Source organism: Lepidochelys kempii, chromosome 3 (genome assembly GCF_965140265.1).
Source record: "Lepidochelys kempii isolate rLepKem1 chromosome 3, rLepKem1.hap2, whole genome shotgun sequence".
Lineage (NCBI taxonomy): Eukaryota > Metazoa > Chordata > Testudines > Cheloniidae > Lepidochelys > Lepidochelys kempii.
In genome coordinates, this window is record NC_133258.1 from 87,235,927 (window position 1) to 87,380,105 (window position 144,179).

Below are 144,179 nucleotides of genomic sequence, written 5' to 3' on the forward strand. Positions count from 1 at the left end.
TCCTTGTCATTTGAATAATAGTTCAAAGCTGCAGGCCAAATTCTCATCACTGAGTTAGGTTTCCCTTTACTGCAAGTGTGAATCTCTGTTACATTTTCACACAAGTTCTGCACACAGGAATGCCCTTGCTGGCTAAAGCATTTCAGGCACAGAGTGAGTGCAAAATACTCACTAGAGATCCACAATGTATATCAGAAAGGGGAGAGCTGCCTTAGATATTTGTGGTACCTTCTGTAAGAATCCATTATCAGTAGAAGTCACAGAATGGAAGGGCAAAATATTTTAAACTGCTAGAAGGAAATGAGAATCTTTATTTTCTGACTTGAACTTTTTATTAGGACATTCATCTCCAGTGTGTGATGTTCAAAATAGTATTTTGTTATGTAAATAACTGTTTGAGATGCATAAGTGCCAACAGGAATGGGGGAATATGGATGTCGTATTTAGGAACCAACAACTTGAACACTGGGTTCACGCCTTATTCACTGAAAAGTTAATCAATGAGGAATTTACTGCTGTGGTAAATCATTGATGGAAATGGGGTAGGTGGATTCAATAAGGGGGCATCTTTCCAAGCTTTACAGTAAGGTGAAAGCTTCATTCAAGACATGGGCTGATTCTTCGTTCAAGAGTAAGTTCTACCTTGGTCGTAAAATTTTGGGGGTAGATGTATTATTAGTGTGTGTGAGTTGCCTAACACAATAGAGCCCTCCACCCGGAAGGGGTTTCAGATCACTACCCCAGAATAAATATTACATACTTTTTTCTGAACCAAATTTGCCCATCCTTGTTAGAAACAATTGTTAAGTGGGGAGAAAAAAAAAATCTCCTACCTCAGGCTCAAGAGCACAACCTTTTCAAAAGAGAAACTACGTTTTCAATGCATTTAGTTGGCACCTATGAATGTTTCCCCCTACCCATTTAGATTAAAAGAACCATCGTAAATCATTGAAATCTGGGGAAATCACAGTGACAGATAAAACTCAAAAAGTTGTTAAAGTTGCTCAAACTCGCTCAGCGAATGTTTTCACTGAAATTAACCTTAAACAGGTTTAAGTTTCAGATTTGTTTTGATTTCATTAGAACCAATCATCTAGCCCTAGAAATTAGTACAAATGACCTCTAGACTCTCTAACAACATGTTTGCAGAAAAGCTATTTGCTGGGTTTAGCATAAGCGACCCCAGTAATTACAGTGAAGGGAATTCATGTTTTATTTATAATACTACTGAATAGCTTTTTTGGCATCATATAAAATTTAAGTCTTTAATCACCAAAAAAACTGTTTTCAAGGGTCTACCCTAGAAAATTATGGGGTTTTAAAGTATGTGTTTTTTCATATGTTCCATAACCTTGCAATTCTAGCTCTGCATATTTTAAGTGAATAGAGTAGTTAGGAAAGGTGACAGCAGTGAAGGCTTAAGTCACGTATTTCTCCACAGAACAGGTAACCAACAGAGGTACATTTTCACCGCCTTTAGTCCCACCCTGGAGGGATCAGATCCAAGGTTGAGAGGGCAATTTAAAAACTGCCAGCAAGGCCAGTTGTGATGTAGACACCGCCAAGTCATTTATATACACAGTAGCCTTCAGACAGCTACTGTGTTAAGGATTTTAGTTACCATGCCAAACTAGGCCAAATGCAAGGCAGTGACCTAGGGGTGAAAGGCTCTGTTATCCTATTGCCAAGCCCCTGAGCCATTCAGCCCCTTCAATTCTACCTTTTTATGTTTTCAGTTTAGGAATTTAGTTAAAAGACTAACAAAATTAAGATGTCTGGGCCTCAGGCTTACCCATAGGTAGGGCCATTTAGACATGTGGAATTTGTCAACTTTGCTGTGCTGTTTTGAAGCATGCCTTGAAAATGAGAGCAGATTTCTCGGTGTTGGTTAGCTACTTTTGAGGCACTATTACATGCCTCACAATAGCAAATAGAAGTGTGCTTCTGCCACAGTTTGAGTTTGTTTCACTTCAAATCGCTTAGCTTATACAGTGTAAAATCATGGTAAGGAAGAGTTAAGGGATTTTGGATCTGCTTAATCCATACACAAAAGATTGGAAGGGTAAGAGACTCTGTTTTCAGTACTGGTTTCAGAGTAGCAGCCGTGTTAGTCTGTATTCGCAAAAAGAAAAGGAGTACTTGTGGCACCTTAGAGACTAACCAATTTATTAGAGCATAAGCTTTCGTGAGCTACAGCTCACTTCCTCAGATGTTTTCAGTACATTCACAGTCCATGTATAAATATGAAGGGATTGTTTTATTTACAGTTGGGAGGTCAAATGGGGGTGAGGGAAAATAGTGGGCATCTCCTACAAACTAAAGCTCCATTCACTTGTGACCCTCAAATGAGATGCCAAGCACAATAAATGGAGATTCTTGAGATACAAAGCAACATTCAGCTAATTGCTTGTGTTCTTTGACCAGAAGTGAAATAGTTAACACCCCCTGAGCTGAATGGGGCAGCTCTAACCTCTCCCAGAGCTATTGTTCCAGGATCTCAGCAGACATCTGATTTACAGCTGGCTGAATTTTTGAAGGTTACATTTACAACTATAGAAATATAGTTTTGTTTTTTTAAATGGAAGCTTAGATACTGGAGCAAAGATGGCAGACTCCGGGGGGGGAGGAGGAACACCTCGCTTGCTGAACCATTTCTATCTGGCCCAGTTCAAATTGAATAAAAAATAAACATTGTTTTTATTGGTTCACCTTGGGTCCCAGGTATGGATTGGCAACCACTGATTTGCAGAGGTATGTGGGAATCTATTCTATCACTTACTATAGCAGTGCTCAGCAATGCTACCGGACTAAAGCATCAATCAACAATTTCACTAGAGGGGTTCATATCTCAGGCACATAGGGCTGAAATGTGGCATGCAAAGTCTCCTCTGATGAGTAAATACCAACTAGGCCCAATCCTGTTTATTTTATGTACTCTGCTTATATCATCGTCCAAGGTGAAATGGGGATGCTGGATTTCAAGCAGTGGTTCAAACCCAATTTTGAAAGTAAGTGTCCATCATAGATCACTATAACAGCTAGGGCTTGTCTACACTTAAAGGGCTACAGTAGCACAGCTGTAATGGTTCAGTGTATAAACTACCGACGCTGATGGGGGGGTGGGGGGGTTCCTCTGTTAATGTAGGTAATCCACCTCCCAGACAGGCAGCAGATAAGTCGACAGAAGAATTTTTCCATTGACCTAGCAATGTCTACCTGGGGACTTAGGTCAGCTTAGCTGAGACACTCAGGGTTGTGGACTTTTCATGCCCTTGAGCAGCGCTGTTATGCCAACCTGATTTTCTAGTGCAGACCAGGCCCTAGACACTTCATCATGAAGTAAGTACAGACTGGTAAACTCAACTGTGAATTACCTTGGAGGAGGAGAGGTTCACTTTGAGGACTGGTCTACACTAGGAACTTACATTGTTTAGCTATAGGTGTGGATTTTTCAGACCTCTGAGAAATGTAGCTATTCCAACCTAACCACCAGTGTAGACAGTGCTAGGTTGCTGGAAGAATTCTTCCATTGAGCTCCCTACTACCTCTCGGGGAGGTGGATTACCTACACCGATGGGAGAACCCATCCCATTGGCATAGGTTGTGTCTAAATCACTGCAGCTGTGTTGCTGTCACAATTTAAGTATAGAAATACCCTAATTCGTCACCTTCAAGTTACTTAGATTTGTGTTAGTTTGTTTATGTAATGTGCTATTTATTTTACAGAGAAATGAGTTCCTAGTGAGATACAGAAGCTTGTGTCTAGCAGGGAACTGTGTTCCCAGCTGTTAGGCATCTCAACTGGGGCTTGGACACTAGAGCAGACTTAACTAATTAGCAAAGTTCCCCATCTGGTGGGCTCCTCATATGCACATCCTACACATTTACTGCAGACAAGTCACTAATCAGACAGGCCAAAAAAAGGGACCCTCCTCTGAGATAAGCAAAGAGGAGTTGAACTAAGCCTAAAGTACAGACAGCAGAATCTGCTGTACTCACACATATTGATATACATGACAAAAACCAGAAGTTAAGATACAAAGCTAATATCCCGCAATGTGATTTAAAACTGGTTTTAAGTGTCAGTAATTTGTGTTGCCTTGAAAGGAAAACATTTCATTAACTATTCATAGAATCATAGGACTGGAAGGGACCGTGAGAGGTCATCTAGTCTAGTACCCTGCACTCATGGCAGGACTAAGTATTAGACCATCCCTGACAGGTGTTTGTCTAAACTGCTCTTAAAAATCTGCGAAGATGGAGAGTCCACAACCACCGTAGCCAATTTATTCCAGTGCTTAACCACCCTGACAATTAGGAGTTTTTCTTAATATCCAACCTAAACCTCCCTTGCTGCAATTTAAGCCCATTGCTTCTTGTCCTATCCTCAGAGGATAAGAAAAACAATTCTTCTCCCTCCTCCTTGTAACAATCTTTTAGGACATGATAATAGTTTTCAATACATATCAGTCTTCTCTTTTCCAGACTAAACAAACACAATTTTTTCAATCTTCCCTCAAAGGTCATGTTTTCTAGACCTTTAATAATTTTTGTTGCTCTTCACTGGACTTTCTCCAATTTGTTCACATCCTTCCTGAAATGTGGCACCCAGAATTGGACACAATACTCCAGTTGAGGCCTAATCAACGTGGAGTACAGTGGAAGAATTATTTCTTGTGTCTTGCTTACAAGTCTCCTGTTAATACACCCCAGAATGATGTTCACTTTTTTTGCAACAGTATTACACTGTTGACTCATATTTAGCTTGTGGTCCACTATGACCTCCAGATCCCTTTTCACGGTGCTCCTTCCTAGGCAGTCATTTCCCATTTCTATGTGTGCAACTGATTGTTCCTTCCTAAATGGAATACTTTGCATTTGTCCTTATTGAATTTCATCCTATTTGATTCAGACCATTTCTCCAGTTTGTCCAGATCATTTTGAATTTTAATCCTATCCTCCAAAGCACTTGCAACCCGTCCCAGCTTGGTATCGTCCGCAAACTTTATAAGTGTATTCTCTATGTCATTATCTAAATTATTGATGAAGATATTGAACAGAACTGGACCCAGAACTGATCCCTGCAGGACCCCACTTGTTATGCCCTTCCAGCATGACTGTGAACCATTGATAATTACTTTCTACACTATTGGGTGGGAGAGGTTGGTAACCGGATCTACGCTGTTTCATTGTGAGGATATTTCATTTTAAAATAAACAAATAAAAGAGTTGAGACTCAAAGAGCAAATATTTTTTTTCTCAATAAGCAAACAGAGAAGTTAGGTAGATTGTGATGTGATTCTTATTTAACAGTTTAGACTCCAAATGCCAACACATACTTATCAAATAACAAAAGTTAGCCTTGCTATTAAAGAAGCCATAAATAATCTGGTTAATGATAAATATGTGCTGAATAAAATAACCAAATATCATGGTTAATAAAAATATTGAGACTATAGTTAACTTTAAGATAGCCTTTTGTTTATTTAGGATCTCATGAAGGCATTGTTCTATGATGTTACAACTAACACTTAACCCCAATGGTGTATGCTGCTATCAGAGAAAGGTAGGACGGAAAGAAACCTCAAAAGGTCACTTAGTCCATCCAGCTGACTGAGGGGGAATTAAATATACCTAAATTATGAATGTGTGTATGTGTTTGGGTGTGGAGGATTAGTAAACTGAGTTCCTTTTTTTACAGAGCATAATGTAGCAATGTTTTGATTCTTACTGTATTAAGGAATAAAATTGTTACAAAACCTTTGTAAAATGGTAACATCAAATAAAGTTTGCCATTAACTAGTACCTGAACACCACAGACTTGCTCTGGCAGGACAAGAGGGTAACTGTGCTGGTATTCACAAGCCCTGAAAGAGGAGTGGTGCATAATTGTGCTGTCCCAGGAGCAGGGAAAAACCAAATTGTTGGTCACAAACAGGTCCTCAGTTCTCCCTTTGCACTGGGAAGGGCAGGCAGGCTGGGAGGGGAGTAATATGTACCACTCACAGTATTGCAAATCCCATGCATTAAAAAACAGTCATGACTCAAGCCCCTCAAAACCATAAGACTGGCTAAAAACCCCAAGGGTTTAAAAAACTAATACTGCATTCTGTGTTCTCTTTTTTTGCCATCTTGGTTATGAACCTTTGGGCTTCATGTTGTCAAGCTTTCCATCACAACCACGAGGGCAGAAATGTTTGTTTGGTTTATATTTTAATGAAAGCTGAGTTTCTCACATGACTACATGAGTCCAGGAGCAGGGCCTGTAAGAACACACACCAAATACTGCAAGAGACGATAAAATAGATAGTGCTGGCCACACTGCAACCCAATATCTGGTGCAGGTTACATCTCCTGGTGCAGCATCTCAGCCACACTAGCACACACATTGTGAAGGCAGAGTCAATGCTTCATCCAGTCCCACCACGTTTGCCCTATTCCAACCCACAGACCCTTGACAAACCCAACTCCACAGATGCTACTTTCTCTCTACACTGCTACCTACGAGGCAAATAGTGAGTGCAGTGGGTTAAGCCCCTTACTCTCCCATGTGGGCATACAGCAAGGGTCACAGTCTGGGCCTTTCTTTAGAGATTTATTTTGTTTTATCTCCAGCACCAGACAGGAAGAACAAGACAACTCTCTGACCCTCGGAGTACATAAAACATGGGCAGGGCATCAAATTCACCATTGAAGTAAGCAGGTGTGATGCCACTGATGTCAATGTTGCCACGCCTCCTTATGCCAGTGGTGAATTTGGTCTCTGGAGAGAGGCTGGCATATACAAGAGCACAGATAATTCAGTATTCCTCCAGCATCCATAATAATAAGGAGCACCCTGGCTGGCTGTAGCAGCACGTGTAGCAAGCAGAATGACAGCACACACCATAAATCCCCAAACCATGGCACGTATTTTTGGCATGGAACTTGAACACTCACGAATTGGAGGAACTGCTGGGAAAAGGAGTGGGAAGAAGAAAGACAAAGACATGAAAGAATAAACAGAGGGGAAGTATCCTTGTGGGAGGCTACCCAACAGCTATAAAAAAGCTTTAAAAAAAAAAAAATCTTGGAGCACTAAATAAATAAATAAATAAATGGAGCTGTTCCTTGGTAAAATTTCCCATTCACTTCAGTGAAGCAAAGTCAGGTGATTTTAGAAGCTTTTGAAAAATCCCGTCTAGAGCCGGTTGGAATATTTCGGAGGATTTGGGTATGGGATTGGTGTCAAAAATACGGTTCCATCAAATCCAATTCCCCCTTGCCCCCACCCCCGATGTACTGATTTTGTCAAAATTTTCAGTGGAAAGGTTTCAGAAGTCCAGGTTAGACTCCCCAGTCACTGCCAGAGTAGGGTGTCCAGACAGTAAGTGTGAAAAATCAGTACGGGGGTGGGGGTGGGGGAGTAACTAGTGCCTATATAAGACAAAGCCCCAAATATCAGGACTGCCCCTACAAAATCGGGACATCTGGTCACCTTATGACAGAGAGACGCAAATCAAAACCTTGCCTTCTTTGAGTATATCTACATGGCAATTAAAAATCCACGGCTGGCCTGTTCCTGCTGATTCATGTTCATGAGGCTCGGGCTGTGGAGCTGTTTCATTGCAGTGTAGACTTCTGGGTTTCAGGCTGCAGCCCAAGCCCTGGGACCCTCCCACCTCACAGGGTCCTAGAGCCCGAGCTCGAAAGTCTACACGGCATGGAAAGAGCCCTGCAGCCCAAGCCCCGCCTGCCCGAGTTAGCTGGCATGGACCAGCTGTGGGTTTTTAACTGCTGTGTAGGCATACCCCTGACACAATTTCATTTCATCACAGGTGAAAGATTTTTATTCTACATTGAAACAAAGCCAATTCAGAGACCTCAGATGTTGTCATGAAAAATAATTGTCCTTCTCTGGCCAGTTCTAATACCATCCCACTGTTTGGGGCACTTCATCTTGACACAGAGGACCACATTTTTTAACCTCCATCTTACTTTGTGCATGTAAATTTGTATTAAGAAACTTGATTTGCAAAGTCAAATTTAGGTTAACTATGCATCTTTCTGTCATTTATGTGCATGCAAACACTTTTTTTTTTTATCTGCAAAACAGATGTACAGTCCTTACTTGTAGGATTGGGCTGTTAAGACCACATCATTGCCACATTTTGTAAAAGGCCCTTTGTCTTACAATAAAAAGTAGAAATCATAGGACTCATCAAGGCATATGCACCCTCAAGTGCCACCTAAATGTAATGCATCAACTGAGATATAGAGTGCTAGCAAAAAGATGGAGACTCAAATTACCTATGTCTCACTAAAACAGTTTGATACTTAGTCATATCAAGGGAAAGAATTCACTGTGATGGAGACAGACTTGACAGCAAAGCTGGATCACAGTCATACAGTCTCTCCCAACAGTATTATTGTAGTGGCCAAGCAGTAAAGCTTATGGTAACTTCCTGGTCATCCTTTTTGATGTGCAGCATCAAATGGCTCATTGTCATGATAGTTCCAGCCATTTAAGGTACCATTTAAAATCTCTGTTGCAATCTACCCCCTGCCACATTTTTACTATATTGTACTGAATTTAACATGTTCCTTAAAATGCAGCGACTGCAAACCTATCCACATGTTATGTGTCATGCAGATAGGTGAGCAGATATTTGAGTATGCATGCCAGGCCCTTATACATTGTATATATTTTACAGCACAATAGTGTCAAACAATTGACACTGTAGCAGGGCACGCTTCACTTAGGATTTTCAACAGAAACTGCCAGATTCTGGACTAGTCAATAGTTCTGTGTGTAAGAAAGGTGACAGAGGAATGATGCAGAGAAACTGAGCTTTGTTTCCTAACCCCACTCACCTGACTGGAATTAGAAACTATGCATTTGTTACTGAACTTGTGTTCTACATAACTAATCTCATTCAGTCCATTCTGATACTTGTTCCTGTTCATTTTAAGTTCCTACACTTTGGCTCACTACAGGACATTTTGTTGATTGTTTTTGTCCTAGGTCATCAGTAATAACTTCCACCTCATCCAGCTCCAAAGATGTGGGTGATTATATCTCAGGTTCTTAGCCCTGTCAAAAGCACACAGTTTTCATGTTCTCTACTGAGTTGGACCTGATCATCAGAGTTGTTTGGAAAAACTGATGGAACCATTTTCCATCAGAAAATGCAGTTCCATCAAAGTTTAAACGTATCACAAAACCATGTAAATACTGCTGAAATTTTGTTTTGGTGAAAGAAAAGAAAAATAGGGGGATGTAGGGAGTCCTGACAATGTTTGAAATGTCCCACTTTGACATTTTCAGAATGAAACAGTTCAATTTTTCTTTTCAAAATGACTTTTAGTTTCAGTTGTTTTTATTTTGAATTATATATTTTAATATAAAATTTTAAAAGTTGAAATTAAAAAGATGTTGATCAACCCAATATGACAAAATTAAGAATTTTCTTACTGAGTTTCAAAGTGTTCAAATTTTGTTCTTAATCGGAATGAAAATAAATGTTGAGATCTCAACGTCCTCTACAAGACAGAATTTCCATTCTCCACACAGCTCTGCTGATCCAATCCTTGGTTTGTATCCAAAATTGAAAATGAATTCTAGACATAGCCTGCTCAACCATTTCCTTTGGAGGACTGCTTACCTTTGATGGTGTTATTTCAAATATTCTGGATGTATACAAGTCCTTTTCTTATTGGATTTGAATATGGTATTTTTAGGCCATGTAGTTAGTGTCTGAATTCACTCAACAACATCTAAATTTTACCATCCAGACAAGTTTAACGTTTGGTCTTGGTACTAATTTAATTTTATGTGGGGCATATATTGTTAGCAGCACACTGAGATTTACCTCAGTGTTTTTCATGCTCTTATGAATCAAAGATGGCAGCACAGAGAAACAACATCTTGCCTGTCTTTATTTAAGATGATGACAACTGAGCTCAGCATTAGCACTGGTCATCTGTACAAGCCCAATGTCCTCTGTGGCTCCCATTTGTGTTCTTTTGATATTCAAAGAATGCTCCATTAAGTTCATACCTGCAGGGGCTCTATCTTCAGCTCAGTGAACTGAAACTTTAAGTCAGACACTGTTGTGATGGGCACAGTATCAGAACCTATGTATAGAATACCACACCCACTTGACATCTTGGCTGATTCTGCTAAAGTACCTTGCCTGCATATTGTCGTTTCTTCTTTTCATGTGATACAGTCTTAATTTTCCTCTATGCATTATTTTTCTAGTTTATTTGTTTTTCCACATAACGCTAATAAAAAGTGACTAATGTTTGTTTTTTTTAACAAGAGCAATCTGAGAAGCTTCCATACCTTAGAATAATAGTCTTTCAACAGGGATTCAAATACAGCAGAGTTTCTCTATCCCTCATGAAAGGGATATGACTGGGATAGAGTAATTCTCATACTGAATAAGTTTTTTTTTTTTTAATGGCAAAAAAACAGTTTATTTTAGGAGACCAAATTGTGTTTTTTCTTGAGTGGTCAAAGGGAGATGTTTTCTTGATCCTATCCCTGTAAGTAATATAAAGAGATGATCCAGTCCTGAGTTGTCATGATCTGTGCTTAAATGGTGAGCTTCTTTTGCTCTTATGTTGCTTCATTGCAGTTCTATAAGATGTTCCCTTATCTTTGTCAGATCTCATCTCTCAGATGAATCCTTTGCATCTAGCAGGAGTCTGCTGCTACTTTCTCAAGATATAGAATTCCCTTGAACCCTACCAATTTATTTACTGCTGCCCTCAATTTTTCCCTTTGCCTTTAAATCTGTCATTGACATTAATTAAACTCACTCTGAGCCCATATGCTTAATGAGCTTTTTATTTAAAAAAAGAAACAGAACTAGCTTGCTTGCCAGATGAATGTTCCCAGAGCCTTCATAGCTCTAATTTACACTGCAGTCACACCAGGATGTGGTTGAAAGAAGCTTTGCATTTCCTGCTTGTGCATGCTTTGGATGCCTGACCTCGAGATGTCAAAAAAGTCAGTAGGTCATGGGTACAAGTCCGGCTCTACGGGTTATATTTTCTGGCTTGTAGATATGAAGCACATAAACAACTTTTGAAGATATAGGGCTTTTAGCTTCCTGGCTTAAGGGAAGCCATTGGGTTAGTTGTTTATGTTTCTAAAGAAACATGCATATTTTCATCCTACAGCTTCTGAAGCCTTTGAACCTCTCCATGTGCCACTTTCATTGCTGGAAAAAATTCTGACATGAAATCACATAACAATATGGGAATGCATTATCAATATTTAATCTTTAAAAATATGTATAACTGGTGTGGTCCCCCACATAAAGATCTTCGGGTTTGTTTCTCCTCCTCACCATCTCTCATATAACATGGTCTTTGGTTCAGCTTGCAAAATAGATTCAGCTCTAGAGTGGGAAGGACTCCTGACCCCAAATTGACCCCTGACAACCTACCATCTTGAATGGAAAAGGCGTCATAATGGGATACAGATGCAGAATGGTTCTCATTGCATCACGGATGTGCTGGAGGGGGCCTTCAGAGGTTCTTGTCAGTCCCCTATTAACATGCCACCATCACATTAAGGGATTGGAGTGATTCCCCTGCCTTCCCCAAAGACACTGCTACATAAAAGTGCTTCAGATGACCAAGTTTATTCTATTGACTGAACCAGATTGCATAAAATGGCCAGCTTTTCCAAAACATGTTGGGAGTGGACCTCAGAACCAGTGGGCTGAATCTGTCTCCCTTCCCCAGACATCTTTCTCCTGCAGCATGCAGAGCTCTGCCTCAGGAGAGAATCTGCCCAAGTCTATTCTTCGGGAACAATGGGTACAGATTTTCAGCAGGGTGCATATAGTGTGAGTGTGGTTGGCAGAAGGGACTGGATTGCTGAGTTTCTGGCTGCACTCCTTGGTTATGGTTATGAGAAAGCATTTGTGTGTAAATAAGAACCCAATCACTCACCCATCCACTTGTTATACACAAAACCATGAGACACAGGGTTCATCACAGGGTGAAGGGGCAAGTTTTTTTTTGTGAGAGCCTCTTGTTAAAACATTGACAGCACCTCACACTCAGTTGCATGTGTCTCATACTCATCCAGACACAACTTTTCTTCATCACTGGGAAGGAAATAAAAAAGGAACCGCTAACTGATTCAGACCAAGGAGATCTAATTAAACATCACAGCCTGAGCACTTTTTTAGTCCCCAAAACTCAGAGCCAAAGGCAGAGTGCTGAACTGTGCCTTGAAACCCATAGCGAATAAAAGGGATCATTGATCGTTCTTGTAAGTTTCAAATCTCACATTCGATCAATGTGGTTCTGCTCCTGGCTGAGGCCTGTGGGTACAACTGCAATACAAAAAATAATAAATAGAGCTGATTTAACTCATTTGTTGTACCTGGCGTCAGGTATCTATCCAGATAACGTGAATGTGCAGTGTTACAACAGAAAGTGGTTAGAAAAAAATACACAAACTCCCATCTGCCCCCATCACTGCACGTCCGTACAAGAGCACCTCCTTTCTGCATCGTGCTGTGCAGCACCCGCACAGCCTCAGTTTCCCAGCTCTTTTCCTCAGCTCCCAGTGCCTTCTGGGTTGCAGAGACTTAGCCTTCCAGCTAGATCTCTTACAGTCCTACCCCTTCTGGGGCACTCAAAGTTTAAAACAAGTATAAAGCAACATAAACTCTTCCCATTCCTCCAGACCATCCGCTAAGCACCAGCCAGGCCTGGGCCCACTGTTTCTCCCACAGAAATCACTCCACCTCAGCTCTCTCACTCTGCCTGCTCCCTCCAACTGAGCAGGGCTCTTCTTTTTAAACTCCACCTTGGAGGCTTGCTTCCCTACTCCAGTGGTCTGATTTGGGGCTAACTGGGCCTTCAGAAGCCCATTAACCCCTTCCTGGCTTGCATGGAGGCTTTTGTGTCCCGTTATACCCCCAAGATCCCATCAATTTTGGAAGGATGATAAAGCCTGATCCAAAGACCATTGAAATCAATGGGAAAACTTCCATTGATGTCAATGGGCTGTGGATCAAGACTAAAATCCCTCATGCTTAAGGCCATAAGCCAGCCTGTAACTAATGAAAACTAAGAAGATATTTTCTCTGTGGACAGGCCAATAACAGTCTGTTGCAGGGTTTCCTCTGCCTTCCTTGGAATCAGCTGGTACTAGTCAGAATTGAGGACAGGAACTGGAATTAATGGTCCACTGTTCTGAGCCAGTCTGGCCGTTCCACTCTTCTTATGTTGTTAGTACTGTTCAGAAATTATAAAAAGTACAGCTGGTTAAATGAGCACACTGGATAGTTTTCAAAATAACCAGCTTAATCTGATTTAAAAGAACAATCAGAACCAGTTAGTCATTCATTTGTTCTTTAAGTGATTCCTGAGGAGAAAAATTGCCTTCGCTGGGAGTATTATCACAGGGGAATGTCATCTTCATCTGTGCTCTAGCATTTAAGTTCCTCACTAGTACAGTATTTTTATTCTTAGCCACCCATCCAGAGCTCAGCCACGAGTCATGAACAGTCAGCATAGAATGATGGAACTCTTAGTATAGCTCCTCAGAGCAAATGTATTATTTTCATTGCTGCTTCCCAATCTGTCTCTGGGAGTTCTGCCACTGATTTTAATAATAGCAGGATCAGACTCACTATGAGCTCTGTGGTTTGTAAGTGTTTTCCCACATCATATTACAACATTAGTGTGCCACTAACAACTATCATAATGTTTCAGTAACTTTCACATCAGCGCTATGCAGAAGTCTTTACAATTTAAGTTGATGTGACTGTTTATACGATATTACCTGTAGTTTCATTAAGTGACATTACTTATAGCAGATCCTGGTGTTGGCTTTTTTGTTGGCTTCTTTGTTTACTATTAACCAACTTTTACATTGGCTTAGGGATCGTCTGTTTCAAAATTAAGTGGCAGCCAGGTGGCCTGCCCAAACAGAGAGCATAGGGCCTGATCCAAAACCCATTGAAGTCAACCAGAATCTTTCCACTGACTTTGGATCAGACTCTCATCTCTTCTCACATACCCCAGTTTCACATCAGTGTAATTCCATTGTCTTCTCTGGAGTTATTTCTGATTTACAGGAAAAAGAGAAGAAAGATAGACCTTTTGTGTTTATTTTTTTAAACATTTTTTTAAATTGTTCCAATTGTTTTTGATTTATAGCTCAGCACATACAAGAAAACAGTCCCTGAAAATGACAAGGATTAAGATGCTTGTTTGTACAGCTTTAGACCAAAGACTGCTTAACTGTGTAGAATAACATTTTTGGAGGCTGTTACTCTTTAAATTGCTCCTTATGCCTTCTAGAAACTTTTGAGGAACATTTTGTTTAGCAATGAGTCTTAGAAAAATAGAACTTTATATTATTATGTTGTCTATCTGCTGTAAGATTTCAGTGCCTCACTAAAAAAAAAAAAAAAAAAGACACCGAAAACTCTAATTGAACTCTGCTAACTAAAACCCAAAATCAAATTAAGCAATTAAAGTCCAGTCATGGAACTGAGCCAAGTACTCTTGTTAATAACAAAAAAAGCCTTTATGATATTTTTAAAAGGAGGGCAAATCTCTGACCAGTCTCAGCTCAAGAGAAAGGCTATTTAGCTAACTCTAGCAGTGTAAAGGTAAAGATAATGGACCCAGTTCCCTGCCAGTATAAATGGGTGAAACTCCACTAAAGTCAGTGGAGCTGCACCCATTTACACCACCAGAATTTTACCATCAGGCTACGCCTGCTGTAACCCTCCAGACTTTAGGACTTTAGGACTTGATCTGTTTAAATATAATGGGCCAGATTCTCCCCCTCTCTAACTGTCAGGTGGCACAAAGTGGTGGAATCTGGCCCTACAGGCCAGGTAAGAATTTTTCGAGCATAAAGGAGCTCTAATATGACCAAAGTGGTGTAGTCAGCTTCCCACATCTTGACTGATGTCATGTCTAGGGTAGAAGGGGGTACTTTGGGGTGGGGCTTGCCTGTGCACCACTGACTCTCCCTTGCAGATCATAGCCAGCTGGAGTAAGTAAGGGCAGCCTATGGGGATACGGTGAGGGCAGCCTGAGAACAGAGTTATAAATGGCTCCTTGACTGCTCCACCACCTCTATCACCATGCGGAGCAGTCTTGGGGCAGAAGTGAATCTGGACCAACATTTCTATTGCTGACTTTTTCCTTTTAGCAGATTTGCCCCCTATGGAGCTTCTAATCTAGCCCAAGCTAGTGTTCTTCTGATACTTACTCAACCACACCTCATTGTTGGAATCATCAGCAATGTCAGCACAACTCTGAGAATAAAGGCGTTTAGTTAACTTGTTGTCTCTCCACTGCTTGTCTAGCTCTGTCACAGGGCACAAAACGCTGCAAGTCTAGCAAACACATATCTATTGCTTTTAATTATTATTAGAACTTGGTGGTAGTGGAGTGTCCAGAGGATATCCCCGACCGTTCACTGAGGGCCCCAAACTTAGTGAGGGGTGAGTTTGTTGGCTCCCGCAATGGGAAAGGGCTTAAAGGACAGGGCAGACCAGGTCCCAGGAGATTTCTAGCCTCCATGTGATTTATGGGATGGGATGGGATGAGATGGAGCTCTTGCAGGATTTGGCAAGAGATTGGGAGCCATAAAAGGAGCCCGGCTTTCAGGGCCCCTTACTGTTTGCTGGTTTGTCCAGCAGTCACCCCATGCTCCCTCCCTAGTCTAGGTTGCTGTGGGCTGTGTTAGTTGCTGCAATGGAGCAGGGAAGGAATGTTTCCCTATGTCACCAGATTGGCCAAGTTTGCTTGGGTGTTCATCATCCTTTCAGTAAAACCAAGGGGTTGGGTTTTTTATACAACCAGAGGGCTGGGATTCTTCCTTACCCAGAGGGCACAGTTTGGACCTCTGTTAGAGTTGTTTAGTTGTGGCACCTTTTCACAGGCACCCAGTGCAGGAATTCACTGATTTAGGCTCCAGATCCAAAAAAGAAAGGTAACATAGTAGGCATCCGGAGGGCATCTCCTTATGGGGTAGGGGGTATGGATGACACTGTGTCTAACTCTCTGGGGGTAAATGCAACCAGGAGCCAGGATGCTACCCTTTGGGGGGACTGCCCCTGCCAATGCTCATTTCAGGGGGTTGACTGTGGGGAAAGGGTTGAAGTCCTCTCACCCCCCCCCCAAAATGGGAGGTATGCTAGTGGGCAGCAGGAAGCTTCCTGAGAACTTCCTAGTGTGATAATTGGCTCCCCCTGCAGTGGGAGCACCCCCAAGAATGGGCAGAGGATCAGCTGGATGCGAGTGACTGCATTGGGCTGTCCCCTGACAGTAACCTTGGATGTAATTTGACTAATAAAGTTGTGGTCTAATTACACCCCATCACGTATCCTAGCCTTCTTCCATGCAGTGAGTGCACCAATTAACAAACTTAAGTAAATCACATTCTGGGTCTATATTACCTCACATTCTCTCTTGACATTTATTTTATTATACACCGTATTTTGAACTGTGATTGTGCATTCTGTAAGAGTTAATGGTCTCAAATAACTTGTGTTCTGTGGAAAGAGTCCAGCGGAGGGCAACAAAAATGATTAGGGGACTGGAACACATGACTTCTGAGGAGAGGCTGAGGGAACTGGGATTGTTTAGTCTGCCAAAGAGAAGAATGAGGGGGGATTTGATAGCTGCTTTCAACTACCTGAGCGGTGCTGAATCTTTTACTCATTTCTAATTCAGTCCTTTGTCATGCAAAACTCTTGTTGAAGCCAGTGGGTACTTTACCTGAGGAATGCCTAAGTAAAAACAGAGGGCCAAATTCTACATCCATTTAATTCAGTAAACGTTACTCAGCATAAAGGCAACAGAATCTGACCCTGAGGAAGTTCTCCAGCATCTGACTAATTGTTTTTATTCCTAGTAGAGGCTTCTGAGAGTAAATAAGATCACTCCAACCAATGTACTTTTAAATGGCCAATACAGCTGTTTGCACACTTCACATGAGGGTGGACTTTTGTTAACACATATATAGTGATAATACATCATATAATAATGTTCCCATGTTACTTAAACATTGTGAAATTGAATTGCAGGAGAGCGAATAATTTTTAAAAGTCTGAAGGCCTTTTTATCTGTCTCTGGAATCTCTTTGCAGAAAGTGACTCCAAGTAACTGTATCAGTCAGCCACATCTGCCCCAATTTTAACTTTAACAGCAATATGCTACTGTCGGGCGGATCTTTAAGTTGATCACTGCCTTCAGGCTTAGTTTAGCCTTTGAATTACGCAGGGGCTTGCAATTCAAAGTCTGTCTTTATTTTCCTCAGAAGAGCAGAAGCTAACAGTTGCAATATCTAATCTGTCCATTTGTATCCAGATGCGAACAGCAACAAAAACAAAAATACTCTGGACCATGAGGAAATGAAATCTCAGCCACAGGCTTGTTTACCTTAAAATAGTTTTGTAATTTTAGCTTCCTCTACATGAACATGTGTTGGCTGCTTGACAGGAAACAGTTAAGTGAAACATGGAGCCTGCTCCTGAAGTTATTAGATGAAGGGAGTTCAGACCAAAACACATGCTGTATTCACACACACAGAGAGATCACATGAAAAATGCGTTTTAAATCTGTATGCTGAGCGTTTTGGAAGAAGTTTGTCAAATGATTGTGAAAAGAGTTCAGTTTCCTCAAGGCATCCTGGGAATATGTTCAGCCTTAGATAAGTTCTTACTTGGCTTCAAAGGAAATACTTGACTAGGTCCCTTTTTACAGCACAGTGTTTATAATGTAGTTTCACTTCTCATTAGAGGTCTCTTTCCTTGCAAGTGATACATTTAAATAGAATGATTCATATTTAAAGTCACTTAAATATCACATGTTAACCCACTTGCAGACCTGGTTATAACTATCCTTTTATGTATAAAAGAAACCAAACTTACCATTACAGCAGACATCTCATGCAATGAATATGTTCACAAAAAGAAAAGGAGGACTTGTGGCACCTTAGAGACTAACCAATCTATTTGAGCATGAGCTTTCGTGAGCTACAGCGCTGTAGCTCACAAAAGCTTATGCTCAAATAAATTGGTTAGTCTCTAAGGTGCCACAAGTCCTCCTTTTCTTTTTGCGAATACAGACTAACACGGCTGTTACTCTGAAACCAATGAATATGTTGAAGATCTGAAAAGGAAACTCTCTCTTGTCTTTGTTTTTTGGAAGTACAATTTAAATCTTTCAACATCGCTAGAATCAAAATACCAAGCACCCATTTTAAAGGCACCCTATTTCAATTCCCCTAAACTACCATTTTTCATCAAGGTGTCAGGTATGTTAAGCTTTTGAATCTGTCATGCTGGCAATTTTCACACACACAGAGGACAATATTGTGCAACGTCTGGTTGCCACTTGCCAAACTAAACCTTCATTTGTTTGGAATAGTCATGTTACATAATTCCAGGGGCAGACAAGAAATATGACCAAAGCTCAAATCCTTCCCATTATTAACATTTAAAATGTAGTGTGCTAACAGGTATATTTCTCCTCTTGGTTTAACACCTAACTCCCGATAGCATTAGCCTGGAGGTGAGACGGTGTCAGATGGGATGAATTATCAGCCTAAGGAAAAGATTTGAAAAGCTAAGCCTCTAAGGATGCACTGTTCAAATCCTGGCAGAATCATCCCAGTACTTCCCGGCTCGGGGGTTGATTAAGTTATAGTCCATGTAGCTTACTGTGTGTTGACCTTTAGAAGAAGACCTTAAAAACTGAATTCCTGTGTATGCCACTTAGGGCTTGTCTACACTGGCGATTTACAGCGCTGCCCCTTTCTCGCTCAGGGGTGTGAAAAAACACCCCCCAGAGCGCAGCCAGTTTCAGCACTGTAAAAGCGCCCGTGTAGACAGTGCCCCAGCCCTGGGAACTATGCCCCTCCCGGAAGTGGTATTTTTAGAGCACTGGCGGAGCTCTCTTCCAGTGCTGCGCTGCGACCACACAATTTTTTTTATATTCATGACTGATGCAGCAAGTCCAGAGGTGCTGGGGGTATGAACTGCCAAGCCCAGAGGTGGCAGGGCTCAGCCCTGGCAAGGCCAGGCACAAATTAAGCCCTGGTCTTAGCAGAAAGCCAAGGGATTTAGGGCTAAATTTTGACTACCCATACATAGTGGGGATTGTAGTATTCAGGTAGCCCAGGCCCCAAATACACCTGTGTAGAAGGCAGCCATGCTGCATCTGGTTGTATTCCCAGAGCACAAGAGGAAAGTGTTGCTGGCAATGCAAGAGGGTATCAACTAGTATTGTGATGAAAGCACATAGGAGAGCACATGCCACCCTTTCTTAGGCATCACATGTGTCCCCATTTAGCTTGCTTCACGCAGCCCCCTGGAAGCAGTGTGGCTTATAAGGACATAATGCCTACAACCACTACATTTCCAATATTAAGCCTGTTTCCTCTACCCTAGTGCTCCACTGGCTCACGATGTCATAACTGAACTTTTAATAAACACAGAGGCTAACCAACCTTTCCACCCCTAGAGGGAGTCCCTTGGGACCTTAGATGTTGGGGATGAGCCTACTATAAAAACATAGATAAGATAGATTGGACAGATAGTAAAGGGTTGTGACTCACCACTGCCCAACCTGAGCCAGTCCTGGGCATAAAGAGAAGACATCAATTTCCAAGGATATCAACGCAGCACCATACACAAACACTGAATTAAATATAAGAAAAAAACAAGCAAAGAAAAAATTATAAGCAGTATGTGGTGTTTTAGTCAGTGCTGATGGAAAAGTCTTGGGGTTAAATAGCTGTGCAGCAACTGAAAATGTGAGATTTTGTGTGCAGTGGGTATAAAGGGGAACTGATTTCAAAATTAATCCAGAGTCATTGACCTCATCTTTTTCAGCTGGGCTACTATTTTGGCAGTGTTTACCCTTTAAAAGACAACATTTTCATTGGTTATACACTCAGGATTTGCTACAATGGAATTTTCAAGGTAGAGTGAAATAATGGATTTCTTTTAAACATAGATAATGTACACATGCTTTATAGACTAGTTTCTTCTTTCCCCAAGTAAATGCAGTTTACAGATGAGAAACATAATAAAAGGTGAGTGGATATAAACCCAGATGTAAACGCTCTATTAATCTTTTTATTGCCCAAAAAAAAAAAAAAAAGCCTAGCTATTTCTACAGGGCTTTATCCATTGATGTGTTTTGTTTTAACGTGTAGATAACGCAAGATGCTCAGAATTCATTGCTTTTACTAAACAGAAGATATCTGGTCTCCCAGACAATTCATTAGACACCACTATTCAAAACAGTCACCCTCCCTAATTTAGTCTATGTCTTGCTCCTCAAACAAAAAGAGCAAGGGAAAAATTTAAAAGTTCCTGTTTGGATTACAATAAAAAAAAATAGAACATTTGTCACAAAGAGTTTTCATATGTGGTGTAAAAATGACTCTATCTGGACTGAACTATAAAAGAGGAAAGTTCATGGGCCTGTTTTCCTCTCCTCTCACCCCAGTGTAAATCAGGAGTAAATCCATTGAAATGACTGCCATTACACTGGAGTGAAAGCAGTGTAAAAGAGGAGAATGAGACTCTTCTTAGCTAGTATTGTCAGGACAATATCCAAAATTCCCTGTCATGTATGGTCCTATATAAGGAGTGAGTCAAAATCAGTTATCATTTATATGCATGCACCTTCATGGAATTCAGAGTGATTTTCAAAAGGATTTAGGCTCCTAAAGATGTGGATAAGTGCCTAGTGGGATTTACAGAGGCACCTAAGGAAGCTAGTCACCTAACTCCCATTAATATCAAAAGCACCTAAGCAGGTTAGATGCGTAAGTTTCTTAGACACTTTTGAAAATCCCCCATGCACCTATCTTCACTTTTAGGTGCCTACATATTCCTTTGTAAATCTGTCCCTTAGTGTACAGGTGTAAATGAAAGCAAAGTTTGGAAGTGAGCTCAAGTCACTACTGTTAATCTCAGTATTAGAGTGCAAAAGGCAACACTTTGTAAATAGCAAGAGCAATTTGTGGAAAGTGCTCTATCAATCAATTGATCAATAATTAAATACATTAGTAAATAGAAGTTATTTTACTCTGGAACTTTCAATATGTAGAAGCAAATTGCCATAAGATTTCTGAATCTTAAACAACACAGATGTAAGGGAAAATTCTGGAACAGTGCATTTCAGGATTTTGTCTTTATTTTTACATTAATTACTACCTTAGTATTTGAACCAATGCACAATGGGGGGGAAATGGGAGTCTTTCCATAGACTTCAATGGATGTTGGAGAAGGCTGATAGAGATGTTAATATGAAAATGTGGTCAATGCATAGAGCTTAATACCTGTTTTAGCTAAGAAAATTTAGTAGTACAAAACCAAATGGATCACCTTTGGGATGATTGTATAAACTCTGATGAGTCTTAAAATGGGATAAAGGGGAAGAAAATCTTAAAGACTGTGAAAAAGCTGAAGTATAACCTAAGATGATATTGCAGGTTTAACCGGCCAACATGTTAGCCAAGCAGTGGATGTGCATCATGTGAAGAGGGCAGTAGTTCAGAAAGTTTGGTCAAGATGTTCAGAATGTTTAAAGGAAAGAAGAATAAATGATGGCCAGCTAGTAACTCCGTCTGATATATGACTGTGCCTCAAAAGTGACTCTCAGGTAAATATACTTACACTGTACATTTACAGACAAATACAGACCCTGATCCTCCAGAAGGAGTTAGCGGTGCAGACCCTTCATTCTGCATGGACTCTCACCGGCTTCAGTAGAACTCTGTGGGGCAGGAATGGGGCTCTGCGCAGAGATAGGGATCTATGCTTTTGAATTCTTTTGTGGGATCAGGGTCATGGACTTCTTCTAACGTCTCATTTGAATTTGTCGCTGCAGCTCACCACTTTTGGGATAAGCCTCAGCACTGCACTGGAGTCTGAAACCTCTGGAGGGCTCTGTCTTTTGGAGACTGCACAGAGTTCTCTTTGAACTATACAAATGTTCTATGCAAGCCTGTACCAGGCAGTCTGCCTACCCCTGGGTACACCCTCTGTTCCTTCTAAACATCAGAGCAGCGGTTCAGAACTCCTTCTGGTCACTTCACTTTCAGACTGGAAACAAAGTGTACAATTTTAACAGTAAAAAGAACAGGAGTACTTGTGGCACCTTAGAGACTAACAAATTTATTTGAGCATAAGCTTTCGTGGGGCTAAAACCCACTTCATCGGATGCATGCAGTGGAAAATACAGTAGGAAGATATATATTTACACACAGAGAACATGAAACAGTGGGTGTTATCATATACACTATAACAAGAGTGATCAGTTAAGGTGAGCTATTACCAGCAGGAGAGAAAAAAAACCTTTCGTAGTGATAATCAAAATGGGCCATTTTCAGCCGTGAGAGTAATTAACCCTTGGAACAACTTATCAAGAGTCATGGTGGATTCTCCAACACTGACAATTCTCAAATGAAAATTGGATGTTTTTTCTAAAAGATCTTCTCTAGGAATGATTTTGGGGAAATTCTATGGCCTGTGTTACACAGGAGGTCAGGCTAGATGATCTGGCTTTGGAATCTATGAATCTAAGAATTTTTAGACTTTAAGCTCATCAGGCCAATGTCTGTCTGTATTTTTGAGTATTGTACAATGTAAGCTGCAAACAAACAACAAGAAGAATCTCCTAATTATAGATAAAGGAAAAAAATAATCATTCCATTAAGCAGGAAGAAAAAAATGTTGCATTCATGAAGAACATCTGGCATGGAATTATACAAAAGAAGAGCCAGAGAAATATTTTATAGTCTTGGAATAAACACATAGGTTGATGATACAATTTTCAAATGTTCAGGGTGTCACATGTATTGATTACAACAGACTACAGCAAGAACCCAGAAAGATGTTGGTAAAATGTACTGGCTGACTTCTATAACTTTGAAGGCTGCTTTCTTAGTGGGAGTTGACTCATATTCAAGCTACTCTGAGTTGAGTCTATTTGAGGATACCCTGACTGAAAACATGATTCATTATTTGAAATTTATTTCTGAAAAATATAGAATTTCTGATCAAGGGCTTGATTCTTTATTCCCTTGTGCCTTGTGCAGTCATTTGCATCTGTTCAAAGGGTGTATAATTCTCCACTCACTTACATCTGTAATAACATTTTACAGTAACTTTACACTCCAATTGCACAAGTGTAAATGACTCCATGAAGTGCAAGGCAGTGGATAATCATGCTCCAATTGTTTCTCAGTCCACAAACACTAATGCAAAATCCCAAACACTGCAAAATCCAAATGAGCTAACAGAATGTATTGTTCAAACTAAGAAAACAAGAGAAGATAATCAAGATCCTTATTTGGCTACAGTTGCCTACAGAAGTTACACCTTGAGGGGGGCAATCTGTGATAAATGATGAGACACCTGAGAAAAAGATTGCCAAATTGCAACTATGTTCCTTAACGAAAACAAGAGAGGGTCTATGAAGAAGCTGCTGTCAGCACATAACTGATATAGAAAAGCCAGTACAACAGGATAGCAAAGCAGCTTCTGTCTTTGAACACCGGAAACAGGGTGAGAGAATGATGAGGAGACAAATGTGAAGATGCTTAAGTGCTGGCCAAAGAAATTGAACCCAGATCCACTACAGTACAAATAACTAGTGGACACGAGTTCCAAGGGAATCTGAAAAATCCAGTAAATTCTTCAATACAGACCTGAGAATCTAATGCAATAGGGTGGCTACAAAAGAAAAAAGGATTGGAGAGCAATAGCTATCTGCACTGCAGTATTCCCACATTCCCTAGACCCCATGGCAGGTGTTTCATGGGTCCTAGGATCTGGGTTAGAGGAGCTCCCTGGAAGGGGTGGATGAGTCAAGGGTGAGGAGTGAGAAGCACATTATCACCACCCCTTCCCATTTGCCTCATAGAAATTATTCTGTGTTAGGCTGTATTACATTTACACACACACATAAGTATCTCAAGGGAAGTCAATGGCTGAAGAAACACTAACAATATTGTTCCTTTGAAACTGTGCCACCAGAGAGCATGGTGGGAAGGGCCTTGCTGTTGGAGACACAGGGCTGGAGAATTCTCAGACATCTCAGGGGTTTGTGGGCTTGTCCCGTAGTTAGTTCCACAGAGGGCCCTTTACCTTCTCCCAGCCTCTGTGGAATGAATCAAGAGGAAATACCATTGTTTTCTTGCAGGAGGAGGCAATCAGCAATATAGCAATTGAAGGTCTCACTGGGTGTAGGCAAACTACTACCCCTGACTGTACTGATTTTTATGGCAATGCAATAATAAGATGAATAAAACAATATTCTGAGATGGAAGTATTAGTGCTAGTAATAACAAAAAACAAAAGTGAAAACAAAACAAAAGCAGACATTTTTTTCCTGGGGTGAGCTGTCAGAATTCCACCTGTTCTTGCTACTGCAAGAACTCCCTCTAGCCGTGACAATGTTACTCTACTTGTGTGTGACTATGGTCACATAGTAAAGAGGGTGCCAGCATGGCTGCCTCCTAAGTAGAACAAGTGATGCTGTTGATCTTGTAGAAATTCACTTTTCTTAGAAGGGTTGTGAAGTGCACGGAAGCTAACTCCTTTAGAATATACTGAGCATCAATACCAGTTGTGTCTCTGTCCCAAAAGACTCAGTCTTTTGGCGGCTACATTTTCATTCACTTCTCATTTGTTTTCTGTGTGTACATATCCATTAAAGAGAATGCAAGGAAAGGCTGGCGAAAGGAAGACATGGCAGCTGTAGCTTTGTGTTCACAGATGCTTTCAAAGTGCTGAATGATTTTTTTCATGTTTATTTGAGTTTTCATTGAGCAAACAACTGAAGGTCAAGGAGAGGAGAAAACCAACAAGAGGTCCTAAAAGCCCACACTTAGGCCTTGATCAGAGGAGCAGTGTGACGAGAACCAAAAAGACCCACAGTGACAAAAAGTACTATGATAACCAGCCACAAGTATTTGAAGGAGAGGAATCATTTAGAGTGATCTGAGCAATATAACTAGAGAAATGGAGTGGAAACGAGCAAGGAGAAATTTAGGTTGAATAAATCAATGTGTGAAATACTTTCTTGAGCTCTAACTTCTCTGCAAGTATGTAAATCTGCATTTTAAAACACTGGAAATGTCTGGGTGGATGAAGATAAGGGTGAGAGGATTGAGTCAGCTATGCAGTAAAAGAAGACAACACCTTGGTTCTTTTTTCTTTCTACCAAGCTTTAGGTTTCAGAGGTGAATGAATAACTAATAATTTGCAACACTGGCCTCGACCATCAAATAAAGGAGAGTAATAAGCAGGAATTGCTTGAGCAAACCACATAATAGATGTGTGTTAAGGTGGTCACAGCTTTGTTAGTCTGAGCTAGCACTGCACTTTAGGAAATTCCTTTTGGAGGACGTAAAGAAAAGAATATAGGAGACAGTAAAGTTCTTTACTTTGACAGCAAAGAAATTAATATAAGAGATTATCACTAACTTCAAAGTTACAGAATATTTAAAATATGTCCACCCAGTCAGTGGGCATTTCATGTAAGTAATATGCAGGATACAGCTCTTAGTTAGCAAGGAGATGCTGAAAACAATAGGATCCCATCCCAATTCAGAATACTATGTGACCCGGCAAGTTACAGAGCTGTCAACGAAGTGCTTTGAAATGTGACCATCTGTTTTCTGACAGGTAACTGGAAATCCAATTGATCATTCCAGCCTCAAATCCCAGACTCCTCAGTTATTTAAACACAAGTGAGCGATAATTTGCCCATTCTAAAACCATAAACATGTCCACAGAGTCAGCAATGCGATAATATCCCTTGGTTGCTGCCCATAGCTAACCAGAGCTATTGAGAACAAGAGACTGTTGTAACTGCCACCTGCATTCCTGAAGTCATAACAAGTAGAAAAGAGAGGACACAAAAGTTTCTTCAGGTCAGTTCTCCTTGAAGTTTTATTTTGTTTCTCTTTTTTTCATCCACAGCTGGATATTAAGGCCAAAATATTCAAACCCGTGTACCTAAGATAAGGCACCTATTTCTACATTTTGGCACCCAATTAGGGGGTGCTGATTTTCAGAGATTCTGAATACCCAAACCTCCCATTGATTTCACTGTAAATTGCAAAGTATTTCTAAAAAATCAGGTCATTTATGGATGTCAGTGGCACCCAAATAAGAAATTTTTGGCCTATTTTTGCCTTAAGTGTACACGATGAGCCCAGAATAAAGAATCACAAACACTAAAAGACCTTCGTTGAGAAGGAGACAACTTATAGCCCAAGGGAAACTCTATACAAAGATTAGAGGGAGAGGAAAAAATGACAACTAAATGCTGATATGAGGGAGGATGATGAAAAAACATGAAGACCGAATGGGAGATTTGCTGAAGAAAGAACTATAGGATTTGGTCCATCTGATTCAAACATCAAAATCAAAGCAGCAGACAAACTTCACAGAGCTATTTTGAAGTTCAGGGCAATCTGGAGTTGTACATTTTCAGCACTTCTGAAAATCTGGACTGTGTTGTGTATGTAGTTACACTTAACACTGACTAGAGGCAGATAAAATGAAGGCAGCCAAAATACAAGCTCGTGTGTATGTTTCTAACAGTACAGTTGAACTCCTCTGTTTGAATTAGTTATTGTATGTCAAGCTTTTCTAGAATCAGGCTCTCTATATATCATTATTATTATATTCCAGTGTGTGCTCACTCCCAAATGGAGAATGCTATTTCTCAAATCATGTCAAATTTTGTGACAAACTGATCATGACAAGAGTACACTAATCAAAAGAATGAATATTCAGTTTATTGATGTCCAAAGCCCAATTTTTTCATTTTTTAATGTTTACCATCCTATTCTCTCTCCTTAAATACCCTAAATATCTTTCTACAGTGGGTGACAGATAGATATTATAAGTAAGGCTATGTTTTAGTCACGGGTATTTTTAGTAAAAGTCATGGACAGGTCACAGGCAGTAAACAAAAATTCAAGGCCCCATAACCTGTCCATGACTTGTACCATAACCCCTAACTAAAACTTGGGCCAGGGGGCCAGGAGTGCTTGGTGGGGGGGAGGGTGGTACGGGGGTGCCGTGGGTGCTGTGGGGGGGATGGCCCAGGACCCCTGATGGTCCTGGGGTGGGGGGATGAGGCGGCATGGCCTGGGACCCCGCCACAAGCACCAGCTCTGCAGCCAAGAACTGCAGCCAATGGGAGCTGCAGGGGAAGCGCCTGGGGGTGTGGGCAGCGCATGGAGCCCCCTGGTGCCTCCACCTAGGAGCTGCAGGGACATATTGGTGGGAGCCCGGGAGCCCCCACCCCACCCCCCACACACCGGTAAGCACCAGGCTGCCCCTGAGCCAGCCCCTGAGCCATCACCAGCCATTGCGGAAGTCACAGAGGTCATAGAAAGTCACAGAATGTCACAGAATCTGTAACTTCCATGACCTTCATGACAGACACGCAGCCTTAATTATAAGTCATACTTCTTTCCAACCGAGGCATCACAAACCAGCTACAAAGATGCCCTAAGTGAGGCAGCTGAGGATTCCCCTGAGTTAGGAGAATACCCAAGTGGTGTAAATCCACCTACTTTCTCCCCACCCCACCCCAGAGGTTGAGTGGTTGCCCTGAAGTGACTTGAGGGTGGGAGGGTTCATGATCACAGGACTCATCAATCTCTGCCCTTTGGAGCATTCCTTGTGGACTGTTACTGCCGGAGCAGGGCAGAGAAGCACATAGGCTGGCTCCTAGATCAGGAGAGAGGAAAGATATCTTAGAGCTGAGTGCAGCGAGGTTAGACCTAAAAAGCTGGCCCTCTGTTTCGATGACCTCTACCATCTAAAATAGCCACACTGCTCCTAACTGGCTCTGTTCAAATCCCATACAAGATCCATCTGTTGCTCAATGGGCTATGCCTCTACATCAGCCTAAATAAACAATCATACCCCAGTGTCTGAACGTCCCATTTTCCCTGTACTTAATCATTCTCCCTGAAACTTGGCCATTGTTTCCCTCTTCACCCTTTCCCTGTACACCTACAGATGCTTCCTGTTAACTATAGAGCTTAGATGTACTCTGAGGGCATGTGTAGATTAACTGGCTTTGAAGCATTTGGTGATACGTTTGTATGAAAGAAAAAGTATAAAATAAATAGTGTGGGATTATATGGTTACTGCATTACAATCAATTCACTTTACTAGTTTTCTCCTATATTTATTTCACAAGAAGAATTTCCCACTAGTGCTAAAAGCAGAGATTTGTATGTGGGTGCCCTTGTGTGTGAGTTAGCTCATAATTAATGTATGAGAACTGATTCCTTTTCCTGATTCTCCAAATAAAGAACCAAGGATGTTTGTTCCTTCAGTGCAGCCTGCTGAAATGTTTTGAATTTTGAAATGTTGACAAAATTTAGAAATTGCTAAAAAGGGGAAGGGGTGGATTTTGACAACATTTTTTGCACTCTTCCCCCTCCCCCACATTTTTCAGCCAGCCACAGGGCTGGTTAAAATTTTCCAATATTTCAAAATTTTAGGGGGAAAATCTAGAAAATATGTGATACCCCCGCTTTCTTTTTTACCAGATTCACTGATTGGAGCTAATGTGCCGTTCAAATGAATGAATATACTAGTGCCACTTGTACAAACGTAGGTTTGAAGTTAGAGGAAAAAGTTAAGAAATATTAGAAATACATCAATTTAATTTCCCATAGACAAAAGTTGCCTAACAGCATTTATTGTAAAATATTCAGTCTTCTGTCTAGACTGACTTCAGACATGTTTCCAACAAATCTACAGGAAAAAGAAATCTCTATTTCATCTTTTCAATATTGCTTAAGTTAAAGAATGAAATAAAGCCCAAACAAAGTATTGGATTATCAGCAAGAAGAGGAGCCAGTCCTTGAAGCATTTATTTAAAATGAACAAATGTAGGTAATTGTTTTCATTTTCAGTGCAGACAACATTAGGTTTCCCAGTCACGTTGTACTAGGGAAGAGCTGTCAAACCTACCTGCAACTGCACCTCATCAAGACTGCAGTCAGAACAAGGTGGAATACCTCCATTCATCCCAATTTGGCAGGATGGGATTATGGTTGGACCATGCACAGGAGTGCAAAGGGGAAGAAAAATTCCTTACACCCATTCTCTTCACTTTGTACACCCACTCAGAGCTAGCCACAAGGGTGAATGTCAGAAGAGAGGGAACAAAGCTAAATATGGCCCAGATCAAGCACAAATGTTGGGCTTCTCCTGTTTTGAGGATGGTGCTATTGCACAACTTGAGAGCAGGATCCCAAGTTGGCTGACATATATTTGGGAGACAGGAGGGAAGGGAGTTTCAAAATCTGTCCTGGTTAGGGTATTTTTTGGCAGAGTCAGGGGGTGAAGACACAAAGGACCAAATTATCCAATGGTGTAAATGTACAGTGCTCCATTTGCTTCAACAGAGAGCATGGCCAACAATCAGACGATCCAATGCACCCTTCAGCATTCAGAGCCTGGACCACACAATCTGTTCAATCCTATCTTAGTCAAAATCCTCAGTGAAAGGAGTACAAATATATAGCACAAAAAACCCAAGAAAGTTAAGTATTTTAATTGTATTTATTTATTCACTTATTTAATTTAAGAATTGTTGACCTTGAGCTTCTTTAGCCCAAACACACCAGCATTGTATGTTAAAACCTTTTGCTACCATTAAAAAAAAACCACAAGAAAAAACCCACTTGATCCTGCACTTTGTAAAATGGTTGAGCTTTTACTAGTATGAGTCTAAAAAGAACAAAAAAACAAACAATCGCCTGTCCCCCTTATTCTTATCCTAATAGTTTCTAGTCCTACTCCTCATTCTGGATATAAACATTCATGAACCTATACTTGTGACCATATCTGTCTAGAGGAGGGTTCTGGGTGGTCTTGACTAGACTTATAAACCACCCAGAGAGGATCTTTCCACCCTGTACATCATTACAATCTTCCTTTGAAATAGGTGAACGTTACCTTGGTATTTGCAATAATCCCTGCATATATCCTAATAGAAGGAGGGTTTTGGACTCTCTACTTTGCACACCAGTGGTAAAATATACAAAATAGGCTTGTTAATAAAGGACATTTCTTCTTGGAAAATTAATAGAAAAAAATCCTTCTGACAGGAAGAACAGTCAGACAGAAGAACAATTTTCTGCCTAGTGAGGTAGCTATAGTGAGCTCAGTACTGTAGGCATTTAAGTCAGGGGTAGATAAGTTTATGGAATACAGGATTTCATCATGCTTGACACATAAGGCTGGACTAGATTGACCTAATAATTCCCTACCATCAAGGATATGATATGATTATGAATACACCCATAGCACCTGCATACACTATAGCACAGCAGGGTACCCTCTAACAGTGACCTTTTCATGCTACTACGCTGTATTTACTGCCATTAACCATGGTGTTGTTGTGCAGCTGGTACCCTGCTATTTTGTGTGGGTGGTTCACTAATGCTGCCTTTTTCAGGGTCCTTGAAATCAAAACAGGATAAATCTTCTTAAAGGGTACATTCAGTCGCACTCTTTCAGTGGCAGGAAAGCTTTTTCTATCATACAGTCCTTGACCTCACAGTCTCTTGTCCCGCTCTGTACATCATAGCTGATCTACAATAAACACAGAAAGTAAAATGTCAGGTTTTCTGAGCATTTCCTATTGAGGTGAGAAGGTGTCTGGGAGCTTCCTTTCCCATTCCCCAGCTGCATCACTGCTACACATAGAAAGGCTGGTTAGGTCTGTTGCTGAGCAAACAAACTGAACCAGGCTGAAGAAGCCATTTGTGTCCTGTGTGAATTTTCAGCGTGGTCAATGGTGACGTTACACCTGAAAAAACATTTGAACTACCACCGCCCCACAAGGCTTAAATGGAAGTGAGCAGATGACTCCTTGACAATAACAGGAAATATTTTCATCAAAAGCAAGCTGGGTTGTATAGAAATGATCCATTCCATAGACATGCGAAAGGGAAAGGAATGAGCATTCACTTTTAATGTTTAACTTTTAATGCACCCACATGTTAAGAAATAATGTTGCTTGACTACAAATGGTTTGTATGCACTGGAGCTGTAGCCGTGTTGGTCCCAGGATATTAGAGAGACAAACAGTTTGGACAGATTGTACTGTGTTCTCACGAGAAACAATGAGTTTTCAAACTTCTCTTTTTAATGGCTGAAATGCTTTCTGTGGGTTTTCACAGGCTTGATCAAAGAGGGATACACAATAACATTCCAGCTCTGGTAACTTTAATAAATCATCACCAATTTTTTTCAGAGCACATGTTCCTCACTAAGGGCTATGTCCTTGTCAAGTTTCTACTTCTGTAGCATTGCTAGTTTTACAGAGCCTTGTTCAAACATTACAGGGAGGATTTAATAAAATGGTAGCAGTGCATATGCCTAGTATTCTAAAAGGACTGACAAGATTTTCTTCAGCCTTTGAAAAAAAATCACTGTAGGAAGGAAGCAAAGAACCTCAGCTGGTGTAAACTGGCATCGCTTCTGTTACTTCAGAGAAGATTTACACCAGCTAGGGATCTGGCTCAAAGTCTAAAAGGCTTCAGGCCCAAAGAGGAATTTCTGAGAAAATTATGACTGAATGAAAACAGAAGTTTAGAATGGAAACCATTTTGCAATTTTATCAATGAAAGCTATTATCTATATAGAAACATGTATTTGTGGCACTGAAAATTTGGGGAATGATTTACAAGAACAGTCTATAATTACTCATGTGAACATGTACAGCTAGATTTTGTTTGTTTAAGTAAATTTCATGGCTGGATGGACAGACCTTTAAACAGGCCTTAATTATCTTGGTTCAAGTCTATTAAAACAAAGGCGCATAAAAGTCCCCATTGGAAAATGGGGTTTCATCAAAATTGAAATTTTCTGCCATACTTTGGTAGCATTTTCTGTCAGGAAAAACAGTGCAAAATGTTTCACTTTTAGTTTACTGATGTTTAATTTTGGGTTGGGTCAACATTAATCTTTATGTCTTCCTGACCCACTTGGGTGTCTTTGGAAGTAATAATTCTGGATCCCTCATGTCCCTATTCTAACCAATAGGCCCTAAACACGGCCAGACTATAGTTCTCATAATCCACCATGGTCGATCCCTGTGACTGAGCTGCTTCAGGTTGACAATATGAAATGAAATGTCCAGTCCAGGAATGCTGAAATATTTTGTTTTGTTCAGAAAGCTGAACTCTTTCATGTTGGCCTCTCTGACTCAACATTTTTCAGACTTTTTCATTTCATGAAAATTTCCATAGTTAAACTTTTTTCCCAGTTCAAGACAAAAATAAATACTGAAATATTGGAATTTACCATGGGAAGGAAATTGACAGATTTTGTGTGCAGTGATGGCTCACAATGTACTGTCTCCACTTTGCAAGTTTGCCTCACCACACAAGTTGCCTGTTGTATTGTGATGGTGAAGCCTGGAAGTTCCTGCAGCCAGTCCAAAAGATCCTAATGCTCCATGGTCCAGTCCTCAGAGAGGAGAAGTTTAGCTTTGGTTGGGCAGAACTACATAGGCAATAGCTGAACTCAAATTTCTCCACATTCATCCTACTCTACTAAATATATATATCTACTTTTACAGTCTAGCCATCTGCCATTATATATCCAGATAACTTAGCTTCAATGTCTTCCTATATTAAATATACAAACACTACTCCAAATTAAACATAAATGAACTGATGCACAGTCCTGGAACGTCCATGAATTATTTCAATTATTATAATTGAGTTGAGTCTTTGGTTTTTATTTTTCAATAAAAATAAATGTTTTGTACTAGTAAGGCTATTATTGTCATTCCCTATTGATTGCCTCTGAAATACTTAGCACAAGAGTGAGTTTAGCTCCTCTGAAATAATTTTCTGGAGCCAGGAAAATGTGGGCATTATTCCCATGCCTAGTGTACATATTTCCTCTTTGGCAACCGCAGTGTATTTTTAACCCCTCTTGATTACTAAAATGTCCCAAGTGAGCTCCTCTTATTTAATTATGAATTAATTTCCTCCAGTTGGACAATTCCTATGGTTGCTGCATATGCACTGAATAATATAAGAAGCCTACATTGATAAACAAAAGTCCAAGTAAGCCTTCAAGAATTCAGATGTTTATACACATCTTGGATCTGTAAAATTGGGCTGGAAATCTCAGGAAAACAAGCTTTCCAGTGAGATATTCAGTACTTCCTGCTTCTGGTTAAGGCAGAAATGTCTCTAGAACAGTTTTTCCTATGATTTTGTTTTTGTGTGCATTGCAGCCTTCAATACTAAAAGGGCCCAAGAAGTACAGAGCTGTGTAAGAAAGAAATATAAAGCCAGATTTTGTTTCATTTTGTGTCACTATCTATGTATTTAATTTAAATGACAAAAGGTTCATCTTAAATTGTCTGTAAAAGTTCAGGTTGGTCCTTATTTTATTTAAACAGATTAATTTATATAATTTTTCTTCTTTCCCAATAAAAATATATTGTTTTCTCTTCAATTTACCACTGTCATATTAGGAGTACTAATTGGCCACACATCACAAATAAGAATTCCTGCTTTCACACAGCTTACATTTTTATTCTAAATAGTAGCTTTCACACCAATAATATTGACCCTAAGAGAAAGCTGAATATTTTTACTCTTTTATTTGTGGATTTATTGAATGTATTAAGATTTCAAGGTGGGTTGTAGTTTTTAACAGCATTCCTAATGCCATTCCATATTGTCTGAAGACTTCTTTCATTCCCTTTTATCAACTTCTCTGGTACTCCTCAAATGAGGTTAAAAAGTATCCTGTTCTCATGCCAGCCTACAGCAATGCTTCTGGGACACAACAGTAGTGTCATGCCTTGGGGACAATGGCCAGGGGCTCAGTACCTCTTGCTACCTCTCCTCCCCTCACTCAGGCCCTATCAGTTGCCCTTCAGTCAAATTGCCTATGGGTTCTTTTGCATAGCTAATACCATTACTGGGTCAGCCCGTTAGTTAGCAGGGTAGCACAAGATCAAGATCATCATGTAATTTAAACTCCACCAGACTAGAATCTAATAGCCTGATATTGCAGCACTTAATCATGTAAGTAAGTGTTAGTCATGGAAGTAGGCCCAGTGATTTAATAGGATTATTCCCTTGAGCAAAGATTCCTCTGGAGAATATAAGGGTTAGTTGAAGCAGTGCCCAGGAAAGAATTGATGAAAAGCAGCCTGACCCCTCTGAGCCTTTGTATGAGAAGGTTCCAGGTTCTTTGATTTACAATTAAAACAAAATTCTGCTAGAACTAGATATTTTTAAGTGATACATTATAAATGTGAACTAGAACAAAATTGCTGTTTTGCCCTTTAGTGGGAGGGTTTGACAGTACCGTTAAATTGAACAACACGGAGGCTCCAGGATGTTATACAGCGATAGATAGGTAGATAGATAGATAGATAGATAGACTTTAGATTTAAACTCTACTCCAATTTCTCTTCTCCCTTCTTTCCTTTTCCTGTTCCATTGTATTACAACAGAATCAACATGAAACATGACCGATCCTTACAATCATTCCCTCTACTTTGCTTGTACATTGTATCTCTTTGCTTCCCAGTTTGTTTGTACTGTCTATTTAGTAAAGAGAAAAGACTGGCAAATCATGAGGAAAAGAGGCACAACATGCGATTAAAGTGGGCAAGTCCTCATGGCAGGAACTGTGTCCTCCTATGCATTTGTACAGTGCCTAGCACAGTGGGTCCTGGACTAGGGCTGTAGGGGATTTTTGCAATACAGACACCCCCCGACTTATGCAATCATTCCGTTCCAGAAAGTCTTGCATAACTTGAATTTTGAAATGTATACCCATACATTACGCAAAAATTTCCGCATCTCGAAAATTCTATTTCTGGCTTATGGAACTTTTTCCATAAGTGTGAATTTGCATAAGTCGGGTCTTGCGTAACCTGGGGAGCGTCTGTATAAATAATTAATGACTAGAGCAATGGGTTAGATCCTCATCTGCAGCTCAGATGCACGCAGCACAGCTTAAGGGGAGGGAAGGTATTGGTGGCTCTATTTTGAGGGATTAAGTGGTGCATAGCTCTTTTGTTGGCCATGTACACAGAGGTGAATTTCAGTGAGTCAGTGGATAGTGACCCAGGATGCACTGCCTTTGGAATCCTGACCCAGGGCATGTGACTGGGCTAGGAAGTAAGTGGCAGGTTCTTGCTTTTTGTCAGATCCTTATTATCCTCAGAGAGGGTAATGGCCAAAGAGTCATTGCTTGGGAAACAGAGAGGGAAAATGACCTCAAGACAGCAGAGCCCCATATCCAGTGGAACTGGACTTAGTTCCCAAGCTAGGAAGATTTTCTCTTTATGTTCTGATTATTTTATTTTCTTGTTATCAGCACCAGCCCTTGGAGAAAGATCTTGCTGACTGCGAGTTTCCTTTCCCATGAGTCATTTCACCATCTTCTACTAGGGGAAAGTGTCATTTCACATTTATTCTGAGGTTTCCTCTTAATATTCTCGAGAAAGCTACCAGGACTCTGAAAACTACAGAACATTTAAAGGAGAAAGTGAGGATTGCTAATATTAGAAACACCAAGAACTCACTGTCTCTCACTTCTCCCGCCTCTTCCACGGCACAGACTGTTAAAAGAGCTGTTGTGGAGATAACAACAAAAACTCCAGGATTTACAGCAAGTGTTCATTTCCAAGGCACTATACTGGTACCATCTGTGCCTATCTAATTCTAGCCAAAAAAAAAAAAAAAATCCCCTGCCCAGTTTCAGAGTGGGATAGAGAATCTGAGAGTGACAGTCTATGGAGAATAGGGGAGGAAACATAGGGAGAAATAGAAGTAGTGGCTCTAGTATGAGCTTTGAGCCTATTATTCGGAAGGATTAGATAATCTCCCAAAATTATAGATAATCTCCCCAAAAAACCTGTCTGCTGGCTAGCTAGCTAATTTACACAAAATCAGACACCTGTGAGCCCAGTGTACATACAACATACTTCACACTTAAACACTGTACATAGCAAATTTTCATTATAGGATCACAACACATTTTACAAACAATTCAGAACACCCCCTGTGAGATAAAGCCAGTACCCATTTTACTGGCTGGTAAACCTGGCCCAGCAAGGTTAAGTGACTTACTCAATATCACACTGTGAGTCTTAGGCCTGGTCTACACTACAAAGTTAGGATGACATAAGCTGCCTTGCGTCAACCTAGCTGTGCATATGTCTATTCATCAGTTTGCCTCCCACCTATGTAAGTGCCCCATTACAGTTACACCACTTCACTGAGCAGTGTTGAGCCATGGTCAATGTACTGAGGTCAGCTAAGTGTGAGTGTAGACCCTGCATTACTTATGGCAACTCTAATAGTCCTCCATCTGTCCCACAGTGCCAGACACTGACCACTCTGGCAACTGGCAAGGAGTCACAGAGACCAGAAGGCCCTCCCTCTTAAAGCCCTGTGAATTTTTAAAATGACTTTTCCCGATTGCTCAGCTTGGTAGGTACACCTAGCAGTTCTCCATTGTTGTGCACAACAGCCCAGCTGACCCTGCCAGCTGCATGCCCCACACATGCTCGGCTTGGAGTAGACAGGAGATATTGGATCTCCTGGGCTTGTGGGGAGAAGAGGCTGTGCAAGCGCAGCTACCGACCAGCCATAGAAATGGTGACATCTCTGAGCAGATTGCATGAGGGATGAAGGGAAAGAGGTACGATGGTCCAGCAGCCATGTTGTGTGGTAGAGAAGGAATTGCGTCAGGCATATCAGAAGACCAGGGAGGCCAACTGTCGATCCGGCACTGAGCTGCAGACCTGCTGCTTTTACAAAGCTGCATGCATACTTAGCAGAGACCCCACCACTGCCCTGCAGACCACTATGGATACCCCCAAGCAGCCCAAGTCACAGGCCCCGGTGTGACCAGTGGGGATAAGGAGGAGGTGGAAGGAGAATAGAAGGAAGATGGGGGACATGCAACGGGGGATGTGTGTGTCCAGGTATACCTGGAGCCAGGACCTGTTTGAGACTTCATCACAGTTCAGTCTGTCAAACACAGGCAAGCAAGGTGCAGGGGATGGAACCCTGGGTAAGTGTGCAACTGTATTTCCCATTACAATGTTATGCAACTTAACAGGCCACAACTATCAATTTTTCATTAATATACTCATATTGGAAGAGTAGCAGTACCACAAAGAGAGGTAGCATAGTTATATGCTTTTCATTTCCCTGTAGAGCGAGGCAGCGGGGTCGAGGAAGGGAGGGGGCATGCAGAGCCATTTGTTAATGTACACAGGGAAGTCCCTTGAGTTCTCCTGAGACGTCTCGATGAAACTTTCATGGGGGTACTCTGCAATCCTCTCCCAAAGGTTTCTAGGGATGGCAGCCTTATTTCTTCCTCTATGGTAGGATGCTTTCCCACACCAATCAGTGATATCTTCGGTAGGCATCATTGTAGTACACAAGCTAGCAGCATATCGGCCTGGGTGGCTGCGGGACGCCAGCAGCAGCTGCACTTTCTCTGTCTTTGTTACCAGCAGGAGTGAGATATCAGCTAAAATCACCTCTGCCTGTGGAAAATGGTGCCACTATTCAGTGGCGTTGCTTTATACTCGTAGTTTCATGCAATCGAACAATTCCTTCTGCATTTCACTCACTCCTGATGGGCCATACTCTCCCTTGCTGGTGCTGTGAATGGTGCCGTGCACAAGCACTCTGAAGCAGGAGTGTTAATGAGCACGTCTTTTTTAAAACTTTAGGGGAGCAAGAGTGGGACATTCTGAGTCTTAACTTTCACATTCCATTGTGACTATACTGACAGTGGTACCTCTGTGTGTTTTATGTGTAGCTGCTGCCATCGTGGCCTGGAGGGGTTCCCGCTCCCCATACGTGGAATGCCTGAGCCAGATAGGGAGAAGAAAGAAGAGAACTCACAATATGTTCAATGAGAGCTAGTGTTGCATCAGACTGTGAGCAAAGGTCCAGAAGGATGAACAGAGATGGAAAGAGATGGAAAGAGCAGAGATGGAAAGAGCAGACAGGAGGCAGACCCAGGAGTCCCAGAAGGAAGAGGAGAGGGAGATGCACCAGGACATAATGTAGCATCTCATCTCTGGCTGCGAACACTGATGCTACAAACTCTTGTGGACCCACAGATTCAACAGTCATGGGCTCGCCTCCCTTTGCATCCATGGAGAAATCCATTACAGCAGGTTTTTCTTACATTGCTGCAAATACTGGAGGAGTGTGCATCCTGGGCTTGCAAGCTTATGAAAATAGTGCAAAGCTGTGAGTCTCCATGCTTCTGTCAGAGATGGCGGATAGTGGGAAGGACCATGCAAGTTCATGGGATTTTTTTAAAAGATGTAAAAATTATGGGATATACATAACATTATCAGATGAAGACTGTTGCATGGTGGGAAGCCGACTCCTTGCTCCCAGTCACTCCTGTGTGACTCATTTCTGCCCCACCATGCATTGCCAAAACTTCCCAACAGACAGTTCACTGGACAGTGGCACGTTGCAGACTGGCCTATCTACCTATGGGACACCGTATTATGCATCAACAGAAGCACTCCTGGTGAGCATGCATGGCATTGACACAAGGAGTCAAGCATGCCCACACACAAGTGACATCCTAACTGCGGCAGCTTTACACTGACGTAACTTGTGGAGACAAAAGTTTGTAGTGTAGCCATGTCTTTAGTGGCAGAATCCAGAAGTCTGGACAGTCCTGTGTTTTAACCACGAGGGCCATGAACCAACAAGAATGTTTGTAACTTTAAACATGTGGGCAGTGTGACTGAGTTTAATTGAATTAATCATGTTCTTAAAGTTATGCATGTGCTTAAGTGATTTATGAGATGGGCTTGATGCTAGTGCTGGCCCACTTCTCTTGTTACCCATTTTTATCTGCCCTCTCCCTTCTCATGCCCTTCGAGGCCCTGTTGGAATGTCTTTTCTGGCTAACTCAGTTCTTAATAGGTTTGTAGCTTACACCTTGTCCGCTTGCAAGCACCATGCACCCCTGTGGCACTCAATAACTAAAAATAGAGGCATAACTTTGCTTCTCTCCTCACTGAACTCTTTTGATCCCTTTCTCATAACATGTCCTTTGGTGCATCACTTAGGTGTCCTGTTGCGAAAGTAGTGCTGAATGCTAATGAAACAATGATAGATTGGTTCAAGCTAATGAATGCAGTATAAGATAATTGGGCTGAATACTAAAACTGCTAACCCACATTTTCCAGGTACTGGTCGATAGGGATCCCACAAGCATCCATGAATGTATTTAGAAGACAAATGTAGTAGACAGAGAATATTAGTTCCCAATGTTTTAAAACTGCTGTATGCTGATATGGTATATGTACTAAGATACCCAGACATCCACTGACCACTGCATGATCAGAAATATCCAATAGTTTTGGCTTCTTTTCTATGCTCACAGACAGAAAAGCTTGGTTAGAGTTATTGAGGCATCTATCTTGTAAATATTCTCCTTAATTAAAGATAAATATCTTAATTTGTAAAATTAATTGCTAGAGTATAACACAGAGTTTCATCAACGTTCAATAAATTTTACAAGAACTTAACTTTAGACTGGATTGGTTGGCATAAAATAAATATTAATAATAAGTAAGTGTGGTTTGGCAATAACTGCTTCATAATTAATGTTGCATTGCAGTCCTTGAAAGAATTGTTCTCTTTAAAGACATTCCTATGAGCCTGATCTAACACCCAGTGAAGTCAGTAGGAGTTTTCTATTTCAGACTTCACTGGGCTTTGGATCAGGCTTAAGAGCACAACTTGATGGCTCCAAAGTCTTTGATTTTTTTCCCATCAGACAGTACATAGCATCAGCTGTTTTTGCCTGTCACACAAACTGGTCAATACGATTTGGCTGAATTCTTCTAGGCACCATTTCTGCTGTTTGAGGGTTTGATGCTGGTGGTGAATGTGGCAGATAAAGTGTATCTTAATTGCTAATAAAGTCATAATTATAGGTGCAGGGTACTTTGCAGCTTGACCCTTCATGAAGAGAACTCAAGGCTTTCATTTTTTTGAATAATCTTTCACACTAGTTCCACCTCCTTCAGGACTAGGATTATAGCTGGGATGGTTGGTTAACATGTTAGTACCTTCTACTGACATCTGCAGTGGTTAGAAGCTTTCACCATAGATACCATGACCTGGTCATGTGGATAAATGAACAAAGCTACAATGACACATATCCCCATAAGAAACACAACACAGACCCTAAGGAGTTTCTTTAATATTTGTATTATTTTTTGCATTAAAAGTACAAACACTGGTCATTTATAAGACATTTTCAGTACAGTTTTACTGTGTAGCTCCATTCTTTCAGTACTTTAAAGATAAAAGTTTCATAACTGTAGAGAGCAATACTGAAGCCTTGTGCAAAGAGAGGATAATGAACATATAGCCATCGTTTCAGGCTATTATATACTTTTCTCAAGCTATAGGCAGAATTCCCATTAACAGTTACGGACACTGAATAGTAGGAAGGCGATCTAGGGCCAGTCATGAAAAGGTTAGCGATCCAGTGGCCAATTACAAAATTGTGAGTGTGCAAGAGGAAATAAGGCTAGGTGGACAGACAGACCTGCCATCACCTAGCTTTCAATTACTTCTGCAGTTTCAGTTTGAAGCAGATAAATACTGTCCTGAAAGTTTGTTTCTAAGTATGGGTTAGTGAAAAAAGGCTGAAAAGGGGGACTGAATGATGTGCTCATTAATACCAATATATTACAGCACTGCTATGAATCCTCCATGGAGATGCCCTGTAGGAAGCAAGAAGAGTGGAGGCTTTGTCTGTATTCATGGGATAAGAAACTGTACAATATTCATTCTAGCAGAGTGATTTTTTTTAAAAAAAAGACACAGACAAAAGGAGAGGAGGTAGTTTCAGAGTCCAGTGTATAAGAACAATGGACAACCATGCTCTGTTGCTTTGTGTAGGGAAAACCCAAAATGAGTTCCTCTCAGTTGAAGTAAATTCAGAGGACTCCCTGCTGAGCAAAGGGGTGGGGTGTGGGACTTTACAGTTGCGTTCGCTTTTCCTCTGGTTTCCCAGCATTGTGTCACCCTTTGTCCTGTGTCACACATCCGCAGCACAAGACACAATGCAGCTGCAACAGCAGCACCCAGATCTGAGGAAGCAAAGAAGAAGAAAATTATTTTTTCAAAGTTTGTGGACTGCATCTTCACTGTTACTAACATCCAGCTTGGCATCGTTATCCAGATGTTTTTCTTCCGTAATGTCTGAAGATGAGATTTCTTTTGTGTGAAACTTTTTGCATTTTAAATGATGGTATAGTAATAAGCCACTCTAAAAAAATGCAGCATGTTAAAGAAAAAGTGATCAGAGAGTAGGATTAACATGATAAAAAAATTAGCACAATGAAAAATCCAATAGATTTTTTTTTCATATTTTTATGAAAAAAATCTTGATTTAGTCCTCCCCACTCCAACCCTATCAGTTCAGCCATCCCAGGTCAATGGGGAGAGCAAAGAAATGAATAAACAGAAAGGAAAATCTGGGAGTTAAAGATGTAAACAGCTTGTAGCTATACAATAAATACATAAATGAAGGCTGTAAATTAACATTTGCTCTTCTTAGGTGGAGCAACCTTAGGAGATTCCTAAAAAAGTTCACAAAAAGAAAAACATTTCTAAAAATGTTGCATTTTCTTAAGAAATTTCAATGAACTTTCCTGTATAAATAACAACAAATTGCTTGTTGCTGGTGAGTGGAAATTGGACACACAGTGTCCTCGCTTAGGTCCTCGCATATAGTGCCCTCGCTTAGGTCCCAGAAGAGAATATAGAGTTGTGTTAGAAGAAACCACATGACAAGTAAATAGCATTAATAATGTAAGATTATTTGCTGGTTTGTAATGGATCAGAAATAAGCAATGTTTATTTCAGAATGGTTCAGAACCAATAACCTAATGTATTGGGGAATAGTGTCTTGGCATTTTTTATTTTATTTTATTTCCCCTTTTCAAATTAGTGAGTTAAAGAGGGGTAAAGCTTGTTGCATTTTTTTTATTGAAAAGTAATTTCAGTGAAAAATGGCTTATCAAATGAAAATTTTAATGGAAAAATTACAGGGGATATTAAAAAAGCAGAAAATCTTTCCTGCAAACTAAAAATGATTTCCCAAAATCTTTTACTCAAAAATGTTCAAGTTTCATGATTTTGTAAAAGAAAGAATATTTTTGCAGAAAATTTGATGAAAATTTAAAAAGTTGTAATTTCCAGCAATAAATAATTACCATTTTTCAATCAGCTGTCGATATCAGCTTGTCAGCAAGATAGATTAGTAATAATAATAATACAGTAAAGCAGCGTTTCTCAAACTGGGGTCTGCGGACCCTAGGGGGTCTCTGAGGGTACTTCAGGGGGTCCACGGGCCCTGCTGATCAGCTCCTTCCCTTCCCTCCCTCAACTCCTCCCCCATCCCTACCAGGGCCTCCTGCACACTGGGAACAGCTGTTCAGCAGCATGCAGGAGGGGCTGGGAGGGAGGGGGAGGAGTGGGGATGGGGCGTGCTCGGCGGAGGGGACAGAAAGAGGCAGGGAAGGGGGGGCAGGGATTGAGCAGGAGAGGGAAGAGGTGGGGTGGGAGTTTGGGGGGGTTGACAAAAATTTTTGAATCAAAATGGGCATCCTCGGGTTGCTAAAGTTTGAGAACCGCCGTAGTAAATAATGTGGTATAAGAGATGGAGAGACAAGATGGGTATGGCAATATCTTTTACTTGACCAGCTTCTGTTGGTGAAAGAGACAAGCTTTCCAGCTTACACTGAGCTCTTCTTCAGACAGGTAGACATATGAGGAAATCTTGCTGTCACATAGTCTGAGGGGACAACTTCCTACAAGAGATCTCAGTAGAAAAATAAATGTAATAAAGCAAGAAAAGGTTAAAAGAAGTAGTCAATTATAAATGTTAAAGCAATACACCAAAATAGCTAACATTTATTTCCATATTTGTTTTCTTGACTTCAGCATTTGTGGTGCTGATAGAGCCCCCTATAGTTAAGGTTAAATGAGATTCCCTTTAGAAGATCTTGTTTCCGATTGCTTGTAACTTTTCCATACCGTAAGCACTGTGGCTGAAATTTTTCACAGATATCTACCTGTTTGCCTGGTGCTGCCATCAAAGCCTTATCCTACCTTCCATCAGAACTGTTATGCATGGAACACCCACCGAATGGCAGGATTCAACTGGTGAGTTGAACCAAAGAGATGGTCTTCAGAAAATGGAAGTGAGGAACCCAGCCAAACTAGATAAATTGACAATCTGATGGTAATGAAAATCAGTGTCCATACATTCGAAGTAATACCCATTGGAGGGAATAATCTGTACAACACATACAATTAATTTAGAACTGTGTAAAGTGCATCAAGTCAGGAAAGGTAATGCAGGTGCAGTTGTGGACAGTTCACTGAGGATCTTTGCTTAATATGGAGTTGCAGTCAAATAAGCAAACAAGATGTTAGTATATATAAGGAATGGGATGGAGAATAACATGCACAAAATGATAATGCCATTCTGTCGGTGATGCGGCCTCATCTGGAATACCATGTGCAACCCATCTCAAAAGGATATTGCAAAACCAGAGGGATAATGAGAAAGCTCTCGTGCAAAAAGAGATTGAGAAGACTGAGACTGTTTATCTTAGAGAGAGAGATGAATGAGATGACATGATAAGAGAATACAAAACACAAATGCTATAGGGAAGGTAAGTGAGGCATTTTATTCCCCCTTGCTCATAATGAGAATGAAATTGAAAGACAGCAAATTCAAAATAGATAAAAGGAAATGATTGTTTCATTTTTGAAGCCAAGAACTTCAAAAAAAGGATCAGCCATTTATATGGATAACAAGAATATCTAATGTTACAATAGCAAATAGTAAAAATAAAGAAAAGGCACAAAAGTGGTTCTCATGCTCATGATTCAGGCCATAAATCAATTTCTAACTACTGGGAGTTAAGAGGAAACTTTTCCTTAGGTCAGGTTATTTCATAATTGCCTACTGAAGGGTTTCCTTCTTCATTCTCTGAAGCAACTAGTACTGGCGCCTGTTCCCAACATACTATGTGCTTGGATGGACCCCTGATCTGATCCAATGTAGTAATTCTATATTCCTCCCTAAACCAATCCCTAAATCCAATCCCATCCCCTCCTCGAGTCAGTTGTGTTAGTTTCAACGGAATATAGGGGCTCAAAGGTGTTAACGTAACCCAGTCACTGTTCAATAGTATAGAGTGTTAAACAAGAGTCAGGGTTTGGTATACAGAGATCTCAGCCTGCTTAGTGCCATGGCAAATACACTTTTAACCCTTTATTTATGATACAGAAAAGAAGGAGAAACAGTTAAAGCTTCTGAAATGTAAAGTATTAAATAAGTCTTTCATCCCTTGTTCCTGGAGAGAGTTGTTAGAAGGAAAAAAATTCCTTGTTTGATAGTCTCTTAGATGGTACCATATCAAAGATGATAATAACCCTTCCTTTGGGGAAAAGAGTAGTTAAAATGGGCTGGAGCTGTGGTTGTTAAAGTCTGATCCTGTTTCCTCCCAGGCAGTGTTTGGGATTGAGCAGGAACCAGTAGAGGTGGTGGTGTCATCTGGGCCCCTCTCTTTGGCCTGGTCAGGTCAGGAATTTTTTTAGGATCAGGTTGACAAAAGCCCAGGCTCCCAGGAGAGAGTGAGGGTGGCAGCCATGGTGGTGAAGCTCACTCCAGTAGCCAATTTTTCCCCCCAAAGCCCCTTTATTATTTTGCCCACCAATTAGGCCTATGATTTTGACACACTAATTTTGGGGTATTAATTTCTGGACACATTTTTTTGTTTACCAAGAATGATCTCACACAGTCTAAATTATACAATATTATACTATATTATTGTTTGGACTAATTCCGTTTGTCTGTGTACTTTTCTTGTACCTGTCTCTGGCATCCTTTATTAAAAATATCTTGACCTACTTTTCATGGTAAGTTCCCAAGCAGGCAAAAAAGGTTATAGGCCCAATTGTCACATGTCTACAGAACACCACTGCTGATAATGGCTGGCCAGGTAGTGAAGTGGATCTACTGCTCTAATTCAGGTGTGGACTGTGGTTAGGTATCTTTAAAAAAAAAAAAAAAAAGACTTGTAATCTACAGATTATTCACACAGTCTGTAAAATATATATATTTATGTTACTGATTTAATGTTCTGATTTCTTTTCAGATCTACCAGAATGCATGAATATCATAAACCCTGGTTTGTGTTACAATAGTCAATGCTATAGTTAGGGTTGTAAAATGGTTTGCATGACAACTCCCTGTTTTCAGCCCTGAACCCTAACAGTCAAATAACTGGCATGCCCTCTGTTTTAAGTTTTATCATGCAATATCCAAGAGAGATTTAGATCTCCTCTCAGAACAGGCTTTCTCCCAGGATGAAAACCTGCCATCTCTCACTGTTCTAGCTTAACCATTAATAAAATCTCCTTTGGTCTTTCTGGAAATGAAACATTTTGCAATGGATTGTCCAACATACTAATGGATATTTCAATTTTCTGGTAATTATAGGCAGTGAATGAGCTAGGTATGTCAAAATTCCTATACATTTAATGTGTAATACTAATTTATCAGTACAAAAAAAAACAAGAACATTATTTATGTTTTAGAGGAAAATATATCAAAAGTCTGTTTTCAGTGCCAACACCTTCTGTTGAAATATTTTTACCTACATAATTTCTATGATGCAACAAAGTACATTATTTGATTTATGAGAATTCAGGATAATAATTAATTAAAAGGGTTTCTTATAGGGAATATAGAACATGTTACACGTGACTGTGAACTGTGATACTGTTATCTCATCTTGGACTTCTTGTTAGAATTAGAAGCTATGAAAGCAAAGCTCAAATGGTTTTTATTAGAGCTGTCAAATGATTAAAAAAATAATCACAATTAATGGCGAGAGCATGAAGGGGCATACGAATGTCTAGCACATCTGGTACGTAAATACCTTGTATCACTGGCTACAACAGTGCCATGCACACTCCTGTTCTCACTTTCAGGTGACATTGTAAATAAGAAGTGGGCAGCATTATCACCCATAAATGTAAACAACCTTGTTTGTTTTAGCGATTGACTAGACAAGCAGTAGGCCTGAGTGGACTTGTAGGCTCTAAAGTTTTGCATTGTTTTGTTTTTGAGTGCAGTTATGTGAAAAAAAAATCTATATTTATAAATTGCACTTTCACAATAAAGAGATTGCAGAACAGTACTTGTATGAGGTGAATTGAAAAATAATATTTATTTAATATTTTTGTGGTGCAAATATTTGTAATCAAAAATTATAATATAAAGTGAGCACTGTACACTTTGTATTCTGTGTTGTAATTGAAATCAATATATTTGAAAATGTAGAAAACCATCCAAAATATTCATAATAAATTTAAATTGGCATTCTAGCATTGTTTAACAGTGTGATTAAAACTGAGATTAATAGTGACTAATTTTTTTTAATTTAGTTAATTTGTTTTGCCTTAATCACTTGTGTTAATTGACAGCCCTAGCTTTTATAGTCACCACAGCCTTGCATTGGAATTACAGGCCCATCATCAAAATGCTCCTATTTTTATGTTGTGTGTGTTTTATATGGATTCAGAGTGGGGTATATAAAATTGCCTCTCTTCTCCTTATCTCTCATTTTCTTTGCTACCCAACTCTCCCCACCCTCTTCTCCTCTGCTGTCTCTTCCATGCTTTATCCATTCTGTTGCAGCTGGACCAGCCTTCCCTGAACTACTGCCATTACCAGTCCCAACAGAATGTCAATATCTTCTTACAGAAAATGTGCCCCAATTGCCTAACTGTATGTGACTTTTTAAATGCCCTCCTGACGAACCCAACCCAGGAGCCCAACCACCAGAGAATTCTCTCTCAGCTCACTTGGACGCAAAACAGTACAGCAGAGATGAGCTGCCTTCAGGGTAGGACATCGTGCTCACAGATTACAGAAGGGAAGGTGGTTGAAGGGACTGCAGTGTATTTAACATTGCAGTCCTCATGTTGGATTCCTATGAGACTGAGTTATATTAGGGAACAAATGTCAAGACACATTATGACTCCGCTAGTCATAGTGCCTCTGATGCACTGGCAGAAACATAGAGCAGACACAGTCTTGCTGCTCCTTGAAAGAGATGGAACAAATAGTCCTCCCAGCATAGGCACTCTGGCAAACAGGGGAAGGAGCATGGCTGCTCCCACAACCTGCCCCAAAAGACCTCCTCTGGGGCCAGTCCGTGCAGCAAGCAGAGCTAGCAGGCCCCCTTTCCCAGCACTGCCAATTACAGAGACATGAGTTACAGCCATGTACAGCCCGTATTCTCTTGGATGAGTGTACAAAGGCTATCTTTTCCCTCCCCCACTGAAGCACACACCCACCACTTTGGCCCATAACACTAAATTAACTGTCATCAAAATTATTCATATTAATCTGGACAAAATACATGGGGAAAAATAATTAAAGTCAACTCCTTCCATAAATTGAAAAGTTTGATTTTGCTGTGTTTTATGAAGTCACCTGAGTAGCACAACTGTGTGTATACAGAGACTGAAAAGTAATTAGGAAGTGCTAATCAGTAAATTATATCTTTTAAAAACACACTGGTTTTAATACAATGGACTCATGGGGAAGTTAATGAGTTATAAAAAGGCAATTACATACAGTCTTCATTGAGGTAAAGTCAAAAACTGGACTACTAGCATATTGCACGTTAAATCTGTATTGGAAAGGATAAGAGTGGAAATTTGCAAAATAGTCCCTGGGGTCTGTCCTTTCACATTCATGGGAAATAAATGCACCAGTTTAGAATTGGTATGTTGTTAAAATAGATTAATGTTAGAGATATATTACTTATTCAGTAATGTTCCATATTTTATGATTGTTATTTTAAGGGATGCCAGAATTTCTTAGTTGCAGAACAGTGTACTGAAATAAATGGAGGAAGCTTTAGGCTAGACACTAGGAAACATTTTCAGCAATCAGGTCTATTCAAATTGTGAAATAGCCTCTCAAGGGCAATGGAAAGAGCCCCAATGACTGAGGCACTTTAAACTAGGCTAGCCAAAGCGTGTGAGACTACCCTGACAACCAAATTCCATTTGGCAAGGGATGGTACAAAATGGTAAGCTGCTCCAAAACTTGCAAAATGTTGATGACTATTTTTCTTTCAAGAATATTTCTAATTTTTTTTCATGAAAATGTTCGTAGTTTTGGACCAGCACATACAGTAGTCAAACCCCTTGCTCCATCCCTACAAACTTCCAGTAGTCTTCACCGCCACTCTCTGACTGAGGGTTTTGGTTAGGGTCCATGAAGGTCTGGAAGCCTTCCTAGTGGACATTACATTGTTATACATCTATTACACTATTATATACCATTACTTGGCAATTTGCAGTTCTTTCCTAGTGGATACAGCACATAGAAATCAATTAAAATCAATAGAAAGATACCCACCAACTTCAATGACAGTTGGATGAGGCATGCAGTACTTTTATAGTTACATCCTTCTTTCTCTTCCTTTGGTTCTGTTTCTCTTCATATATTTCAATCTTTTTGATGGTTTTGTTTTATAAAACAATCTCTAGCTTTTTTGCTCTTGCACTTGTTGCCAATCTCCATGGAACTGCTTGCTCAATCCATCCCCATCCTTATAGTTAAGTAATGGATCACTCCAAATAGGAAATTGCTCCTGTGTTGGCTGTGTGACAGTTTCAGTGCTAAAGACTGAAAATGTCAATACCAGTTAAAACAGCAGATCAGCAGAATCTGATAATTTTGTTCAAATAGAAAACTCCCTATTCCAATCTGTAGACCAAGATGGGTTACAATGATCCCTTATATTGGCCCTCAAATCTTATTCCAAGGGGATGGATCATTAAAGTGTACAGACAAAATTCAAAGTATACATCTCTACAAGAGATTTTTAAGGTTCCAAAAATAGACATAACAGCTAGGAAATAATCCACAGGGAACTCCTCTGTAGCAGCATGTGTACTGGTAACAGCAATTAGAAGAGTCCAAAAATGTGAAGCCTTGTCATTAAAATGGCATTATCTAGAGCTTGGAGAATACTAGGCGTGGGGTGGGAGAAGGTTTAATGAATATTCATTTGAATTTGAAAATGAATTTGCTTCTGCTGTGTTCATGCCTCTTTCCCACAAACACTCCATCAAGTTTCCCTGGCATGAAAATGCAGAAAAGGAATTTTAATCTCACATGCTCATATACACAGGCAAAGCAACATAATAGTATTGTAATATGGCTATGGGGTGGTAGCTGGACTCTACTGAAACATGTTTTCATCCTTTGTGACAGCCAGCCCACATTTGCTCAGTTTCTGAATAAAAAGATGGATTTTCTAACTGTCAGCCTTGCAAACTCATATTGGGATCTGAGAGTCAAATTTTTTTTTTTTTCTGGCTCATTATCATTATCCATAGTGAAGATTCAACTGTTGGTACTTCATTAGCAATAGTGCTGTTCTAGAAATGTAGGGCTGGAAAGGACCACAAGAGGTCATTTAGTTCAGCTCCTGGCACTGAGGAAGGACCAAGTATCCGTAGACCATCCCTGACAAGTGTTTGTCTTAATCTGTTCTTAAAAAAACATATTTTCTACCTTGATGTGCAAGACACAAAAAAATCTGCTCCCTGATCCTCATTGTATTGGCTCTGTAGTGCTATGTTAGTAAAGCTTGGGTTTGTCACTGAGTAAGCAGAGGCACTGAAGGAGAGGTGCCATTTTACTTATCCACTTGCTGCTGATTGGTGATAATTTGTTCGACCATCACTTTTTCTGGGTCTCTTTCTCTTGATGTTAGGATTAAATTGATTGGATGTTGTCAGCAGCCCAGCAGCCAAAATCTCAACTGTGGGAGACCTGGAAAGTGGCTTAGCTTTGCTTTCCATTTTCTCCTTCTCCGCTTTTCACTGACCACAATCCTTAAGACTACAGAAAGAGAAATCCTAACCCACCGAAATAAATTTTCATTGATTTCAATGGGACCAAGATTTTGCTCAGGACAAAGATATGGTCAGTTGACTATATGCTCAAGCTCTACACTCTGGATATCTGTTCTAGACTGGGGGACTTAGGACTGCCGATTGGGTTGATGCAGGAATCAGCTGCCAAATCACTACAGCCCTCAACCAGCAAAGTATGTAGGCATGTGCCTAAACATAAGTGAAGAGCCCCACTGAGAACAGAAGAACTAATCATGTGCTTAAAGTTAAGCACATGCTTATGTACTTTGCTACACTGGGGCCTGAGGACAGCACCCAGGCCAAAGTAAATTCTGCAATAGGACATTACATACAGATGTGCTTTGTTTATGTTTACAAGATTGTTTTTCCTTTTTGCTAGGATGCTGTTCCCACACAATTTTTTATCATAAAGATTAGACAATAAATTGCCATTTTCACTTGGTTTTCACATCTGCTTCTCCCTCTGAGTCCAGGGAAAGGATCAAGGTGAACCTGTCTGAGCAACAAATCCCCAAGAAACCATTGCCCCTATTGTTCCAGAGTGCTGAATAGTTACATTAGCGTGGAGATATAGAACCATAGTACATTCAATAAATAAAATGCAAACCCAAAAGCCAACAGAGAGATTGTATGTGTTTTGATCCACAGCACCCAAAAAACGCGATTATCTAATGGAAAAGGAGTACTTGTGGCACCTCAGAAACTAACCAATTTATTTGAGCATAAGCTTTCGTGAGCTACAGCGAAGTCTTTCAAACCAACTGTTCTAGGTCAAAAGACACATTTGGTTTAGGGATCCTTTATTTAAAATGGAAGCGGTATGGGATTTCCAAGCACATTGCCTGAAAAACGATTACACTGCACTTTTGTGATTTCCTGGCTCTTTAGAGATAACCTTGGGCTCTGAGGTACAGTGATGTAGGCTTTATGATGACTCACAGTAGGGTTTTTCAGCCTCCAGCTATCTTGCCCTTCAAGTCTGCAGCACTCTCTCTCTTTCTCTCTTAGTCTGGTCTGAAAGACATAATATTGCTGATTGTAAAACCAGACATAATATATATTTTGGTTTTCTATGGCTTATCTAGTTCAGAAGCAATTTTGTTTTCCGGGCTTCCTTTTATGGGTTGTACAGTGCCTTGGGATGCACTGTACAAATGAGATATATAAGAAAGAGCAGATTATATTCATCTTATATTATGGTCATAGACTGAATGATTATGAACCTCTTCTACTTGAAATCACCCATCATCCTTTGTACTATGTTTTGACTGGAGTGGATTTTTTCTCTTCCCAATAATAATGCTGATCTCTTAGAGGTGATATCATCCTTCATTTTTTGAAAAAGATTAGCCTCATAACCTCCTTGCTAGCCTGCCTGTCAGGCTCCTTCAGAAAGCGAGTAGGGACTAACAAATACTATAAGCATGAAGTAACCTGACATGTGAATAGGAAAACTTTTGGGGAGTATTTATTTTTTTATTTTTGCTGGCCAGATAATAATTTTCCTGCAGGCTGGCTTCCCCTCTCCCCCTACATACCTCTACCCCTTTAACCCAGGAATATTCCCTTTTTACATGGAATTAAATAAGGTTATTTCCCCCACCACCACCACCCTCTTAGTGAGAGGGCTTCTTCCTGAAGCCATCCAAGTGTAAAACTGTTCACTGATACACTGGCCTGGATTTGGCTTTTTCCAGCCAAAAATGCCATTTGTTGAATCTGAAATGTTTCAATGAAATGTATTGGTTTTGATGAAAATTTTTTGATGTCTAGCAGGGAATTATTGTTCACAGAGAGACCACACCCCAAACAACCAATTGCCAAGTGGTTTGCAGGGTCTTGAACCTGGGCCTGCTATATCTCATGGGAGTGCCCTAAGCATATGTGGTGAGGTCTTGCTTCAGATGTGGAATGAAAGGTTTTCACAAACCAGAATGGGTTTCTGGCCAGTCTTCACTGATTTCTGAATCACACGGGAGAATACCAGTTAAATCATAGTAAACAATAAATAATAGCCCATCCCTTTGTAAAGCAGCCTACATTCTGACTTATAGGCATACCTCATAGTTTCTGCTTTGAAGTACAAGCACCTGCATTTCAGAGACACAGTGGGGCTGATCCAGTTATCCACATGAAAAGGGGATAAAGGAGAATTCGGAATTTCCAGTCTGGAGTTCAAATATGACTTAAAGTCTTTTCAACTTGTGCATCAGTGGCACAGAATTTTTTTGAATCTTGGTTTACTTTTTAGTGTGACTCTCTGACACTGCATTCAGCTGAGTCTCCAAGCATTTGAAACTCTCTCTGTGAAGTGATTGAGGAGTTTTAAAGGACCCTAACTCACCACTAATCCCTCAACTGTGAATCCACTGAGTCATTTTTGTAATAATGTAGCCTCAGCTGTACATTGTCATCTACACACACCCCCACAAAAGGAAAGAATGGAGGAGGTGGGACAGCAAAAAGAAGAGGAAGGAAGATTGAGAGAAGACATGGGAAGGAAAAAGAAAAGCAGCTGGTACTATGGCAAATTAGTTATGTTGTATTGAACTGTGAGAGTCTGGTTTATCGCTCTGTTAAACCAGTTTTGCAATGGTCTGATTCCAATGGATGCTTTTTGCACCTAAATGCTAAGCCAGAAGATACCTTTTTATGAGAACACTGAGCAAAAGGGGGAAAAAATAAACTGCGTTATGTATAGAAAGGAACCTGTAGCATGAAAAAACCATCCTTCCTTGTTTACAGAATGTTGTTATTATTCAGGTCCTGGTTCTTCTTTATAATTTCAACTCTTCCTCTTTCTTTTAGCCCAGTTTCTACAGCATGATTAGCATGACTGCAGTTGCCCAAAGCAGGAAGGGGATTTTTATTATATTAGTCCGATATGTATAGTCCCTTTGAAGTATAAAACACAACTCTTAAAGTTACAGAGGCCAATATTCTGCAACAAAGTGACAAATCATTTTTAACCCCTTTGGTATTATTATTATTCATCACTAGAAATTGAGTCTTGGTGAAGGTGTGGTAATGAAAGCTCCAGTGTTCATTCAAACAGAGAAAACATTGTAATGTGTGTAGCTCAATTTCTTACAGGCACAAAAATAAATTATTAATGTTAAGGTAATTTGCTAAAAATTTGAGTAATGCTCATAAGGGAAAAATGGCTAGAGAAGCAAGATTAGTGAGACCACCTGCAGTCTCTGATACTACATTTTCAATTAATTGTAACTGGCTCCAAGTGATATCAAAATTGTGACATCAGGGAGCTAGGTGCATATTGTAAGTGTGATCATTTTTTTCCTTTTAATATTTATGTTGTTCTTTGTATGTCAGGAGTGCAAATTTATGTTTTGTTTTCTAGTAAAGTCAAACTTGATCTGTACTTATTGGCTGAGAAAACAATAATAGAAATGTCTTTGTTGTCCTATCACTATACAGGACACTGCATGATGTGATACTTCAGCCTATCACTACAGGAAAAGCACAGCCTCCAAAACATTAATTCACAGTTCCACAAACAGGACAGGATATTTAATAACTCCGTTAGCTCAGATCAAAATTCTGTTTCAGAGAAATGGATAAATAAACAAATCCTCCAATGAAAGACTAATTATACATGACATTAGCACTCCACGAGCCACATTCTGCTCACTTTAGTAATCTGTGTAGCCCCTTTGAAATAAATATAACTAATCATGAATGAGGCAAACAGGATTTGACTCTAAATCTATTCTTTATCTCTTCCATTCCAATGGGTTTCTAGAAAGTATGACCACACTAGAAATAAAGCAGGCTGGTTGCAGATACTTTTTAGATATTTTTTAAGAAAAGAAAAGCTTGGAGTAAAATTTGGACTCATAAAACCTCTGCATTAATTATAAACTCTGCTCGAGTTAAAACAAAAAATCTTTTGACAACCTGCCACCAGATACCTTTCTGAAGAGTGAGTCGCTGTCGTTATTCCTACAGACCCAGTGCATATGCACTGATCCTCTCCTGTTGTAGCTTTTGTTTTCAGACCTTCTTTTTTCAGTGGTTGCCATAGAGTCTACCAATTATCATATGAAAAGCACACACACACAAAAACCCCCGAAAAGCCTGCTGCTAAAGCCATGAACAGTTTTCAGTGTTCATGTAGAAAGGATGGGGAGGAGGGGGGAATGGTGGGGAGAGGGAAAAAGACAGAAGTCCTGAGGGAAAGATTGTCCTCCCCCACTCCCTTCTTTAAGATGACTTGATTATTACTTTAATAGGTAGCATCTTTTCCCACACATAGTTTATTATGGACACTATTCTATTTCAGTGCACGAGTCTATTAAAGGTTTCCGCTATCTGTTCCCGCACTCTCACCTTAAAAGCAAGCAACAAAGAGGTTAAAAAACTAATAAACAAGCCTTCCTTCTTTTAAACCTTTCAGAGTAGGTGACAGCCATTCACTGGAAATAGTGACAATGTCAATCATGGGGGCTGAGACACCTGAAGAAGAGGAAACTTGCATCTATTTACTTTAATGCTCAGAGCTGCTAGAGCAGTTCAGCTGAAATCCACGGAGTCACACCAGAGTAACTCCAGCAGTTTCAGAGGAGTTACTCCAATGGCAACCCGGTGTAATGCAATAAAGTGTCCAGCCCCTAGGAGTTGAGAATCCAAGAGGGGAGCTGTAGTTATCACTGGTTATGAGGCCCAGGATATTTGAGGAATATTGTCAAAACTTGGTGAGATGAGGTAACACAGTATAGCTACATCAATAGGATGTAAGCATAGGGTGAAAATCTCATCCCATGGATGTCCATGGGAGTTTTAGCATTAACTTCAAAGAGGCCAGGGTTTCATTCAGAGACTCAAAAACTGATTGTCTATATCCCTATGCTTTATATAATCATTTGCACCAATGTAAATTGAATGCAAAGTGGGTATAATACACTACTATTCTGTTTCAGTAGCGTTTTACCTCCCACTTTGCACCGATGTCAGTGAAGTCACAGGATGCACAGCAACAGACAATCAAGCCTCTGATTTTAAGATTAAACCTGGATGTGGCAAGTCCTGCTTGCTTCTGCCTCTGCACAAGTCCACAAAGAGCTCAGAGACCTTATTTTCTGGTAAGACACCCAGTGCAGTTTATTTACAATAATGGTTTCCACCATCCTTTTACACTTTGTGGTCTCACTCCTCTCAATCCTAGGGAGCCATCAGCTCCTGAGGCAAGCCAGGAAGAGAAACCTCTCTCACCTTCTCTCATTCTGATTCCCCCTTTCCCACTTATTTCCTGTGCATTTTGTATCATCTTCCTAATGGCTTAGCTAGCCTCAGCCCATCAATTAGGCACAGCTCTTCTTAATGAGGTCTGCTCTGGAATAATTAGACTTGCAGTGACCAGAGTGCTGGCTCAGCTGCTGTTGTCCAGCACTCTGTTACACCGGGGGTAGGGGGAATCACATTAATCCTAATTGTCAAAGATGTATGGGGGTAACCTAGCAAAAACTATTCTCTAAAAGTGTCCTTATGTGGCAGGTTGCAATTTTATCCGGCTTGTTTTCCAAGAACTTTGTGCCATTTCACATTTGGAAGGTCAGTGGCTCAACTGTTCACTGATGACTTTCATCCAGCATTTAGACAAGTATCTTCAGCCACCAACATCATCATCACAACAGTGGAACTACTTGAGAGTATCTCCTCACTCCTTGCCAGCAGAGATCTTCTAGAACCACCCAAACTCCTGTATTGTATGTAAATATTGTTATTTACCAATGAGGAATTCCCAAATTCTTCAGCATGATGGAACAGACACTAAAGATGCTGGTGATGGCTCATAGCTACTTATTCTAGTCTAGTGTTTAAAAGCTCCTTGTACAAATGATAATCTTTTACACAAACAATGGGGGAGGGAGGAATTCATCCTAGAATTAAAAATAAGGTTTTAAACTTTCCTGTGAAACTGTTGCATGATTTAGCACCATTTTTAACTTGAATTCTGGGGGATGGGGGAGGCAAACTATCAATAACCCTGCATACCAGAAATCTCCTTGTACCTGAGTTACTAAGAGAAAACTTTTTTCTTGTGCGTGCTCTAGGATCAGGATGATGATGTCAAAGAAGATGCTGCTGGTTCAGCATAAGTGGGCCTCACTGAGAACAGAGCTGCACCTACACAGATCTGATCACACAATTGGGGCCTTAGTTAGCACTGATTCTAAAAAGACACTAGAGTTCTTGAGATGTGAGATCCACTTCTCATTACTTGTCCTAGGTTGCTGATGGGTTTCATTGGCTGCGTTAAAGAAGTGCCCTTAGCCATGTTCTTTGACTATTAACCTTATCCTGAATAAGTAAGTACAATGAAGTATGTTAAAGAAAAGCTAAAAAGAGACATTAATAAAAAGTTTCAAAAAACAAAAAAAATTGATGTGAGAAAACATTTTATAATATTTTGGTGTGTGCTAAAGAGAAATCAAATAATTTCTGAATTCAGAAGAAAAAGGTGTAGAAGAATGCTGGAGAGTATACATGTGGTTCAATTTATCACCCACAGATGGTTTAGCCTGGTTTTCCAGAAAGCAATTGTGGGGAGGGTGGGAAGACAACCAATCCAGGCAAATAACAATCAGAGGACTGGAAGGGACCTTGAGAGGTCATCTAGTTCAGTGCCCCACACTCATGGCAAGACTAAGTATTATCCAGACCATCCGTGTCATGTTTACCAAAGGAAATAAAAGAACGTTAGCACAAAAGAAATGTCTTCTTAAAAAAAGGAAGAAGTCAAGTCTAGGTTCAACAAGCTGTCTAGGGCCTGTAAATAAACAACTAAGATGGAGGGCTAACCTAGGGTTGAATGTGACCAGATAAATGGAAGTAAAAGGTTTTAATCTATGCCTACACTAACGAATACGCCAGAATAAATCCGAGTTAGCCATCACAAGCTAGTCTACTTTGATCTAATCTTGACCTCTTCCTAATCTAGACAAACCCTTATGTGCTGTGCTAAACTGGAGGGACAAGTAGAGCACCTTGTACAGACAGCCAATTGGATAACAGGAGGGAGAAGAAGAGCAGAAAGCAGGGATAAAAGTCAGAAAGAGATTAGGAAAAGGCGAGAAGGAGAGTAAAGAGGAAAAGAGCTAGGGAACAGGTAAGGAGACAAGAAAGGGAAGAAAAATTAACACATTCAAATGTGTGTGTTTGGGCGGGGGGCTGTGGGGGAGGCAGTGGAGACTGAGAAGGAATAAAATAAATGGGTGATAGGCAAAGAGAACCAAACAAGGAGAATGATGACATTAAAAAGAGCGAGAGGAATTTGGAGGTGACTAGGATGAATGTGCTGGAGAAATGGACCAGAGTATGTGAAAAGGGTAAGTGGGCCAGTGTACGTGTAGATAGGTGAAATATTAGAGATAAAGTGAGTTTTATCAGACCAACTTCTGCTGGCGAGAGATACAGGCTTTCAAGCCACACAGAGCTCTTTTTCTGGTCTGGGAAAGGTGCTCCAAGCATCACAGCTATGATGAAGAGCTCTGTGTAGCTTGAAAGCTTGTCTCTCTCACCAACAGAAGTTGATCCAATAAAAGATATTATCTCTCACCCACATTGTCACTCTAATATCCTGGGACTGATATAGCTACAACTACACTGCATGCAGAGAGAGAGAGAATATTCACTGTAATATTTGTACTGTACCTAATTGTATTTACTTTCTTTTAACCCGACAATGGGTAAAATAAATACTTATGGTATCAATTTAAAAATGTATACATAACACTAAATGTCAATCATGTGTGAGTAATATTCAGAGTGTAAGCTGGGCTAAGAAAACACCCCTCCCTCAACCCTATTGATCCAAAATATACCAGAAGAAGACTGTGCAAGAAGGTTGCCATCATAGGACTCCTCTAATGTTTGCAGATATGTTGCATGAATAACCACTTAATGAGTGCCTTATTGAAGCTTTTGGAAGAATAGACCATGGGAGGTCTCTTATTCCAATGGTAGTTACTTATAGGGGATTGTCCTAAAAGATTTACTCCCATCTTCTGGTTTCCAAGTGACATTGAGAAATAAGCAGGTGTCTATAGAATCAATTAGTTATATTAGCCTGTTTCTCTCCACAGCCACCATACTAGTCTGAAAGTCTCTAACGAGGAAGAAAAAAAATGTAGAATTTTTATTTGGTGGCCCACACTGAAAACTCATGTTTTATTATTTACTGAGATTAATATTTTAAAGGAGTACAGTTAAATTCTAAATCAATATGAAGTTTGTACTTCATACAGGAAACTTTATGGGTTGCATAATTGTTAAAAATATTGATGAGCAATAGATCAATGATCTCTATCATGGCTGGATATTAAGTAGACATAACTGGAGCTTTTTATTTATATGTCATGTTCTGGTTACATGCACATCAGTCATCCTTAGTTTTTTCTTTCTTTTCAAAGACTAGTGTTCCTGTATTGGCAATTTCTATATCTTGGCTATTTGTTGCCATTTGAGCATGACAGAAAAAGACTTCAGATTTCAGCATGTCTGTATCCCCAGGACTCTTAACTAACCAGTCAGAAGCTCTTTGCAGCCTCCGAGTGTTTTTGATTGCGCCTACAGTCATATGCAGCTGGAGACAAGGTGTTTCATGAAGGCAGCACAACCTGATGCTGTGGTAACACAGCACCATACACAGAGAGGTTAACAAGAAAAATGGACATGGAATTCTGTAATGGGCTTCATTATCTTAGGATCAGTTCCTCTATTGGGCTCATTTCTTTCCTCAGGTACCCTCATCCAAATACCATTCAAAACAACAGGAGTCACACCCCTTTATCTGAATCAGAATTGGCCTTTTTAAGGCAAACCTAAAATATTTAGGGTCAATGGACCAGCATGAAGTGGAAGTTGGTAAGGGTGAAATTTTACCCTTACTAAGTTGCAAAACCATTATTTCCTCAGGTCTTGTGGCCTTTAAAATTTGGTGCATTCTAACATCTCTGTAGAGACAGCTGAAAATAATAAGAGCATCCTTTTCTCTGACACCCTGTGTTCAAAGGATGACTCACTGATGCCTGAACATCATTAGAATCCAATCATCTCTAGAGACAGACCACTGACTTGAGGAGGATCACCCAGAAGAACATATCAAACCTCTCAAATGATACCAGTTTATTCAGTGGATACCAGTGCTATAAACTTTTCTTGAAGAAATCTACTAGTTAATTTGTACCTTGCATTAAACTGCAAGAGGTTCCAGCTCATGGAACTAGCAATACCAAGATTTGGAGCTTTTTTAAAAATCCTGTATATGGCCGCTAACTTCTATTACATCTACAATGGAATTCAAATATCTCACCTGAATTTTATGAGTCATTAATAAATATTAAACTACCTACTCTCACCTATCATAAGGCAGACTCTTTGATGTGCACTGACAAGGGAACACTGTATGAGCTTTATACACCAACAGTTTCATGGACACTCACTGTACACGTAAGTATAGAATTGGAAAACTGTTCTATGGATTTGGTTCTATTTTATTTATTTAGTCCCAGATGCCCGAAGCTGTTCAGGGATTTGGAATGTTAAAATAAATCCCAGGAGAGATTGATTAGTTGGCAGAGGGCCCATGAAGTGTTCAAAGTTATCTGATAATCCACCTATCATATGGTTCTGCAGTTTCACTCATTATTACCAGCTTGCCATAGTAGAGAACTCTTTTCCTCATTTCTTCTCTCCCAAGGCATGCAAAAGAGCTTGTCCCTATTGCCTCCATTTCTCCTCTTTCACCACATCTCCATTACCTCCTCTTCTGCCTCCTGACTCTTCCAACCAAACCTGGCTCCTGGCAACTTTTAGCTACCCCCATCCTCCTTTTCCTAATCCAAACAGTAACATGACATTGAAACCTAACCCAAGTACACAGCTTACACAGCACACTGCTGGAGGGTTTGCAAGGTGCCTGTACCTCTCCTGTCACCAAACCTTGCTCAGCAGAGCTCAGTTTGCAGACCTCTCAGCAGAGCTTCATGGTTTATAGAGTTGGGGCAGTGGAAATACAACCCTGACATTCCAACAGCACACACACACACACAGACCCCTTTGTTTACACTAACAAACTAAGAATGCATACAATTACTACTTTAGGATGCTATTTACCAACCAATCATGTACCACTAGAATCACAGAATCATAGAATATTGGGTTGGAAGAGACCTCAGGAGGTCATCTAGTCCAACCCCCTGCTCAAAGCAGGACTGATCCCCGACTAAATCATCCCAGCCAGGGCTTTGTCAAGCCGAGCCTCAAAAACCTCTAAGGATAGAGATTCCACCACCTCCCTACGTAACCCATTCCAGTGCTTCACCACCCTCCTAGTGAAATAGGGTTTCCTAATATCCAACCTAGACCTCTCCCACTGCAACTTGAGACCATTGCTCCTTGTTCTATCATCTACCACCATTGAGAACAGCCGAGCTCCAGCCTCCGTGGAACTCCCACTTCAGGTACTTGAAGGCTGCTATCAAATCCCCCCTCACGCGTCTCTTCTGCAGACTAAATAACCCCAGTTCCCTCGGCCTCTCCTCGTAAGTCATGTGCCTCAGCCTCCTAATCATTTTCGTTACCCTCCAATGGACTCTCTCCAATTTGTCCACCTCCCTTCTGTAGTGGGGGGACCAAAACTGGGCACAAAACTGGGCCTCACCAGTGCCGAATAGAGGGAAATAATCTCTTCCCTTGGTCTGCTGGTTGCTCCCCAGCCTGTAGTGGTGTATAGGATTCTTCCATCCTAAATGCAGGACTCTGCACTTGTCCTTGTTGAACCTCATCGGATTTCTTTTGGGCCAATCCTCTAATTTGTCCAGGTCACGCTGGACTCTATCCCTACCCTCCAGCATATCTACCTATCCCCCCATCTTAGTGTCATCTGCAAACTTGCTGAGGGTGCAATTATATCCCAGCATCCAGAACATTGATAAAGATGTTGAACAAAACCAGCCCCAGACCCACTCCTGGGGCACTCCACTTGATACCGGCTGCCAACTAGACGTGGAACCATTAATAACTACTGGTTGAGTCCAACGATCTAGCCAGCTTTCTATCCACCTTATAATCCATTCATCCAATCCATATTTTTTCAACTTGCCGGCAAGAATACTGTGGGAGACTGTATCAAAAACTTTGCTAAGGTCAAGATATATCATATCCACTGCTTTTCCCATATCCAAAGAGCCAGTTACTCATCATAGAAGACAATCAGGTTGGTCAGGCATGACTTGCCCTTGGTGAATCCACCTTGACTGTTCCTGATCACCTTCTTCTCCTCCAAGTGGTTCAAAATGGATTCCTTGAGGACCTGCTCCACGATTTTTCCAGGGACTGAAGTGAAGCTGACCGGTCTGTAGTTCCCCAGGTTCTCTTTCTTCCCTTTTTAAAATATGGGCACTACATTTGCCTTTTTCCAGTTGTCTGGGACCTCTCTGGGTTGCCACGAATTTTCAGAGAAAATGGTGAATGGCTCTGCAATCACATCAGCCAACCCCCTTGGCTGCATTAGATCTGGACTCATGGATTTGTGTACGTCCAGCTTTTCTAAATAGTCCTTAACCTGTTCTTTCACCACTGAGGGCTGCTCACCTCCTCCCCATACTGTGTTGCCCAATGCAGCAGTCTGGGAGCTGACCTTGTCAGTGAAGACCGAGGCAGAAAAAGCATTGAGTACTTCAGCTCTTTCCACATCATCTGTCACTTTCCACATCATTTTCCACATTATCATCATGTTGCCTCCCCCATTCAGTAAGGGTCCCACACTTCTCCTGACCCTCTTCTTGTTGCCAACATACCTGAAAAAAGTTGTTACCCTTTATATCCCTTGCTAGCTGCCACTCCAATTGTGCTTTGGCCTTCCTGATTACACCCCTGCATGCTAGAGCAATATTTTTATACTCCTCCCTAGTCATCTGTTAAAATTTCCACTGCTTGTAAGCTTCCTTTCTGAGTTTAAGTTCACTGAAGATTTCACTGTTAAGCCAAGCTGGCCGCCTGCCATATTTGCTATTCTTTCTGCACATTGGGATGGTATGTTCCTGTGCATGCCCACAATAAGGCTCCTTTAAAATACAGCCAGCTCTCCTGGACTCCTTGCCCCCTCAGACTAGCTTCATATTATCCTGACCATCAGTTCCCTAAGGGAGTCAAAGTCTGCTTTACTGAAGTCCAGGGTCTATATTTTGCTACTCTCCTTTCTTCCTTGTGTGAGGATCCTGAATGCAACCATCTCATGGTCACCGCTGCCTAGGTTGCCACCCACTTCTACTTCCCCTTCCCTGTTTGTAAGCAGCAGGTTAAGAGGAGAACGATAGCTCTACAGTGCGAGAGGACATTTTCACACGAGGCCGGCCCTGATCAGGCAATATGCTCAGGCTCTGAAGGGATGAACATGAGATGCACACCGTGTTCCCTGTGTTGCACTTCAGTGTAACAGTCTGCAGTTATGTCTACTGTGCATGGCTGCTGGAAGGATACAGCAGAACCAGTCACAGCTGGATTGAGGCCAATGCACCAGAATTTGGACGAACAGAAAATACATCTTAATATTTGCACAAAGAAACGATGCCTCCAGCAGCAGCAGCACAAAGCTGGGCAAGAAATGAACCCCAGAGAGGGCTCCCTCCCTTCTCAGCATGAGCAATTATTGTGTGCAACCCCCCTCCTGGGTGCACCCCACACCTCCACAGGCATCAGCGAGGCCACGTGCAGTCCCAGTTTCTACATCCAGCTCATGGGAGGAAGAAATTCCCAGTCCTTAGAAACTTGCCCACAGCAGTAGGGCCACAGTAGAAGGGAGGAAATGAGGCTTAGCTAGGGCTTCCCCTCCTCAATACATCTCTGGACATGCAACGGTACAGGGGAAGTACCAGGTCATGAGGTCTCAGGAGCAGAAGATTTTCCCAGGGAAGAACCAGCCTGGCTGTACAGAGGAACCAGCAGCACCTCCTCACAGCCTCTGGCCACCAGTGGTGTCATCAAATTGGCTGCAGTTTTCACTCTGGATACTCTTTTCCTCTGCTTATTAGCTCTGTGCTCCATCCCCCTTCCCAACTTCTCCCTCACGGCCTTTATCTGCCAAACCTACTTCCCCTGCCCACCATACTCTAAAGGGGATAGGAAGGCAAAAAATGTAAAGCCCTCTACTCAGTCCTTGTGTCTTTCCAATTAACTAATCCCTTCTTATTTCCTTCCTCACCCCAACCCTACCTCATTATAGACATATATTAAAAAAGAAACCCCAACAACCTATTACTCCCCAGTATATAACCATCCTAAAAAACTGAATGTGACATTTGCCAACATTTGATCTTAGTTAAGACCTATGTGTTGGGGTATTATAAATAATAACGCAGAAGTTCTTGGTGCTGTTAGCTTCACCGGTTTCTGATGATCAATTGGCAGCAGTAGGCTTAGTTAAAGGACTGGTAGGGACCAAAGGTGCCATCCACTGAAGAAAGCAGACTGCATTGGGGGTCTGCAAAGCATAGTTGACTGTAAATTAGCATCCCTAGTTTATGATTTAGCCTGAATGGTAAAATGAACAGCAAGTCATAGTAAGGGCTGATTTCAGTCTGCAGCGAAAGGTCTGAGAGCACATTGTTTTTTAGTCTGATCTTATGTGTTGTCCCTGGTCTCTGACAATGACCTCACCAGCATCAACCCTGTATCTCCCATGTACCTCACCCCACTTCCTTGAATTCCAGAGAAGCTCTATGCCACCTGAGGATTTCCACTCAGGAGTTGGCTATGCCAGCTTTCAGTCTGTTTTATATTGCCAGAGTTGCTGGATTAGGTCCCAATATATGACCCTTTAAGTGAAAAAGCCATCTTTCCTGAGCCTTCTGCATCACTTGGCTTCTGAAATCTTTCCTATGAACTGATGTTAAGTAATTAATAAGCCAAAAGATTGTTATGACACAAGGGAAATGAGCATTATTACCTGATAAAGGACAGAAAAAAAAAAAGACGGCTGTTTACAATCTTTTTATTTTTATGAGGCACAGTTACAGGGTCCAGTCACTGTTGCACACTTCATTGTGGCAAGGTCTGAAGATTAGCTTTCAAGTCAGATACCCCTTTCCAACAGCAGCTCACACCTCATCCCTCCTCACTCTACAGGACTGTCAGTGCTCTCTCTTCATGGCTTGGCCCTCTGGCCAGCTCTTTATGGTTCTGGTGTATCAAAGTCCCACTGGATCTGCTGTCCACATGCCATTCCAGACAGTCTTCCAGTCCAAAGCCTGGTCTTCTGCCAGTGGCTGGTGAAGGAACCCAGGCCTGCCCACTACTCAGGTTGCATTCCAGAGACTCTATGGTCTGCTTACACCCAGGCCCTCTCACTATGTCCCTGGACTCCTTCTTACTTCCTTACTCTGTCCTCTTCTTCCCTACATGGGTTTACCAGCCTAAATTCCCTCCTCACATGGGTAACTTAGGCTACCTCTCTCTTTGACTTCTTGCCAGATCCTGTAGCCCTAAATACTCCCCTCTCTTCTCTCAGGTACTGACTTCCAGCTACTTCCCTACAGCCCCTTTCTGGTCTCAGCTTGCAGCCTTTTTACAAGCTCAGCCTGTCCCTGTCCAGCTGGGCTTCATCATCAATTAGCCTTTCAGGCCCTGGCTCTCTCCCAGGTGCAGCCTATCAGATTAATTGTTCTAACAACCTGCTTTGCCTTGTGTGGGGTGGACACCCCATCACAGGTACCCAGGGACATCCTGATGATGGCCTTCATGATGATGTCCCACAAAAATTCTACTGAGTGTTACATTAACTTTCTTCCATTAAAATAATCAAGATAGCAGACAAAGACCTGTGTAAATTGTAACTTTGGTAGCTTGTCATCTCTTTCAGAGGTGGGCTGATAATGTCCATCTGTAAGAGTATGACCACAGGCAGCACTAAAGTATTGGTCAATTCACTAAGGTGATTCCAGACACAAGACAGTGTTTGTCTGGATAGTGAATCCTAGTAAACTAGAGACAGCAAAGGACCAGAAGGAAATAAGTCAGTACAAGTTATCAAAGATAATGCGTTTCCCTACGCATAGTAACATTTTGCTTGTAGTGCTACAGGAAGCCTGATAAGTTGTCTTGCTCGATGACATGCAAACCCAACCTTGGGGAAATAAAGTTACATATAGAGGTGAGCTATCTTTTCTCTCTGGAAGATTCCAAAGTTCTTCTGTCTGAGAGGTCTTCTCAGGTGGGGTGCTACAATTTCTTATTCTGTCCTTCTTGCTGTTCAGTATGTATGTGAGGTCAGCAGGAAAGACAATGAAGCAGTTTGCATTACGCTGTGTGATGCTGGCAGATCAGGTCAGATCAGGGCCACAGGCCAATTCACTTGTGTATTAGTATAATTCAAAATGAGTGTAAATGTAAGAGTGTATTCGGATGTTTTAACTTCATGAAAACTAGTGGAATGTTACTTGTATTTTTGTCACTCATTTGTTCCTGTTATAATGTAATGGCAAACATTTGCATTGTGTATACTCCTGTAACTAAATAATTCATCAAAGAAATCTTGTGAAATGCTAATGAAGTACTGAAGGACTTTAACAGAAAATGCTAATTTCAAAGCCAGTGGCTATTATGTAGGAAGGTCTAAAGTCAAAAAACTAAGTGCATTCCTCACTCCCCATCATCAAAGGAAATGCCCAGATGGGTAGAGCCAGTGTCAACTTGCTTTCTGTGTGAAGAAACTATAAATTTCGATTCATGGAAAGATCCTTTACCTTTGACCGTTTGGACTCTTACAGATGCAAACCTGAGATCCCCAGAGATAATCTGTGTTAACCTGAAAGACTTTTTGGAAACTGGCAGTTCATTAGATCACTGCCACCGTTTGGAATGACAAACTATGACTTATCTGTTAATATATTTTACCTGCTTTAACCTCTCAATAACTCTCATTTCTTTTTCATACCTAATACGTCTATAGTTAGTATGCTATAGAATTGGCTGCCAGCATGGTTTTTCATGTAAGATCTAGGGTACCAATTGATCTGGGGTAAGTGTCTAGTCTCTTGGAACTTGGAGAAACCTAATGTGGTGTGATTTTTGGTTTAAATAACCTTTTATCACAAAGTCCAGTTTGTCTGAGTGGTAAGATAGACTGGGAAATATAAGGGGACTGTCCGTGATTCCATGGTAAAACTGGTATAGTGATTCGGCATTCGCATTTGTTACTGGTTTGATCAAATCTACATATAGAACACACCACCAGCTTGGGGAATCTGCCGTCTTCTCTCTTAGTCTGCACCGAGACAGGCACTCACAGTTGTGAGCCACTCCAGACAGCGTGACACACTACCATCAGTACAGTCATGACACTCAGCTGTGTGTCTGTTCTGAACTATGCAGACCTTTACCTTTCTCAGTGTCTAACTAAACCTGGGTCTGGATGAGAGCTAGCTGGCTGAAGTTCAATCCAAACAGGCTGAAGTGATGTTATTAGAATAGAGGAAACATCCAGAAGTTGAGATGAGTCACTGAAGTTAATATTTCCTTCTTTAACAAAGGGTTTTGTTCAGTAAAGATCATAGTATAGGATCCCTGGCTGCCTTTTTTTTTTTTTTTTTTAAATGATTAAGAAGTAGTAGAAGCTAACAGAAATTTTGTTCTCTCTCACTTTTTGGCAGGGAGACTACAGTTCTTTGGATTTAGACCTTGCCACATTCATTCTTGGCTTTTTTTACCTCTCCAGATTGGATTACTGCAGCGTGATTTACTTGAGGTTACACCTGGAGACTTCTTGAAAACTCAGTTACTGTAGAAAGCTGCTTGGTTGTGTTCCTCACAAGGAGATATCACACCTCTACTCCATAGTCTGCTCTGGCTTCCACACTGTTTCCAGATGCAACTCTAGGCATTGGTCTTCACCTATAAACCCCTATAAAGTTTGGCCTCTAACATCCCTGCGAAAGATGCTTTCTCCTTGTGTTCTATCCTGAATGTTGAGATCAGGGGAGGTATTCAACTTAACAGCCCACCTAATTAAATGTCTCGGGGCTGGTGGCAGTTCATGTGCACAGAGAACTCTGGGAGATGTATTTTGTAAAGCTAATAAATAAACAAATCAAAAACATTTATACACTGTATTTTGGAGAACCTGAATGTAATGCAATCCTGGCTCTGATTTTTCAAACTTAGAACCAGTCATTAAGGTTTTACAGAACAGGTTTTCCCCCCATTTTCCAGTTTTACCTGTCTACAATGGTAATAGGACCAAACAAAACTAATTACCCAGAGGTAGCCTTTCACCAGCACCCCCACATAAACAAAACAAAACAAAAAAAAAACCCAACCCCATGAGGCATGAATAATTGGAACCTGAATTTAAACGGAGTTTGAATTTGCAAAACCAAATCCCAACCAACAAAGTTTTGCAAAACTAAATCCACCTAGGGTTTCTCCCATCCTCACATGAGTCCTGCTCCTGAAGTGCTGAGTGTCTGCATCTTCCATTGACTTAAATTTGACCTGCTGGCAAAGTTAGCATCTCAGGGGATGGGAAATGAAGCACAGAGAGATTAGACCATTTCTCTCACACTGCCTCTATATTCTTCCCCTTTGCCCCCAAAAGATATCCTGTAATTTCTTATATTTGTAAATGGTTATAGATAAAAATGCATAGTAAATTTATAGGACAACCTACCAGCCTGAGGCCCATTCCTCAAATGAGGAAAAGAAAGAAAATAAATGAGAAGTTGGTTACTTCAAGAATAGTCACCATCTGATTTTCCTATCTTCTACTGTCAGACTTTTTCATTTTTTTTCCTTTTAGGGACACACTTTTCTTTTCTCTCCAATCAAATTTATTTACAAAATGCAGAAGCTAAACTTGTGATTGAGAGGAACTAGTTCTGAAATGTTTCCTTCTGTTCCTAACACACACACACTGACATACAGACAGCAGCTAATGTGTCAAGGCAGGATCAACTTTATTCCTCAGTATGAATGCATTTATTCATGTGTGACCAGAAAATCAAGCCTTAGTACAATGTGAAATACATTTATTATAAGGCGATGGGTTGGGAGAATGAAGCAGGGATGAGGTGGTTGGAGGGAAGGAAAGCCAGTTGGCTATTTTTGCAAAGAGATAAGAAAATAAAAACCTCATCCAGACATGCAATGATTTAGAAGTAAGTAAATAATACCTGGCCTAAATCTCTCACTGGCTTCCAATGCAATTGCAAAGTGTCAGCTCTTCTTCTGCATATCTGCCAAGTATATATATATATTTTTAAAGGCAAAGAGTAAACTTAATCTTGGAATCCTTAAAAAGTCAACTGTATTTTTCTAGCTCCTGGTACAGCAAACCAGGTTGCCATGGGAAAATGGGTCAGAGCAGTGAGCAAGTCAGCCTGTGCAACTGAAATCAGGCTCCTAGTGCAGTGATAGAAGCAAAGGCCAGACCAGACAGTAATCTACAGCTGAATCTAGGTCATTGGGATTCTTTGAAGCTGCAGCTGTCCATGTGGGACCCTGATCTCAGACAGGGCTCACAAAACCGTCATGACGGCTGGGCTTCTGCTTAATGGTTACAGTGTATTGCAGGAGCTGCTGCTTTGTCTCCTGCACGAACAATTCATAATATTCGATTTTTCATTATGTAGACATATATATGCAGTGTTTGAGTGCGTGTACACACACACACACACACACACTACAGTATCGAAAATTCTCATCTTAGTAGGTTCACTTCCCATCTTCTGGGCACCAATTACACGAATTAACATTTGCAATACAAATTATAATTTCCAAAAGTGGACTATACATCCCATTCAAAAGAACACATAAATATGCCCCAGCAAATATAATCAGACTCCCTTCCCCCGCCCCATAGCATAAGTAGCGAACCCTCAGACAAACTCCCTCACAAAAGCCTGGGAAAAAAGCAGTGCTTTGTAAAATGCCCAGAAAGTTTGATAGACCTACACACATTAACATTAATTCATTCCCCGCCACCCCCACATATATACTGCCTCAGTTTCTATGTGTAAAATGGACATAATAGCACTTCCCTAACCCCACAGGCTGATACAAGGCTAAATACATTAAAGACTGTGAGGTGCTCAGATGCTACAGTGGTGAGGGCCATATAAGTACTTTAGATTGATAGAACATTTTTAGGGCTGTAGTCAAAACATCATATGCAAGGCCCATCTAGGTTCCCCTCTGCAGAGTAATAACCACCCCACCAGATGCTTCCTGCCTGTGACATCCCTCACACTGTGGCAAGCCCCTTATGACCACTACCTGTTTAGAAGGTGTGTATTCCTGGGTCCCAAAATGAGCAGGGCCAGCTGCCTAAGTCACGTAGCCTTGAGGCCACCACTAAGGCTATGTCTACACTATGAAATTAGGTCGAATTTATAGAAGTCGGTTTTTTAGAAATCGGTTTTATATATTCGAGTGTGTGTGTCCCCACAGAAAATGCTTTAAGTGCATTAAGTGCATTAACTCGGCGGAGCGCTTCCACAGTACCGAGGCAAGCGTCGACTTCCGGAGTGTTGCACTGTGGGTAGCTATCCCACAGTTCCCGCAGTCTCCGCTGCCCATTGGAATTCTGGGTTGAGATCCCAATGCCCAATGGGGCTAAAACATTGTCGCGGGTGGTTCTGGGTACATATCGTCAGGCCCCCGTTCCCTCCCTCCCCCCGTGAAAGCAAGGGCAGACAATCATTTCGCGCCTTTTTTCCTGAGTTACCTGTGCAGACGCCATACCACGGCAAGCATGGAGCCCGCTCAGGTAACCGTCACCCTATGTCTCCTGGGTGCTGGCAGACGCGGTACGGCATTGCTACACAGTAGCAGCAACCCCTTGCCTTGTGGCAGCAGACGGTACAGTACGACTGGTAGCCATCATCGTCATGTCTGAGGTGCTCCTGGTCACCTCTGTGAGGTCGATCAGGAGCGCCTGGGCAGACATGGGCGCAGGGACTAAATTTGGAGTGACTTGAGCAGGTCATTCTCTTTAGTCCTGCAGTCAGTCCTATTGAACCGTCTTATGGTGAGCGGGCAGGCGATACGGACTGCTAGCAGTCGTACTGTACCATCTTCTGCCGAGCAGCCATGAGATGTGGATGGCATGCAGTCCTTCTGCACCGTCTGCTGCCAGCCAAAGATGTAAAAGATAGATGGAGTGGATCAAAACAAGAAATAGACTAGATTTGTTTTGTACTCATTTGCTTCCCCCCCCTCCCCTGTCTAGGGGACTCATTCTTCTAGATCACACTGCAGTCACTTACAGAGAAGGTGCAGCGAGGTAAATCTAGCCATGTATCAATCAGAGGCCAGGCTAACCTTCTTGTTCCAATAAGGACAATAACTTAGGTGCACCATTTCTTATTGGAACCCTCCGTGAAGTCCTGCCTGAAATACTCCTTGATGTAAAGCCACCCCCTTTGTTGATTTTAGCTCCCTGAAGCCAACCCTGTAAGCGCCCCTCCCAGCGTCAGAGCAATGGCAAACAATCGGGCATCTGAGAGTGCTGTCCAGAGCAGTCACAATGGAGCACTCTGATGGGGCTAAAACATTGTCGCGGGTGGTTCTGGGTACGTGTCGTCAGGCCCCCGTTCCCTCCCTCCCTCCATGAAAGCAAGGGCAGACAATCATTTTGCGCCTTTTTTCCTGAGTTACCTGTGCAGACGCCATACCACGGCAAGCATGGAGCCCGCTCAGGTAACCATCACCCTATGTCTCCTGGGTGCTGGCAGACGCGGTACGGCTTTGCTGCACAGTAGCAGCAACCCATTGCCTTCTGACAGCAGATGGTGCAATACGACTGGTAGTCGTCCTCGTCGTGTCCGAGGTGCTCCTGGCCACGTCGGCTGGGAGCGCCTGGGCAGACATGGGCGCAGGGACTAAATTTGGAGTGACTTGAGCAGGTCATTCTCTTTAGTCCTGCAGTCAGTCCTATTGAACCGTCTTATGGTGAGCGGGCAGGCGATACGGACTGCTAGCAGTCGTACTGTACCATCTTCTGCCAGGCAGGCAAGAGATGAGGATTGCTAGCAGTTGTATTGTACCATCTTATGCCAGGCAGGCAAGAGATGAAGATGGCTAGCAGTCGTACTGTACCATCTTCTGCCGAGCAGCCATGAGATGTGGATGGCATGCAGTCCTTCTGCACCGTCTGCTGCCAGCCAAAGATGTAAAAGATAGATGGAGTGGGTCAGAACAAGAAATAGACCAGATTTGTTTTGTATTCATTTGCCTCCTCCCCTGTCTAGATCACACTGCAGTCACACACAGAGAAGGTGCAGCGAGGTAAATCTAGCCATGTATCAATCAGAGGCCAGGCTAACCTCCTTGTTCCAATAACAACGATAACTTTGGTGCACCATTTCTTATTGGAACCCTCCGTGCAGTCCTACCTGAAATACTCCTTGATGTACAGGCACACCCTTTGTTGATTTTAGCTCCCTGAAGCCAAACCTGTAAGCCGTGTCGTCAGTTGCCCCTCCCTCCGTCAGAGCAACGGCAGAGAATCGTTCCGCGCCTTTTTTCTGTGCGGACGCCATACCAAGGCAAGCATGGAGGCCGCTCAGCTCACTTTGGCAATTAGGAGCACATTAACCACCATACGCATTATCCAGCAGTATATGCAGCACCAGAACATGGCAACGCGATACCGGGCGAGGAGGCGACGTCAGCGCGGTCCCGTGAGTGATCAGGGCATGGACACAGATTTCTCTGAAAGCATGGGCGCTGACAATGCATGCATCATGGTGCTAATGGGGCAGGTTCATGCTGTGGAACGCCGATTCTGGGCTCGGGAAACAAGCACAGACTGGTGGGACCGCATAGTGTTGCAGGTCTGGGACGATTCCCAGTGGCTGTGAAACTTTCGCATGCGTAGGGGCACTTTCATGGAACTTTGTGACTTGCTTTCCCCTGCCCTGAAGCGCATGAATACCAAGATGAGAGCAGCCCTCACAGTTGAGAAGTGAGTGGCGATAGCCCTGTGGAAGCTTGCAACGCCAGACAGCTACCGGTCAGTTGGGAATCAATTTGGAGTGGGCAAATCTACTGTGGGGGCTGCTGTGATGCAAGTAGCTCACGCAATCAAAGATCTGCTGATATCAAGGGTAGTGACCCTGGGAAATGTGCAAGTCATAGTGGATGGCTTTGCTGCAATGGGATTCCCTAACTGTGGTGGGGCTATAGACGGAACCCATATCCCTATCTTGGCACCGGAGCACCAAGCCGCCGAGTACATAAACCGCAAGGGGTACTTTTCGATAGTGCTGCAAGCTCTGGTGGATCACAAGGGACGTTTCACCAACATCAACGTGGGATGGCCGGGAAAGGTCCATGATGCTCGCATCTTCAGGAACTCTGGTCTGTTTCAAAAGCTGCAGGAAGGGACTTTATTCCCAGACCAGAAAATAACTGTTGGGGATGTTGAAATGCCTATATGTATCCTTGGGGACCCAGCCTACCCCTTAATGCCATGGCTCATGAAGCTGTACACAGGCAGCCTGGACAGTAGTCAGGAGCTGTTCAACTACAGGCTGAGCAAGTGCAGAATGGTGGTAGAATGTGCATTTGGACGTTTAAAGGCGCGCTGGCGCAGTTTACTGACTCGCTTAGACCTCAGCGAAACCAATATTCCCACTGTTATTACTGCTTGCTGTGTGCTCCACAATATCTGTGAGAGTAAGGGGGAGACGTTTATGGCGGGGTGGGAGGTTGAGGCAAATCGCCTAGCTGCTGGTTACGTGCAGCCAGACACCAGGGCGGTTAGAAGAGCACAGGAGGGCGCGGTACGCATCAGAGAAGCTTTGAAAACCAGTTTCATGACTGGCCAGGCTACGGTGTGAAAGTTCTGTTTGTTTCTCCTTGATGAAACCCCCCGCCCCTTGGTTCACTCTACTTCCCTGTAAGCTAACCACCCTCCCCTCCTCCCTTTAATCATTGCTTGCAGAGGCAATAAAGTCATTGCTGCTTCACAGTCATGCATTCGTTATTCATTCATCACACAAATAGGGAGATGACTACCAAGGTAGCCCAGGAGGGGTGGTGGAGGAGGGAAGGACAAGGCCACACAGCACTTTAAGCACCGCACTTTAAAAGTTTACAACTTTAAAATTTATTGAATGACAGCCTTCTTTTTTTTGGCAATCCTCTGTGGTGGAGTGGCTGGTTGGCCGGAGGCCCCCCCACCGCGTTCTTGGGTGTCTGGGTGTGGAGGCTATGGAACTTGGGGAGGAGGGCGGTTGGTTACAGAGGGGCAGCAGTGGCAGTCTGTGCTCCAGCTGCCTTTGCTGCAGGTCAACCATACACTGGAGCATACTGGTTTGGTCCTGCAGCAGCCTCAGCATTGAATCCTGCCTCCTCTCATCACGCTGCCGCCACATTTGAGCTTCAGCCCTGTCTTCAGCCCGCCACTTACTCTCTTCAGCCCGCCACTTACTCTCTTCAGCTCTCCACCTCTCCTCCCGGTCATTTTGTGCTTTCCTGCAGTCTGACATTATTTGCCTCCACGCATTCGTCTGTGCTCTGTCAGTGTGGGAGGACAGCATGAGCTCGGAGAACATTTCATCGCGAGTGCGTTTTTTTTTCTTTCTAAGCTTCACTAGCCTCTGGGAAGGAGAAGATCCTGTGATCATTGAAACACATGCATCTGGTGGAGAAAAAAAAAGGGACAGCGGTATTTAAAAAGACACATTTTATAAAACAGTCGCTACACTCTTTCAGGGTAAACCTTGCTGTTAACATTACATACATAGCACATGTGCTTTCGTTACAAGGTCGCATTTTGCCTCCTCCCACCGCGTGACTACCCCCTCAACCTTCCCCCCTCCCTGTGGCTAACAGCGGGGAACATTTCTGTTTAGCCACAGGCAAACAGCCCAGCAGGAATGGGCTCCTCTGAGTGTCCCCTGAAGAAAAGCACTCTATTTCAACCAGGTGACCATGAATTATATCTCACTCTCCTGAGGATAACACAGAGAGATAAAGAACGGATTTTGGTTGAATGCCAGCAAACATACACTGCAATGCTTTGTTCTACAGTGATTCCCGAGTATGTGTTACTGGCCTGGAGTGGTAAAGTGTCCTACCATGAAGGATGAAATAAGGCTGCCCTCCCCAGAAACCTTTTGCAAAGGCTTTAGGACTACATCTAGGAGAACCGCAAATGCCAGGGCAAAGTAATCCTTTCACATGCTTGCTTTTAAACCATGTATAGCATTTTAAAAGGTACACTCACCAGAGGTCCCTTCTCCGCCTGCTGGGTCCAGGAGGCAGCCTTGGGTGGGTTCGGGGGGTACTGGCTCCAGGTCTAGGGTGAGAAACAGTTCCTGGCTGTCGGGAAAACCGGTTTCTCCGCTTGCTTGCTGTGAGCTATCTACAACCTCCTCCTCATCATCATCTTCTTCGTCCCCAAAACCTACTTCCGTATTGCCTCCATCTCCATTGAAGGAGTCAAACAACACGGCTGGGGTAGTGGTGGCTGAACCCCCTAAAATGGCATGCAGCTCATCATAGAAGCGGCATGTTTGGGGCTCTGACCCAGAGCGGCTGTTCGCCTCTCTGGTTTTCTGGTAGGCTTGCCTCAGCTCCTTCAGTTTCATGCGGCACTGCTTCGGGTCCCTGTTATGGCCTCTGTCCTTCATGCCCTCGGAGATTTTCACAAAGGTTTTGGCATTTCGAAAACTGGAACGGAGTTCTGATAGGACGGATTCCTCTCCCCATACAGTGATCAGATCCCGTACCTCCCGTTCGGTCCATGCTGGAGCTCTTTTGCGATTCTGGGACTCCATCATGGTCACCTGTGCTGATGACCTCTGCATGGTCACCTGCAGCTTGCCACGCTGGCCAAACAGGAAATGAGATTCAAAAGTTCGCGGTTCTTTTCCTGTCTAGCTGGCCAGTGCATCTGAGTTGAGAGTACTGTCCAGAGCGGTCAGAATGGAGCACTCTGGGATAGCTCCCGGAGGCCAATACCATCGAATTGTGTCCACAGTACCCCAAATTCGAGCCGGCAACGTCGATTTAAGCGCTAATCCACTTGTCAGGGGTGGAGTAAGGAAATCGATTTTAAGAGCCCTTTAAGTCGAAATAAAGGGCTTCATTGTGTGGACGGGTGCAGGTTTAAATCGATTTAACGCTGCTAAATTCGACCTAAAGTCCTAATGTAGACCAGGGCTAAGTAAAAACAAGGTCCCTTTCCTCAAAAGTTTGCATTTCTACTCAGACCAATATGGTAGGAACAGTTCAAAAGTCAAATGGGTGAAGGTATAATCAGTGAGAAGACTACCGCATAAATCTATAGAAGGCACTAAAATATATTCAAAGAGTCAGATGACTTATTCAAAAAAGCTTTTAATTAATTTATAATAAGATCATATTTTAATTTAAAATAACTATATGAATGCACAACTATTTTTTAAATTAAAATAGGTTTATATTATAAATTCATCAAGAGCATGGTTAAATAAGTTGTCTGATTTTTTTAATAAGTTCTAATGCTTACTATCTATTTAGGCATTAGTCCTTTCACTAGGGTGACCACACAACCTGATAAAATTGGGACTGTCCTGATATTTAGCTGTTTGTCCCACATCCTGACCGACGTACGGTCAGGACGCCATATGTCCCAATATTCGGTGAGGGGCTGGATTGGTCACCCTATCTGGCAGGCTCCCTACCTGGCTCCCACACAGCTCCTGGGAAGTGGCCAGCAGGACCCTGTGGCCCCTTGGCTGAGGCACAACCAGTGGAGTCTCCAGCTCTGCAGCTCCCATTGGCCAGGAACCGCAGTCAGTGGGAGCTGTGGGGGCAGGGCCTGTGGGTGCAAGCAATGCACAGACAACCCTGGCTGCCCCTGACTCTAGGAGACAGAGGGACCTGCCTGCCGCTTCCTGGGAGCCACCCAAGGTAAGTGCTGCTGGGATCTTGCCTAGGGTTGGGGCAGCCAGGGGGCTGTGCGCGCTGCTCATGCCTGCAGGTCCCGCCCCCGCAGCTCCCATTGGCCATGGTTCCCAGCCAATGGGAGCTGCTGAGCTGGTGCTTGTGGTGGGCGCAGCACATGGGGACCCCTGGCTGCCCCTGACCCTAGGAGCCAGAGGGACCTGCTGGCCGCTTCTGGAAGCCACCCCAGGTAAGTGCTGTCAGGACCCCGCCCCTCCTCCCCCTGCCCCAGCCCTCAGGTAAGGAGGCGAGCAACTGGCGGGGGGGACAGCCAGGGGCAATGGGACATGCATGGCATGGCCAGATGCACATTGGCCCTGTGCTGGCAGCGTGCCCCTTCCTGTTGGGGACGGGCCCATGCCGCACCACACAGCTCCCCCACCTGACACCCCCTGGACCTGTTATGTCCAGTGTCCCCCTGCACAACTCCCCCACCGCAAATGCACAGTGCCGTGCACACCACCACCCCTGCCCAGCATCCCCCTGCCCACAGCCCCACCACAACTGCTCAGCACTCCGCACAGAACCTCCCACTCCCTAGTTCCCCAATATACACAGATCTCCCCTCCCCCACTACTCTGTGCCCTTCCCCACAGCCCCATTACCACAACTACACAATTCCCCACACAGACCCCTACTGCCCAGCGCTCCAATACACACAGATCTCCCCCACTTCCCAGCACCCTCCCAACAGGCCTCCCACTGCCTAGCACCCCAAAACACACAAACCTCCCCCACTGCCCAGCGCCATCCACCCCCTCACAGCCCAGCACCCCCTCATAGGTCTCCCAGACACTCACTCCCCCATACCCTTCCCCCTCCCCCACCCTGCCTGGAGGTGAGGTGACTGTCAACAGGGCTGAGCCAGCAGCACTGGAACTGGGATCATGCACCCCTGCCCTGCGGCTTCTGCTGGGGGCTGGAACTGGAGCCATGAATCCCTGACCTCTGGCTTGTGATGGGGGTTGTACGCCCCCCTTTCAGCTTCCTAGTGCTGTGCACCTCCCTTCCCCATGGCTCTGGTCAGGACTGTGCGCCTGTGGCTGCCTTCCCCCCCACCCCACCATGTGTCCTGATATTTTACTCTTGTGATCTGGTCACCCTACCTCTTGCTGATCATATGATATGATTATTCACTTGTTTTTTAAATTAAAGTATGGAGAGAGAGAGAGAGGAAGAAGAAGAAGAAGAATGGGCCTGATTGTTAAATTTAGATTGCAAATGCACATGCAAATTGTGTGACCAATTGCATGGATCATTTGTCCAGAATTACCATGAATATGCAAGCAAACTGTGTAACTGTGTACAAATGGCCAGTTGCATCCATAAATAACTTGCAAAGGCCTGGCTGTATATGCAAATTAGAGAACATGCAGCTATATACACACACAGTAACATTTATGCTCCAAAAATATAAATAACACAACAAATGAAGAGGAAAAAAAAGAGGTAAAGCAAAAGAGAGAGAGAACGAGAGAACGTAGGGCAGATTAAGGAAGGATTAGTCTTCTGTAACTAGATAAACATGTTTCTTCACTTAAGCTATAGTTGATATGCATAAAAGGAAAGAATAAATATCTCAGGCCTTATCTGCCTTCACTGTACAAATAATGTATATTTCCTTCACTGATTTCCACAAAAATTTGGCTTAAATCTATCAGTCTTCTTCCACTTGATTATTCAGTGACGTCTTAACAGCTCTGATAACCTATGTGAGGCAACAGAGTGACTGAAATATTTGTCAAACAAGCATCTTCTTGTAAAGTCAACAAACACTACTTTGTTCAAAGAATCCTACTGAGGACGGCAGCCAAATGTATTATTGGTGAAGCACACTGCGTACGAGGTACGTGCCTAATGTTCACCAGAACACACTCATTTAGATATCCCCAGATATAGTTTAAAGATCTACTATTTTGTTGATAAAATTCTTTTCATTCCTTTGATGCCTAAATAGCCAACTCTGCAGCATCACAGATAGCACTGATCAGGCGTACAGCCTTACCTGGGGGATGTGTTTCTAGCACAATCAGAATTACAAGCCTCAGCAAAAAACTTACAATCTGATTTCAGGAAAATGGATTATGAAGGAATCTTGCTGTTAAGAGCACACCTAAGAAAAACTGCATGTACAACCTGGGAGAGGAAAATTAGTAAAAAACAGAAAAGAAAATAAATATTGCATTTCGTAACTCTTAAATAATTCTCATTTCATGTTTGCAAACAGCTCTTAGACCTCCTGAAGCTACACAGCAGTAAATCACAAACTCTGGGAATTGTATAAAAGTTTACAAAATGAATGCTCTGACTAGATTCCAGGGAGTGAGGAGGGAGGAAGAGCTTTACAGGTATAAAAGAAAAAATTCCATGGAAGTAAAGCGGGTAGTCAAATCCCATGTTATATATCCCCACATTCCACTGTTAAAGGGCCATGAGTTCATAATAAGATGTCATTCTCTTTAATCTGGCCAAACAGGCACTTCATGGAAAAGAGCTAATGAACTCTGCGGCATAGAGGAGGAGGTGAGGTATTTAGCACACCTCTGTGTCACACTCTATTGTCTAACCAGTGTGGAGCAGCTGTTGACTAAAGGAGAAGATCCAAGGAAATGCTATCTGATGAAAAGTCCCCCTTTTAACTGATTTCCCCCAGAATAGAAGTGTTTTAAACTGCAACAAAAAGCATAACCCTAAAAAATGACTGGGCCAAATCCTGAAGCTGATACTCCAGTTTCACTCAGCCCTTAAAAACATAGGCCAGATTCTGGCTGGTGGGGTGTTTCTCGGGCATTCAGCAGCTCTCAGGATTTGGAAACATGGGGAATTTTGCACCTGGAAGGACTTCATGAATTGGTCTGCTGAAAATAAAAAAGATGGAATTTCACAGAGGTATTTTTGAAGATGCACATACACCCCACCCACTTACTGGATTGCCAAATACCTATTTTCTTAACAATGACCTTGGGGATTCCACCAAAGAAGTGCTGGGAGTTGCCCACTCACTCCATCTAGGGTGGATATGGGCTCTTCCCTTGTTGCCTGACAACCAAGGAATGTCATAATTGCACAATTATTGCCTCTAACCTCCTCAAATACTGCTGGGATGAGAAAAAAACAAATATCTGCCCCTCTCCCTGGAATGTGCTAGGAAAGGGCCAGTCACTCAGCCTGTGAAAAGGAATTCCTTGAAAAAATGAATTCCTTGAAAAGCAAACTGAAGACACCCTCCAGCTCTTCCTACCTCAGGCAGATGTCATTTTAAGTGATCCTTTAGAGAATAGATTGCAGAGTTCATCTCCCCAATTGTGATTGCATAAAACATTTATATCAGAGTGAGAATATCTTATTAAATTATCAGTTGACTCACACATCAAGGATGACAGTTATCACAGTAAATCAACTCAACCTAAACCTGCTTAGGAGAGGCAGTGTGGTGTAGTAGGTGGAGCACTAGACTAGGCCTCAGGCCACATGGGTTCTAATCCCAGCTCTGCTACTTACCTGTTGGGTCACCTTGGGCAAGTTACTTCACCTCCGTATACCTCAATTTCCCCACCTGCAAAATGGGGATAATGATACTGACCTTCTTTGTAAAGCACTTTGAGATCTCCTGCTGAAAAAGGCTTGATTGTTAAACAAAATGGCTAGGAAGTCTGCTGCATTGGTTCCTGCCATCAGGTCAAAATCCACAATCTTCCAATACTTTTTTCTGCAATGTAGCTCTGCTTAGAAAGCCATGACTAATTTTTGATTAATCAACTGGGGTTTTTTTAAAGGCCCTGTAATGAAAAGGATATACCAGTAGGACAGGCCAAACAACAGAAAATTGGAGCTCCAGCAACGAAATCTAAAAGAATGGGCATTTTAAACAGAAATACTTTAATCACAGCATAATGTCTGGCATGGTAACAGTGGAGGAAGTATTCCATGTCATCAGTGTGGAAGTCTTCAGGAGTTAAAAAATAAAAACAAAAAACAACAAAAAAAAACTTCCTTGGCCACTCAGTAAGTGACTAGAATTATAAATATTTATGCAAACATTAATTTGCTTTTAGCTGTACCTTGGAAATCTCCTCCAGTTCTGCTCAATTATGTTGCTAAATGTCAAATTCACAATTTTAGAAAGTTATTGTCAACACTTTGCTGCAAGTGGATATTAATTAGTATTAAATTGTGATGGTGTTCCATAAAACTACAATGAAAGAAAAAAAGTTCATGGACACCACCAGTACAATGAATAGGGCCCTACCAAATTCACAGTCCATTTTGGTCAATTTCACAGTCATAGGGTTTTAAAAATCGTAAATTTCATGATTTCAGCTATTTAAATCTGAAATTTCATGATGTTGTAATTGTAGGGATTCTGACTCAAAAAGGAGTTGTGTGTGTGTGTGTTGGGGGGGGGTGTTGCAAGGTTATTGTAGGGGGAGTTGCGGTGCTGCTACCCGCACTTCTGCGCTGCTGCTGCTGGTGGTGCTGCTGCCTTCAGTCTGGGCAGCCGGAGAGCAGCAGCTGCTGGCCTGGAGCCCAGCTCTGAAGGCAGAGCCGCCGCCAGCAGCAGTGCAGAAGTAAGGGTGGCCTGATTATGGCATTGCCACCCTTACTTCTGCACGGCTGCTGGAGAGGCGCTGCCTTCAGAGCTGGGCGCCCGGCCAACAGCCTCCACTCTCCACTGCCCAGCTCTGAAGGCAGCGCAGAAGTAAGGGTGGCAATACCACAACCCCCCTACAATAACCTTGCGAACCCCCAGCAACTCCCTTTTGGGTCAGGACCCCCAATCTGAGAAACGCTGGTCTCCCCTGTGAAATCTGTGTCGTAAAGGGTAAAAGCACTCAAAAGACCAGATTTCGTGGGGGGAGACCAGATTTCACAGTCCGTGATACATTTTGCAGAGCGGTGAATTTGGTAGGGCCCTAACAATAAATAACAAAAGTACTGAGCATGATTTTCCACTGCTTGTAATAAAATGTTGCCACCAGCTAAATTAAACTAGATTTCTTGTAACAAGTAGCCACTTGAGTAAGTGAACACTGACTCTGGTCATGTGACCAGGGGTATTAAGCTTCTGTAATCTTGACCCATATCAAGTGACTAAGGTCATGCAGTAAAGAACAGTCTCTTAGTAGCACTCCCATTCATCAATCTTTATAGCATGATTCTATAAGAAAACTGAATCTTTTTGACCAGAATGGAGTCAAAACAACCTCATGAATCACTCATCTGATAGGGAACCTGGGAGAGTACAGAAGAAATGGTTCCAACACTTCGAAATTTCCCTGGATGCAAATTTTATTGATAAGAAATTGGGGTGAAATCCTTCATAGTGATACAGAGACACTTGAGATCTCAAACGGCTAAATAAAGTAATTCAGAAATTTAAAAAATATTATGATTCTCATAGTAATGTCAAACAGGAAAGGCACATTTTGCTTACAAGCAAACAGTAGCCATGTGAGGCCATTGCCTATTACGTTACAGATCTACCTAATAAAGCTAAATTAACTTGAACAGTTAACAGATGGGCTAATTTTCAAGACATCAAAAAATTCTCCTGTCCCCAGTCAGTAAAAATATAAAACCTTTGGGGGAAATGATAATCTGAGGGAGGGAGAAGAGAGTGGAGCAGGTCAATCAAAACATTTGGCTTTGATAATTTGGAAGTGTTCAGTTCAAATTCTGACTTACCCCCCGCCCCCCACTATTTTAGTATCAATCATCAAAAAGTTCAGAACAAGTTGTTTCAAACCTACAAACTAAGATTTTCATTCTGGAAAAAAAAATGTTACAATGGGATGTTTTGATAATTGTAAAACTTTACAAAAAAATTGAATTGGGAGATTTGTCTCAACCAATCCTTTCCCACAAACAGTTTCACTTCGATGAATAAGCATTTTCCAATGGAAAATAATTTTTGCCAGAAAATTCCTTACCATGTCCACAAATTAGAGACCAAAATATGTGAGGTATAATTGATAGTAAGGTCAAAGTAAGGTCATTGTGGGGAATGGATTTGACTGCAAAAAACACTGAATATATAAAGAGCTGGTGAAAACTGAGCTTGAAATAGAAGTATTAGCAAATAGTGAAAGAAGTGAATCTAATTAAGAATGCATGTGAAGGCATAACATCAGAATCAAAGGAAAGCACACGGCATAGACAAGAGTAGTAAATGCAATAAATGTGGAGGCAATCACAACTTAAAGGTATCCAACCTAAGGCATGTTGTGTCTTGTAATACAAGCCACCAGTCTGCAAAAATGTGTCACTCTCTGCACAAATTGTAAAGAAATTAAAATAAAAACACATTCATTAACATACAACTGGAAGACAAGGCTCTGATTATGATGCAGAAACAAGCCATGCATGATATCTTTCTTGGGTCTCTTAATACATTTACACAGCACAGTTCTACAACAGATTATTTTGTGACACTGGAAATAAATGAATAAAAAGTAAATTTCAAATAGATATAGGCGCTGAGTGCATTATCATCTCAGGAAGCATACAGAAAAAAATTGATAGCCTGTGTTTAAAAAACCCACACACATTTATATAGTAAACACAAAATGACCCCATGTAGTAAAGTCACATTGGCACATCTGTAGAAGGAGAGATACCACTCAAGTCTGATGTATGCTTGATTTGAAGAGCAGTTGACAAATGCAGATATCAAACAAGTGTATATCTACTGAACAGGGTGCAAAAGAATTTGATCGGGCCCATGTTTAACACCTCAGGTTGCATTAAGATTATACTACATAACAGTAAAATATAAATTTTAGTGTACCAGCAAAAATACATCCACCACAGAAGTCTCAATAGCTCTGTGACACAGAGGTTTCAAGGCAAAGGTCCTCCTGTTCTTTGCAAACAACTCTTACCTCAGACCTGACAAGCTCACTACACCAAACACATCTTACAGGATATTTATCCATAAAGAGTAACATGTAGGTATCTTCAGAAAGCTCAGAATGTGTCAAGATTCATAATAATTGCATGCTATATGTACAGGTAATATTTAAGGAATAATATATTTCTACAGAAGTATGCTTTATGGACTTGGAGTAAAACTTAGTTATGAGGGGACAACCTATCTCAGTGATGGTCCACTCATGCAGAGGGAGTTGCCACCCCACCCGTTTTAGCCAATGATTCAATTGTTTAGCTTTATGCAATGCTAAGGATATGTCTACACTATGAAATGAGGTCAATTTTATAGAAGTCAGTTTTGTAGAAAGCGTTTTTATACAGTCGATCGTGTGTGTCCCCACACAAACACTCTAAGTGCATGTAGTCGGTGGAGTGTGTCCACAGTACCGAGGCAACCGTCGACTTCCGGAGTGTTGCACTGTGGGTAGCTATCCCACTGTTCCCGAAGTCTCCGCTGCCCATTTGCACAGTACTGCACAGTCTGCTGCCAACAAGATGCACAAAGATAGATGAAGTGGCTCAAAACAAGAAATAGACCAGATTTGTTTTGTATTCATTTTCTTCTCCCTCCCTCCGTGAAATCAACGGCCTGCTAAACACAGTTTTGAGTTCTATCCTTGAGGTTTTGAGTTCTATCCTTGAGGGGGCCATTCAGTTTCTCGCAAAGCCACCCCCTTTGTTGATTTTAATTCCCTGTAAGCCAACCCTGTAAACCATGTCGTCAGTTGCCCCTCCCTCCATCAGGGCAACGGCGGACAATCGTTCCGCGCCTTTTTTCTGTGCAGACGCCATACCATGACAAGTGTGGAGCCCGCTCAGATCACTTTGGCAATTAGGAGCACATTAAACACCACACACATTATCCAGCAGTATATGCAGCACCAGAACCTGGCAAAGCGAAACCGGACGAGTAGGCAATGTCAGCGTGGTGACGAGAGTGAAGAGGACATGAACACAGAACTCTGGTCTGTTTCAAAAGCTGCAGGAAGGGACTTTCTTCCCAGACCAGAAAATAACCATTGGGGATGTTGAAATGTATATAGTTATCCTTGGGGACCCAGCCTACACCTTAATGCCATGGCTCATGAAGCCATACACAAGCAGCCTGGACAGGAGTCAGGAGCTGTTCAACTACAAGCTGAGCAAGTGCAGAATGGTGGTAGAATGTGCATTTGGACGTTTAAAAGCGCGCTGGTGCAGTTTACTGATTCAGTTAGACCTCAATTAAACCAATATTTCCACTGTTATTACTGCTTGTTGTGCGCTCCACAATATCTGTGAGAGTAAGGGGGAGACATTTATGGTGGGGTGGGAGGTTGAGGGAAATCGCCTGGCTGCTGGTTATGCACAGCTAGACACCAGGGCAGTTAGAAGAGCACAGGAGGGCATGGTGCGCATCAGAGAAACTTTGAAAACCAGTTTCATGACTGGCCAGGCTACACTGTGAAAGTTCTGTTTGTTTCTCCTTGATGAAACCCCCTGCCCCTTGGTTCACTCTACTTCCCTATAAGCTAACGACTCTCCCCTCCTCCCTTCCTTCACAGCTTGCAGAGGCAATAAAGTCATTGTTGCTTCACATTCATGCATTCTTTATTAATTCATCACACAAATAGGGGGATTACTACCAAAGTAGCCCTGGAGGGGTGGTGGAGGAGAGAAGCAGTGGGAGGGGTGGTGGAGGAGGGAAGGACAAGGCCACACAGCACTTTAAAAGTTTAAAACTTTAAAACTTATTGAATGCCAGCCTTCTGTTGCTTGGGCAATCCTCTGGGGTGGAGTGGCTGGGTGGCCGGAGGTCCCCGCACTGCATTCTTGGGCGTCTGGGTGTGGAGGCTATGGAACTTGTGGAGGAGGGTGGTTGGTTACACAGGGGCTGTAGCGGCAGTCTGTGCTCCTGCTGCCTTTCTTGCAGCTCAACCATACTCTGGAGCATATTAGTTTGATCCTCCAGCAGCCTCAGCATTGAATCCTGCCTCCTTTCATCATGCTGCCACCACCTTTCAGCTTCAGCCCTCTCTTCAGCCCGCTACTTACTTTCCTCAGCCCGCCACCTCTCCTCCCAGTCATTTTGTGCTTTCCTGCACTCTGACATTGTCTGCCTACATGCATTCGTCTGTGCTCTCAGGGTGGGAGGACAGCATGAGCTCAGAGAACATTTCATCGTGAGTGCGTTTTTTTCGCCTTCTGATCTTTGCTAGCCTCTGGGAAGGAGAAGATCCTGTGATCCTTGAAACACATGCAGCTGGTGGAGAAAAAAAAGAAGGACGGTGGTATTTAAAAAGACACATTTTATAGAACAATGGGTACACTCTTTCACGGTAAACCTTGCTGTTAACATTACATACATAGCACATGTGCTTTCGTTCCAAGGTCGCATTTTGCCTCCCCCAAATGCGTAGCTAGCACCTCCACCCTCCCCGCTCCCCGTGGCTAACAGCGGGGAACATTTCTTTTCAGCCACAGGCAAACAGCCCATCTCTGAATGTCCCATTAAGAAAAGCACCCTATTTCAACCAGGTGACCATGAATGATAACACTCTCCTGAGGATAACACAGAGAGATAAAGAATGGATGTTGTTTGACTGCCAGCAAACATACACTGCAATGCTTTGTTCTACAATGATTCCCGAGTACGTGCTACTGGCCTGGTGTGGTAAAGTGTCCTACCATGGTGGGTGGAATAAGGCTGCCCTCCCCAGAAACCTTTTGCAAAGGCTTTGGGAGTTCATCCAGGAGAACCACGAATGCCAGGGCAAATTAATCATTAAACATGCTTGCCTTTAAACCATGTATGTATTTTAAAAGGTACACTCACCAGAGGTCCCTTTTCTGCCTGGCGGGTCCGGGAGGCAGCCTTGGGTGGGTTTGGGATGTACTGGCTCCAGGTCCAGGGTGAGAAACAGTTCCTGGCTGTCGGGAAAACCGGTTTCTCCGCTTGCTTGCTGTGAGCTATCTACAACCTCATCATCATCATCATCTTCCTCATCCCCAAAACCTGCTTCCGTGTTGCCTCCATCTCCATTGAAGGAGTCAAACAACACGGCTGGGGTAGTGGTGTCTGAACCCCCTAAAATGACATGCAGCTCATCATAGAAGTGGCATGTTTTGGGCTCTGACCCGGAGCGGCCGTTCGCCTCTCTGGTTTTCTGGTAGGCTTGCCTCAGCTTCTTAAGTTTCATGCAGCACTGCTTTGGGTCCCTGTTATGGCCTCTGTCTTTCATGCCCTGGGAGATTTTGACAAATGTTTTGGCATTTCAAAAACTGGAATGGAGTTCTGATAGCACGGATTCCTCTCCCCATACAGCGATTAGATCCCGTACCTCCTGTTCAGTCCATGCTGGAGCTCTTTTGTGATTCTGGGACTCCATCATGGTCACCTCTGCTGATGAGCTCTGTATGGTCACCTGCAGCTTGCCACGCTGGCCAAACAGGAAATTGAAATTCAGAAGTTCGCGGGCCTTTTCCTGTCTACCTAGCCAGTGCATCTGAGTTGAGAGTGCTGTCCAGAGTGGTCACAATGGAGCACTCTGGGATAGCTCCTGGAGGCCAATACTATCTAATTGTGTCCATAGTACCCCAAATTTGACCCAGCAAGGCTGATTTCAGCGCTACACCACTTGTCGGGGGTGGAGTAAGGAAATCGATTTTAAGAGCCCTTTAAGTCGAAAAAAAGGGTTTTGTTGTGTGGACGGGTGCAGGGTTAAATCGATTTAACACTGCTAAATTCGACCTCAACTCCTAGTGTAGACCAGGGCTAAGACTTTCAAGGGAAAACCATCAGATGCAACTGCAAAGAACTAAAACCAGTAAGAGAAAAAAGCATGGGCGGCTGGGTCAGAGGCTAACCCCCGGCTCCTCCTCTTGTGCCCAAGGCTCCGCCCCTCCCATTCTGCCTCCCTCCAACCCTTCTGACCCCGCTCCCCCGCAGGAGCCCAAAGCACCCCCACCATGGACCCCGGCCCCAGCACCAGCCAGCCAGGGTGCGAGGCCCCAGCCCTGGTGCACCGCAGCCTCAGCGCCCACAGCTCCAGGGAGTCGGGCAGTGTGGCTGCTGCACCCCCAGCCCCGGGGCTCCGGGTGTCTGGGCAGAGTGGTTGGCTCCCAGTCTCAGAGCACCAGGCAGGGAGCGTGGCCCAGCACCAGCTGCCCCAGTGGCCCCGAGTCCCTGTGGGAGGCATGCTGGCCTGGGGCGGGGCCACGGTAGGCTGTTTGGGGAGGCACACCCTCCCCCTGCCTACGATACCCGCCGCCCATGGAAAAAAGGAACATTAGAAAAAGGCAGGGGTTTGCCCTGTCTATGAATAGGAGCAAAAGACTGTTTCAACTATAACACAGAAGATGGAGAGACCCCCCCGGATTCATTCACTGATGAACCCCCTTATGAAGTTTTCTGATTAGATCCTTATGGTTCTTGTGAAAGCAGCCAGCTCTGCAACAGACTGAGGGGGACCCACTTTATTAGATAGGAAAGGAAACGATTAGTAAGTATAAACCCAGGTTTGTGCATTATGGTTTTGTTTTGTATTGTAATCATTTGCTTCCATCACTTTCTCTCGCTTCTAGTTACATCTTTATTTTTTCCTTAAATAACCCTACTTTTGTTTCATTAGAAGTGCTCACAAGTGCTGTGTGGTTTACAGAAGCGGTGGTTGAAGGTAACATTGGTAAACTGGGGTACACTGCCCCTTTGGGGGCAGAGGCTCTGGGATTTCTCTGAGTAGCCAGTGTCAGGTGCTGGGTACCACACAGGGGCACTTCAAAGGGACTTGGGGACTGAGTGCAAGGCAAAGACAGGCGTGGCATAGCTGAGGAGAGTGCTTGAGTGGCTCAAAGGTTGCTGGTGTTAGGGAGCTGACTCCCCATCAGGCACAGCCAAGACTCCTTCATGTAATAGGAAGGGGATGTAAGAAGGTAACTCACAGTCCTGGGTGCCCCAAGAGCTATCACAAGCTCTGATGTTGATTACATAAAAAGCTGAATTTGATAGAATGTCAAAACTGCATGTTATTGAGCAAATACTGCCACAGACTAAGTGGCTTAACAATGTGGTCACCATAATAAAACCAAGGATATGTATAGATCCAAGATTTTTGAATAAGGACATCAAATATGAGTGCTTCTCTATGAGAACAGATGGTGAGGCCATGTCTAGACTTCAAAACACAAGGGCATTTTCAGTTTTGGATGGAAGCCACTGTTCTTGGCAGGTCTGATTAAATGCAGAAAGTTTGAAACTCTGCACTTTCAGCTGCCCGTTGAGTAGATGTATGTTTAAGCACCTTCCCTTTGGGATTGTCTCAGCTTCTTAGTTTTGCCAAATTATTGCCTCCCAGATATTTGGGCAGTTGAATGAGTTGGAAGTGATTATTGCTGATCTCCTGATTGGGCCTGAGAGTGATCAACCACACAGGAAGAGCTTGTATAATATTCTGCAGAGGACCAAAGAAAAGAATTCTAAACTGAATATGAACAAATGAATGAGACTCAGTAGATAGGACACTATACTAGTTCATGCTATCCTTGAAGTGGATCAGACCTTAAGTGGATAATGTTGTATGTCTTAGACCAGTTCCAGCCCAGAGTTTACTGGGGACCAGGAAATTACATGGGTAGTCAATGTGCTGTGTGGTCAATATATGCCTTTCTTATAGGCTGCAGGTTTAGTGACTGCATCCACAAACCTCAATAAAAATTCTTTGGCTAGACATCACTGGAGTTGTCTAAGGGTGGCGTTTTTAAGATGGTCTTGTCTGTGTTACCTAAAAGGAGACTAGTGTCACAGTATTGCTCTAGAGGGTGAGGGTCCCAGGGTCATTTGTTTGTGGCATTCCCTCTTTGATTTCTAATTGGTTAGATTGTCAGATTGTCCTTTCTCAGACGGTCCTATTTTCCCTCCATCCACTTGGAACCTAATTTAACTACAGAGTACAGTAAAACACTTAGAAATTATAATATCCATAACTTTGCTAAACTTTGCTTCTCTTAAATCAATTATTTCTGCCATTTTCCTCAGCCACATTCTTTTTAATGCCACAGGAATGCTGACTTTAAATATATTTTTATATTGGTGCTGTTTCCGTAGTATGTTCATTCTCAGCATGACTCACAATGATACTTTTGATAATACTGAGCTGCAGAAATGGTTGTTGGTGGTTTTGTTAAATTAAGCTACATGCAAAATATAAGAATGTGTCTCTTATAGACAATTTACTGCACCAAATTGGGCCAAAATGATTCCTAATGTAATTTCATTAATGTGAATGAAGTTACACCATGATCGACTTTGGCTAACTGTGTTAAATTATTAAAGAAAGAAAAACTTTGGCAAGCCTTGTTTTCTACCACGTGGAGCTAAGTAATAACAAATTTTAACCAAAAACATACTGTTTTGCTTGAATCAAGATTATTACAATACTTTTTTCCCATTCCCAGATGGAAACAGAAGTAACTGTATAGAAGAATGAATAAATACAAAACTAATAAAATGTTAGGTTCCTAAGCACTCCTTTACTTCTGAACGGTGACTGATCAAAATAAGTGTAACAGATTTTAAAACGTCTCACACTCCTTGGAATCTAGCGATGCATAAATCAACTCCAATAAAATAAAAATTGAACCAAACCTTAATTAAAAAATCAATTCAAAGTGGGATTTCACTAGATCATTTTCAAAGAAACTGTAACTTTTCTTGTGCTTTGGTTTTTCAATGACTTTCATTGACATTTTGATTTTGGTGAGGACCAGAAACAGAAATACCATCATAACAAGTGAAAGAACATTTCTGAAATGCCTGAAACTCAGAAATATTTAATATATTGGAAAACTATGACCTTATGAATTGTCCAGCACAATTTCCAAATCAGAGAATTTCTAATAAATGAGGATAAGCATAAACTTTTGAATGTTTATGCTTATCCTAAAATCACTACTTGAACAAAAACCATGCCACCAAAAATACCCATTAGTAATCTAATAACATGACAAACCATTTTTCACTTTGCAGAGATCATTGGACATTTGACTGTTCAGTGCAACATTGGATCAATTATCATTCCTCGCCATTCAGCAACCACTGTTCTAGAAGGAAGGAATATATCAAAAGAAAGCATGAGGGGCTAAGGAGATAAATGATTTGTAGCTCTTTGAGAATATCCATCCTGCCAGTGAAATGCATCTGTTTCAGGTGTAAAAGTGTAGCTACCCTAATGCAGGTTCATTAGTTTCATTATCATGCGGGTAGGTCACAGATGAGGAAGTATGAATGGAATGCAAAGCATAGTATCTGTATGTATAGCTAATGACATCAGCCTAAACCAAAAACCACAGATCAGAATACATCTAAACTTTGTGGCATTCACTTACTGATATAAACTGGGCCGTTCAGTTCCATCTCTAGTGCTAACTACAGATGATGGACTTGATTTTGTCTTGTGCCAAAGCTCCTCTCAGCACAGTAGAAAAGATGGGGGTGTCAGGGAGCTGACTGCAATAACTTTCTGATTCTCAGGGCCAGCCCCAGCCCTGACTTAGAGCTGCTCCCCGGCCTAGAGCTTCACAGATATCCACAAATTTCATCACATATGAGGAGCCAGGTGTGAATTTTCAGTTTGTAATCCAAACCAGGTGAATGTCTTGTCATTTGGGGTTTTAATATGTATGTTTTGGACAGCTCTAGCCATGATGTTTGCACTTCAACTTCTTGATTCTGTCACTGTATTGTGACATTACATCACGTCACAACAGAACTTTTCAAGCTGAGTATACTGGATCAGTCCTGAAGATGTCTCAGATCAGACTTGATTTAAAATCAAGATCCTGACCACTTGAGATACAAAAAGTATCATGAGATATTTTAACTAATAGCAAAGGTATTAACATTATCATAGAATATCAGGGTGTGAAGGGACCTCAGGAGGTCATCAAGTCCAACCCCCTGCTCAAAGCAGGACCAATCCCCAACTAAATCATTCCAGCCAGGGCTTTGTCAAGCCTGATCTTAAAAACCTCAAAGGAAGGAGATTCCACCACCTGCCTACGTAACCCATTCCAGTGCTTCACCACCCTCCTAGTGAAAAAGTTTTTCCTAATATCCAACCTAAACCTGCCCTACTGCAACTTGAGACCATTACTCCTTGTTCTGTCATCTGCTACCACTGAGAACAGTCTAGATCCGTCCTCTTTGGAACCCCCTTTCAGGTAGTTGAAAGCAGCTATCAAATCCCCCCTCATTCTTCTCTTCTGAAGACTAAACAATCCCAGTTCCCTCAGCCTCTCCTCATAAATCATGTGTTCCAGTCCCCTAATCATTTTTGTTGCCCTCTGCTGGATGCTTTGCAATTTTTTCACATCCTTCTTGTAGTGTGGGGCCCAAAACTGGACACAGTACTCCAGATGAGGCCTCACCAATATCGAATAGAGGGGAATGATCACGTCCCTCGATCTGCTGGCAATGCCCCTACTTATACAGCCCAAAATGCCACTGGCCTTCTTGGCAACAAGGGCACACTTTGGAATATGAACAAGAGGCTGCTAGTCAGCTCTCCAACACCACATTCTACAAGCCATGACCCTGTGATCCCACTGAGGGTTACCAAAGGAAACTACACCATCTGCTCAAGAAACTCCCTGAAAAAGCACAAGAACAAATCCGCACAGACACACCCCTAGACCCCTGACCTGGGGCATTCTATCTGCTACCCAAGATCCATAAACCTGGAAATCCTGGAAGCCTCATCATCTCAGGCATTGGCACTCTGAAAGCAGGATTGTCTGGCTATGTAGACTCCCTCCTCAGGCCCTACGCTATCGGCACTCCCAGCTATCTTTGAGACACCAATGACTTCCTGAGGAAACTACAATCCATCAGTGATCTTCCTGAAAACACCATCCTAGCAACTATGGATGTAGAAGCCCTCTACACCAACATTCCACACAAAGATGGACTACAAGCCGTCAGGAACAGTATCCCCGATAATGTCACGGTAAACCTGGTGGCTGAAATTTGTGACTTTGTCCTCACCCATAACTACTTCACATTTGGGGACAATGTATACCTTCAAATCAGCGGCACTGCTATGGGTACCCGTATGGCCCCACAGTATGCCAACATTTTTTATGGCTGACTTAGAAAAACGCTTCCTCAACTCTCATCCCCGAATGCCCCTACTCTACTTGCGCTACATTGATGACATCTTCATCATCTGGACCCATGGAAAAGAAGCCCTTGAGGAATTCCACCATGATTTCAACAATTTCCATCCCACTATCAACCTCAGCCTGGACCAGTCCATACAAGAGATCTGCTTCCTGGACACTACAGTGCTAATAAGCGATGGTCACATAAACACCACCCTATACTGGAAACCTACTGACTGCTATTCCTACCTACATGCCTCCAGCTTTCATCCAGACCACACCACACGATCCATTGTCTACAGCCAAGCTCTACGATACCACCGCATTTGCTCCAACCCCTCAGACAAACACCTACAAGATCTCTATCAAGCATTCTTACAAGTACAATACCCACCTGCTGAAGTGAAGAAACAGATTGACAGAGCCAGAAGAGTACCCAGAAGTTACCTACTATAGGACAGGCCCAACAAAGAAAATAACAGAACGCCACTAGCCACCACCTTAAGCCCCCAACTAAAACCTCTCCAATGCATCATCAAGGATCTACAACCTATCCTGAACGACGACCCATCACTCTCACAGAACTTGGGAGACAGGCCAGTCCTTGCTTACAGACCGCCCCCCAACCTGAAGCAAATACTCACCAACAACCACACACCACACAACAGAACCACTAACCTAGGAACCTATCCTTGCAACAAAGCCCGTTGCCAACTGTGCCCACATATCTATTCGGGGGACACCATCACAGGGCCTAATAACATCAGCCACACTATCAGAGGCTCATTCACCTGCACATCCACCAATGTGATATATGCCATCATGTGCCAGCAATGCCCCTCTGCCATGTACATTGGCCAAACTGGACAGTCTCTACGTAAAAGAATAAATGGACACAAATCAGACGTCAAGAATTATAACATTCAAAAACCAGTTGGAGAACACTTCAATCTCTCTGGTCACTCGATTACAGACCTAAAAGTTGCAGTTCTTCAACAAAAAAACTTCAAAAACAGACTCCAATGAGAGACTGCTGAATTAGAATTAATTTGCAAACTGGACACCATTAACTTTGGCTTGAATAAAGACTGGGAGTGGATGTGTCATTACACAAAGTAAAACTATTTCCCCATATTTATTTCCGCCTCCACCCACTGTTCCTCAGACGTTCTTGTCAACTGCTGGAAATGACTCACCTTGATTATCACTACAAAAGGGTTTTTTCTCTCCTGCTGGTAAAAGCTCACCTTACCTGATCACTCTCGTTACAGTGTGTATGGTGACATCCATTGTTTCATATTCTCTGTGTATATTAAATCTCGCCCCCTGTATTTTCCACTACATGCATTTGATGAAGTGAGCTGTAGCTCACAAAAGCTTATGCTCAAATAAATTTGTCAGTCGCTAAGGTGCCACAAGTACTCCTTTTCTTTTTAAGGGCACACTGTTGACTCATATCCAGGTTCTTGTCACTGTAACCCCTAGGTCTTTTTCTGTAGAACTGCTGCCTAGCCATTCGGTCCCTAGTCTATAACGGTGCATGGGATTCTTCCACACTAAATGCAGGACTCTGCACTTGTCCTCATCAGATTTCTTTTGGCCCAATCCTCTAATTTGTCTAGGGCCCTCTGTATCCTATCCCTACCCTCCAGCGTCTCTACCTCTCCTCCCAGTTTAGTGTCATCTGCAAACTTGCTGAGGGTGCAATCCATGCCATAATCCAGACCATTAATGAAGATATTGAACAAAACCGGCCCCAGGACCGACCCTTGGGGAACTCCGCTTGATACTGGCTGCCAACGAGCCATGGAGCCATTGATCACTACCCATTGAACCTGACAATCTAGCCAGCTTTCTATCCACCTTATAGTCCATTTATCCAGCCCATACTTCTTTAACTTGCTGGCAAGAATACTGTGGGAGACGTGTCAAAAGCTTTGCTAAAGTCAAGGAATAACACGTCCACTGCTTTCCCTTCATCCACAGAGCCAGTTATCTCCTCATAGAAGGCAATTAGATTAGTCAGGCATGACTTGCCCTTGGTGAATCTATATTGACTGTTCTTGATCACTTTCCTCTCCTCTAAGTGCTTCAGAATTGATTCCTTGAGGACCTGCTCCATGATTTTTCCAGGGACTGAGGTGAGGCTGACTGGCCTGTAGTTCCCAGGATCCTCCTTCTTCCCTTTTTTAAAGTTGGGCATTACATTAGCCTTTTTCCAGTCGTCCGGGACTTCCTCCAATCTCCATGAGTTTTCAAATATAATGGCCAATGGCTCTGCAATCACATCCGCCAACTCTCAGATGCAACGCATCTGGCCCCGTGGACTTGTGCACGTCCAGCATTTCTAAATAGTCCCGAACCACTTCTTTCTCTGCAGAGGGCTGGTCACCCCCTCCCCATGCTGTCTTGCCCAGTGCAGTAGTCTGGGAGCTGACCTTGTTCGTGAAGACAGAGGCAAAAAAAGCATTGAGTACATTAGCTTTTTCCACATTCTCTGTCACTAGGTTGCCTCCCTCATTTAGTAAGGGGCCCACACTTTCCTTGACTTTCTTCTTGTTGCTAACATACCTGAAGAAACCCTTCTTGTTACTCTTAACATCTGTTGCTAGCTGCAACTCCAAGTGTGATTTGTCCTTCCTGATTTCACTCCTGCATGCTGGAGCAATATTTTTATACTCCTCCCTGGTCATTCGTCCAATCTTCCACTTCTTGTAAGCTTCTTTTTTGTGTTTAAGATCAGCAAGGATTTCACTGTTAAGCCAAGCTGGTCGCCTACCATATTTACTATTCTTTCTACACATTGGGATGATTTGTCCCTGTAACCTCAATAAGGTTTCTTTAAAATTCAGCCAGCTCTCCTGGATGCCTTTCCCCCTCATGTTATTCTCCCAGGGGATCCTGCCCATCAGTTCCCTGAGGGAGTCAAAGTCTGCTTTTCTGAAGTCCAGAGTCTGTATTCTGCTGCTCTCCTTTCTTCCTTGTGTCAGGATCCTGAACTCGACCATCTCATGGTCACTGCTGCCCAGGTTGCCATCCACTTCTACTTCTCCTACCAGTTCTTCTCTGTTTGTGAGCAGCCGGTCAAGAGGAGCACAGTCCTTAGTTGGTTCCTCCAGCGCTTGCACCAGGAAGTTATCCCCAAGACTCCAAAAACTTCCTGGATTGTCTGTGCACTGCTGTATTGCTCTCCCAGCAGATATCAGGGACTGAATTCTCCCATGAGAACCAGGGCCTGTGATCTAGTAACTTCCATTAGTTGCCAGAAAAAAGCCTCATCCACCTCATCCCCCTGGTCCAGTGGTCTATAGCAGACTCCCACCACGACATCACCCTTGTTACTCACACTTCTAAACTTAATCCAGAGATTCTCAGGTTTTTCTGCAGTTTCATACCAGAGCTCTGAGCAGTCATACTGCTCTTACATTCAATGCAACCACCCTCTTTGCCACCTTTTCTGCCCTGCCTGTCCTTCCTGAACAGTTTATATCCATCCATGACAGTACTCCAGTCATGTGAGTTATCCCACCAAGTCTCTATTATTCCAATCACATCATAATTCCTTGACTGTGCCAGGACTTCCAGTTCTCCCTGCTTGTTTCCCAGGCTTCTTGCACTTGTGTGTAGGCACTTGAGATAACTCGCTGATCGTCCCTCTTTCTCAGTATGAGGCAGGAGCCCTCGCCTCTCCTGCTCTCCTACTCGTGCTTCCTCCCGGTATCCCACATCCCCACTTACCTCAGGGTTTTGGTCTCCTTCCCCCAGTGAACCTAGTTTAAAGCCCTCCTCACTAGGTTAGCCAATCTGCTTGCGAAGATGCTCTTCCTTCTCTTCATTAGGTGGAGCCTGTCTCTGCCTAGCACACCTCCTTCTTGGAATGCCATCCCATGGTCAAAGAATCCAAAGCCTTCTCTCTGACACCACCTGCGTAGCCATTCGTTGACTTCCATGATTCGACGGTCTCTACCCGGGCCTTTTCCTTCCACGGGGAGGATGGACGAGAACACCACTCGTGCCTCAAACTCCTTTATCCTTCTTCCCGGAGCCACGTAGTCTGCAGTGATCTGCTCAAGGTCATTCTTGGCAGTATCATTGGTGCCCACGTGGAGAAGCAGGAAGGGGTAGCGATCTGAGGACTTGATGAGTCTCGGCAGTCTCTCCGTCACATCGTGAATCCTAGCTGCTGGCAAGCAGCAGTCTTCTCAGTTTTCCCGGTTGGGGGGGGGGGGGGCAGATAGATGACTGAAGAGATGCTACTGCTGCCATCTGTCTCTGCCTCTGCTATTTCTGCCTCATCTGCCTTTACCTGTATGGATGCTAATTCTGCACCTGTCTCTGCTATCATTTCTTTATCCCACATGGTCTTTGATAATAAAAACCTTGCAGGGTTGGTTATTAGTAAATTAAATTTTATTGTTTTCTCTCTGTCTTCATTGGTACTTTCCAGTTATGTGAGGTTTTTAGTCTTTCATTCTCCCCTTTTCCCATCCATCACTGTCTGCACTTTTCGTTTCTCCCTCCCACACACTGAAATTTAAATACAATTATTATTAGTAGTAGTTATTTTGTTTTGTATTATTGTAGCACCTAGGAGCCCCAGTCATGGACCAATTATATACATAAAAGTTTTCTGGAAAGAGAAAACAACAACAACATCTTTGAGCAGCTCCTTTGCTGCCTCTTTGGAATGCTTCTGACACCGCAGAAAATAATTCTTCTCCTGGGTGACCCCGAGAGCTCAGCCCATACATCCAACCCCTTTTTGTGACTATTCACTTGAATAACACTTTAAATGTGCATTGGCTGTGTTTTCATCGTTCTTGAACTCAGTTTCCATGCATATTCTAGTGAATGTGTTTACAAGCAGGGATGTTGTTCCAGGAAGAAGGATTGCTAGGAAGAGATGGGATCCACCTAATGAAGAGAGGGAAGAGCATCTTCACAGGCAGGCTTGCTAACGTAGTGAGGAGGGCTTTACACTAGGTTGGCCAGGGCATGGAGACTTAAGCCCTGAGGTAAGTGGGGAAGTGGGATACCGGAAAAAACACAAGTAGGAGGGTGCAACAGGGGAGGCCTCCTGATTCATACTGAGAAAGCAGGGTGATCGGCTAGTTATCTTCGGTGCCTGTACATGAATGCAAGAAGGCTGGGAAACAAGCAGGAAGAATTCGATGTCCTGGCACAGTCAAGGAACTATGATATGATTGGAACAACAGAGACTTGGTGGGGTAACTCACATGACTGGAGCACTGTCATGGATGGGTACAAACTCTTCAGGAAGGACAGGCCTGGGAGAAAAGGTGGAGGAGTTGCGCTGTATGTAAGAGAGCAGTATGACTGTTCAGAGCTCCAGTATGTCGTGGTGGTTATCTACTATAGACCACAAGACCAGGAGGATAAGGTAGACAAGGATTTCTTCGGACAACTAACAGAAGTTTCCAGATCACAGGCCCAGATTCTCATGGGGGACTTCAATCACCCTGACATCTGCTGGGAGAGCAATCCAGTAGTGCACAGACAATCCAGGAAGTTTATGGAGTGTTGGGGATAACTTCCTGGTGCAAGTGCTGGAGGAACCAACTAGGGACCGTGCTCCTCTTGACCGGCTGCTCACAAACAGAGAAGAACTGGTAGGGGAAGTAGAAGTGGATGGCAACCTGGGCAGCAGTGATCATGAGATGGTTGAGTTCAGGATCCTGACAAAATGAAGAAAGAAGAGCAACAGAATACGGACCCTGGACTTCAGAAAAGCAGACTTTGACTCCCTCAGGAAACTGATGGGCAGGATCCCCTGGGAGACTAATATGAGGGGGAAAGGAGTTCACGAGAGCTGGCTGTATTTTAAAAGAAGCCTTATTGAGGGAGCAGGAACAAACCATCCCGATGTGCTGAAAGATTAGCAAATATGGCAGGCGACCAGCTTGGCTTAACAGAGAAATCTTTGGTGAGCTTAAACACAAAAAGGAAGCTTACAAGAAGTGGAAACTTTGACAGATGTCTAGGGACAAGTATAAAAATATTGCTCTAGCATGCAGGGGTGTAGTCAGGAAGGCCAAAGCACAGTTGGAGTTACAGCTAGCAAGGTATGCGAAGGGTAACAAGAAGGGTTTATACAGGTATGTTAGCAACAAAAAGAAGATCAGGGAAAGTGTAGGACCCTTACTGAATGAGGGAGGCAACCTAGTGACAGATCATGTGGAAAAAGCTGAAGTACTCAATGCTTTTTTTGCCTCAGTCTTCACAGACAAGGTCAGCTCCTAGACTGCTGCACTGGGCAGCCCAGTGTGGGGAGGAAGTGAGCAGCCCTCAGTGGTGAAAGAATAGGTTAAGGACTATTTAGAAAAGCTGAACATGCACAAGTCCATGGGGCTGGATCGAATGCATCCAAGGGTGCTGAGGGAGTTGGCTGATGTGATTGCGGAGCCATTGGCCATTATCTTTGAAAATTCATGGAGATCGGTGGAGGTCCCAGATGACTGGAAAAAGGCAAATATAGTGCCCATCTTAAAAAGGGGGAAGAAGGAGAATCTGGGGGACTACAGACCGGTCAGCCACACCTCAGTTCCCAGAAAAATCATGGAGCAGGTCCTCAAGGAATCCATTTTGAAGCACTTGGAGGAGAGGAAGGTGATCAGGAACAGTCAACATGGATTCACCAAGGGCAAGTCATGCCTGACGAACCTGATTGCCTTCTATGATGAGATAACTGGCTCTGTGGATATGGGGAAAGCAGTGGATATGATATACCTGGACTTCAGCAAAGCTTTTGATATGGTCTCCCGTAGTATTCTTGCCAGCAAATTGAAGAAGTATGGATTGGATGAATGGACTATAAGGTGGGTAGAAAGCTGGCTAGATCGTTGGACTCAACGGGTAATGATCAACGGCTCGATGTCTAGTCAGCAGCCGGTATCAAGCAGAGTGTCCCAGGGGTCGGTCTTGGGGCTGGTTTTGTTCAACATCTTCATTAATGATCTGGATGATGGGATAGATTGCACCCGCAGCAAGTTCACAGAGAAGAATAAGCTGGGGCACCGGGGGTGGGGAAGGTAGATACAGTGGAGGGTAGGGATTGGGTCCAGAGTGACCTAGACAAATTGGAGGATTGGGCCAAAAGAAATCTGATGAGGTTCAACAAGGACAAGTGCAGAGTCCTGCACTTAGGACAGAAGAACCCCATACACTGCTACAGGCTGGGGGCTGATTGGCTAAGCTGCAGTTCTGCAGAAAAGGACCTGGGGATTACAGTAGACGAGAAGCTGGATATGAGTCAACAGTGTGCCTTGGTTGCCAAGAAGAATAACTGCATATTGGGCTGCATTAGTAGGAGCATTGCCAGCAGATCTTTGGAAGTGATTATTCCCCTCTATTCGGCACTGATGAGGCCACATCTGGAGCATTATATCCAGTTTTGGGCCCCCACTACAGAAAGGATGTGGAGAAATTGGAGAGATTCCAGCGGAGGGCAATGAAAATGATTAGGGGGCTGAGACACATGACTTATGAGGAGAGGCTGAGGGAACAGGGCTTATTTAGTCAGCAGAAAAGAAGAATAGGGGGGATTTGATAGCAGCCTTCAACTACCTGAAGGGAGGTTCCAAAGAGATTGGAGCTAGGCTGTTCTCAGTGGTGGCAGATGACAGAACAAGGAGCAATGGTCTCAAGTTGCATTGGGGGAGGTCTAAGTTGGATATTAGGAAAAACTATTTCACTAGGAGGGTGGTCATGCAGTGCAATGGGTTACCTAGAGAGGTGGTGGAATCTCCATCCTTAGAGGTTTTTAAGGCCCGTCTTGACAATGCCCTGGCTGGGGTGATTTAGTTTGGGTTGGTCCTGATTTGGGCAGGGGGTTAAACTAGATGACCTTCTGAGGTCTCTTCAAACCCTAATCTTCTATGATTCTATGATTACAGTATTTAAATCCCTTCCTTGTCCCCCAGCATGAGATAGCTGTTTATTAAACATAATTCCAAGAATCCAAAAGATAGTTTCAAAACAAGGTGCAAGAGTTTGAGGGTTTTTTTAATCCTCCTGCAACACACCTCAAGGCAGCTTAATTGTTTAAACTGAAAGGTTTCCAGGCCATTCTTGCATAATGTGGATTCCATGTGCCCTTCACTTCTGTTAATTCAATGGAATAGCTCTGCCAGATGGTGCATCTAGGACTGGGCAGATTCTCTGGTACACAAGGTAAATTCCAGCAGGGGGTCTAATGAGGCAGTAGCTTCATACCGTGTAGTTCTAAGGAGAACGTTCTAAAATGCTTTTGAATAATGAGCGCATATTGAGCTCAAGGTATGGATTTTCAAAGTGACTTAAGGAAGGCCTGGTCGACACTAAAAAATTAGGTTTGCATAATTCCATTGCTCAGGAGCATGATAAATTCACACCCGTGAGCTGCGTAGTTAAGCTGATCTAAGCCCTCATGTAGACTGTGCTGGGTTGATGGAAGAATTCTTCCATTGCTCTAGCCACAGCCTCTTGGGGAAGTGGATTACCTATGTCGACAGAAGAACCTATCCTGTCACTGTAGGTAATGTCTACATTAAAAGGCTACAGCACCATAGCTATGGCAGTGGCGCTGTAGCATTTTAAGTGGGAACATACCCTAAGTTAGGCACCCAATCGACCTGGTGTCTAACTTCTTTAGCCCCACTTTGAAAATCCTAGTCAAGGCCAGCTATGGTCCTAAAATATTTATCCAACAATTCCATGGGGCTTGCCACCACACACATAAACAGACCATATTAGCTCTGTTCACAAAAATCATTCAGATGCTCGTAACAACAAGAAATCTGGTTAAAGAATCGATATTTCTAAAACTCCCTTGTCAAGTAACATTCAGAGACTTTAATATATGCCTTGATCCTGCAACTTATGAACCAGAGACAGATTATTGTGACCATACACATTTACAAAGAATAAATAGTCTTCTTAACTTAGGTTAGCTAATCTGCCTTAGCTAATTCAGGCTGAAATAGCATAAAGTCACAGCAACTTGGGTTAACAGCTTGAGTTAAAGCCAGTAGGCATTATGGGGTTGAACTCAATGTGCTAACCCAAATTAAAAGCCGAGTTACTTTGTCTTCACTGCTTTTTTAACTCAAGTTAGCTAATGCGAGTTAGCTAACCCTGACCAATGATTGAAATGGTACAACTTAGAATGCAAAACACAATTCATATTCTAAATATAATGTGCAAAAATGTATTTTCACAGACTTGGACAGCTGCTATTGAAAATGATTCTGTATTAGAACTTTCGTATTTTAGACCGGGTACTTGTAGTGATTTTTTCCTTTCTATTATTAAACAAATGGATTATGCCATGAGCACAATATATTATTAAAATGAGTATTGATAAAATATATGTTTATTAGGTGGCTGTCTCAGAGCATTAGACCTATTATATTAGATATGCTTTTTGCCTGTCTCTAATTATATTTTGGTCTGTTATTCTTGGAAGTTTAACTTAGATTAATTTACATTTTGTGATGACACTGAAGCCTAAAAGGTGTTGAGGTACTTAGTAATGGATAAGAAAAAAAGATATCTGTAAAATAGCCTTATTTGAGGATTGAGCCTTATTGCATGATTTTGTCATGACAAACAGCCCTCCTTAATGCTTTTTACACGTTAGGTGAATCATAGAATCATAGAATATCAGGGTTGGAAAGGACCTCAGGAGGTCATCTAGTCCAACCCCCTGCTCAAAGCAGGACCAATCCCCAATTAAATCATCCCAGCCAGGGCTTTGTCAAGCCTGACCTTAAAAACTTCTAAGGAAGGAGATTCTACCACCTCCCTAGGTAACGCATTCCAGTGTTTCACCACCCTCCTAGTGAAAAAGTTTTTCCTAATATCCAACCTAAACCTCCCCCACTGCAACTTGAGATCCTGGTTTAATTTGCAACGTGAAATCCTGGTTTAATTAAAGTCAGTGAGAGTTTTGTGATTTAATTCAATGGGACCAGGATTTCACTCTTTGTCTTGATGTTCTTGTTAGTGGTAAACTGACTTCGACACACATTTTGCCTGAATAGCGTGCAGGATTGTGCTGAGTGGATGGGGAGGACAAAGGTGAAATGAGAAATGAAACTAAGGCTTTTAGTACACTTGCACTTTTGTCAGCAAGTTTTGTCGGTCGGGGTGTGAAAAAACCACACCCCTGACCGACATTAGTTTCACCAACAAAAGCACTGGTGTGGACAGTGCTATGTCAACAGGAAAGCATATCCGCCAACGTCATTACCGCCACTCTTTGGTGGTGGTTTAATTATGCCTCCGGGAGAGCGCTCTCCCACCAGCGTAGAACAGCTACACAGGAGATCTTACAGTGGCGTAGCTGCAGCGGCACAGCTGTGCCGCTGTAAGGTCTGTAGTGTAGACACAGCCTAAGGGTGAGTCTACACTATAAAGTTAGGTCAGCTTAACTACATCACGCAGGGCTGTGAAAAATTTCACACCCTGTGCAATTTAATTAATCCAACATAAGCCCTGGTGTAGACACATCTAGGTTGATGGAAGAACTCTACCACCTGTCAGGGCTTGTCTACACTTGAAATGCTACAGCAACACAGCTGCACTGCTGTACCTGTGCCATGGTAATGCTTCAGTGTAGACACTTACCTGCACCAACGGGAGGGGTTCTCCTGTCAGTATAGGTAATCCACCTCCCCAAAAGGCAGTAGGTAGGTTGATAGAAGAATTCTTCCACTGACCTTGCGCTGTCTACAACGGGGGTTAGGTTGGCTTAACTATGCTGCTCAGGAGTGTGGATTTTTCATACCCCTGAGCAACTTAGTTAAGATGACTTAACTTTCTAGCATAGCACAGCTCTCAAAAAGGTTGATTTACTACAGCAATGGAAGAACCCCTTCCATTGCTGTAGTAAGTGTCTACACTACAGCTGAGCCTCTGTTGCATTTCTAGCACAGACATACCCTAAATAATGGAAGGGTGCACATATATATTTATATGTTAGTGTAATGACTCACAAGGTACCATGAGCATCTGATTGAGTCAGCTCACCTAACTACACAAAGGATAAGAATAGCAACGAATGATGGTGATGCAATAATGCAACCTAGTCTTTGAGCTGTGACCATATCACGTGGACTAAGCAGCTGTACTCATTTAAGATCTAATCAAGTCAGATAAACTAAGCAGGGCCCGTTAAGTATTTGAATGGGAAAGTGCTGAAGGAAATGTAATGTTGTAACTGGAGGTGGTGGTGTTGAATTACTGTAGTAGGTATAGCTGATCTGTATTGATCCACTGCCTTAGCATAGTGCTTTTATCATGCATTGCTTATATAGTGCCAATTATTTCCATGGTGCTTTACTTAATTTCAAAACAAATAAAAAGAGAGTAACGGCTCCAAAGAGATTACCAGATAAGAGCCAGACTGTAACTCACCCTGGCAGCAGGGCAGGGTGCAAGGAACCTTCTCCTTCTTTACACCATCTGCTTAAGGGCTAACCACAGTTGCAGTCCCCGTGTTCAGGGGAGTGTAGGAATTGCTGCCTTCATGTGTCCCCAAGAAAAACAGCACCCCAAAAGTGGTGATAAATAGTAGGAAATAGGCAGTTCCTCATACACATTCCTACCCACCAGTTTGACATGCAGGCTTAGCTCACCATGGGAGAAAGCTGCACTGTCCTATAGGATATACAGACTATACAATCACTCTGCTGCTTGGGGAAGGCCTGGGACAGTTCTAAGTACAGTATAACAAATTGGCCCTAAATTACAACAAGAAAACTGTAGATGACAGCACAAGGCCCAGTCCTGCAGATTTGATGCAGGCAAGAGGCAAAACTCATCATTGACTTCACCAAGAGTTTTACCTGAATGACATATGCAGGATTGTGCTGAGTGGGTTGAGGAAGATAAAAGTAAAGACAATGAGATAGTATGGCTACTTGGGTAAACAGTGCATGCACTGTGATGGTTACACAGGTTTATTGTTTTTAGTTTTGCTGTGGGAGGGTTGTTTTGTTAACATATCTTTTTATAAGTGCTGATCAACATTAACATAGACACACAGAAATTAGTATTTTCTTTAAGGGCCTAACCAACAGGGCATGTTCAGCCTGTTCCCTTGGCTTTGGGATATGTCAGCCTGTTCCCTTGCCTTTGTTACTCCTCATGCATAAGAATCTTAATGCTGAGTGGGATTTTGGTGCATGTATGCATTTATATGTACTTAGTTCAGCATGTCCTTTGTTTGTGCCTTTGCTTTCCATTCCCCTTCTGCTGATATCCTGCCAGATCTTTCTAACATGCATTTCTCTCCCTGACCCCATCTTGTTATTGCCTCAGGATATTTCTATTTGCTAGATTTAAGATGAATGATAAAAAGAGACAGAGAGAAAATGAACCCAGTCTTTGGCTAGGAAATTGTACTTTATTTTTGTACTTACTGTACAATATCTTGAAGTTCTGTTTTTCATATATTCTTGCTCATTTAATAAGATGAAGCACCATGTGTTATGACCTCTTGACTTTTATGACATCTGAGAATTGAAATGCAATGCTAGATACATTAAATATTCAAAAAAGGAGTCAAATAGGGTAATTGGAAGTGTCGTGTATTAATCACACGTATGTGGCATTCCCTTGTTAAATGGTACAGTGCAACTCTGAAGTTTCTGACAAAATGAGGTCAAGATGTTGTATGCCATTTGAAATTAGAGGAAATTCTTCAAGTTTACTAAATGAAGAAATGAAGCCCCTAAAATTGGTAATGTGACCAAATGAAAAAGCAGATGAAGTTGGTCTTAGAAGATGAAACTAAATAGAACTTTTTAAAAAAATCCTAAGCCTAACTTTTAGGTGCGAAGAAAAATCACAGGAACAATACTGCAATCCACAAAGGCAAGTTGGGCACCTAGGCTCCCCATACAATGAATGGGGAGAGACAGGCACCTAAGAATGCAATCCACAAAAAGCTAGTACACAAGGCCCAGAGCCACCTAAGCTAGTCAATAGAAGATGCCAATGGACAGGGCTGATTGCTAATCTCCTCCCCTCTCTTTGAGATAAGTGCTTATATCTAGGCTGGAAAGAAGAGTCTCTCTGCTTAGCCATGCACAAACATCAGGCAGCTTAGAAGCCTAAGACATATCTTACAAAAAATGAGTTACATACCTCCCTCACTCCACACAAAATGGCTAGAGGAGGAGGTGGGGATGCCCACCATATGAGTTTTAGCCTTGTGTTTAGAGCCCTCTCCTTACAGGTGGGAGACCTCTCCCCTCCCGTTCAAATCCTCTCTCTCCCTCTGACAGAAAGGAGAAGTGAACTTGAGTCTCCCACAGCCCAGGTGAGTGATCTAAAAGGTGGGTACCCCCTCCAGCTGAATGGGAGCTGCACTCTGGTAAACCTGCTCAGAGGCCACCCTCCAGAATGGGCCTTGCCTGCAATTTAGGCAGCTGAGTGCCTATCTTTCCCTGGTTCGTGAATTGCTTTGCGGCTTAGGCAGGAGATAAGCATCTGGGTGCCAAGAAGGAGGTAGCAGCCTATATGCTCAGAGGCAGAAACATAGGCATCAAGGGAACTTTTACCCCTGAAAATTTAGGCATCAAGTGAGTTTAGGACAGTACCTACTGGGTTTAGCAGGAGTTTTGTGGATCTCAGTAAAGCCAAAACTGGGACTTAGGCACCTGGGCTCGAGACTTAGGCACTTTGTGGATCTGGGCCAAAGTTCATTTAGCTTAGCCTCTAATAATGTCACTAATCAATGAAGCTAAGGCAAGGATAAGAATCAATGTCTTTTAAAAACTATAGATAAGAGGAAAACAAAGGACATGCCATTTCAATTTGTAAAGTCTACCATTGTTTGAGCCATTATTCTGTATTATGCTTAGTGGAATGATATTAAAGAGAGACTTGCAAGCACTGAGATCTGTTAGAAATTTAAACAAATTAGACTGAACAAAGCAATAGAAAATATTGTGAAGGACAGTCCCGTGCTAACGAGGGGCAGAGGGGATAGGGCTAAACTAAGCTGACGGGTCTTTCCCATGTGTAAGAGACCAGTTTGAACAGAAGAGATTTTGCATACTTTACTGGAGTTTAAACATTTTTATTATGTGCTTCATTGTGAGAGAGAAGAGTAAACATCAAAAGAATATCCTGCCCCTTTAAGGGCCAAACAAAAATATAACAGGGTTTCCTCTCAGCCAAAATCCAAATCAAAGGCAAGATCATTTCTCGCCTAGTCTGAGTATATTGGTATGGGGGAGCAGCAAGGTGAGGAAAACATACAAAGAGCTTTCCATCCCTCACACAAAGGCTAGGACCAAGAGCTAAAATAGAAAGATGAGAAAAGGTCATGCTTCCTGGATCTTGCCCTGGCTTGTTATGGCTCCTCTCTGAGCCTAAAGATATAAGGTATTACTCGCTTCAGTCAAGTCTAAAGTATAGCTTATTCCTGCCAAATTCCACAGAACATCCCAAGCAGAGCCACCACCCTCTATTGGTTCTTCCCTCTCCGGCTCAGCCAAAATTCTTCACAGCACTCCCCTCTTCTATAGCATTCTGTGGGGAATTAACTCTCCACAGCTGGGCTAGTGCTTTGAACCGGCTACTCTGCAAATCCCAGCTACATGAACAGGCAAGTGTGGTTCATCTTGTAGCCAGACAGAGAGGAGAGAGAGAGTCTTTGTTGCCAACTTGTGGCATAAACTCTAGCTGCTGTGATTTGAAGAGGAGGCACTGTGAGTACTAACACTTTGCAAAGGGAGATAAAAAAAAAAGTAAGTAAATACTTAGTCATAGTTGTTAAGTGCCAGTGATAAAGCAGAATTTGTAAAGGTTGGTACCCTACCCACAAAACTCTCCAAAAATTTCTGAGCTTAAATATGTCCCTCTTCCTTCTAGGAAACAAGCTTTGTCATCCCTTTACCCTACCATCCATTATTACTTTGGTGCCAAATGTAACAAACTTGCAACTGACCTCTGGGATATTCCAGGAGCAGCCACCATGCCCAGTTCCCACCCAGGGTGTTCCTGACGCAGGTAGCAGGCACTGCCCCTCACACTAGTTGTTTGATAGGCCTCTGGAACTGGAAATTAGGAGAGCAGACCTGCCAAAAGAAGAGAATGGGCTATAGCCACTCCTATCATCTAAAGGAGAACAGTCCTGCCATTTCCCTTAAGAGGAAACTTCTACCACTGGAAGACCACAGTGGGGGATCTGGGCCTACAAAATATGCACACAAGTGGGAAGAAAGTTACCTGGCTGCCACCTGAGGGAGGCCGCAGGCTAATATGAGATGAAGAGGTTTCGGGCCTGCTCCAGGGGAGAGGTGATGGTGTGAGACCAAAAAATGGGTAGTGTGGTTTGGATGGCGGTGCCTCTGTACATTCAGATAAGCATTGCAGTAATAGCATATAATTATTTAATGTTTGTAAAGTGCTTTAAGATGATCAGATGAAAGACATTCTATCAGTGCAAAGGTTTATTATTTTTAATCTAGCGTCTTTGTTTTTGTATTATAGGAAAGTGTAAACAGAAAAGGCAAACTGGTCTTCTTTGTAATATTCATTTGATTTTATCCTTAGGGTTAACATGTAACACTATAGTATCCTTCCTCTGAACAACAAATACCACCCAGCCAAATTCTGCAGTGCTTTCTCAGGACTAGATCCAACTTCCATTAGCTTCAGTGGAAATTGGCCCTCATTCTTCACTCAGACAAAACTGATGAAGTCAGTGGGAGTTGTCCGGTAAGAAGAACTGTAGGATTACACTCATTTGTATAAATAATTGCAGTGCTTGCCGTTTAATCCCTATTGAAGATATTGGTTTTAAACTTTCATGTATTTTTAATACTTTGAGATGGGGGGGGCATAAAATATATAGATGTATATGTAATTATATTTATGTCTTACTAATTATATACTCTTTTTTTATTATTATTATTATTGGTTCTGGCCTTATGACATTTCTTCTGCCCAAATGTCATGACTTACTCTAGTTCCTAGAAGTATGGCTGGGAATGAAACTGGGCCTTTTGGTTAAGAATTTCCGTAAAGATTCATTTCCTAAATTATTCTGTCTCACTTTAAATTTGAAAAATTCTTAAGTTTAAAATTCATATTACTCTAAGGCCAGTTGTGTTGTTAGGCATCGTCCCTAATATAGTTCCCCAAATTATAGAAATTGAGACAGACAAGAAATTGAGTATTCTGTATATATTTAATGATTTATTTTAGTAATTCCTTACAAGACGGGAAAGACCCGAGAGACCACTAAACAAAATATATTAGGGGCCTGATCCAGCTTCTGTTTAGGTCAGTGGAAACCTTTCCATTGACTTCAATGGGAGTTGGATTAGACCCTACATCAGAAAGGACAGTTGGCAACCTTTAAAAAACTACAGTATTACATACTGTACACACATATGTTTATGTAATCTGTCTATATATTCAGACTCATTCATGTAGCCATTGGTATAGATATAATCCCTGGCCCGCCAATACTTATGGATATGCTTAACTTTACTCCAATGGGATTGTTCGTGTGATTAAAGTTAAGCATGTGCTTGAGTGTTTGAAGATAGGGGCTTACAGATATATTTATTTATTTGCATATAAATGCTTCTTTAAGTAAGTATAACCCCCTTTCCTCCCCTCCCCCCCAGTAAAAGGGAAAAAAATCTCAGTCACATATATTTGGCTAATCAGAGTGATACTGGGTTACACATTGTTTCACAACTTCTCTCATTTTGTGATACACACACACACACACACACTTATTTCCTCCCCCCCCCCCCCCCCAATATACGTGTTACCTGATCAAACAAAGGCAGAGAAAATCTATAAACACTGGACGAATTGAAGCACAGCACATCACTAAACTGATTTTACAAGAGTACATTAATGTTTGCAAAACTTTCAATAAATGCCACTATACATTATACTCAATGCTATAACGTTTATCTAAAGAGGGAAGTTCACTTCAAACAAGAGCTCTGCATTTTAGGCCTCACCTTTAATTGCAGATATAAACAGACTAAAATATGTTACACCACATTTCTGATACTAAGTATCAGCACAATATACTCGTTGTCAGTAGCTATCCCTCTGTCTTTCCCTGGCATGTGCCTAGTTCCTTTGTAGAAGGAATATTGTCTGTCACCATTCACCTATCAAAAGCACAATCACTGAGTGAGACAGATAAAGTTGTTTGAATACTTCATTTAAAATCCCCAGTAATCACTCACTATTTGGATTAGACCAACATGCATTTGAAGTTATGGGCTGATGGGGGGGGGGGGGAGAATCACTCTGGTTCTCCGTTCTTGTGCTGTGTGTAAGCATCCTGCTTCCTCTTCATAGAGCCATGAATAACATGCTGTAAAAGACATGTCTAGGGGACTTAACTAATGCTACATAACACCTTCTGCTCTGTAGTTGCAGGCCCTACTGTAGTTAATGGGGATTTTGGTTGTGTGTCTGAGGGTTGAATTTGGCCCAGAATGCCTATGGACTGAGAATCTAAGAGAGCTCCTCCTTTCTTTCTTCAAATTAAATTGTATCTTCAAAGATCTGGGTTTTGGCGCTGTCATAAATATAAAGGGAAGGGTAATACCTTCCTGTATACAGAACTATAAAATCCCTCCTGGCCAGAGGCAAAACTCTTTCACCTGTAAAGGGTTAAGAAGCTCAGATAACCTCACTGGCACCTGACCAAAATGACCAATGAGGAGAAAAGATACTTTCAAAGCTGCACGGGATGGGGTGGGGGAACAAAGGGTCTGTCTGTCTGTGTGATGCTTTTGCCGAGAACAGAACAAGTTAGAACTTGTTAGTAAGTAATCTAGCTAGAAATGCGTTAGTTTTCCTTTTGTTTAATGGCTGGTAAAATAAGCTGTGCTGACTGGAATGTATATTCCTGTTTTTGTGTCTTTTTGTAACTTAAGGTTTTGCCTAGAAGGATTCTCTATGTTTTGAATCTGATTACCCTGTAAGGTATTTATCATCCTGATTTTACAGAGGTGATTCTTTTACTTTTTCTTTAATTAAAATTCTTCTTTTAAGATCCTGATTGCTTTTTCATTGTTCTTAATATCCAAGGGTTTGGGTCTGTGTTCACCTATGCAAATTGGAGAGGATTTTTATCAAGCCTTTCCCAGGAAAGGGGGTGTAGGGCTTGGGGGGATATTTTGGGGAGAAGACGTCTCCAAGTGGGCTCTTTCCTTGTTCTTTGTTTAACATGCTTGGTGGTGGCAGCATAGGGTTCAAGGACAAGGCAAAGTTTGTACCTTGAGGAAGTTTTTAACCTAAGCTGGTAAGAATAAGCTTAGGGGGTCTTTCATGCAGGTTCCCACATCTGTACCCTAGAGTTCAGAGTGGGGAAGGAACCTTGACAGACACTATGTTTTGTTTGTTTTAAAATTACTTATTTAATGGATTTACTTTAATTTGAGAACTACTCTGAGCAGGTTTAGACAGCAAAGTGGTAAAAAAATCCAAGTTTAATAGGAGGAGACGTCTCTAAAATAGTCAGTGTAGACTCAGCCCAGATGTGGCTTTATTTAACATCTGTATTATAGCATGGCCAGGCCCTATTACATAGCACAAACCTGTTTTCTTCTTTTAAATGTGGAGCCTCTGTGTTAAAAGTGCTTTCTTCCCCTCATGGGCCTGCAATAATTAATTAAAGCTTTGTCCACTGAGAAGTATCCTGAAATCCTAAGATATTTATTTTTATTTGTTTGAATGGAAACAAAATGCCTATTGTAGGACTGACAGAGAATTCTTACAACTAACTTCAACTGATCTAACATCTTAAACATGAAAGCATTTCCGGGGGGCCCAACTGCAGAACTACAAATACCATGGAGATTTCCAGGCCTAAATATTCTGAAATATGTACAGTATGCCAGAGATGAAAAATGAGTAAGAAAATAAGTGCTTTATGGTATTATACGAAGATGCCAAAAAGTACTTTATCCCTTGTCTGGTTTCTTCCCCATCCCTCCAAACAAAATAAAAGATAAAAGGAAAAAATCCCGAATCCCTGACTGTATTATACACCATTCACTACAAGTCTGCAACTGCTAAAGAAAATACTATAAATAAAATATTAAATGAAAAAAATCAGACATTCAGTGTTGCCATTGCACAAAAGGCTCAAAAGTTGTTCCTCTATGGGGTCTGCCTTGTCTTCAGTGAACTACTTCCTGACTTCAGGAATGCTGGTGTCCCCATCCAGAAGGAGGTTTCAGCATATCCAGTCCATCAAAGGATACTGTGGGGAGATCCCTCTTGCCAACTAGAGGATTCTTGGGAGTCAGGGACCTCTTGCCTACCTAGCCAAAGACCCTGTGGGTGGGTGCCCATTCTGCCAGGTCCCAACCATAATGGTGAGGGCTATGAGCCCTCCTGCTCCCCAGCAAAGTATTTTGTGCTGGAGGGCTTCCTGCCAGATTGTCGGTGATGGCAGCAAAAGACACCCCCACCCCAAAACAGTCATTTCCTGGGTAGCAGGGGGGCCACCCCTCAGCAGAGCTCTGTAGTGATATCTGAGACTGCAGAACCAGGGACTCTGTGCCTGGATTTGTTCTACTTGGTGAGTAATCTGGTCCTGCTGTCATCAGCAGTTCTGGCTCCCCTTCAGAATGAAAGTCCAGAGCCAGCAGAGCCAAAGAAAGAGTGGAAAGGCAGCAGTCTGTAAGCTAGAGGGGTTCAAACATGTTTCCATTTACTGTGCACATTTTGAGCCAGCGTTACTAAACAGAGAGGGAAACAAAACCAGGAGGAGGGTGGCCAGAAAATTGTGGGCTCAAAGACAAAAAGTCCTGTAATTTCCCAAACTCACATTTTCCAGCCCTTTGTTGACTTTAAATGCATCTACTAAGAGCTGCTAGGCCACTACCCTGCCACGGGACTGAAGTAGCACCATGGAAAATCTCACTGACTCATGCACTGGAAGAAGGTGGAGCATCTCAGCACTGTGGGTTCCTGACTCAGCAGCAGCTGGAAGAGTTATAAAAGGAACTTGAATCATATGTGAAACCAAGCTCTTGGCCACTTGTGATAATTAAAGATCCCAGGGCACTTTTCACGGGGGGAGAGGTATTACTCAGAGCGTCTTGGTCAAATTCCAATGCAGATAGATACAAAGTGCCTACCTGAAGTTTCCACCATATTGTACAGTGCATACCATAAATGATTATATTGTGTTGCTGTCTCCCACCCAAGAAGTGGCTGCAGTGATTGCTTTGCCTACTTCACAGGGAAGTTGTGAGGCTTAGTTAACTAATGTTTGCAAAGCACTTTGCCACCGTCAGACAAAAACCTGTAGTAAAAGAGTAAATGAAGACCAAAAAATGAACAGGAAAATGAGAACTGGGAGGAAGAGAAAAGTGAAGATGCAAGCAGAAAATTTCCTCACCTGTCTGCAGGTCTCTGACCATTCCCATGTTTGGAAAAGGTACCTGAAATATGCCAGAACAGTTGGCCTTGACACTAATTCCAAAATAAGGGGCCTGCTGCTGGTCTCATGTAGGCTACTTTTACATCTAGTTATCTCCATATACTTCAGTGGGGTTATTCCTAATTTAAGTGAGATCAGAACCAGGTTCAAAAGGCTCAATGTAGGGATAAGTCCAATCAGGAACATAGATTCTGAACCCCCTGACCCTTTGGATTGTGATTAGGATTTGAACCAGACCACCATATCCCAAACTCTTCGAACCCTGGGGACTTTCAGATCCAAATCCAGACTTTGTCGCTTTATTCCGTCTCAGGTGAAGAAGTATCTGAAGCCAAACATAGCTGCTTAACATCACGGTTTATAGTTTACATCCCAAATCCATAACTTTGCAAGAGCAACACCAGCTGGGCTTGATTCATCAAAATGTCTTCCTGCTAGGAACACACAATCCAAAACCTCAGAGGGGTTTTATATGGGAATTAGAGAGCACTGTATGCAGATTTAGAGCAAAATTCTCCTCTCAGATTTGCACAGCAGAACTCAGCTCCCACAGTCTGCTCTCCCTACTGGCACAGAACACACATACTGGGGACTGGTCTACACTAAAACGTTAGGTCGACCCAGACACATCGCTCAGGAGTATGAAAAATCCACACCCCTGAGTGACGTAGTTAAACCAACCTAATCCCCAGCATAGACAATGCTACATTGACAGAAGAATTCTTCCCTTGACCTAGCTTCTGCCTCTGGGGGAGATGGATTTCCCATGCCAACAGGAGAACCCTTTCTGTCAGCGTAGGTAGGGTCTACACAGATGCCGCACAGCAGCACAGCTGCAGCTGTGCCACTGTAGACAAGCCGTAGGAGAGAAGAACAACACAGTCAAGATCTGGCATGTCTCTCTAACAGGTGATTCCATAGCAGCAAGGTGGGGTCTAAACAAGCACATAGATGAAGGAGAGTCCTGGTTCTCCATAGAAGGGCCCATCAATTCACACAAGGCATTTTCTAACAAGTAACAGTGACCACTATTTTTCCTGCATCTGCACAACAATAATTAAAAAGCAGCAGCAGAAAGCTGGTTTTTTAAATAGCTAGCTCTTCAGCTACTGCTCCCACCTCTCCTTTCTTTCCCTAGCCCTCATCTTTCAGACACCTTTTCAAATTGTTTTATTATTCAAAAAAAGCTGAAGTTTTATGACATATTGAAGGGATATGTAGGAAAGGATATGATCCAAGTAGAGCAGTTAACCAAGCATTAACAGCAACATTTGAGAAATGGCCCCTTATTGTAAAACCAAACACCTTAACCAGCATGATGGACAAGAATTTACAGCATGTATATGAAGATGGGAAGTTAAAGTGAGACCTTAGCATTAATGTCTTTACCTCTGAGACAACATACTTTATGTGCCACCAGTGATCTCTGTTTGCTATAGTATCTCCTTGTTCTTTCTATTGAAGAGTACTGCAAATAGTCACAAACAATTCTGAATAATCAGTTCACGAGTTACTGTAGACTTGCTTTTAGAGAAGATGAGCCTGTCCCCCCCAGTAGGAGTCAGCACCTCTGTATTAATGCACACATCACCTTGATTTTTCATAATTGCACATGCATAATTTGTGGTACCTGCACATAAATTATGAACACCTGGGCTATTATATATCATGCTTTCTCATGGCTGCTCCTTCCTTGCAGCATGGGGGCATAATAAATGATACATGTTATTTCCAACTTTAACCATTATGCATAGATGTATGCTACCATGGAGGAGAGGGCTATGTCTGAGAGTTTCCACTATGGCCTAGGGGATTCCTACACATGATATTATAAAGAACAGTGCAAACAAATGAGTGCAATGTAGGAATGGGCTCCAGTTGCAAAATTCAAATCCAAATCTGGATTTCAAGCACCCCAAAGTTTGTGGCCAATCAGAATTTGGATCAGCCAATTTGCCAGGTGCTGACTCTGGTAATCATGCCTACTGGTTGAAGCATAGGTCACAGCAAGGTATGGGGTTGGGCCTGGGCCCAGGGTGGCACTGAAATTGAGACCCGGAAACAGGCTGGGGTCAAAACTGAGATCAGAGTCCACTGACAAACCAGAATCAGAACCATAGCCAGAGTCCAGGTGTAGGCCAGAGGTCAAAGCTGGGTAGTCTGAGGATTTGGGGAGGGTTAGTAGGTGGAGGCAAGGCTGGAGAGAGTTGGTATTGGACTGGAGCAGGGCAGGGACGATACTGGGACAGGGCTCAGACAAGGCTGGGGAGTGCTGGTGATGGGGCTGGAGCAGGGCAGGGATGATACTGGGACAGGGCTCAGGCAAGACTGGGGCACACTGGTGATGGGCTGGAGCGAGGCCAGAGCAGGGCAAGGACAATACTGGGACAGGGCTGAGGCAAGGCTGGGGAGGGAGGAGACTGGGAGTCTCAAGAGTCTGTTGCGTGGTGAGGCAACAGGAGGGTTCCTTGTGCTGTTGCTCAGACTGATCTGCAGTTTGATGGGGTTGTGAAAGTACCTGACCCCAGCGGGGACGGGGGAGGGGTGTCATCTGACCCAAGCTCTACTTAGCGATAGGTTGCTGCTGGATGCCTGAGGGCGAAGCCACTGCAGGCTCTGGTGGAGTGGTAAGTCAGTACATCTAGGTTGCTGCTACCTGACTGCTGACTCACCACAGCACCTATTGAATCACCAGGAAGGGTGGGCATCCCCCAGCCAAAGGGGAGGAGCCACTGGACCCAGGCATCAAATGATCATGGGGGACAACTAATGGAAAAAACAGGGATGGGATTGAGGGTCACAGGGTCAAAGTCAGGGATCCAGAGGACACCAAGCAGAGAACTACTGCTTCTCAAAGGTGGACTCGCCATAGGAGCTGAGCCAGCAGCCTTGGTTTGGCTGTGAGTTTGCCCCCCATAATTAAAAAGACCAGGGCAAGTGGCAAAATTCCAGTATGGAACTAGATTTGAATTCTGAACCACCAGCAATGTTTAAGGATCAATGAAGCAAAGGTTTTGCTTCAAGACTCTCTGTAGCAGACATATACTTTCCACATACAACCTTTCACCAGTAGTACCCACGCACCCTCAACATACTAATGGAGTGGATTTGTGGGTGCTTGGATTAAAAGGAAATACTGGTCTTGAGATGAGGAGGAGAAGCAGCATCTCCATCCATTCTGTTTATGCCTATGATGCTCATGCAACCAAATTCTAGGGGTTCCAAGCTCTCTGCTCTTGGACAAAACTCACTTTTCTATCACTTTGCAGCAAGAAAGAAAATAGAACTGTTGCTGAATATATATCAATACATGGCATCTGCCAATTATCCTTTGGCATGGGAGCTTGGGAGGAGACTCTGAAAATAGACATGAACGCAGAATATGTTCCTGTCCTCCAGGGCAGGACCCATCTTTCACTTTGCGTTTTGTACAATGTCAAGCCCTCTGTCAGTACTTAACAAGTAGTGAATAATAATAGTATTTCTGCAAAAACAGCAGACATTGAGGGTGCAAACAGTAACAAGCCCTGATTCAAAAAAGGATTTAAGTACATCCTTAAATCCATAAACTACTCAGAACAGCACTTGGGTACTTGGGATTTAAGCACATGCCTGAAGTTGATTTTGAGTCATTTCAACAGTGAGGGTATGTCTATGTGGGGACAAAAACCCTGTGGCTGGCCTGGGACTGAAAAATTGCTATACAGACATTTGGGTTTGTGTTGGAACCTGAGCTGTGGGGCCCTGTGAGTTTGAGAACCGCTGCACAGGACTGTGACCCAAAGGCTCAGCAATGATCGGCGTCAGCTTGTCACTTTGGGGCTACATCATCCCCTCCCCCAGCAATATTTGTGGAAGTTGGTCTGGGTAGCTGGAGGCTGAGAAGTCCATGAGGATCCAGACTCTTGCAAAGCTTTTCTAGGAAGCTGTAAATGGGGCAGGGGTTGCTCCCTGCACAATGCCAGCGGTTCCATGCAGAACAATTGGTCACCACTTTCCATGTCCTCTGTCATTTGGAGACACAGCGTCAGTGAATCCCCAACAGCAGCTACGCTTGAAGAGCCCTTTTCAGATGGTTGCCTCCAGTGTAAAGTGGGAGGAGCACAAGTAGTTAAATGCAACCCAAAAGGTAGTTGACACTTTTGAGAACATAGCCAATATATCTTGCCCACAGTCACAGCAAGTCAGCAAGCTGAGAATTCTAACTTGCAGTCCAAAGTGCAGTGCACAAGATCAAACAGTGTGCCTAATGAATCATAAAATCACTGTGCCAATCAGAAAAGTTTGCTTTTTGCACTGATACAGCCAGGAGATCACATTTAAAATAACTGGAGCTGGAGCTTATTGTTCAGCGATGATACACTTCTGTTAGGCCCTCTGAAAAATACCTACTTCGTGTTTGGGTGGACATCTGCTAGACAACTGGGACCAAACAGAGTAAAAGCCAGGATGTTTTCTAAGACTGTTTACGGCAAGAAATGGCTGATCATAATGCTGGAGATTGTGAGACATTTTGACTGGGGTAATTCAACAGCACCCAGTGTTACAATCTGTTTAGTTGTACCACTTAAACTCATGAGGCATTAGCTGTCAGGAAAGCAAGCAAGCCGGACTCTTCCGCAGATTTGCTGGCCTTCTACTTCCAGCAGAGCCTGGGTCAGAGAAAGCTTGCCTCAGCTTTCCTTTTGAGTTGGAGTTATCTGGCCCTGTTACTCAGAGATGTTTGTGTTGTGTCTATGTGTAATATTTTAAAATACCCTGTTCATTCTGATGCTCTCATCTCAGCTCTATTCTCCTGGCAATAGCACCTCATGTGTAGTCCAAGCAGTAGATGCAAAGTCCCCAATCTTTAAAATAAAAATCAGAAACAGGAATTATTAGAGAAATGGTCTTGGTGTGTGACACAGGCATATTCAAGTTCACAGATTACAACTATTGAGCTGATAATAATTAATTTTCACAAGGAGTCAGACTTGCCTGGCATTGTGTCCATGGCCAGAAATGCACACTCTGAGGTGCTGGGTGTGAGAGTTCAAAACAGTGGTGCGAGTACAGTGGTGCGGTACGCCGTACCAGTAAGATATTTATAGCCAGTATACCGTACCGGAAAGACACAAAAGGAGCAGAACATGGGGCCGCCGGGTGGCTCCATGTTGGCAGCTCCTCCAGCGTGACTGTACCGCTCCCAGCCCTGCTCCCAGCCCTTCCATGCAGCTGCATCTCCTGTCTGTACAGCAGTCCCGCAAGATGACAGGGCTGGGGGCGGGGCTGGGGCTGGCATAGCATGCCAGAGGAGCTGCTGGTGTGGGACCGTGCTCCCTTCACCACTATGGTTCTGGAGAGCCCTGTGGTTCAGAAGTCTCCGACGCAGTGGTGGAGGACAGAGCCCACCCCCCAGGGAACGTGGGATGGATCATGGTGAAGGGACGGGGAGAACGCGGAGGCCCTAGGCTGGGGGGCGAGGAGGAGTCATGTGGGGGTCCCCCCTTTTTATCCCTTCCATGAGTGCAGCACACTGGTAAGAAATGAGATCTACTTGCACCACTTGGTTTAAAACTCATTCAAATTAGCCAGTCAGCTGCAGGAATAGGAGTATAAAACCCATTAACACTTGATCCTTTCACACGAAGAGGGACTTCGGTTAAATCAGTGTCAAGAAGTTGACTATTTTTTACTTTGATTTTGAAGGATTTTTTTTCTTACTACAGTTCCCTCTGAGGCTTCCCAAAATGTTAATCAGCCATTCTTTGGCTGATTAACAATAGATAACCTCAGTCCTTGCATTCACAGGAAATATGCTTATGAAAAAGAATTCCAGAATGATAGGAAAAAAAGAAAAGAAGCCAAAAAGAAAATAGAACCAATGCGCACCTTTATTTTGACTCAGTTATTCTGGTCCTTTTCTGTGCTGCTGGAATTCAGTCTAAAATGTCCTTAGTTTAACTTGCTTCTACTGGTGTTTGACAACTACTTCCACTGAATTTTTCTTTACTGACTCTACTGTAACACACTTAGGAAAGGATCCAGAGGTGAATCAAAGGCTTTGTCTACACTAAGCAGGCTTGGCAGTGTATCTATGTCAGCAAAACCCTATAATGTAGATAGATACAGTTCTATTGGTATAAAAAGGCTTCTGCCAGTATAGCTTTTTGCAGGTCAGGCTGACTTTCCAATGCATTTTAATGACACAGGGATGTGCCTGTTATTCAGTGTATAATAGGAATAAAGTTATTTATAAGTTTATTAAGAGATAAATATGTTTGGATCTTAAATTTCTTGTGTGTAGAAAGTTGGTCCAAAGTGTGGATGAGGGAGTGTATCAGTCATAGAGAGCACTTTAGACCTAGAACTCTTCTATGGCCCTAAGTTGTGTAATATGGTCTGTGGTCTCAGTTGTTGACTACACTTTGGCCATGAAGTATAAAGCGTTTGGGGATTTTTTTTGCTAGTGAGTAACTGATTAAACCTACTTAATATATTTTTTTTGTTTGCTGGCATCTGTTTGTCTGTGAGAGACGGTGGGAACTGCAGCCTATGATGTAGATGGTTTGCAATGTCTCATGTGACTGAATAGTCCAATGCGAGATCTTCACGATTTTTGGCAGTTATTGCAAATGCATGTATCTTGGCCGGGAGCTGCTTGCTCCCTACGGGCTCTATACTCTTCAAGCTGCAGGAGCCAGCTCCTGTTGTGGACTTTGATACCCTGATGGAGACAATAGCGCCACTTGTTACTATCACTTGCCAAGATTTCTCATTGATCAGGATCAATTCCAAATTCCTTCACATCTCGCTTGCAGGGGTCTTTATAGTGAAGCTTGTGACATCCTGTTGTTCTTGTTCCCTCTGATAACTCCCCGTATAGCATGTCCTTGGGTATGCATCCATCTTCCAACCTACTCAGATTCCCCAGCCAGAGCAGTCGTCTTTATTTGAGCAGGGCTGTCACAGTTGGTAAATTTATATAGCTTTAGGTTAAAGCGTGTGCTGGAGGCAATGTTAATCTAATTGCTAATATACTTTGTTTTCAGCAATCTGATTTCAGGTTACTAGAACTCCAAGGTAATGGATGGATGTGTCCAAACCCAGACACATCTGTTTTACTGTTTATCAAAAGAGGGAAGTTTGCTTTGGGGGGCAGCTGCTTAGTGCACCTGGAGGGCTTATTCAAAGAACTGGTCTAATTTTATCTCTTTACACAGATATAATAGTTGGACAATAGCCCTTAAGTTTCAAAGCATTGCCCAAGGCTCAGGCACATACAATGTCCAGCAATAATCAATGGGATTTATGCAGCTGAAACATTGTGCAGCACTGAGAAGTCTCCCAGCCAAGTGGCCTATTTTAATAGAAGATGTAATGCTGTTGGGAGTATCACAATGGGGGGAAAGTTGCGGAAGCAAACAGCAACAGCCGCACGCATTAGCTGCCTAGAGTTCTGCTGACAGAGGTGGTGGGAGCAACATAGTTGAGTTGGTCATCAACTCAATCTGGCAGAGTTTATAATTGTCAAATTATCGAGGCTCTGCAACCAATCAAGGCAATTCTAAGAACGTTCAGGATGTTCACATTTCTATTAAGAGGAGGACAGAGTTTCCCATAAAGGGTGAGAGACTTTACTCAGGTGACTTTTTCCAACCCGACATGGAAATTTCTAATGCCCTGAGAATATATAAACACAAACGGTGACTTTGGATAGTTCTTTTTGGGAGGGGGTGGGGAATAATCAGTTAAATACGCTATTAAAACAGGTTTATTGAGAGTCATACAATGGAGCTGAAATTTGAACTTGTGTATTATTTAGCAAGTTGCACTTTAGTATTTATCACAGCCACCTCTTTTTAGGATTTGGTACACCCACAGATGGATTTCCCTGCAGTCTCAGATAGATTAGGAGGTGAAGGTTCAGGAATCGGGGCACGAAGTTAAGCGGTGACAAGATGTCACATCATTAACATCTGCACTCCCAGAGAGCAGATACCAGAAAAGGTATGCATTTGTGGACACATATATTAGGCAGATAAAGGCTGCTCTGCAAGCGGTACTGCCTGTACTTGATTGGGAATTTAGGAGGAAGAGATCTCACTTGAAGTTAATGGGAAGAAGGCATGTGAGGTAAAATCAACTTTTACTGAACATGTGCTCTACCACCTGCCCTGTAGAGGGAGAAAGCCCATAAAGTATTGAGATTATGAAAACAAACAAACAAAAAAAAAACCCCAGGAAATTCAAGCCTTAGACTAGTAACATCACCAATGTTCATGGGGGAATGGCAGCTCAAAAGGTAGTTATTATTAGGAATAATACCATGGTAAAAGCGCCTCAGGTTATTCCAACCACAACTGGTGTGGGGCTGACATGGAGCTCTAGGTCTGGAGCTAATATTTTGAAGTGCAACTAACAAAATACTCTGTAGATTTTTAATTTAACAAAAGCAATGCTACAGTCACCAAGTGAGCAACTAACACTTTTGTCTTTGGGCACTGGCAGCATGGCCAGGTAAAGCCATATTTGAAGCTCATAACTTGTTATGGGCACTTGGGACACTCCTTACACAGAGCACCACCCGTGTTTGAGGGGCAGGGACACGCTGCTTTGCATATAGGTGAGGAATTCAAATCTTTGGTATCAAGCATTTCTGTTTGGAAATGGTTTCTGGTTTGCTTCATTGGCACAGTCTGGCCTGCCTGCTGGCACAGTCTGTTTGTTTTGTTGTATTGTGTGATACAATAAAAGCAGTATCATGAGTACTTCCTGTTTCCCTCCTTCCTACCCCCATTTAATGTTATGTAAATCAAATTACTACCTTACAGTAATGGCACAATGCTGCTGAGTTCTTTGGGGGGGTAAGGTAGGAGGACTTGTGGACATGCCTGCATTAATGTGCTCATTAAGTCAGTAGTTGGCAGACAGGAAAATGGTTGTCATGAGAGCTGATAACAAACTTAAACCTGACAGGCTTGTTTTCAAAAATCATCCAGTCACTCTGTTTACTTAGGCTACCGCATGTAGCTCCAAGCTACTGTCATCTCTGTTTATATTGATCTAGCTGCATCACCAGTTTTTTGCTTTGATAATCCCCTCATATGTTTTACATTTCAGTGGATCAAGAGGTGTCTGTAACAGAAGTATATTTACCAACACATGGCTTCGCACAGATAGCAACGGCAAAGGGTCTGACAAGATGAGATACGTTATGCATGGATTTTAACTTCACAAGTGATTTAAAGAAAAAAAGTCAGTGCTTAGCTTGAAAACTATTGATAGTTGAATTAACAGGTATTACATACATAAATGCATATTATATTTTTTTAATGCATTTTCAATGCAGTTGGAGGAGGAGGGCTTGTATGCAAGGTCATAGTTTCAGTATCTCCATTGCTAGCACAGTATCTCTCAAAACAAGGGTTGCTGCATTACCTATGCATCCGATGAAGTGAGCTGTAGCTCACGAAAGCTCATGCTCAAATAAATTGGTTAGTCTCTAAGGTGCCACAAGTCCTCCTTTTCTTTTTGTGAATACAGACTAACACAGCTGCTACTCTGAAACCTGCATTACCTATGCTTCACTACAGCAGTGACCAATAAGCTTGGACCAATAGATGGAACATCTTATTCTTTGTTTCAGAGTAACAGCCATGTTAGTCTGTATTCGCAAAAAGAAAAGGAGTACTTGTGGCACCTTAGAGACTAACCAATTTATTTGAGCATGAGCTTTCGTGAGCTAAAGCTCATGCTCAGATAAATTGGTTAGTCTCTAAGGTGCCACAAGTACTCCTTTTCTTTTTGCATCTTATTCTTGGACATGAAAAAAACAACAACACCAGTTCCAGCAGTTAAGGAGAAGGATTTCATTATAGACCATCTAATCTAAAAGAAATCCTTTATGAGGAACAGAGGATTGTAATGATCCCCATAATGGTTCACCAGCGGTTAAACCCCAGACCATCAGCATATAGGTCTCTATCACTTGAACTAAGAGTAACTCTGTTATCGGGTAGCAGTTCTAGGTTCTTATCCTCTATGTGTATCAGGCACTAGAGTGGGTAGAACACATTTACCCAGTGTGTTACATATTCCCCTGACAGGGGAAGTTTGTCCCATGCATATGTGAGCTACAATAGATCAACTCCCCCTATGGCCACCACTTTCTGTGTTAGATCGATCGCATCTCCTCTATCCACTTCTCCCTCTTATCATAGCATCTGAGTGCCTCAGAATCTTTATTGGATTTATCCTCACAATACCCCCTTGAGTTAGGAAATTATTATCCCCATTTTACAGAAGGGGGATACTGAGCCACAGGTGAAGTGATTGGTCTAAGGTCACACAGGAGGTCTTTAGTGGAACTGGGATTTGAACTCAGGTCTCAGGTTAAACCCATAATCACTGGATCATTCTTCCTCCCCACTTTTATAATGATTCCTCCCAATAGCAACATGGCTGAGGGCAGCAGGTGGGGGCATGGCCTCAGCCAGAAGGGGCAGGGCAGGAGGCTAGCCTCCAAGGGGAAATTTCACCCACTGCCCATGACCAGCAAGGGTTAAACTTGGGACCTTCAGAACCAAAAGCACAGGCCTCTACCACTTGAGTTAAAGGAGTAACTTTGTTAGCTAACAATTCTTGTCCACTGGTGATCAGCCACAAAAGACATGTAACACTTAACCATTATGTACAGATTGTAGGAGAGCTCAAGTCCATCAACCTTCCAACACCAGCACAACAAAATATGAGGCATGCTTTTGTATGCTGGTCACATGGTATTTGATATTTCTGCGAGGAATTCTAAAAACCCCATGTCATCTTCACTGCACCACTCCCCATTCCTGTTTCATCAATAAACTTCTATTTTCTTCCATCCTCAGCCACACTCCAGCCATGATTAAAATGCCTTCCATCAGAAGGAAGAAACCAAATTAAGTCTTGTCTCTATTAGTGTGGTAATAAAGCTGGGGGGTAGGTTACGCCTTCCTCTGCAGTGTGTGGCATAGGCCACTTGCTGGTTTGAACTATAGAATATGCTGGATTCTATATACCTTGAAGTCTTGAAATCAAGATCTGAGGACTTCAGTAACTCAGCCAGAGATTATGGGCCTACTGCAGGAGCGGGAGGGTGAGGTTCTGGGGTCTGCAATGTGAAGGAGGTTCAGACTAGATGATCATGATGGTCCTTTCTGGCCTTAAACTCTGTGAGTCTACTCCATACCTTGTGCAATCAGTATCAGAAGCTATATTCATCTATAACTGTAGCTACAGCAACAATTTCTAGATTACAATAACAGGAAATAAATGATGATCACTAAGCTTTTCACAACAGTCAAGTGTTGTTAACGCCAATGTCCTGGCCAAACTCCAGACTGGTAATTACATTCTGGCTGACCTAAATTCATTCCCCCTGTAGTTTCAATTAGATAAGTTATTCTCAGGAGGGTAAGTGAAAAAAAAAAAAAAAAAACACATTATGAGCAGTAGCTAGGGATGCTGGCATGAAATGGCTTTCATCCAGAAGGTTCCCAATGTATTTTGCATACTGCAGGCCCAGTTTAGTCCTAAGTAATGCCAGATTTCACAAGCATAATTGAAGATGCAGGATTGATAGAGGGGTTAAGGGTGGAAGAAGTGGCCATAGAATCCCCACTCCACCAGAAAGCTGACAAGGGTCTGAGCACCTCCAAAAGTGGATGGTGCTGGTGAAGGAGGGAAACATGCCCAGGCAAAGTTGTAGTGTATCCCTTGGATAGCCTCTGCCAGCAGGGCTCCTCTACAGCCCTGACAAAATTAAAGCTGTCTTCCCTTGGTGAAAATACCATAGTAGTGGCTGAATAATTCCCATCTATACAAAGCTTTATTTGCCATTGCTAGCACTCAGGTAGGGAGTGACAACCTATACCAGGAGAAACTGTGCCCCGAGAGATTCTAAAAAGGATTCACCATAGTTGAAGGTAGGTGGTATTTGCATTCCCCCAGGGGTTCTGCCATTAGTCGGCAGCTTTGACATGCAGCTGAAGCACAGTAACTGGGAGATGCACTGAAAGGGGGATACAGTCCCACCCACCTTCCTCTCCAAGAGTCGCCATTTTCAGGGCTATATTGGCCCACTCAGAGCTGCTTGACAGACCAGGACCTATAGGGGTTACCTCTAATGTTACAACCCCACTAGGTAGATTTCTACCAGTTGGGAGCTGTATCTTAGGTTATACAAGTGGCAGTTGGCATAAACAGAGGCTGAATGGATCTTACAGCTTGTAAAATATAATGAGATCCAGCTGTATGAAAGATACTGCCACTTTTTTTCAAAATGACTGCCAAATATTAGGCTCCTAAAACTGTATTTAGGTAGCTAAATAAGTGATCTGATTTTTAAATGAAAGTAATTACTAGTAATAGGGCTGTCGATTAATTGTAGTTAACTCACATGATTAATTTTTTTTGAGTTAATGATTAAAAAAATTAACCATAATTAATTGCCGTTTTAATCACACGGTTAAACTATAGAACACGAATTTAAATGTATTACATATTTTTGGATGTTTTTCTACATTTTCAAATATATTGATTTCAGTTACAACACAGAACACAGCGTGTACAGTGCTCACTTTATATTATTTTTATTACAAATATTTGCACTGTAAAAATAATAAAATAGTATTTTTCAATTCACCTCATACAAGTACTGCAGTGCAATCTCTTTTTCATGAACGCAAAACTTACAAATGTAGATTTGTTTTTGTTACATGTCTGCACTAAAAAACAAAACAATGTAAAACTTTAGAGCCTAAAAGTTCACTCAGTCCTACTTCTTGTTCAGCCAATTGCTAAGACAACCAAGTTGGTTTACATTTACAGAGATAATGCTCCTTGCTTCTTATTTACAGTGTCATCTGAAAGTGAGAACAGGCATTCGCATGGCACTTTTGTAGCTGACATTGCAAGGTATTTACTTGTCAGATATGCTAAACGTTCATATGCCCCTTCATGCTTCAGCCACCATTCCAGAGAACATCCTTCCATGCTGATGACACTCGTAAAAAAAAAAAAAAAAAAAAAATTAAATGTGTAATGCAACTCCTCAGGGGAGGATTGTAGGTCTCTTGTTCTGTTTTACCCACATTCCGCCATATATTTCATATTATATCAGTCTCGGATGATGACCCAGCAGATGTTGTTAGTTTTAAGAACACTTTCATTGCAGATTTGACAAAACACAGAGAAGGTACCAATGTGAGATTCCTAAAGATAGCGACAGCACTCGACCCAAGGTTTAAGAATCTGAAATGCCTTCCAAAATCTGAGAGGGATGAGGTATGTGGAGCATGCTTTCAGAAGTCTTAAAAGAGTAACACTCTGATGCGGAAACTACAGAACCTGAACAATCAAAGAAGAAAATCAACCTTCTGCTGGTGCCATATAACCCAGATGATGAAAACGAACTTGTGTCGGTCCACACTGCTTTGGATCGTTACTGAGCAGAACCTGTCATCAGGATGGACGCATGTCCTCTGGAATGGTGGACGAAGCTTGAAGGGACATATGAATCTTTAATACATCTGGCACATAAATATCTTGCGATGCCAACTACAACAGTGCCACATGAATGCCTGTTCTCACTTTCAGGTGACACTGTAAACAAGAAGTGGGTAGCATTATCTCCTGCAAATGTAAACAAACTTTATTGTCTGAGTGATTGGCTGAACAAGAAGTAGGACTGAGTGGACTTGTAGGCTCTAAGTTTTACATTGTTTTAGTTTTGCATGCAGTTATTTTATATACATAATTCCACATTTGTAAGTTCAACTTTTATGATAAAGAGATTGTACTACAATACTTGTATTAGGTGAATTGAAAAATACTATTTATTTTGTTTTTTTACAGTGCAAATATTTGTAACCAAAAAGAAATATAAAGTGAGCACTGTACACTTTGTATTCTGTGTTGTAACTGAAATCAATGTATTTGAAAATGTAGAAAATATCCAAAATATTTAAATAAATGGTATTCTGTTATTGTTTAACAGCGCAATTAATCATGATTAATTTTTTTTAATTGCTTGAAAAGCCTAACTAGTAATAATAGTAGTGTAATATTACACTTACATGTACAGGCCCCAGCCAAGACCAGGGCCCCATCATTCTGGTTGCTGAATATACACAGTTGCTGGTACATACTAAATAATTGTAATCTCTGTGGCAGATACTACAATCTAAATAGGCAATACAGGCAAAGAGTGGGAGGAAAAACAAAGCCAAAGGGAGGTGAAGTGATTTGCCCCAAGGTCACAAAGCTGGTCCATGTCATAAGGAAAGGACTCCACAAGATGGGTGGAGACAGGCCATTTGGAGGAGATGTTTTAAATTAACTTTGATTGGCTTCAGTGGGACCAGGACATCACCTTTGGTCTCTTTGTAGTGCCTTTGGTGATTAACAATATAGAAGAAAGGACTCTGAACCCTTTATTTTTCTTGTTTTCCTTACTACTCAAAAAGACAAAGCATCCAGACTGCACTTGCACTTCTGTTCTTCAAAAAGAGCCTAATCCACAGCCCACTGAAGTCAATGGAAAGACTCCCATAGACTTCAATAGGCTTTGAATGTGCTCTTCTTCTAGACAGTTCCACAGTGCTTCTAGAAGCAGGTAATAAAGGTAGCAGCTTGCCTCAAACTCAGGCTTGCTTAATGTTACAGAACTCACAGAGCCAATGCCAATTGGGATTCAGAGTAGCGAGCCTTTTCTCCTCCATTATGTCTGAGAGCTACTCAGTTGCGGTCAAGAGTCATAGAATTTCCAAAGCAATGCACATGGATTTAACTGTACAACTTACAGCAGTGGAAGTCATGTGGCTAAATTCCCACAGACCACTTGATGAGTTAGCCAGGAATGAAAAGGCTCTCTTTTCTGTTATCTAACCGGTCTCCAATGATTCATGTAAAAATAAATCTCAAAGACTGAGGCATTTTCTGAAATTCACTTAAAACTTAATAGAGTGGTTCTTACTAATACATCTCCACAAATGCAGTCACAGACTCCACCTCAGGGAAGAGGGCAGCTGCATAATGCCTAATCAATTATTGCACTGCTGCTAGCAAGGGAATTGCTCTTTTCTGAATAGTCTTCACAATCAACCACAGCACTTGGGGTGGTCTGCAAAGCTTCCGTGGGCCAGTACAGAAGCTACTCTCTTCAGGATCAAGCTCCGTATTATTCAAAGGTTCTGTTACCCCTTCTGCAAATCAACACTTCAGGTCTCAGTGCACGTGTAGTCCATTATTCCATAATTTTCATTTATATAGCACCATTCAGCTATCTATGCAAAGCACTTTATTACACACACACACACACACACACACACACACACACACACCAAAGAAGACACCAAAAGTTATGTGGTTTACCCAAGTTCACTCAGTGAATCAGTGGCAGACCCTAAAAGAGAATCCAGAATCCCTGTTGCCAAACTGATACTGCAACCAGTACACCAAACTCCTGCCTCTTTATGGTGAGGGAATAATTTGAATTGGATTTGTTCCTGCCTACAACATAGAAAATAATCTAGTCTAAGGAAACATTTAAATTGCAAATGGAACGATGTACACAACATAGGACGCAGCAGAATATAAAGTCCTCAATCAGATTTATTTTCCCAACATAAACATTTATATCATAAGTGTAGTGAGTTTGGCAGGCTCAGCAAAACCCTTGGAGACTGGTCTGCTAGAGCCCATATTTCGTGACCCTCAACACATACACCACAAGACCCACCTGTTTTTCCAGTTTTCCTCGGAAAAGGAAGATATGTCGATGGGCAAGGTAATGGAGGGCATTGAGTGGTGCTGCCTGGCACTGGAAATAGTTAGAAGTTCTTTCCCCCTCATTAAGATAGATGGGTATCTTGGTACAGTCTTGTTTTTTAGCAAAATACACAGCATTTTGGACAACTATTTTGTAAGGCACGCCTGGTTAGGATAGGCACTGTGAGTGTGTACATTTATATAAATTAATACTCCTTCACATCACACCATTATATAATCAGTATAATTTGACATCTGTTTGGAATTCAATATTCTTCTGTTTACTGTCCTTTGGAATTCATTATCCAGAGTGGCTGAGTCTGAATAGCAATCCCCATTACCAGTGATAAGATTCAGAAAGGCTTCTTAAAGAAACAAAAACAAGAGGAAATGTGTAAACACATATTTGCCATCGGAAAACATATAATGATGGATATTATTGCTCATTATCTCATTATATTGTCGTGAATTTAATGCTGGTGAAAGATGTTGGCTAGACTGATTTGGAGAATAAAGTCTTCTGTTTCTCCACAAAAACAGACATTTTCCGCAGAACCCAGCCAATGGATGTCTACGTTTGTATGGTGGATGCACCTCTTCTAGAGGATACAGGATGGCTAATCTCTATGGCTATTATTTCTCTCACCCCATTTTTGTCCTGCACTCTTACTCTTTTCTTTACAGTGTTGCCAATTTTTGAGTTTTTCAATCATAAGTTTTGAAATATTTGATGGGGATTGTTAAAGCTCCAAGTGCTAAAGTCCTGTGAATATGGGGAATCTCAGCTTTCCTTAATTTAAGTACGTTTCTAGCCCTTGTGGATTTGGAGAAAATCATGAACATGTGATCTCACTGCAGCCTACAGTCTCAAAAACCAGAAAGGAAATAAAAAGAGCACCCAATTGTTTTTTTTTAAACCTCATGATTTTTAAACAAACCTTGTGGCTTTGGGGGATTCTTGGACATTTGGATTGGCAGCACTGTAATATCCTCCTCTTTTTCCTCTTGCTCTCCCATAAATGAATATCTTTGGGGCTTAGTCCTGCACTGCACAAAAAGTAAGAAGTAATAAGCTGAACAGCCAGTGCAAAGCAACCCAATCCCGCATTAATGAGAGAGATGCTGTGACGCCAAGAAGTTATGCATGCCTAGTTAAGCACCTCATTTGCATGTTGAGAGGAACTGTGATAAAGTTCTTTTTTGTAACCTTGACCTACATCAAGTAACTGGGACCAGGAAATAAAGAGCTGTTTCTTATCTGAACTCCTGTGTGTCATACCTTTATTCCATGAAGGATTGCACATAAACCCCTCTCTCTTTAGACATACCCATTTCTTAGCTACACCCCATCCCATTTTAACTTTTGCTCTTGATTACGGATGGCTGGGAACATTCTGACAAAACTTTTTTTTTTTTTAAATGGAAAATGCTGACTCACCTCAACCCAAACTTTTTGTTGAAAGGTATCAGGTTTGACAAAAGGTTCGATGGGAAGATGTCTCGTGGGTGTGTGTGTGTGTGTGTGAACAGCAAGGTAGTTAGGGCGCTCATGGGGGATGTGGGAGACCCCGGATTCAAGTCCATGCTCTGAAAGAGGGAGAGTATGGACTTCTCTCTCTCTATCAGAATTCAGAACATTCTTGTGGGGTGGGGGTTCCACAAAAAAATTTGAAAGTTCTTTGCTTCATTCTGCAGAACAGAAAGAAATGTCAAAACTTCAGAAAGTTTTGTGAAATGGAATTCTTGTTTTCCAGCCACCCCTACTCTAAGAATGAGGGAACAGGCATGTACAGGTCCTTACCACTTATTTCTGCTCAAGGCAGAGTATACAACTCTGTGCCGAGCGCTCAACTTTACTTGTGTACATACAGAGCCTGTGCTCAAACTTATCAGTATGCTGACAACTTTCAGGATCAAGGACTTAATGCATAAAGCTATATTTGAGAATGGATGATAACAGCAAAGACAATTTAAAACATGTCTGCTTTTGAATTTTTTCCTTTAGCAGTCTTTTGACTCCCTAGTGTAGAAAGATTGGTGTTTTCTAGTATTATATTGAACAAGCTCCTGTATAAATTTCATATGTAATCATATGATTATTCTTGTTCCTACCTAATGAAGAAAAAGCAGTTGTGCATATATCTATCTCACCCAATGAAATCAAATTGTGGCTATATTAGGGCCTGCTCTGACAAGCTACTGAGCATTCTGAGAGACAATGAACGTGCTCAACCATAACTTAAGTCAAAAATTTAAGTGCAGTTTCCTCTGACCCCAGACTTCCCCTTTGTGAAATTCCCCACTGTGCCCCTGCACTGGTGACAGTGTAATATATTGCAGAAAACCTTGCTAATTCTCTCTTCCCTAATCCATAAAGCCTGATCGTTCATACAAAAACTAGAGCAAAGTTTGGGAAGCAGAGTGCTGTAGTGAGGTCTAATTTCTCAGTCTTTGTCATGATTGCAAAAGACGTAAAAGGAAATTTGGAGGCCAAATTTTCACAGGGGCTTCAAGAGCCTTTAACTGTGCACATATAGATTTGCAGATAATAGCATTTGGGCATGAAAATTAGTCTTTTGTGCATTTTTATATAAACAAAGGCTTTTTGCATGTATAAATGTTATCATTTTTGCACACAAAAATGATACTTTATATGCATATAATTATCTGAAAAGAGAAAGTGGCCATATTTAGAGAGTGTGGCCATTGCTACTGTACTATATTATGAAATACAGTGTAAATAATTAAAATTACATTACAGTTGCCTAAAAGTATATTGTGGGATCCAGTGTACTTCTCTTTTTAAAATTATTGGATTTTAACAATAAGGAAAAAAAAGACTTCAATAACCATGAAGCATCTGAGAAATCTAAGCTTGATGCTGGCTCCAAACCACAGGCTTTCAATGGCCTTGGAGAAGTCAATTAGTCATACATTTCCAAGGCATCCACTATTTTGGGTTGCCTCCATTTTCAGATGCCCAACTTGTGCCGGATTTTTCAGTCTGTTAGTAAGAGCCACAGATGGTCTGAATCACTGAAAAATCAAGACCAAATTGTGTCAGTTTGGGAAGCCAAAAGTTGAAGCACTCAAAGTCAGGGGGAAATGCAGGCCTTAACCTCTCTCTCTGTTTTCACCATTCAGTGTTGAATTCATGGGACAATGATATGGAATGCCAGAGTATCTTATTTACTGAGGATATATTGTAAAGATGAATTTGTGTTTATAAAGCACATTGACAATGAAATATTATATAGGATATTCTGTACAATATTTCAGTAATAATATAGAATGTTCATTGCACTATTCTCTCTCTCCTTTGAAGATATTATTTCTAGAGCTAGATAGGAATTTCCTATTGAAATTTTATTTTCCCATGGGAAAATTGTAATTTTGCTGATTTTTTTAATTTTCCATCCAGAAAATTTAAACAAAATATTTCATTTTGGTTCAGGTTGATCTGAATTGAAACATTTATTTGTAGGTCACTTCAATGTTAATCTGTGTCTACCTGAATTGGCATCACGGAAGCTGTAGTTTAGAGGTCTCCTGCCCCCATTATTCTGTAAGGACTGAGCTCCCTGGCTGCACTGCATCTCCTATGATGTATCCCCCAATCTCCGCTCTGGTTGAACTGCTAATGTGCATTGTGGCATACATGACCATAATGCACCATGGGAGATATAATCCTGCTTGGGAGCCTGTCCCATAGAAGAGATTGGGACACGGAGTACCTAAAATACAAGTAACATGAGGTACTGTGGCACTTAAAGGGGATACTGGTTAATGTCAAACCAAACTGAAATGAAGTGTTTAGACATTACTGAACTGAAGTTTTCAGAATTTTCTGTTCTGAAACAAATTATGATATTTTAATGTTTTATCCCAGTTTGGGATGCAAACAAATTTTGCACTATCAGAGCGTCATACGGGATGGAAAATTTTATTATTTCTTCTTTCCTATTCTAAGAATTATGGAGTCCCCTACTGGATTGATGTTGCTTTGGGTAACACATCAACCTCTATGGTCATATCTTTCCCTCCAGTTTATTCAGGGTGAGGAAGATACCCAGTAGTGAGCCAGCAGATTAAGTGAATGATTAATTACTATTTATGAGTGTTCTCACAGATAGAAAGTATGTTTTTAGCTGTGATAGCACTACGTGCTAGCACATTCAGAATGCCAGACATCAGGGATGACAGGAACTTTAGGGACCTGGTAAAAAAATAGGGGAGAAAAGAGAAAGGATTATGATGAGCATGAAATGGTTAATCATATTTATATAGCACTTCTGTTGCTTATAAAAATATTTATATTAAAGACCTGATAGATCACCTTTAAATTGTCCAGTGCACAGTGCTGAAATTGCTTACAAAACTATTGATGAAGCTAATTAAGGATGGTGCACTTCATTTAAAGTTACAGATTTAGTTTTGTCACCAGCTTTCCAGGCGCTCTCCAATCTCTTCTTTTTCCACAAAGAGAGGGATAAAAACTGAGTGAAAACGGTAAAGAATATTGGATATAAAAAAAGTATAAATTTCAGGGAGACCGAAGAGACTGGAAAGTGAATATATGCAATCTCAATTAAATGGTTGTGCAGCTGGACTTTGAGTGCCAAGTAATTTTAGCAAAACATTTGCAAAACTGCTCCTGGAGATAGCTTAAAAGATAAGGCTGAAAATGGCTAGTGCTTACTGAACAGATGGAGAGCATACCACTGGATAGATAAGAGAAATAAAAGGTATTCAGAGTGACCAAATCTAAAGCCAACAACTAATCCACCGACTGCCAGCAAAGCAACCAAAAAAAGAAAAAAAACAATAAAATAATGTCAAAATGAAAATCAAATCTTTGTGCTGAAGAAATTCTGAACCTCTGTCTGCAAAAGCCAGTCCATACTTGCTCTTTCCACAATGTATTTTAAACATTCCAATTCTGACTAAATATTATCCAAGCACAAAAAATAGCCAATTCATTGAGTCTGAAAACCATACAAGTGCAGATCTTTGATCCATTTGAGACCAATTTGAGGCCTGCAAGGCCTAGAACTTGGAGGACCTGAACTTTATACCATCTCACTGAAAAAAAACCCATCAAGGTCTGGTGTGTTTAATCGAAGATTGAATACACACACACACACACACACACACACGTGTGTGTGAAAGGTGGAAAAGCTGCAAGCCAAGATGGTTGCATTTGCTGAAGTGGTGGAATACAGCAAGATTATATTTTGCAATGTAACTCTGGCAAGAAAAATTCATGGCCTTCCCCCAGGTCATTTCATACAAGCATTTCTATCAGAGGTGATGGTCTGGACCAGGGTGGTTCATTTCATAGGGCAAAATGGTATCCACTGTACATTTGGGAGCACGCTGCATAGGAGAACACCATTTTAGAGAGCACATATTTCTGTATGTGTCAGCAGCTGAGTAGTGAGCAGTCTGGCCTAATGGTTGGAGCAAGAGTTCAGCCTACCAGTTAGAGCTGAATCCAGACCAGGGGGATGCAGGAGTGAAGCCAAGGGTCATGGATGGGAGTCAGAGACCAAAGCCTACGCCGAAGGGTAGCAGAGTCACAGTCAGAAGGTGGAGCCGAGGTAGTCAGAGGTCAGGAAATCACAGTCAGAAGGTGGAACCTGGTAGTCAGAGGTCAGGAAGGAACTGGGAGCAGGTTAGGAATGGGTTGAGAAGCCACTGGACAGCTCCTGAGCTTACCTATCAGCCTGCTTCTGTCAGGGCCAGCTGCACTCATTGGATTGCCAGGAGATTGGCTGTGCTAAAGGCTAGGCCCCTGACAATATGTGGCCTGCAGAGGTGTCCCCATACAATTAGCATTCAACCCATGGCTCTGAAAAGGTTTCACCTCCTAACGTTCCTACAGTGAGTGAATCCAACTGCTTTACTCTTTTTAACCTGCACTCTGCAAATTGCTCAGCCACTGCAGAGATATTCAGGTTGGGCCAAATCCAAAAGCCATTACTTGGATACAGATTCTTATGCAAAGTAGGGGAAAGGTCTAAGGAGTATTACCCCTCCAACCCCTGTACACACTGCGTGAAGGGCCAGGCAAAACTGGTTCAGTAAGATGCACCACAAAGGGATGTTGTAGTAGCAGTCACTCAGCCTGTGTGTGCCTGGGAGCTCAGGAAGGGGCACTGTATGATATTTGTTCCTTTTAACATGTATAGCACAAACAATACATGCTTTTGAAACTGTTAGCACTAAACTGTTAGCACTAAACCAGCTAATATTATTCAACAAACTACAGCAGCAGAGCTATCCTAAATATGTTACAACATAAAACTTGCTTGTGCTCACATTAGCACTGACTTTTAACAGCACAATAAGCAAAGTTCCATGGAGAACTGTGCTCCCTTACCTCCCTGAAGAGTCAATAGCATGTGCAACTTGTACCCAAGAAGCCACTTTGGTGGAAAGTTTTTCATATAATCAAAAAAAAATTTTTTTTGAGGGTAGGGAGACAAAAATGGCATTTAAATGTAATTGAAATTTTCTCAGAAACATGTTTTTATTTAAGTTGTCTAGGTTTTCACTGAAAACTTAAATGGCTACCCCCAAATTTTGGAGTTTTGCCACCAGTTTTTGGAGAGGGGTGCAGGGGATGGTGGGGAGGGGGCACAGTTTCACCCCCAAACTCCTCAAACCAAAACCCTACAATTTTCAAAAACTGAAATTGTTTCTTCCCCCCCCCCCCCCCACTTGAAACCCAAATAGTCTCCAAATGGAAAATATATATGTGTGTTTTCTTCAAATATTTTCATGCAAAGTAAAATACATTTTTGGCAAGCTCTACACTTTTGCTGGCTATCCAGCAGAGAATACCTACATCCTATCCCTGAGTTTACATAATCCTTTTCATTTCCTCTTTAATTTTTCTGTCTTACCTGCTTTGATTCTTGGCAGCTTTGTGAGCAAAATTCCTCCAGCTGGATGAATTTAGTGCCATGTAGCTTCAAAATGAGACAGTGCTTTTCAGAAATCAGTGAAAGAGAGACAAAAAGAAAGAACTGAAAGCATGATGAAGTCATCTTTGTACTGTATTTTAACCAAACCAGTCAGGAGCACTTTTCCTTAATAGATCCTTTAACTCAATATTTACATACTTCCCTTTTTGTTTTTATTCTGGAAATAGAACAATAGGGAAGTTGCTTACACAATGGATGGTTTTTTTGTTAAAGAAACTGTGTTACAACAATGCACTTTTGGAATCCAACTTAAACTCGTAAAGTATTTTATTGGATTTAAATGAACTCATCACATTCACAATGGAACAGAGACAGGTCCAAGCTGTGGAGAATCAGAATCACATTCAAACTTCTTCAAAAATTCAAAGGGACTCAAATCAGGAGTTCAGGTTTGGGACCAAATCTAGATTATAGTTTCAGTGGGCAAAACTTCCTTTATGTAAAACAGGATACGGACACGGTGTCGTTTTAATACAGTTAATATGTATTAATAGAAGTAGTTTTCCTATGTCCCAGAAGTACTTTTCCATCTGGTCATCTCTCTCTGCTCCAGATAGGATGCCAATGGTAGACTGATATTTGATCACAGTAACATTATTGCAAATATTGAATCATATTCTGATCTCAGTTACTCTGGATTTTCATGTCTGTAATTGAGATCAACATCTGGCCTGTTATCTTCACACATTTCCCCACTACCTCTGAAAACCAATGTCAGACTATTTGAGAACTGATTTAGATGTGTTTGAGGGGCTTCAGGCATTTCTGACTATTTTGTCTGCCAGAATTAGTCATTCACTGAACATACCCTGCACCACGGAGAAAAGTGTGGACTCTCCTAATAGAATAATGATAAAATACTTAGCTACTACATAATACTTTCTCTCCATAGATCTCAAAGCACTTTAGAAAGTTCCATTATCCCCACTTTGCAGATGGGAAAACTGAAGCACTGAGAGGCAATGTGACTTGATCAAGATCCTACAGATGACAGACCTGGGAATAGAATCCATGTGTCCTGGTCTACTGACACTCTGGGTCATGCTGTTCTCCCACTGCTGTAATATTGTTACACTGTACTGTATATATTGGGGGTGGGAGGGGGTCAGTAACAATGATGTCCTATATCAGAACTAGAATTAAGTAACAAGGAGAGAGTCAAAGCAAAGCAATCATGACAATTTTATACATTTTTTAAAAGACTTCTAAAAGGATTTTGACATTAAATATGCAAGAACTATTTTAAAAAATAAGAATGATTGCTTCTGAAAGGAGCCAGCTTGACAGCCCATGGAGACTATATTCCTTGATTATCAACAAGAAAAGGACAGCAAAGGCAGCAGAAGCTTCTTCACATTCTCTCAGTCCTGGTCCACAATCCTATTCTGGGGCATCTCTATGGATATGAAAGGGCAATTCAGCTCCTTTGCTCATTCAGTCCCTGGCTTTTCTGCTAGCACTGACAAAACTGATACCAATTATATTGGTGGCTTTATGTATTTGGACACTTATCCACCAGGAGCTGGATTCGGAGCTGCAATTCATTATGCATAGGTCACCAATGGAAATAGCTTTTAGCTGCTAATGACCTAGGTCAGCACTGAACCAGTGACGTAAACCAAGAGGTTCAATTTCCTATTGCCAATCCATGGTGTCATCCTGAGGATCTTTTAAATCATGGAAAGATAAGAACAGATTATTTTTATAGAACATCATTTGATAAATGTGGTACATTGAACTCTTTCGTCCGAACAGCATGCAACATAAGAAATATCTAAGCAGACAGCTGTATGGCTACCAAGTTACTGAAGATGATAGGCCTAAGCACAGTCAACCTGTGGAACACCTTGCCAGAGGATATTGTGAAGGCCATGACTAAACAGGGTTCAAAGAGGAACTAGATAAATTCACGGAGGATAGGTCCATCAATGGCTATTAGCCAGGAAGGGCAGGGATGGTGTCCCTAGCCTCTGTTTGCCAGAAGCTGGGAATGGATGACATGGGATGGATCACTTGATGATTGCCTGTTCTGTTTATTCCCTCTGAAGCATCTGGCATTGGCCACTGGCAGAAGACAGGATACTGGGCTAGGGCTGCTCTTATGTTCTTAATGTAGACCAGGACAGTAGGCACCTTAGAAGTATGATTCATTTGCATTGTACTATGGCTGCTTAAACGCGAGGCCTTTGCCATGATCCCTGTGCAGAGACCATCATTTCAGATGGAGATTCCAGTCTTTTCTTCCATGGAGAACTACTGCACAGCAATTCCTATACCCAGCCTCACTGAGTAGATAGACTTGATTAGACAGAGTATGAGGGGATATGATCCTGTTTGATGGAGATAGCAAGTGGCCCGGACACAGCATTCTGGATCCTAGTGGGGCAGCTGCATCTGAAGGGAGAGTCATCGTTGGGAGAAGGTAGGCAGCAGAACCTCTACGAGGTGAACTTTAATTTAGGCTTGGAGCTCCAGAGGACCTTTGTGACTGGAAGCTGCCTTGGAGAAGTGCTGAATCAATGTATCTCCCAGATGCTGTGAGTCCCTCTGATAGCTCCACCCCTCTTTCTGATGGTGAAAGAGTCCTGAACAGACCAGAGCATGCAGGCAACTTGCACCTCTGCATCCCAAAATAAACTTGCCACAACAGGAATTTGCAGCATGTATTCCACTGCAGCATTGAATCAAGCCTGGAGAATTTAAGGAGACCATCAAAGAGGGAATTTAAGAGAGGGATTGAAATAGCTGAGATGAGAAGTGAGTAAGACAACAAACAGATATTTCATGAGAGGAAGGGTCAAGGTGAGGGCAAACTCTGGCTAAGTTCCAGTCATGGCGATAGACAAACCAAGGAGAGATGTCTGAGGAAAAAGAAAGTTCAGGGTCAACACTGACAATGAGATTTCTAGCCTGAGGATACAAGTTAAGGTTTAAAAGCAAAATAAAATTTTCATCTCTTTATCATACAGTAGCCAAATTAATGGACTCTCCATGAGGAAAATTTAGTACCAAAATAACACAACTAAGTTGTTAGCAACATCATTACAGAACTTATATATCTTTATTTTTCTGTCTATGTAGCAATACGGCCCCATCACAGTAGTATCTGAGTGCCTCCATCACCAGATTGACAAAGAAAAATATATCACAGTGAGCAAATAAAACAATGCAAGAGACTTCGGACAGTTGCTCAAAACCATACCGCATGACTCCATGCTCTCAAATCACACTCTTAGCTATGTAGTGAGATCCTGGTGTGAACAAGTGGACCCAAAGTCTATTCTTTGAACAGTCATGGATGTTAAATTAAATCATTCTTAGATTGCTTCCCATTCCCCACCTGTGACAGGCACATATTGTGTCCTTCTGGACTGTCAGACAATGGCATCTCCCTGAATGTCTTGTGCATAAAGAATGGTGCATAGGAGAGTATTTCTTTATGTCCTTAGGGCCAGATTTTGCCACCTTTACTTATGCTGAGTAGCAATTTACTCCTCAGATGCTCTGTTGATTTCAGTTAGGCTACTCACAGGGTTAGGTATTATTCCACCTGAGTAAGGATATAAGTATTTGGCCTTAAGTATTCTTTAGGGGAGGTGGGGGTACAGAAGAGGGATAATATAAAAGGGAGAGAAAAGCAATATAAAATGAAAATAAATATCATATTCAAAATGTGTGCCCTTCTCTCTGCATATTTTGTTGAATGCATGGGGCAATGATATGGATTGCCAGAGTAACTTTGATTTCCATGTTCTAGGGACCAGAAACAATAAAGAAGAGAAGGCCTCATGATCTCACTCAGCTATATGCTATTAATAGTTAATTTGGCTCTCCACTGGTGTAAGTGAGATCAGAATCTAGCCAAATATAGCAGCTCAATGATGCCTGGTACAGGCAGTTTAAACCTTGATATATTCTATAAATTACAGCTGTCAAAATGGAACCAAATCCTTTTAATGTCTTTTCCTCATGAACCTTTATCTGGATGTTTGCCTAAACCCACATGTCATTACTTACCCTCTGAATCTATCAGGTATATGGATAATAAAAGCAACAAATGTTAGAGCATAATTTACTGTAGGTTGTCTGGTTTCACTGAATTTCCTGTACTCCCTAAAGCAAGCATCATCTTTGTTCCTTAGAGCTCCTACAACTGATTAATATTATTAAATAATGTATAGTGTATGAAGTATATAGTGTCACTGCATTTGATTATAAAATGTATTTCAGCAGAAGACATTTTTAATAACTTGTTTAGTTTCTGCCTCAGACAATAAAATTTGTACTTAATTTATGACAGCCAGATAGATATGCAATATGGTAACTTGCTAAATAGTAACTTCCCCAAGTAATCCTATTGTAGGGGTTGCAGAATCAGGTCCTGAGCAGAGTTAGCATAAATGCTACTGTATACATACATAAATATGGAAATAATATTAACCAAAATGAACTCTCGCCTCAACACAAGTGAAAAAAGTAATATTGTGCCAAACCTTATTAATAGAATGTTCCATTGTTATTTTTTCCCCCAGCTGGAGTAATAATGAACTTTAAAGTTCAGATGTTTTATCTTTTAAAGTCTTCAGGAGCATGGCAAGTGCTTGCAGAACTAAGTGTTGTGGGGAGAAGGGTGGAAGGGAATTGAAGGGGAACAAACTAAACATTATATAAGGTTTTCAGTTTTAACCAAGAAAACTAAATCAAACCCAGTTTTTCCACAGTTCAGAACATTGTGGGGTTCTGTTTTGTTTTTCTGTTCATTACAAAATAAGTACTGAAAAGAACCCATTTTAGCTATTTTGAAATTTTTTTCTTTCGTTGTCTGGTTTTGTTTTCAATTTTGTTGTTGATTTTTCTGGCTTCCAATTTTGTTCCGAAGCTAAGTAACAGACCAAATTCTGAAGTGCTGCATAAAGGGGTGAGGCTTTAAGTAGATCCCTTACACTACACAGAGCCTTTATTCAACTTTCACTGAAGTCAGTAGGGGTTAGATGGGTCCTTAGACTTCCTGCATGTAGTTAGACTCCCTTACACCTGCTTACATACACTCTAAAGGTTCATAAAGATTGGGGTAATTTGCACTCCAAGAAGCCAGAAGAAAGTGGTGTAAGAAGTTGCTCTAGTTTTACTGACAACTTCTTCTAACCAGAAGTGAAGACTCCCTTGTGTCTTGGTAGAGTAGGCAGGTATTAGGAAATATAACTGTGTCTAATTAGTGTACAAATGTCTAACTTTTACCTTCTTACATATCATTTCAATAGGGTTCCACTAGTGTATCCTGGCCCCCTGCAGGTTTTGTAAGCAAATATTAGTGCCTGGCTTTAACTTTAATCCAGACAAACTACTGGGAAATAAGTATGTAAAGAATAACTTATGACAGGGTGTAGCATTACACGCTATCCTAGGAGTTATTTGATCATGTGTAAAATGAATGATGGATGTTACCATAACCACATACCCACAAAACAGTTTATTTCATTGTTATATGGTGTTTATCTACACAAGAAAGCCCCTTACACCAAGGACTCATTGGAGACTACTGTAGCCCCTAATAACCATTAGATTTTTAAATTACATTCATTTCCTCTCTAACTCTCATCCCCATTTTCATTCCCTCTCCTGACTTTGCTTCCAATATGTACTTTTTCTAACTTTTTATTGATGGATTTGTTGGTGCCTTTTCATTCACTTTATTTTATTTTATTTTTTGCACTCTTCTGATGCCAAAGAAAATTGTGGGAGCCCCATTATTGTTGCAATGATTTAAAATTAGACTGTAAAAGCACCAAAGAGTATGCTCTGTGGAATATCCCACAGTGGAAGTGGAATGGATTTAGGCAATGATCCCACAAGTGACTCTATATGGGCGAGATCAGGACCTAAGAGAGCCTGTGAGGTTTTTTTTTATTCTTATGTCAGTGTCTCTGTGATCTCCATGCTCTGGATTGTCAGAGGCTGTTAATAAGAACACCTAGTTCTTATATAGCACTTTTCTTTCATAGAGCTCAAAGCACTTTACTAAGGAGACCAATTTAAAGGAGGTGAAACAAACGCACAAAGAGTGGGAAACTGATTTGCCCATATTCATCCAGCAGATCTGTGCCAGAGCTAGGAATAGAACCCAGATTCCCTGTGTCCCAGTTTAATGCTCTCATCAATATGCCACACATTTTTAATATAGTAAAATGTATTGGACTGAAAGTCCTCCTCTTAAAGAATGGTCGAATACTAATTTGCACTGTCGAATAAGTAATATCAGAGCTGGTCAGAAAACTTTTCCCCCCTCCCCTTGAAGAATTCTGACAAGCATACACTTTTCCGGTTTTCATCAGAACGTTAGAAAATGTTGGCTTTTCAGTGAAATATCGAAACCCAACTTCAAAAACTTTCCTCTTTTTGGACTTTTATTTTTTCTACAAAATATGGGGAAAAAACCAATATGCAGAAAGTAGACACTTTTCCCCACAAGAAAAATTATTTGGTTGAAAACTCAATTTTCTGTCAACTAAATTGACAGAAAATTTCTAGCCAGCCCTAATAAATACTCTTTGCACAACTGGTCAAAAACAGTGAACATTTGGAAGAAGAAAAAAGTCAAAATTTTGACAAGCTCTGATTACATATTTTTAAAATAATCCGAAAACATACTTACTCACTGAGGGTCTAATCCAAAACTCACTGAAGTCAATGAGAAGTTTTCTACTGAATTCAGTGGGCTTTGGATCAGACCTTTATAGCTAAACCTTTTAGTGGAGTGGAGCAGATCTATGTTGCCCCAGCACTTACCACTGGGGAATTTTACCCTTCAGCTTCTACCTTTTCTGTTTTCAGTTGTGGTTAACTGCTTTCTGCATAGTGAATGGATAATTCAGTCACTTCCTGTTATCATCTGACTTTTCATCAATCACAATGAGAAAATTCTGAATCAGATCAAAGTCAAAGACGTTCTGGTGAGTGACAATAAAAGATGATGAAAACCTCAAATGTTTTGTTAATGTGCAATTTTACTTACAACCTTGGAGACATTTAAAACTAGACTGCATGAACTGCAATAAAGTATACATTGTATGGAACAATCCTATACTGCTAAGAGGATGGATGAGATGGCTTAATAAGTCTCTCTTTTCTAATTGCCATGAGTCTACAATGGCAAATACTATTATATATTCAAGCTTCAATATGCTCCTTAGTAATCTGCGTAACAAGATGACATGCTCATTCAAAAATGATCTCAACGGACTTGCATCAAAGTAAGCAGAAGACCATGTTATTACACTTTTCGGTGCAGTGATACGGTCAAATTCATCCTTAGTATAAATGGATGCAGTCATACTGAAACCAATGGAGAGTTTAAACTATATTGAAACAATGAAGCCATCTATCTTAGATAGTTCAGACACAACAAATCCTGCACCTTGGCAGGAGGGTTAGTCTAGATGACCCTTTCTGTCCCTTCTAACCCTGTGGTTCTATGATAATGTGAGGGTAGGTCTATACTGCAATAAAAGACCCACAGCACAGCTGTGGCTGACTTGGGTCAGATGACTCGGGCTTGCAAGGCTCAAATGGGTATGTCTACACTGCTATATGAACCTAGAGTTCGAACTCATGCTCAAGCCTAACCCCCCTTCCACCTACATACAAATCACACTGACCCAGGGTCCTAGGACCCCATGAAGGTGGATGGACTGAGTCTGAGTCAAGTCAGGATCCAAGGTTCAAGCCCTATTGCTTTGCAGTGTAGAAGACCCAGCTCCAATGGACTCTGTAAAGGCCTGCAGTCATTTGCATTTGTTTTGTAACCACATATCTATGCACATGTACAACATTCAGCTAAATACGAACAGATCTGATGCCCAATAAATAGAAATACTTTTCTTTTAGTTTGGCAGAGGGAAAGGATTAAGTTTCCTTAAGGTTTTCTGAAAAACTGGTTTAGTGTAGCTATTCTGGAGAAGTTTGACCAGTTAAAAAGTTATCACTTCTTATCAAGAAATGTCTTTAAAAATAAATTGATAAGAAATATTTCTTCTCATAAGGAAATTAATTATGTTTTGTATTCTGCAAGCCGTTGAACTACTAGAATTTTGTCCTCGTTTTTGGTTAATTCAGAGATATTCACTTTTTTACAAAAAGAAAAGGAGTACTTGTGGCACTTTAGAGACTAACCATTTATTTGAGCTACAGCTCACGAAAGCTCATGCTCAAATAAATTGGTTAGTCTCTAAAGTGCCACAAGTACTCCTTTTCTTTTTGCGAATACAGACTAACACAGCTGTTACTCTGAAACCCACTTTTTTACAGAAGACCCTGTCATTAATCTATGTAGATACCCCACTCATCAGCACTCTTTTCAAACTGTTCTTCTCCAACAGTATGATTCTTTGTTCACTATTCCTCTGTATCCATTTTATAAGATTCAGCTCAGATTTGGCCAGGTCACTGACCTGCAATGATTTGGTTGGCTGAGGGACTCAACATGGCTCCTTGCTGATGCTTCCCGAGCACAAAGCTTTGAACTTGATCCTGACTTGGTGATGAAGTGCTGGAGACCTTGTTTGCACAGATCCTCCTTACACTGGAGCACCTCTGGTGCCTGATGTTCTTCCAACTCCAGGCCAGCCTCCTCCTCTACAATAGCTAAATTGCTGCAGGACTTTGTCTGAAGCGGTATGAAGAGTAGTTTAAGAATAAGGCAGCAGAATTCCCTCTGATGTTGTAATGCTCCTATACATGCTCATGCTGCCAGCATCTCCATTGTCCCCTTTGCAGGAGCTCTGGGCAACCTCTTTATTTGGCTCCCTCTCTGGTACAGGGCACTGGCTATTAATATGGTGTC